Source organism: Brachypodium distachyon, chromosome 1, assembly GCF_000005505.3.
Source record: "Brachypodium distachyon strain Bd21 chromosome 1, Brachypodium_distachyon_v3.0, whole genome shotgun sequence".
Classification (NCBI taxonomy): Eukaryota; Viridiplantae; Streptophyta; class Magnoliopsida; order Poales; family Poaceae; genus Brachypodium; species Brachypodium distachyon.
This window is the reverse complement of record NC_016131.3, coordinates 20,775,736-20,897,432: the sequence shown is the minus strand read 5'-3', so window position 1 is coordinate 20,897,432 and position 121,697 is coordinate 20,775,736. Positions and strand designations below refer to the sequence as shown.

Below are 121,697 nucleotides of genomic sequence, written 5' to 3'. Positions count from 1 at the left end.
TCAAGCCAATGACATCTTTTGCCAATCTGTTTAGAAAATGGATTGGTAGGGCCGTTCATTGGAGGACGAGCTGTTGAGCTGGAGCCTCAGCAGCAAGTTTCGCCTCCGAGGGGTCAGCTTTAGTGACCGTAGAAATTTGAATCAGAACAAAAATGGCAGGGACAGGCTCCAGAAATAGACAGGTTCTCTTGCAAGAGAAACAGAAAATTGAGGTTAGGTTGTCAACCGATTTTGCAATCTAAAAATGTTTCTAAAAAAGGGTTCTAGAATGTTGTCCGGTTTCTCAGGAGCTCATCGCCCGCTCCCAGCTTCTTTATAGAAACCGATATTGACAGTTGAACTCGTCCGTACTTGCCCGTACCTTGGATCTGAAATTTAGGATTTTTCTGCAAAAATGAAAGCAGACAATTTAGTATTAGCTCCTGCAGTTTAAGGCCACTTGGGTAACAGATAATCAATTTGTAATGTCTCGCTGACCCCACTGATTAGTGAGTATCCGGTGCATATGCAGGTGCATCAATCATTGGCCGCATTCATGATCTGCAGCTAGATTTGGGGTAATTAACAACGTAACGTGCACTATAAATTGATGGATAAAAGCAGTTTCTTGTGAATTATAGTAGATACTTAAACTTTACATTTAATCGATATAGACTACATCACATATAATTGGTAACTGTAGCAGTGGTTATTTAGGTGGTCACAGAGACACAGCCGACTATCTAAAGTTAGAACCACGATTCCCAAATATCTCTTTTCGGAAAGCAGATGTCAAAAACAAAAACCTCTTTTTGGAGAGCCATTGCCGTAGAGATACAATCGGGATCCCGCATATGTCCGACTTCTAAATCAATCTTTAAATCTCCAAGTCAAAATTTGAAAGAAAAAGATGAATTAGCAAGTCCCTAATGGCCTAATAGCGGAACAAAAGCGAGACCCGGTTTGAAATCCCTACACTGTTGAGCCAATGAGCTTGTATTGTGTTCTTTAATTTGCAGTTCAGATGCAACCTGACGGCCGGTACTTAATTAGATGAAATCATTAGTCTGTGATGCTCTAGCTATTCATTAGTTTGTGACACGAACACATATGGGAGTTGACGACCCAGTCTTCAATTTGTGTCGAGTTGGGTCGGGTCCGGGAACTGACGTGACAACGAAACGGGTCAGCCCGTCTGACGTGACACATGATGGGTGGGTTTCATCTGTCAAAAATACCATCAAACGGCCTAATTTAACCGATTTGGATTTTGTGAGAAATACAACTCCAAAAACTGTTGTTCTAGCAGACTATTAGTGATAACTGTTGTCGGAGTTTTTAGATAGCCTTGTACATATTTTCCTAAAAAATAACTGTGACCGGATGAAATTCTAACCCTAAGGAGTGTGGTTTTGTAAATTTACTCTCAAATGATACATACTCCCTCCGTCTCAAAATAAGTGACATGGATTTGTGTATAGATACAAATCCGCGTCACTTATTTCCGGACGGAGGGAGTACAAAGCTGGTGATCAACTAGGAAAAAGCGGGAGGCTTATCTGCTATTTCTGAAAAAGCTCGGCACTGAATTTTAATTGACCATGGTGTTATATTTTTATTGCTCTCGTTGTTTGACATTTTCAGCACCTTGGTTAAATAACTTCGTTCGACGAAACTAAGTTCCAGGCATCGGTTCATGTGCTTGCTTATAGAAAATTAACCTCTGTTTGTAGAAAATTAACCAAACGTGTTACTTACACTTGAAGAAAAGTTGTCCCGCCAAATTTTCTGCTATTTCACATTGAGTGATGGGCGGCAATGATGAGACTAAATTCAGGGCTACAAGAAACGATTTAAAACGACTCATGCATATTTCCCTTTACTCGATCACATCATCTGGGTCGGTACCGTAATTCATATTTTTGACGGAACGGCTGTTGCCAACTCTATATTATGTAGATTTTGGGTTTGACAACTGGGCACCATGAGACTGTGTTGTGCTGGAGTTGGTACAAAAGCTATTAGATCTACAATTAAACCAGTAGTTACTGTATTGTCTTATTGATATGCGAGGCCCACGTATCAATGAGCAGAGATTGGGATTTGCCTTTTAATATGCATATATAATTCCAGACCAATGTTTAATCATGCACGCAAGGGGCATGCAGTTTTTCTTTCAGAAACAGTTCGTTCTGGCAAACCTTTCTGGTAGTATTGTACATTTGTACTACGCCGTGAAGCCGTATACGCGACATCTTCCGCCAAACTGTAGCTACTCCCAGTATTTTTTATAAACTGCATACATGCCATTGCAAGGCGCCTCGGTGAATATTATAGTTCTGGGAACGAGGCCGGCGACGAATCAGATACACATGCATATTGGTTACGCAGGAGTAAACAAAACAATCGGCAACCGAATCTTGATGTGGATAAATGTCTAGCAATTTCGCCTCAAAGTGTACATATGCGTCAGTAGCGTAACCTGCTAGCAGGTCAAAGAACAGAGGGTGGTTAGAAAGTTTGTCCCGGAATCCTGAACTCGGGATCATTCTTTTCAACAGATTCATAATTTGTATGGTGAGACCTCGTGTATAGCGAAAATCTGTTCTCTAATGTTACCAACCTTTTACACACAAGTGTACATATAACAACGTAGAGTCATCATGTCGAAAGAGACAGTCTAGCTGCTCTTATAGATTTAGTTGATCACAAAACGCAAAGCAGTATATGGCTATATGCTCGAGTGCCATGAATGGCGACATCACTCGCTCTTTTACTTGACCTTTAGAAGCAAGAAAAAGTATATTCTTTGGTTTGAATATTGTTATTGCATTCTAATATGGAATGACATGGTTAGTAATCTTCATTCGAAAGTTCAATGTAGACCAATTGACTTGAAATAGTAATTTTTCGGTTGATATTGATAGCCGTCCAATCCAGATCTTCTCGTCTCTTTTGTGGTTGATTGAACGACTCTTATGTTTAAATAGAATGGTTTCTTAGGGGTGATTTATAAATAGTTATTTTTAATCACATAAGAAATATCAAAACCATTTTTGTCACTCTTATGCAGGGCTGGGAGCCCTCCCTTTTCGGAAAAATAATCTTTATTACTCTTATGTAAGGTATATTTATGAGGCCCAATTTCTCCTTTGTCTATTCCATCATTGGACATGGGGCGATTGAACGAATCTTATGTTTAAACATGACGGTTTCATAGTGGCGATTTGCAAATAGGTACTTTTAGTTACATAAGAAATATGAAAACCATCTTCGTTACTCTTACCTCATTGGTGTAAGGTATATTTATGAGGCTCAATTTCTCCTCTGCCTCTCCCATCATTGAACATGGGGCAAACATATGACCTCCTAGTGCGACCGTTTTTTGGATAGCCTGATCATGTGCCATCGGTGTTGGAGCTAAATCGCTTAGCTCCCCTCTGATATCTGCCGTGACGCTACCACACATGAACGGGAAAGGAACAACACACATACGCATCTGTCAGCTGCGAGACCGTTTTTCAACATGATTTGCCCTATGCAACTTTCCATTGACCAAATCAACAGGTCAACACGGTTAGGAAAAATAAATATTATGCAAAGTTTAAAAGGTAGTTTAATTTCAACATGAATATGAAAAAAATATTTGCCACGATAGCAAGGAAATGGATATGCTTATTACAAAGTGCTTCCTGCGGTCTATCTAGCTACTCCCTCCGATTCTAAATTTTTGTCTCATATTTGTCTAAATATGGATGTATCTATTCTTAAAAGGTGTCTAGATACATGTAATATTTCGACAACAATTTAGAATCGGAGGAAGTATATCCTAGTTTTCCAGGCTTAAACCTATACGGCTAAACATCGTACGGGGGTGTACCTATATCATCACATGTAGCTGCGGCTATACATCGTACGGTCGTTTAGAACCTCAACGTGAACCATGGAATTTATTAAATCACCGAGTCCTGGATGCAACCAAAGTCATATATTCCCTCCGTCCAGCAAAAGCTAAAAGATGTCTCAAATTTGTCAAAATTTAGATATATCTAAACATAACTCAGCGTATAGACGCATTTAAATTTAGTCAAAGTTGAGACATCTTTTGTTGAACGAGGCAAATTTGTCAAAATTTAGATATATCTAGACATAACTCAGTGTATAGATGCATTTAAATTTAGTCAAAGTTGAGACATCTTTTGTTGGACGGAGAAAGTAGGTGTTCTTTTTTCGAAACAAATTACTACGGCACAACTTTTTTCTTGCCGCACAACTTTTTTTCTCAAGGGAAAATCAACTCCTGCTGCTACTGTCTTTTTTTTTAGAACCTCCTGCTGCTATTTCTTTTTTGAGGGGTACCTCCTGCAGTCCTGCTGCTCTGCTATTGTCGTGAGACCTGAATGACCTCAACGCTCGTCAGCCCAATGAATTCCAGCCCAGTTGTGCGCTACAGGCCCTTTCCAATGATAGTTGGGCCCACGGTAAGCTGCGCTTGCGCCAGCAACTGCCGCGGGGGTGCCGTCAGCCGGGGCACCCTACCTGTGATTGCGAGGGCGGCGGCGGCGTGCATCGACCCTTCCCGGCTTCCGGACCCCGCGCGATGACCTAACCGCGCCTACCTGGAGCAAAGGGGAGGCCAGGTTCGTCTCTACAACCCCATCCTCGTTCCAGTTTCGGATTAAACAATCGCCGCCGCAGTTCCACTTCCAAATTCGTTCATGAGGATGCTGTATTCAACCTGCTCCCAACGTGAATGAGGATCGGAGCGAGGTGGAATAATTGCTAAAAATTATACGGAGTAGTTCTGTACTTCTGTATGCCTGCCGGAATGTACCTTTGCGATTATCTGGAATTCCTTTCTGTGCCAGTTCTCTAGGATTGGCGATTTCATTTTGTGCGGTACTCGAATAGTCAAATTATCAAGTGGACTACGATGCTAGTAGGTACTCCCTCCGTCCCATATTAAGTGACTAAATATTACATGTGTATCTAAACGCTTTTTGGGTATAGATACAAATTTGAGTCACTTAATACTCCGTATGAGACGGATATTCTTCCACTGTGTGCTTCTCTTCCTTTTTTTCTTTACTTGAATAACATATGAGCCCATTTGAATTCGTGCTCCTCAGTTTCTGAAGTACTAATTGTTTTATGCGATTTACTTTAGGAATGCATGACTCTAAAACATCACAAAACATTACCCTTTCCGTTTTACTTTGTTCATTGTTGCAACTTGCAACCGGTGATATAAGTATTCAATACGCGTTTATCTCCAGTCAAAATAAAAGAAGTCAAATAAAGATTTCACCTTCAAACAAAAAAGAGGTGTACCATGTTTTTTGATAAAAAAAGAGATAAAGTGATGTGCGTAAACATTAAAAACATTGATACCACTATATTAATGCCAATAATTCCCTCTGGATACAGATAAACTTAATTAATATCACTAGTATCTTTCTTAGCATTAATGACTATGTGGTGCTACCTTTCTAACGTGATGCTCATAGTAGTGTTGCATGACAAAGCGTCTCGCTCACTTCGATTTACATTGAAGTAAGCAGGTTGCATAGGCATAGGTAAGCTCACATTCTTGGTGTTTAGCATTGTGACAACATGCTCCATAGCAGGTCGATCCTCTGCACTTTCTTGAACACATAAAAGTGCCAGATGAATGCACCTTTCTATCTCTTGATTTTCGTTCCCTGGTGGACGATAAGTAAACTCACCTAACTTTCCATCTCTCCAAAGTTGCCAAGCCTATTACAAAAATAATGTATTTTGTCAAACTTTGAAACAAACAGTACATATACTACATTGTCAAATTGTATATATAAGTGCAAAGTGGTGTTTAGGGTATCTTCACTCACGTATGCAATGAGATTGTATAGATTTCCATCGTAATGATAGAATTCTGCTGTCCTTTTTCCACTTATTATTTCCAAAATCAACACGCCGAAGCTAAATACATCTGTCTTGATAGAGCAAACTCCCTCACAAACATACTCTGGAGGTATGTAGCCACTGAGTGATGGAAGTAAAATTGTTAAATGCCAGCATTGCAAAAGGTGGTTTCAGTTCAGTTGGTCATTCAATGCTTCTTTCCTTTTTTTTTCACCTTATTATTTACTAAAAACAAATGTGTTGTATGTTCTTACTGCGTGCCCACTATTCTAGTGGTATTTGACTCTGCCATATTTGAGCGGAATATTCTGGCCATCCCAAAATCAGATATCTTGGGATTCATTACACTATCCAATAGTATGTTACTCGCTTTCAAATCCCTATGAACAACACATAATCGTGAGTAGTTGTGAAGATAAAGAAGACCTTGAGCAATCCCATTAATTATATGTAGACGTTTTGACCAGTTTAACCGTGCTCCTTTAGCAATATCTGCAAAACATGTATAATTAAACAAAGCATGTCAACAAATTATAAATAATATCTTGGTCTAGGCTTCTAGCACATCAAAAGAAGAAGGTGTTACCAAAGATGAAGTAGTCAAGGCTTTTGTTTTCCATGTATTCATATACAAGCATCTTTTCTCGATCTCCTCGAGTGCAACATCCCAGCAGTTTCACAAGATTATTGTGTTGAAGCTTTGCTATAAGTTGAATTTCGTTTTGGAACTCCATTAAACCTTGTAGAGAACTCGTTTCCAGTCTCTTGACTGCTATTTTAAGTCCATTGCTCAATCTCCCCTGAGATTGAGGAAAGGAAAAGCTACTTAATTTCCAGCGCAAAAAAAAAGAAAAGCTACTTAATTTTTTTTTAATGCAAGACCATTGTATTTTTCAATACTTGATAACTGGTTTTACTGCAATGCTAGAAAATCTAGTGTTACATGCATGTTGTTAACCAAAGGGAAAACCCATTAAATTCCACTCCCTCCTTTTCACAAAGAATGACACGCACACATTTCGAGATTTTACTTTGACCAACAATTAGACTAATGATTTGAGGGTTACGTGCTGCAAAAATTATATCATTGGATTCGTATTTCAAAAATGTTTCCAACGTTATAAAATTTGTAACACATAATGTACATATTATTGGTCTAATCGTTGGTCAAAATTTGACCTTGAAATGTGGGGCCGCCATTCTTTGTGAAAACATCTCTGTTACATTGGTGAAGAAATGCAATGGAAAAAGAAGTATTATATTAAGATAAAGGCAGTCAAACAAGTGAATGTTTACTGCATTTTGAGTAAGATTACATTTACAATGCAAGTACATATTCTTTCACCTTATATACAGGACCGAAGCCACCTTGTCCCAGTTGATTATCAATCGAGAAGTTATTTGTGGCCTCATTTATCTGGGAGAAATCATACAGAGAAAATTCTGGGTTGGTTCCTCCCATCCTCCAAAGATTTATTGCAATTTGTATTGCCAAGTAGAGCTGTCGTAGCTTAAAAACTGTTTTTTCTGTAAAATAAAATAAAATGAAATGGCATGTTCTTGAAACATGTACTGACGAAAACAAAAAAAATGCAAAGATTATCTTATGCAGTGGTGAGTTATGTACCTCTTTGTTGTTGTGTTCTGATCCATATATGAAAAGCCATGCAAGAAATAGATAGTACTAGCAGGAAACCTCCAACGCTAACCAAGACCGAATTGTTCCATTGAAAGATATGTGTTTTACCTGTACATTTACATATAACCCAATGAAATCTAGGTTATTTTAAGGGGAAAACTGCAGGAGAGGCCCTGACAGTATAATGAAATCTACTTTGATAAGCCAACGAGAAGTTATGTTGATATACAATATTATATATATAGAAATTTCATGTTTTTGCTATGAGATTCTAATGCCATGCATAATTGATGGAACACTTGCAACTAACGGCAAAGCTTCTTTACTCTTAATAAAAAAAAGCATGAATTTTAAAGAAACTAAGAAATATTTTTTCATCTTTATTGCCATCCTGGTCTCTGGTATCAGGTTCAGAGCAGAGAAGACTGATCTCAGAAACAAATTGGAGTCTGGATTCTGGAGGGAGGTGTTGGTTCCTATCTTAACCAGTGAAATGTAGTAGGTTATTTAGTTTCTAGCTATGTACTTCAGCACATGTCTCGATAAAGGAGTATTTGTTTCTAACCCTTCCCAAATTTCAGAAGAAACCTCTCTCATGTTTGAAATCTAGAAACTCAAATTTTCTAATAAAATACTGTTGTGCGAATAATGGAATGATCCAATGAAACCTACTTCTTGTGACCGCATTTAGCGACAACATCTTGGTATCGGTAAAGAACTGTGTTTCGGTCTCATACCGCAGTGTGCACCACAACCCAAGAATCACCACTCCCATCTGTCCAGAAGCAATCTTACTCTGCCTGTCTGAGATGATGCCATCCAGGCAGGCCGCACAATGCTCATATGGCACATCCTGTATGCACTGTGTCAGACCATACACCGTCTGTCCTGTCTCTTCAAACCAAGCTTTGCCGACTGCATATTTCTCTGCTCGGCTCACCACAGCATCAGCAAGAGCACGCAACAGCTTGGTGACAAGATCCTCAAAAGGCTTCACTACAGTAGCCGTCATGGAGTTCAGGTTAGTATTCATGGTGCACCCTGGCACGTTGCTGAAGCTGGAAATGAAGTCCTGGTCGGAGAAGCTTATCTGTGCCTGGTATTGGTCGTAGTAGTAAGTCACATTCCTGTTGCTCTGGAGGGAGTTAGAGTAGCCAGCTTCGCTGTTGATTGCTTCATCAAGGGCCTTAGTTAGGCGCTTATGACAGTCGGAGCCATCAGAATCACCTCGGCAAAGCACCGCGCCGTAGACCTTGTCTGGGCCTATGCCAGCCATGCCAGTAGCTGAGTGTACTTCCGTGGCGTTGGCAAATAGTATCTGAGCAAGGGTGATAAGGTTTAATTTGTAGGTATTGTTTGGCATGTACATGCCTCCATTATTGTCACTGCAGAGTGCCTGGCTGGTTGAGAAGAAGATGAAGAGGACTAAGAGAGATGATTGTGGCATCATCCCTATTTACTACAGAATAGTGGTCTTTGATCTATTTGTATTGTAGAAGTACTCATCTACCTGCAATGGAGGAGTGCCAAATACCATCTTCGTTTTGTCTACCAAGAGGTAAAGGAATTCAACGTTCTTACGAAAATGACTGTTGAGACTAAACTGGTCTAAGATGACATTTCTCTTTGAATTGACAGGATGACTGAGCATCACCATATATTCCAGAAAGCAGGGTGGATAAACATGCCTACTAAACCTGAGTTCTTGACATTTAATGTAGACCAATTGGAAGCAGTGGACCCCTGCCACACAGGTACTGTCATACTTTTCAACTCCGTGATCTGAGTTCACACTTGCACAATCTGGCAAATATATCTCCGTGAAAGTGAGTCTTTTCTTCTTTTTCTCTCTAAAACTGCTAAGCGCACATGTAGAATTGTCTGCCCAGCAGCACACAGGATATGTGCTACTTCTAGTGCTACATACTCCCTCCATTTCACAAAGGTTGGCGTATTTTGTTTCGTCAATACAAGGCTTTGACCAAGAATTACTCTATTAATATGTAACTTATGTGATACAAAATCATGATTATTAGAAAGAACTTTTAAAGACGAATTTATTGATATAAATTTTATGTATGTAAAAACACATATTAATAGAGTTATCATTGTAGTCTGATTACATATAAGGGACATGAAAAATCATGTTATTCATATGCAGTGACAGACAAGTGGGCGAATTTCTTATGGCAACAATGGAATATAAACTATATCCTGCCTAATTAGTTAACGCAAGAAAACCCAATGCCAATAGAAAGTAGTCACACAGTTTGCTAATGAATGAATGATCATTTATCTACCATCAACAGTGGTGAGGGTTACATCATTTCTGCTACATGATACATTGACGTTTACTGACACATCTGCTCTGATATAGGAATAAGCTGGTTGCCTCGGCTCTGGTATGGAAATTTCATCGCTGTTAAGCATTGTAACAACATTGGACATAGTGGGACGGTCTATTGCTTTCACTTGGACACACATTAGTGCCAAAGTGAGATATTTCATCATATCTCCTGGTTTGCATTCATCGCCAAATGATTGATCACTGAATTCATTCCATCTCTTGTCTTTCCACATTTGCCATGCCTGAAAATAGATGTATCTTTCTGCAATTTAATTTGAATACAGACATATAGGTAATAAAACAGAGGAAGGATGAAAAATGCCCCTACAATTCATGGGAAATAAAATTGCACAATGCACCAATTTTACAGATTTTAACTTGCTTACATATTGAAGAAGATTTTGAAATTCTCCGTAGTGCTGGAAGCCTGCACTCCTCCTTCCACTTATAATCTCAAGAAGCAGTACCCCAAAACTGAAAACATCTGACTTGATAGATAGAAGGCCCTCAAATGCATATTCAGGAGCCATGTAACCACTAGGGAAGATGGTATGCAGTAGTCAGAAAGCAAATGCTTGGTTGAGATATTAATAGGTATTCCTTCCTTTCCAAATTATAGGGAGCGCACACATTTTGAGATTTAACTTCTACCGTCAACTAGACAATTAATAGATGAGTTATTTGCCATAAAAGTTATACCATTGAAACTTCTTTCGAATATGAATTCAGCAGTATAATTTTGTGGCACATAACCCACAGTTTATTGGTAAAATTGATTGTCAAGTTAAATCTCAAAATATGAGGGCGTCCTATAATATGAAAAGAAGGGAGTAATTAACCAGTTTGCTATACTTACTACGTTCCAACAAGTCTGCTTGCTTTTGTTTGAGTGGCATCTGATGGGAATATCCTTGCCATGCCAAAATCAGAAATCTTAGGAATTAACTCGACGTCCAACAGAATATTGCCTGCTTTCAAATCCCTATGGATGATACGCAGTCTTGAATGCTCGTGAAGGTATAAAAGCCCTTGGGCTATTCCTTCAACTATTTTCATCCGTATCTTCCAGTTTAGTGATGTCCTTCTGATTGGATCTACAAGCAATGTTACGCAGGGCTAAGTGTTGATACTACAGATGAGAGAAGGCATACAATTGAACCTATCAAATTAGAACAAAATATACCAAAAATGAAGTAGTCCAAGCTTTTGTTTGTCATGTATTCATAAATCAATATCTTCTCTTCATTATGGACGCAACAACCAAGCAGCCTAACGAGGTGTCTGTGCTGAAGTTTTGCCACCAGTTGGATCTCATTTTTGAATTCCACTAGACCTTGTCTTGACCGTGCGGCGAGTCTTTTTATTGCTACTTCCTGTCCGCCAGGAAAAACACCCTGTAAAATTCACTGATCATCCTTTATAATTTATATAGGGCCATCATATTCTGTTGTTACTGAGGAATCCCATCATATCATAATGATACGTGTGACTTTACCATATGAAAACCAAGAAACATACCTTGTAAACTGGTCCAAACCCACCCTCTCCTAATATTTGGCTGGATGAGAAGTTGTCTGTAGCATCTGCAATTTGTGCGAAATCATACAAGGAGAACTCAGAATTGGTATCTTCGCTCTTCCAAAGCCTCAGTACTTCATCCATGTTCTCGCGCTGCTCCATTGAGTTCGTTTCCCCTAAACGTACATCTCCCCATCAGTTTTTACATGAAATTAGATCAATTGCCAGTTTGCCACTATCACAACTAAAGCATGGGTATTATTGAATTGCTTGCCTCCTTTTCTTCGTCTTCTGATGATACACAGGAGCCAGAAAAGTAAGCGTGTACAGATGACCGAAAGCGAGTAAACTGTACCAATGATCAAGAGTGCATGGTCCTCCCGTTGCCCTGAACACAAGGTTTGATGATTTATATTAGGGAATGAAGGATGATACTATTAGTGACTCAAGATTTCAGCCCTTGATATTCTTTTTAACAGGAACGTCAAGCGGTCTCTCAGATAGTCAGGTTCGTGAACTTTGTATAACTGCACCTTCTGGTTTTTGTGCATCGAATTTGTTCTGGCAAACTGAGTCGTTGTAACTATGCAGAAGTTACTCGTTGTCACTTAGCTTGGTTTCAAAACATATCTAGCTGTGGTATGTAGTTTTCTGTTTTCTACTTATTTCATAAGCTACTTCGAAGAAAGAAAGAAAATGAATGTTTTTATGTTGCATTTGGCATTTCAGTGATTTATGTGGAAAGCACTTAAATTATTTTTTCTTTGTGAATATTGTACTTAGCAAAATTTTACTAGAACTAGTAAATGTGTTCCTAACTAATTAAGATTCAATATTTATGATGCTGAAGAGAATGAAGAGCAAAGTTACAGGGTTTGTGAGAAATGGATAAGAGATCTCAATTTTCTCAGTTAGCTACAAGGATCTGACATAAGGTACGTTTAATTAGAGCGTGCTCAGCAGCAAGAACTTGCCTGTGGTGGCAAAGAACTGGGTGTCCGTCTCGTACCGGAGCGTGCACTGGGCGCCATGAATGGCCCCGCCCATCTTGCCACTGCCGATCTTCCGTCGGATCTCCGCGGCGATGGCATACAGGCAAACGCGGCAGCGGTCCGGCGGCATGTCCTGCGTGCACTGCGCAAGCCCGTAGACCCTCCGCTCCCTTTCCCGTGACGGCCATGGCGCATCTGCCGTTTTGTACCTGTCCGGCTGCTCCGCAGCGGCCTCCGCCAGCGTTCTCGTGAGCTCGGCGACTACCTCGTCGAACTGGCCGGCCTCGGCGTCTGGCACGAGGTTCAGGTTGGTGCCGTCGACCCACTCCGGCGCGTTGCTGAAGGTGGAGAGGAAGTCCTTGTCGGAGAACCGAAGCTGGTACAGCTCGGAGTAGAATGCCACGTCCCTGTGGAGCGCGCATACGGCGTTGATGGTGCTCTCGAAGGCCTCCCGGAGGAGCCTGCCGCAGTCGGCGCCGGTGGAGTCACCTCGGCAAAGCACGGCGCCGTAGGCCTTGTCGGAGCTCGCGCCGCCGGACATGCCAGTGGCCGAGTGAGACTTGGTGGCTCTGGCGATAAGCTCATCGGCGAGGGATCGCAGGTTAGACCTGTAGGTGCTGTTTGGCTTGTGCGTGCCGTCGGCATCGGTGCAGAACGACCGGTTCCCGCCGGCCGATGGCGCCGGCAAGGAGAGGAGAAATATTAGAGCTACGAGCAGCATCGCACGCGCGGCCCGGATAGGGGCTGAACTGAAGAACAGCGTTCAGTTTGGTGTTATGGTGGAGTATATTGATCTACTCACTTCGTCTCCTGAAAAATGGCGTTCAAATTGTAAAAACCACAGATTAATTAGGTCACAAAAAATAGTACTCTATTCGTCCCGAAATAACTGATGTGAATTTGTACAAGAATTTATACAAGTCCACGTCATTTATTTTGGGATGGTGGGAGTATGAGATTACAACGTTGTGGGAAAGCTGATCGACGACTCAAGGGCAGCAGTAGCAACGGCCTCAAAGTCATGTACTACACTTCCTCCATCTCATATTAAGTGTTTCAAATTTGCCAAATATGAATGTATTTATGTCTAAAAGGTGTCCAGATACATGTAATAGAAAGTCACTTCATATGAGATGGAGGGAGTACTAACCAGTGGCGGATTCAGAAAATTAATTTGCATAGGACCATTATAGTGTACCAGAGTTAAGAGGGTATAATTAAGGAAGAGAAGCTCCAGGCCAAACTTAAAATCAGTGTAATTTATCAAAGGAAAAAAGTCTCAAGACCAGGCCATTGTCTCCGCGTATGCTACTAACTCGAAGGGCCAGCGGCCGATCTTTATTAAGAAGGAGAACAATTACAAGGAGATACAAGGAAGCAGGTCCAGCCTGCAACAAAGACACCGCTAAAAAGATCCCTCAAAAAAAAAAGACACCGCTAAAAAGAGCCACAGATCACAACAAGGCCACCTTCTAACATCTAGACAACCAGAGCTCTCTCCACACCAGATGGAAAAGCTACAACGACAACAACAAAGAAAATCCAGAGCAAAGTAACACATCCGGCTGATCTCCAGGACTGAAGGTCTTCCAGAATTAATTCAAACACGCTCTCGACGGAACTAGCGGCGTGCTGAAAGATTCTTGCATTGCGTTCCTTCCAGATTCTCGAGTGGACAAGGATTGTGAACGTGTCAAAGTCCCTCCGCCTATGCTACTAACTATGCAGTCTGGTATACATAATTACTGTGATGTGTCCATCCAAGCCGTCAATGGACAATAACCTCGCCAATGTTTTGGTCAACATCAACCGGCCACACCACACCATTGATTGATAGTTTGATACCGAGACTGGGACACTGAGAATGACGGTTCCGGCACGCAGTGCTTTGGTATTCACATGTGCGGGGTTAAAAATGACTTCTCGTCGTCGTGTTTCGTGTATGCCATATTCTGCCTTTTTAATCCAAAAATGAAATCTCCTGCTCTGCTCTGCTTTCGTGGTTATTATCTACGATATCAAATTCTTGCGCGTCAGGGTAATTCTTGCTTTTGTTGCAACACTAACAAAAGAAAGTTCTACTTCGCTGGTGGCAATCTACTCCTACTGGTCAACTGTCAACATGGATAATATGGCTGAAAGAAACTTTGGCAGAAAAGGAAGAAGGATGGAAATGCCTAAGAGAAGAAAAATCATAGTAGCAACCAACCCAAGCAACCACCACTTCGTAGCCTTTGACTTCGCCGATGTGTTTAAAATAGGAAACTAGAGCAACAACCATGGAACAAAAAGGGCCAAACTCTTCTCTAGTTTTCACGATGAAAGAGGCCGGCATCAGCATGGTTGTCGTCCTGCCCTGCTTCCTCCTCCTCCTTCTTTTCCTATCCAGCCCGCTCGCCGCCGCCGCCGCCGCCGACGCCGCCTTCTCGGAGTACTCCTGCAATGGCACCACCGGCAACTACACGGCGAACGACGCCTTCGGGGCCAACCTCGAGCGCCTCACCGCGGCGCTCCCCGCAGACGCCTCCGCCGCACCATCGCTCTTCGCCTCGGCCACCATCGGCACCGGCCCTGACACAGTCTACGGCCTCGCGCTCTGCCGCGGCGACATCACGGACGCCAGGGCGTGCTCCGGCTGCCTCGACGACGCGTTCCGAAAGCTGCGGGGCCTCTGCGCCGGCGTCAGGGACGCCACGTTCTACCACGACCTCTGCACGCTCCGCTACTCCGGCGACGACTTCCTGGCCCGCCCCGACGACAACAGCCCCGTGATCAACGCCATGGACGCCAACAGTTCGACGTACGCCGATTGGGACAGCCGCAACGCCACGTCCCAGAGCCTCTTCCTGTCGCGGGTGGACACCCTGTTCTCGGAGATGTCCATATACGGGTCCTACAACTCCCCGGCCCGCCGCTTCGCCAGCGCCGCCATGTACATCAACCCGACGCTGCCGACGGTGTACGGGCTCGCGCAGTGCACGCCGGCGCTCTCCCCGGCCCAGTGCTTGCGCTGCTTCCAGGGCCTCAAGGAGCTGATCCGCCAGTGGTACGACGGCCGCGAGGGCGGCCGCATCCTCGGCGTCCGCTGCAACTTCCGCTATGAGGGCTACCAGTTCTTCGGCGGTTCCCCGGTTGTCAGGATCGGATTCGCCCCATCTTCACCTACAGGAAGCAATCAGAAGAAGACCTTAATTATCGTTCTATGCTTGTCGATTACGGTGTTCTGTGCTATGTTAGTCGGGTGCCTCCTGCTGATCAGAAGACAAAGAAAAGGAGGAGGTAAAAGACGACGCCACGATGCCACAAAAGCATGTGTTATTTTCTCCACACCTTGAATTTGCTTACCAAAAGTTGTCTAAATAGCTACGAATTTCCAATCCAGGGAAGACGAAATTGCCCCATCTACCACCCCATTCCAGAAGCAGCTCGAAAACAGAGGAAGCCCTGAAGCTGTGGAAGATCGAGGAGAGCAGCTCAGAGTTCACGCTGTATGACTTCAACGAGCTGGCTGTCGCCACCGACGACTTCTCCGAAGACAACAGGCTCGGAAGAGGCGGCTTCGGGCCGGTTTACAAGGCAAGCGATAATCCATTACCAGCGAACAATGTGGCATAAAATGCGCCGGATGAATAGATGATAGATCAAACGCTAACCTCTACGTTTACCGATCCCATTTTCCTGTTTTCCGTTTTCAGGGTACGTTGCCTGATGGAACCGAGGTGGCGGTGAAGAGGCTGTCGGCGCAGTCCGGGCAAGGGCTGGTGGAGTTCAAGAACGAGATCCAGCTGATCGCCAAGCTGCAGCACACGAACCTGGTGAAGCTCCTGGGGTGCTGCGTGCAGGAGGAGGAGAAGATGCTGGTGTACGAGTACTTGCCCAACAGAAGCCTAGACTTCTTCATCTTCGGTAAAATTAAATTAATTCATGCTAGTAATCCCAATAGTCTCATTTTAGTTAGCTCTTCTGTGATTGTTCTTACTGATAATCTGAGTGGCGTGTCTGGCATGTAGACCAAGAGAGAGGACCGTCGCTGGATTGGAAGAAACGGCGGCACATAATCGAAGGGATCGCACAGGGGCTGCTGTACCTGCACAAGCACTCGCGCGTGCGCATCATCCACCGGGATCTCAAGGCCAGCAACATTTTGCTGGACAGAGATCTGAACCCCAAGATATCGGATTTCGGCATGGCAAGGATCTTCGGCTCCAACATGACGGAGGCCAACACCAACAGGGTCGTCGGCACCTAGTAAGACAAAATTAAACACCTATCAATTTCTTACAATGCTGAACAGTCAACACTGCTCAATCGATCGATAAATGCAGCGTGCTGATTGACCACTAATATTGCTCCACATTTTGTTTTCGTGATGTTACCGTACAGCGGTTATATGGCCCCTGAGTACGCTTCCGAGGGCATCTTCTCGGTAAAGTCTGACGTGTTCAGCTTTGGAGTGTTGCTGCTTGAGATCGTGAGCGGCAAAAGGAACAGCGGTCATCAACACTATGGGGACTTTGTCAACCTCCTCGGCTACGTAAGATTCTTCTCGTCTGATATTTTTAATGCCAAGAGCTAGCTAACAAGAACACGACACACGCTGATTATGATCTTCACATTTCTTAAATCGCTTCATCAACGAATCCCAAAACTAACTAGTACAAAACGGTCGCCGGCTTGTCCACTATCAGTCAAGATTTTCGCTTCTAGCGTTTACATTTGGCAACATATACGTAACTACTGACCGAGTTTTTTTTTTTTGAAACAGAAATGACATAGATACCGTTATATTATTATACTGGTATTAACTAATGTGCTTGGGTTGGTTTCTGACTTGTGACAGGCATGGAAGATGTGGAGGGAAGGGAGATGGTTGGAGCTGGTTGACCAGACGCCGGGCGACGGCAGCGAGGCGGGTACGAGCATGATGCGGTGCATCAAGGTGGCGCTGCTGTGCGTGCAGGACAACGCGACGGACCGGCCGACGATGACGGAGGTGACGGCGATGCTGGGCAACGACGGGGTGCCGCTGCCGGACCCGAGGCGGCCGCCGCACTTCGACCTGCGGGTCACCAGCGACGACGAGGAAGAAGACGATGCCGGGCCGGGTGTGGTGCGACGGACGCGGTCGCACTTCACCGGATCGCGCAGCACCAACGAGGTGACCATCAGCACCATCCAGGAAGGAAGGTAGCTAGCAGCAATGGCAACCGCCAACCAGGTGGTCGTTTAATACCCGTGTGTTGGAACTGTGGATATGCAGACGGATTGTTTGGGTTTGGGATGTTTTCGGGGCTTTCTGGCTGCTGATTGACATAGTCATTGACGTGTGACAGCAGCTATGTGGTTTTGTACAGACGGTCTATTGTAGGACCGCACGCAGGAGCATGTAAGAAGAGCTAGTACGGCTGTGGCAGTGCTTTGACAAACGGGAAAATGAAAAGAAAAGACAGGATGCAAGGGTTTTGCTCTTGACAGGCACAGGTGTGAGGATAGGTGCGGTACGCGCGCCGGCGACTATTCAAACCGAGCAAATGCGAAGCTGATGACCGTGTCTTTGGCTCTGATTTTTCTTCTCGTTTTATTTCTGTGCCTCTCTTTCTTTAACCGTACTCAGTTATACTTGACGTCAGAAATAGTGCTCGCTGTTACACGTTCATTTCGTGATTTCTCACAGATACCCTCACGGAGCACCTGCTAACGGTCAAGCCCTTTTGACCGTTTGGTTCTGACGGATGAGCCACGGGAAGCGACGACAGATGGGCCACGGGAAGTGCTGACATGCGGTGAGTCAGGATTTGGCCCGAGCCGACGCACGTTTACAAACCGCCAAATTTGTTTCCCCGGTTGGGCCCATGATTTTCACACTGTTCTCGTTGAGGCCGGTCCAACAGCCTAACAGGGGAAACTACTTTGGACGACTTGTTGGGCCCATGATTTTCACACTGTTTTCGTTGTGGTGCTAAAATTCAACAGGATAGCAGCCCAGGACGTTGCGTGCTGCATCGGGCCGCTCGGCCTACTGATTTCTGGTTCCGTACGACTATAACTGTCATTATCTTTTTTTCGTGTGCACCGGTGCAGCACAGGGCCCAATCGAGTACGTACCAACCCGGCCCGTATAGTACACGCGTATGCATGTTTAGCTAGCAACGTGTGCACATGCAGGTGTGATTCATATTGAATGTCTTTGCTTCGGTCAAGGTAGTCGCTGCGAGCATACAGTTTCTTTCTGTTCTTTCGCCTTGCTAACCAACACTATGCACAAGTATTTCAACCCTGTCCCAAGTTTTGTGCATCTCACGGATTGCATCAATCAGTGAGCCGGGCAAGGTGACCGAACGTCAATGACCCCTCCGTTAAAGAGCGCGACGTGGCGATGCGGTAGCCGAGGGGAGGCTGCGCCTAACTCTGGACCCACTCCGTTTCATATCAAGTGACTCAAATTTATGTAAAATGTATGTACATATTTATATATATTAAAATATGTTTAGATACATACATGTAATATTTCAACACTTAATACGAGAGGAAGGGAGAGTGTATGTGATTGCACCAATGCGCCCTTTGTCTTGTATGCATGTAGACTGGACTCTTGGCCGGTCAGGTGCATGCTATATATAGCTTTCAAAGTCCAAGTCATCCCTGCATCCATGCTAACGTACTGATCGGTTTTGCTGGTCAATGCTTTCTGGATCCGGTCCAGTCCAGACGTGCACGACGGGCCACGAGATTAGCCGTGAGCGGCGGGACACATGTCTCTCTCAAATTTAAGTTGTAAGCCATTGTTCATGATCTTCTGTTTGATTGGGACACTAGTACTGCGTATAAGGGCAAAATGCAAGTCAATTGAAAGTCACCGATCGATCAGAGAAGACCAGATATGTCAGTACGGTATATATAGCTATCAGCCTGCATGCACAAACAACCCTCCTACTCTGCCTATAAGCTAATCCACACCTTCACTCGAGTACCATGAAATCTTTACCCAGGCGTCTCGTCGTCCCCATCCTCCTCCTACTCATCTCCTACCTGCAGCCACCTTTAGCCACAGGTAACACCTACGCCACTGTCTGCGGCAAAACCGGCAAGTACAAGGCCAACAGCACCTACCAAGACAACGTCCGGTCCGTCACCGAATACATCGCCAACGAAGCCTCCTTCAGTGGAGGCAACGGCTTCGCAACGACGACCATCGGTGCCGGCCCTGACACCGTTCACGGCCTCGGGATATGCCGCGGCGACACCCCCGATAATGTCAACTGCTACCAGTGGCTTTCCACGGCCTCCGAAGCAGCATCAAACTCTATAATCTGTCCGTACGACAAGGACGCCACTTTCTTCTACGACGGTTGCATCATGCGCTTCTCCGACCAGGACTTCCTCTCCTCCAAGGACAACGAGCCGGTAGTCATCCTCAACAACACGGAAATGGCGATGCCCGCCGCTGTGGCCGGCAGCTTCGACGTTCTCGTGGATACGCTCTTGAACAGGACAGCAGAGCATGCGGCTGCAGCAGCTGATGCAGGCAAGAAGAAGATGGCCACCGGCGAGGCCGTGTTCAGCGCGGGTGATCCTTCGCCGGAAACGAAGGTGTACAGCCTGGCGCAGTGCACGCCGGACATGGCGACCGCGTGGTGCCGCGATTGCCTCGCGCATCTGATGGACAAACTGGCTCTTAGGATTCGTGGGGCTCTAGGGGAGAGAGTGTCTGGCGTGAGGTGCAACGTGCGATTCGAGGTGTATCCGTTCTATGTTGGCGAGGCGATGGTAAGAATTGAAGGAACCACGCTGGCGCCGTCACCTGCGCCCTTTCCGTCGAGTCCGCCGCCCACGCCTCGTGAAGTGGTGACCCCTGTTAGTTCACCGAACAAAGGAGGTATGTATTCTTCCAATCTTCAAATGATTTCCGTTTGATTAGATGTACAGTGTTCCCTGAAAAATAACTGACTCTACTTCATTTATTTTGGAACGGAGAGAGTACAAATTTGTGCTATTACAAAATCTGAAACTTCCTAGAATTAGTACATGAGTACATGCATCGGCGGGAAATGAAATGATAACATGAATTCGTGGTGTACCGCTTCCATGAGATACTGAACTTCCTAGAATTAGTTGAAAACTTTTTTTTGCAGGTAGAATTAGTTGAACATTGACTATGCATGTATTGCTGGAGACTGGAACATATTCTCCGCAAACTGAATTTCGGTCTGGGGGTTCGAGACTTCAGATGAACCATGAATGTGAAAACTGAAAATAAAAGCGATGTTTAAAAGTTATGAACAAAATTGAAATGGGTCTGTCTATACAGAAGGCAACTAAGAAATAAGAATCGATTCCGACGATAGCCAATCTCGTATTTTTATATTCACCATACGTGGTCTGGTCTTTTTTTTTTTAAGCTGAGCTTGACTTTGTAGGTTGGGCTTTGTTTGTTTGGTCTTTTGAGCAAATATGTCCATTGAGCGCACCATCAAATTCAAAACTTAGATACCCCAATAACACATATAGCTGGTACGCATAGCGGACATGGAGTCGTATTTGTTGTCGTGCTTACTGGGCCTTGATTACTGAATTAGTCTCTAGGCTAGGGTAGGTGTCTGAAAATAAAAATCTCTTAAATCTCAAACCCACAAGAGAAAACTTAATTGCACATCAAGAGACTTAATGTGCAACTCATCTTAAAAATAACTAAACTGTATATTAAGAGTCTTAATGTGCAACCCACATAAAAATTAAATTGCACATCACGAGAGATGATGTGAAATAATGAAAAAACTCAAATTGCACATCAAAAGTCTTAATGTGCAAGTCACCCTAAAATAACTAAACTGCACATCAAAAGAGATGATGTGCAACTCACCAAAAAAACTCAAATGGTCAAATTTCTTAATGTGCAACTCTCTCTAAAAAACTAAATTGCACATCAAGAGAGAAGATGTGCAACTCACCGAAAAAACTCAATTGCACATCAAAGATCTTTATGTGCAACTCACCATTTCAAAAAAACTCAACTACACATGAAGAGAGTTGATGTGAATCAGCAACGGTTGCACAACAAAGGTCTTAATGTGCAACTCACATTTAAAAAAAAACTCAATTGCACTTCAATACGAGAGATGGTCAATTGACCCAAAAAACTTGATTACACACGAGGACGGGTGTTGTGCAAAAACTCAAGTGTGCACACATTAAAAGAGAACATGGAACAATGATCACACCACCTCAGAGAAAAGGATCACATCGAGCCTTCTGTCATTCAAAAATGAGCACCAGCATGAGGCACACAAATCTTAACGAATGACTGATTGGACGGCCAGGTAATCAACTGAGCTCTAAGAAACAACGAGGAGACTTAGAATTAGCAAGCCCAAACATATACACGGGCCATGCACGGGAATTTTTTTCCAAAACCTAGACATGACCATGCACGGGCAAACAGCCTAGGAAGCCCAAACGCAGGGGTTGCGAGCACACCAAATAGACCACGGACAACATGACAAATAAACCATACAAAAAATCGGATTGGCTGTAGAATCGATTGAGCCGTAATTAAATCTCAACCAACTGAGATTTAACAAATCCCCCAAAACTAAATTGCACATTGATTTGGCTAGAACTACTGGAACATTTCCTGCAGATTGTTGAAAGACGGCATATGAACTACTAGAACACTTCATATGAACTACTGGAACATCACGTACATCCTTGTTGACGCATATAATGAGCTCACATTATGCATACAAAGTCTTTCTTTTCCATTCATCGTTCTATCTCCCTTCCTTGTTCTCCGCACATCTTTTCTTCAGCCAATGGTCCCAGGGGGAAACCGTGTTAAAACTCGCATGAAATCTTTTGATGAAACTTGTTGAAGGATGTGTCAAATTGGAGATATGGTAAACTTGGCGTATCTCTGACATGTTTGTAATTACACATTGATGTGTATGGTTTGATTTCTATGCAGGAATCAAGAATAAGATCTGGATAATAGCCGTGAGTGCGTCTCTCGCACTTCTGTTATTTTCCATCCTTTTTGCCTTTATGTGGACTCGGTCAAGACAAAGAGATAAGAGTAAGGAATTATTTTCTCTAGGAAAATAAATGATTATATAAATGATCTCCTTGTATATTGGAGTAATATGTTCTGTAGAGAGAAATTATGTACCCAAGTTAATGTACATTCTTCCAAAAAGAAACTTGAATAAAGAACCTTTTGTGATGTATACTCTTTCATAATTAAGCATCTCTTGCAATTTCTTATTGATGACTAGGAAACACAAACTCGCAATTGCAAGTTGCTCCGCCTAGCACAGAGGAGGCTATAATGATCTGGAGGATGGAAGAGGGTCACTCTGAATTCTCGACGTTCGAGTTCTCTCAGATAGTAGATGCCACAAACAACTTTTCAGAAATAAATAAACTTGGAGAAGGTGGTTTTGGTCGTGTATACAAGGTGAAGTATTTTGCAAATTTTGTCATGCCAGAGTAGATCAACAATATATCACTAACCAAAACAGAAATAAAAATCAAATTATGAAGTATTTTGACTTCATACTCTTCATCCGTTTCAAAGTATCAGGCGTATTCAATTTCCTTTGACCAAGAATTACTGATCAACATGTGACTTAAGTGATAGGAATACAACGATATCAATTTTATTTCACAAATGTTACATAGATAGACTAATTATTGCTCACAGGCTCGGTCGTAGGAAATGAAATACGACTTATATATACATTGCAACAGAGAGACCATTATGTAAGGGAAAAAAGTAAAAAAATAAAAATGTACGTCCGCCTAAGAATGAAAGTTATAACTGTTTCTTGGACCACACACTATTTTTCGGAAAATAGGAAGGACAATTTATAAATACAATGGACAACCAAGTAAGTACCTTGTGTTTTACTTACTATAAATAAATTGCTAATAAGGTAGATTACCGCTGGACCATGGAGATGTTCATAAATACCTTGCTTTTTTTTTTGATGAAACAACCTTCAGTGGGTTATTTATTGCCAAAGAACGGTCGAAAAGAATTCGACCGCGGAAGAAGTGGCCTGGTTTATAAGGAAAACTGGGCCGAAAACCGAAAATACCTTGCTTTTCAAATTAGCCCATAAGTTGCCCAAATGATTAGATAGAGTGTCCACAAGGCCGATTTTACCCTTGGTCAACAGACAACCAAATCATAAGCCGGGGCATTATGAAAAATATCAACCAGCAAACTAGGATGGAGTAAGTGTCAGTCCAACCCCCAATCCAATTTCATTCCTAGTTAATTATACATACTTAATCATGCATCTATGTTTTTGGCATAAAACTAAGCTCTTTTCTTTCTTTTTTGGGTTTAACCCTTTGACTGATGGACAATTGAAGGGACAACTGCCAAATGGTCTTGAGATAGCAGTTAAGAGACTAGCTCAACATTCAGGGCAAGGTCTGAATGAGTTCAAGACTGAGATTCAGCTTATTGCCAAGCTTCAGCATACCAACTTGGTGAGACTCTTGGGATGCTGCATTCAGGGAGAAGAGAAGATTCTTATATATGAATACATGTTAAACAAAAGCTTGGACTTCTTCATATTTGGCAAGTTATCCATAATCTTTCGATATGAATAGTACTAACGTCACTCTACTTTTAATTACTACATCTGAAAATATTTGTGCTTCTCATATATATGTAGATACGACAAGAAGATCACTATTAAACTGGAACAGGAGGCGCCACATAATTGAAGGGATAGCTCAAGGACTACTCTATCTCCACAAGCACTCGCGTTGGCGGGTTATACACAGGGATTTAAAAGCGAGCAATATTCTCTTAGACGATAATATGAACCCGAAGATATCGGATTTTGGTCTAGCTCGAATATTTGGGTCGAATGAAACCCACGCTAATACAAGCAGAGTTATGGGAACACAGTAAGATCACACCTCAATTGCAATACTCAAATGCAAAATGAATATATAAATTGTTACTTTTTGTAAGTTATGAATTCGACTAATTTGTAACCATTTTATCTATTCAGTGGTTATATGGCTCCTGAATATGCTTCAGAGGGACAGTTCTCGATCAAGTCAGACGTCTTCAGCTTCGGTGTGCTGCTCCTGGAGATTATAAGTGGCAAAAGAAACAACGGGTTCCACCAAACCGGGAATTATGGCAATCTTCTTGGATATGTGAGTAACATATATATGGTCCCTTTACTAGGTACATTTGTTACCACTTTAGTTATGCATCTTGTCCAAATAATCAAGAAACTTTTTCAGCAGGGCTGCATTAGTTTGCAAACATTTTTTTCTGCTATGATTAGTGTTTAGTGGTTGGCACTCTTGGAAACCTAGAAGTTTGATTTAGTTAAGTTCATAATCATTACCACTTTTCAGGCTTGGCTATTATGGAAAAGGGAAAATTGGTGTGAGCTCATTGACCCTTGCTTAGATGTTAAGCATCCAAATATGGACATTATGAGATTCATTAATGTCGGGTTAATGTGTGTTCAAGACAACGCTGTTGATCGGCCTGCGATCTCGGATGCTATCTCACTGCTTATGAATGAGAGCACAAGCTTGCCTGACCCAAAGCAGCCGGCTTATTTTAGGAACAGAGGAGAATATCCATTTGAGCTAGAGGAACCACAAAGTGTAAACCTTGTAACTGGTTCACCTCCGGATGGTAGATAGTGGAACTTTGTAATAGTTGTAACTTTACCACATCGTTATTTGTTAGCATATGAACGTCTTTCCAACTTGAATTAATTTGCAGAACATTGTGAGGACCGAGGAGGTAGTCCATATCAGTCATGGTTGACTCCGCTGAATTTCTTTAGTTGTAACTTTACCACATCGTTAGTATTTGTTAACATATGAACGTCTTTCCAACTTGAATTAATTTGCAGAACATTGTGAGGACCGAGGAGGTAGTCCATATCAGTCATGGACTCATGGTTGACTCCGCTGAATTTCTTTTACGGCTCGTTTGGCATCCATCCATTCATTTCATTTGGTATAATCCAATTTTTCATAAGATTTCATTTGGTTGAATTTGAATTCCGGATTCAAAAATCATGTTTGTCTACCACATGGATTTGTAGAGTGAGAGACAATTTCATAGAAATAATGGCTTTTAGAAAGAAATTGGAGTTAGTTATAGTGTGATTTCATAGAATTTGAGATTGAATTCTCGTGACCAATTCACTACCAACCAAACAATTTGGTTTCTACAATTCAAATGAATTTTAGAATTGTAGGCCCAAATGATGGGTGCCAAACGAGATGTTAGTTTCCTTAGCATTTTCTTCCTGGGTTAAGGTGCTAGTACTATACTGACCGATGTTTCGTTTCTTGTAAACACTGGCTTAAGGCTGAGTTCGAATCAGATGGAATCTCCAACATCATGCCACCAGATAATCACATGGTCACATTGTCAACGATCAAGTTCAAAGAAAGTTGTTGCAGGGAGTTTCATATACGTGCTAATGTGCAGCAGCCAGCAGGCACATGGCACACCGTATTCAACCAAAATTCATTTCTTTGATTCTTTCTCCGCCATGCCTCAAGCCACAGTCCTACTCGTCCTCGCCGTGTTCGCGCCGCTGGCCTGCACGGCCGAGGAAACCAACCACAGCATGCCCAGCCGCCACTTCTGCGGGACGCAAAGCCGCTACGCTCCCGACGGCACCTACGAGGCCAAGCTACGGTTGCTTGCGGCTAAGCTCGCCGCCGAGCTTGTAAATGCATCCTCAGAACTATGCCCCTGCCCCACTTCCGCCCATGCCAATGCCGATCAAGTCGCCGCGTACGCCTACTGCCGCCGGCGTCCGGACGTCGCCAATGCGTCGGACACCTGCGTCGCCTGCATCGCCTTGGCCTTCCTGGACGCGCGGCGGCTGTGCCCGTACCACAGGGAAGCCATGGTACAGCGTGGCGAATGCCAAATCGCCTTCCATGATGCGCAACTCAGGGAGCAGGAAGATATGGTGGATAACAACAGACGTGAGTGATCTCAAATTCTCACTAAACTGTATCTCTGGATATGAGTATTGTAGTATTGTCTCTCCGTAGAATTTTATCTGCTTTATTGGTACAATTAAGTTTTGAGTAAATATCACGTAACCCTTGTTTTTGTTGGACAATTGTTACCAGAAAATCGTAACTTGTTGAAATTTTATCACTTTAACAATATAGTGATCGTGTGCATCGATAGATGCGGAGGCAGTGTGTCCAATTCCTTTTCTTCAAAACCTGCAACCATTATACTAATTGGTTTGGAGAAAAACTCATAATTTTACAATCAAGCATGTTAACCGCTATCTGACTGGTGGGATCCACACCACACACCAACCTTTATCGCAGAAGTGGGATTTGTTTTTGCTTGCCCAGTTCAAGTTTTTGCTTGCCCAGTTCAAGCCCGCACCTGGCTCTTGTAACCCGAGGAAAATGGCGAGATAACTGAAATAAAACGGAATGATAAATGCCAATGTATGTTACCGTATCATTTTGCTTCCTAATAGCTAGGTCTGGCGCAGCTCTAGACCAGTGAGTGAACTTGTGCCCTTGAAGATAACAGCCTGAACAAGTTATTGTGGCCAATCCTTTCCTTACAAGTGTTATTGGCCTTCTCATTCTTGCTCTTTCTTTTGTTTTTCGTCCTCTTTGCTTGGTTGCTTAGTGAATATTGATGGATCTATATCACACCAGTTTTCTCTAGTTACAGGAGCCACGTATGGGCCTGGACCGCGCAAGTAAAATCCCATCTCATTTCAGCTATAGAGGCTGATATGTGGCCTCACTAGTGAGATCTGCGGTTAACATGCTTAATTGTCATATTCTGGATTTCCAGAAACTGGTTAGTATAATATATCTGGTTAAATGATAACATTTACAGAAGTTGTGGGTTTCTTAAAGCAAATGTCCAAAAGTAAGAGTTCAGTGATATGTAATCTTAAGTTTTCATAACTTCAAGTTAATGTTCTTTTCAGATATGTCATTTTGGAAATCATTTTGGATGTATAATGGTTCAGTCCAAGCTGTCATTTTGATGCTACAGTTCCAAGTCATTGGGTTCGCTTGTCTTCTGTTCTTGCTGATCCAGGAATGGCGTGGCAAGAAGACGCTGCGCGATGTAATTTAGTGGTAAACAAATACTCTGTCCGCTTTTAAATAAAGAGAAAAGTACTTTTTTCGTCCCTCAACTTGTCGGAAAATTCATTTCTGGTCTCTCAAAAACAATTCATACTTTTTTCATCTCTCAACTTTCAAAACCGGACACTTCTAGTCCTTAAGGCTATTTGAAGCGGTTTGTCTAGCCACGTGTCCGGTTTGCATTTAATCCCGTGACCGTCGAGGCTGTTGAAATTGGTCGTCGTCGTGCTCTGGATCTCGTCCAAGCACTGGTTGTACTTCTCCTCCACCTGCATCATCCATATCTTGATTGGAAAAAAAATAAGTGAAAAACTATGCAAAAAGCAGACACGTGGCTAGAAAAACCACTCTGGATGGACCAAGGGACTAAAAGTGTCCGGTTTTAAAAATTGAGGGACGAAAAAAGTACTTTTGTCTTAAATAAAGGATGTTCTAACTCAAACTTCTTAAAGTTTGACGAAGTTTATAGTAAAAGTATATCCTTTAATGGTTCGCCTGTTCCCCGTCAAGATTCTGCATTTTGTCTCACCGTCAATCAACAATTGTTTCGGTATTGGAGGACCTTTGAGCGGCATGTCTCATTTTTATTTGCCTGTTTAAACAAATTTGTTTGTTCTTGTTCTTTTTCTTCGACATCTTGGTACCCCTTTCACCATTTGGGGATTTACATTTAAAGTTTGACATAATGCTTTTTGTCTAAAAAAATACTCCCTCCATCCCATATTAAATTACTTTCTATTACATGTATATAGACGCTTTTTAGGCCTATATACATTCATATTTGAACAAACTTGCGTCATTTAATATGGAACGGAGGGAATACACTTTTTTTATAAGGACGTATTACTGATTCTCAACGTTGTACGAAACCGATTAAAAGAGCAGCAGTAGGATATGGACCGCAGGCCTACTAGCTTAGTATAGCAATTTCTGATGGCATGTTGACAACGGAAAATTTGAGAGTAAACCTTTCTCCAACATGTGGAAGAGTTATAGCTCTATCCCATTCGAAACAGCTGGAAGAAGAAAGCTCCCAAGTCGCAAGAAATGGTCGTGGCAAGAAGGACTCGTTCAGTTTGGTACATCAACAGTCAACACTCTTCCTCCATAAGTTAACACAGATCTTAATTTGATGAATGACATTCGCGGAGCAGAAAGGGTCAGAGAATCCAAGCCCCGCTTTAACTCCGATTCGCCGATGTGGATATATATATATAGCTAAGCTGGCACCTATGACAAGATTTCATCTCCTTTCAAAATGTCCCCCATGCATACTTTCTCAGGAGCACGCACATCTCTTGATTAATTTTTTGTTGTTTTGGGACGTGACGTAAACAGGGATTTCCTTTGTGGAAATCAAACTGTGACTTGATCTAACGCGAAGCCAACCTAAAAAGCCAGAACCACTCGTTTTCTCTACTAGCTAGCTACACCCAGCTGGCCACCACATCTTCTTTTGTCCCCAAGTTAACGCACATCACCACCAGGGGCAACCATGGTTATCACCATGATCTCTCACAAACTCTCGTGCTACGCCTCCATCATCGTCGTCGTCGTCCCCTTCCTAGCGCGGCTCGCCGCCAGCGACGTGCTGTGGCAAGAATGCGATAGCAGCCAGAACTACACAGCCAACAGCCCCTTCCAATCAAACCTAAAGCAGCTCTCCACCACCCTCCCCACGGAGGCCTCCTCATCTGCCACGCTCTTCGCCACGGCAGCCGTCGGCGCCATCCCGGACACCGTGTACGCGCTCACGCTCTGCCGCGGCGACACCAACAACGCCTCCGCCTGCAACGTCTGCGTGTCCAACGCCTTCCGGGACGCGCAGCAGGTGTGCGCCTACAACATGGACGTGGCCGTCTACTACGACCCTTGCTACCTCCGCTTCTCCAACCAGAACTTCCTAACCTCCATCGACAACACCAAGCGGCACATCATGCCCAACGGGGAGAACGTGACCGCCCTGGCTGCGACGTTCGATGCCGCCGTGGGCGTGCTCCTCGCCGCTGTCGCCGACTACGCGGCGCTGAACGACTCTTCCTCCTCGCGGTATTACGGCACGGGAGTGGAGGACTTTGATGATGAGAACGACGTCCCGAGGATCTACGCGCTGGCGCAGTGCACGCCGGACATGGCGCCGGCCGACTGCCGGAGATGCCTCGAGGGAATCGTGAAGGTGATGCCGAAGCATTTCAGCAGGCGGCAGGGCGGGAGGATCCTGGGGTTACGCTGCAACTACCGGTTCGAACTGTATCCTCCCTTCTCCGGTGCTCCGCTTTTGCATCTTCCAGCGCCGGCCTCGGGTGAGACACCAACGACGGATGGAGGTGAGCTGCAGGTTTCAACCAAACTAGAGAAAAGTAAACCCTTTTAAAGGGGGCTCGGATGATGGCGATTGATTCTTTTTTTCTTCCATGAAAAGGAGGAAATCCCGCCTCTCATCAATCAAACGTACAACATATGTTTACACATTAATCTATTGCTCCCTTCATTTCATAATACATCTCCTCCTATAAATGTTTTTTTATTTATTCCTAATATAATTCATTGTTTTCTTACTCGGCCAATAACTGCTCACGTCCATTTACTCTTAAACCCCAAATGAATGGTCATGTGAGTTTGAATGGGGTTGGGTTGTTGTTTTGTTGTCCTTCAAATGTTTTGGAGTGGCTCACATTGTTTACGTGCCTAGACTTATTGTTCATGTATGATACTCTTATGATATTTTGTACTAGCTATTATAATCTAGTACCGTGAAATAAGGGGGTCAAAATCTTGCACAACTGAGCAAAACCTTGTTTGGATGAAGTCGCATCATCATGGCACAACCGAATAGCCAAACAAGAAGCAGCTACCTATGAAGAATTAATGTTCGTTTTTGTCGCGCGGATTCAACCATGTGGTCTTCGAATATTGTTGGAGACAAATTAAGCAACAGTGTAGCACATGCACTAGTGGTTAACGCAATTGTCGATCATCTTACTGTTTGGCAGGAAGATCCTTTGGACTTCATTTGTAATATCCTAGTTACAGATGTAAACATCTTTGTTGATTGATAAAGTAGCCAATCAGCGTTTACCTCAACAACCCAATGATGTAAATAAAAGTTTTCTTACTTGAAAGAAAACTAGTTAAGCTCATATTACTTGTACATATAAGTGCTTCTAACTCTAGTGTCATTTTGAAGGAGGAAGGAGAAATAAATCAACTATCATCCTAATCGCTGCACTGGTTGTAGTTTCTTCAGCATTGGCTTTCACTTTAGTTTGCTTTGGTGTATGGAGTAGTAGAAGACACCAACGATTGTCGTCACTACCATGTAAGTCGTCCACACTATAAATCCCAACTCATTACATTAACGAAACTAGTAACTTTACTCTAGCATGAATGATCTTTTGAGTTCTTTTAGTTTAATAACTACAAAAAATATTATTTGAAAACTACAACCACCGGTGACTTTCTTAGTGTCTATGCAAGCGGAAGAATAATACTTCTCTGGACAATGTTTTTAGAGCATACAAGGTAGAATCATACACCATACTACAATGACACCGCCACAAACACGAGTGTGTGTCTCTTATCCACGCGCACGTGTGAATTAACCCTAAAGAGCATGCAACACATGATTATGATCACATTGAAAGTGCATCGTTCATCCCTATATAGTGGGTTTTGGCTAATTCTTGACAATTACGCCAAGGGATTTGTAAGTGTTTATCATCAGATTGGTCCCATAAAAAGGATATAAGAATTATGGTTGATGGTCCTAAAAAGAAAGGAAAATAAGGATCCTTGGCTCAGAAAGTTCATGTGTGAGTTTAAACCACCGACAAGTTTTGAGTCGGAACTTTCAGAGATGCACATAAGGTTTTTGCTTTGTTTCAGAAACTTCCAACTTATACAGTGGCTGTTTTATTTTGACAGATTCCCGCAATTGGGAGAGCGCTCCAAGCATCAATTTATCCTTTCTTGGTCTGTCGACATTGGAAATTGCAACAGAAAATTTTGCAGAAAGAAATAAGCTTGGGGAAGGTGGATTCGGTGCAGTTTACAAGGTATATTCATACAATCACCAGGCCTTTTTTTTTTTACAAAATGGCAGTGCAGATTCAATTAATTAAGAGTTGGGATTTACACCAGCACTGTCGCGCGAAGGAGGAAAAAGGAGAATTACTGTACAGACGAAAGGAGAAACTCAGAGTGCAAGGGGATCTCATACACTTCAAAATTCTTAGCGGAAAAACGTCCAATCCAAATAGGACCTTAGAGGTTCTTTTAACATTAAATTTCGTTCATCAATTAATTATTATATGAACTTGGACAGGGAGCCCTTCCTGATGGCCAAGAGATAGCTGTGAAGAGACTCTCACAGGGTTCAGCGCAAGGAATAGGAGAACTGAAAACAGAGCTCATTTTGGTTGCTAAGCTTCAGCACAAGAATCTTGTGAGGCTTATAGGAGTTTGCTTGGAAGAGCACGAGAAGCTTGTTATCTACGAATACATGCCCAATAGAAGCCTTGACACGATCCTCTTTGGTAAACTTCCACCTCAGTCCTTTGTGTTCTTTAAACTATATGCCATGGTGAAAATGCACTCCCAGCCTAACTAACCCCTTGTGTCAATAACAGATCCTGAGAAGAGCAAGGATCTTGATTGGGGGAAGAGGCTCAAGATAATTAATGGGATTGCGCGAGGTTTACAGTACGTCCATGAAGATTCTCAGCTGAAAATAATCCACCGAGACCTCAAAGCGAGCAATGTTCTTTTGGATTCAGATTTGAATCCGAAGATTTCAGACTTTGGTCTGGCAAGGCTGTGCCAAGGCGATCAATCAAAGGATGTCACAAACAGAGTTGTTGGGACGTTGTAAGTGAAGTCAACCTTGCCCTGATAAATACAGTAATATACTCCACCATGGACTGTAGAAATAAGTAATGGTGCCATTTTCTTTCGGACCACTAATCTATATCTATATAATTTATAAAGTTGATGCCCACTAATTGCAATTAATATTTGCTAGCTTCACATGCAAGGTGTCCACATCACCATCCACATCATGCACATCATGGACATGCAAATTGTACACATCACCATCCATCTCATTTGTTGTAGATCACTAGGAATCCATTTTGGTGGTACATTCGACGATTTAATATTTTGAAACTTAGGATTTTTCACTTTCACATTAAGTCGTTCATCAAGTACGTTTCTAAGATGTGCAAATATTAGGTTGACGAAGTTTCACTTTTCGGTTTTTCTGAAGTTGTTAATGTTCATGTACATCAAAATTACTTCTATTGTTTAATTGTTTTGGTGTCCTGCAATATTCATATTTCTTTCGCATTGAATCATATTATTATTATTTGTTCCTAACATCATATCCAGACGTGCATATAGAATTTTCCGCGGTAACGTGCGGGAAATCACCTAGTTGATCATATGCTCTTGTGGCAGTGGATACATGGCACCAGAATACGTCGTCCGCGGACACTACTCGACCAAATCAGACGTGTTTAGCTTCGGCATTCTGATTTTAGAGATCATAACAGGAAGAAGAAACTGTGGATCCTACAACTCCGAGCAGTCTGTTGACCTCTTAACTCTTGTAAGTAGTAGCTATATACGTACTACATTTTCTATGAGTTTTATACCTTGACTACTTCTGTAAGTCTGTTACCCCTTGCAATTATAAATTCGTGAAGAAACCATAAACATGGTGCAGATATGGGAGAACTGGACCAGGGGAACGATCTCTGAGATAGCTGACCCGTCCCTTATTACCACCAGCAGCAGCAGCATTCCGGAAGATGAGATGGTGGCGTGCGTCCACATCGGGCTGCTGTGCGTGCAGGAGAGCCCCGCAGATAGGCCGACCATGTCGGCCGTGAATGCGATCCTTAACAGCGACACCGTCGCGCTTCATGCTCCGTCCAAGCCGGCGTTCTGTATCCGGGGGAGTAGCGCTCACCCGGAACCACGTCAGGGAGCGGGAGCCTCGCATGGTGGTGCAGGCAGGCCGGCGGCGGTGATGTCACTCAACGAGGTCTCGCTCACGGAGCTTGTAGCCAGATAAGCCTTGTTGGCCTGAAAAATCTGAAATGAGGTCATGTAGAACGAAGAACTGCTGACATTGTGCATTGAGCTGCGGGGAACTGCTCTGCTAGTGCTAGTGTAGTTACTGTTTATGCTCTGTTTGCAACAATTGGGCGAGCCCGGCCGTCGAGGGCGACCCGGCACAGGGTCAAAGTCGTCGTCCACGGTCCACGCTATACTGCTGATCTGCCCGAATCCTCTGATCCTCCCCACATGTTTCACTTTCCGTAGGATGCACATAAAAGTCTTCTCCCCTATCCATCACCGCCGGCCAGTCACCAACCGCCGCTATGCAGCAATCCTGGCTCTTCCTCCTCGCCGTCGCCGTCTCGCCTCTCGCCACCGGCGCGTACACCGTCGACTGCATCGATGGCGGCGGCACATACAAGGCCAACAGCACCTACGAAGCCAACCTCCGCCGCCTGGCCGCCATCGTCCCGGCCGAGATCTCCTCCTCCAATATCCTCTTTGCGTTCCGTGGCGTCGGGTCCTGGCCCAACCGGCCGCGTGCCGCCTCGCACTGCTACATGATTATTAACAGCAACGGGACCGTCAGCTCCCCCTCCGCTTCCTCCTGCGCCGCCTGTATCGCCGGCGCCTTCCGGGAAGCGGAGAGGGCGTGCCCTTACGGCAAGAAGGCGGTCGTCTTCGGTCACTCCTGCCGCCTCAGCCTCGCCGGTTTCCCTAGCGCTGTCGTCTTCGGTGAGAGATTTTCCATCCTTCCCTTGCATCTGCTGATTTAGGGTGCGCATTGGTCTTACGCATTTAGTAGCTTGGGCCAGCGATGATTGAACTGAATTATCTGATCATCACCTACTTGGGGAAGCTAATTAAGCAGATAGACTGGTTCGGCTCTGTTCTGCAGCTGGTTCATGAAACTTAGTCAAGTGCATCCAAACGTTAGCAAATTTCACCATGGTTTCACATAATACGTCGCTTATTTTGAAACAGAGAAAGTACAAATTTACAATATTATTGGTATTCGTGTATATATTATGCTACGATTCTGCTTGCTTTCTTTCACCATGTTGCGAATTTATTGTTATGTGCAGTGACGGACCATGGTTTGCCTTGAGGCCAAGACTGAGCACCCAAGCCTAGGCTAAACAGTGTATCATGTGTTAAATTCGTAGAGATTTTTGATTTTTTTTTCAATACGTATACAAAGAAATTTGGTTCCAAGCGCAAGCCTATAGCCCAGGCTGTCTTGGGCGTTGGTCCGTCCCTGATTATGTGCTGACATTTTAGGCAGCACTATTTATCAGTAGATTAAGAAATAGTTATTTCTCCGTCGACAATTATGAAAATCTTCTTATGTTTTTGTACTTCTATAAATCTCATTAATCAAATTAGATGGTTATTAGCATCGACTTAGAACTAAGCCTCAGGAATAGCAAAACCTCACATTTTCCTAAAAAAACCATAACCTCACATTCTAATGATTCCCCTCAAAACCTGTCCTGAGGAAGCTACATAATGATCAGTTATGCTCAAATTGAAGTTCTCTTCATTTCATTTCACAGGCCAGAGCAGTTGGTTTGAGCTCTTGGGTCCGGGATTGATACTTCAAGCAATTGGATTTGCATGGCTTTTCTTCTTGCTTCTTCAGGAATGGCGTGATAAGAGAAGAAGATCTATGATGTAAGTTTGTAGTCTAGAAGTATCCGTCTTAACTCTAAGATGGGATACCAATACGAGTTTTTTTTTTTGAACGTAGGATACCAATACGAGTTAGCTTGCGAAACTGTTACTTTATGAATAAACTCCAATTGGAATAAGTATCCAAATGTTTAATTTCTCCTTCTTTTGTTAAAAAGATACAGCTTTATGACGTTATATTCTACGGAATCGAATTCAAACGAATAGATACACCTGATGATCTGAATAAGAATGAGTTTTCAGTACACTTCTTTCTCCTCGCGCGCATTTCTTATGTACTCACTTCGTTTCATAATTTTTGTCGAAATATTACATGTATCCATTCACTTTTTATGAATAGATACATCTATTTTTGACAAATTTGAGACAAGAATTATGAAACAGAAGAGTAGTTTTTCCTCCTTTCTGACTTGGAAGTTGGAACTGCATAAATTTAATTTTCGTAACACTTACATGCTGCAGGCGTTACAGCTCTGTTCCATCTGAAGATCAGGAGATCAACGTCTGATCAACTTGGTCATGCACTCATGCTTTTGGGCATCAACCTAATCCCAAGAAGAAGAAAAATTATGTCAGGCGCTACAGTCAATGCACACATGATTAACTGAATGATGATTTGACTTGATGTATTTTACGCGAACGACGCTGCAGCCTGAATCGTTTCCGCTTCGGTCATTACAAATAAATTCCAACATATTTGTACACGTGCTGCTGAACTGGACAAGTAATGGCAAATACGTGACACATACTTACGCGCAACGTAGTTATGAAAATTGAACCGATGGCACGAGTAATCACAATACTGAAAAACAAATAACTCCTGTCCTAACAAAAACAAGTAATTCCATGTATAGCCTCTCTCTTTTTGCAGAAAATTCTATATATGGCTAACGTACATAAATGATTGTTCCGTAATTGTAGCTAGAATTCAGCCATGTAATTAGGCAACTAGAGATATGAATCGATTGCCTTCCAAATAAATGAATCGATGCCATTGACAACGCCGTACGGGCCGCAGCGCCGTCTATAAAGCCCATTTTTTTCTCTCCCACGAGAAACGCGAGCACGACTGTACGAACGAGACCACGGCGCAAGATTGATTGATCCAGGACTTCAAACTTCAGACTTCAGAGTTCGTACTTCAATCATTTGGTCAAAAAGAGAGAGTTCGTACTTCAATCATCAACTTTCAGTTCAAATTCAGGTTATCAGGTACGCCGTACACGTACTGACGTACACCATGTCCTTATTATAAACAAAATATTGCTAGTTGGTTACAATTTTTCTGCGTAAAATATCTATCAACTTGTTAAGTCTTGATTATTGGTAAAATTTAGAGATTGCTATGGTGTTCGGTTCAGTGAGCCGTAGGGCTAGGCTAGTAGATCGGAATGAAGTCGAGGAGGCTGACGCGGACGTTGATCTCACCAATGTCGGTGATGAACACCCTAGCGCTGATGACGGCTTTGCTGAAGAAGATCAAACCGGCCTAGCTTGGTACTGCAAAATCTGCTAAACCCTTTGATGAAATAATTCCAATCCCTACACCTAATGGGAAAAAATCTTCGGAAACTTAGCGCTGCAACACACTATCAAAAGAAGTTCACTAGTAGATACACAAAAATTGGACAACACTTCTTTGGTGATGGTCCATGTAAAAAGGCACAAATCTCGCGATGCACTGTCTTAACAAATGATCATCTAAAATATATGAAAAGGTATCCCACATTTAAAATCAGCAAACAACGACATATCTATCAGCACTTATGCAGATCTTCTCTTAATTTGATTTCTCAACATGATTAACAAGCTCAAAAAGTCAGTTTCAAACTCACAATCTACAAAGAACAATGTTGGTGCATTAGTGGATGTTTTGCTCATGTGGAAAGGGAAAATGTAGATGAGAAAAAAAATATTATGTTCCTTACAACTAATGGAAGTCCCTCCACTGTGTTGAGAAGTCAACGGTATTTTCAAAAGCACCGAAGGGATACAACCCTCCTTCATAAGGCCGAAACTACCTTTTAACCCATCCAAAAGAACGGTGGAGAATAAGTTAGCACCAATTAGAAAAACATGGTAAGCCTCCATCATTATATAGTTCTACTAACTTGATATTATGATGTTTGTCAAATTTGTCATGTAGCTTTAATGCTTGGCTCCTTTCTTTTATATAGTATACCCATGGTGTGTCTCCATTGTTTCTAACGGATGGAAAATTATAAAAACAATATACCATTAATAAATGTCATTTTCTCGAGTAGTCGTGGCTCGATCTTTGTCCTTTCTGGGCAAAGGCACCATAAATAAACATATATTTTGCAATGGCTTCACCGATTTTCTCAACCCTGGAAAAGGCACTAGAAAGGACAAAAATCGGCCCATGACTATTCGAGGCTATGAAATTTATTAATGGTCTGTGTGTCTATATATATATATATATATATATATATATATATATATATATATATATATATATATTTGTCTATCATTTTGAAATAACAAAGACACTTTGGGTATACTATGCAAAATAAAGGAGCCAAGCATTAAAGCTATATAACAAATTTGACACACATCAAAATACTTGAAGCGGCCAACCCCGGGTAGGGTTCGATCTCTGTGCTTACAGTGCTAGTCCCTGAATCGACTCACTAGCACACACAGTTTCAAGATGAAGTATCAAGATGCAAAGGTCAAATGAATTTTTACAACGTCTTGATCCAGAACTCATAGTACTTAAAAAGTTGCATAACCACTCGGATTAGCTCGAAAATAAAATAGAGTTTGGCAGCGGAAAATGATAAACATTCAGGAGCCACATCAACACCACAGAGGAATCATGTTGGAATGTAGGCTCGCAACCCCAAACAAAACGTAATCTTATTCGTCGTCTGATCCACCTGCATCATTTAGTTGCAGCCACTACGTGGTCAATACATGGAATGTATTGGCAAATCACCAAAGAGTTATAACAGACCTAACAATGTACATGCAGTATATGGAAAGCTGGAGTTCAAACTTTTTGCGTGGAAGCAGAATATAATTTTACCATACTACAAAAGGATGTTACAATAATGTTAACTATTGGACACCGGGTAGACACATCGATGTTCCTATTAAAACTATTAGACATTGGGTAGACACACCAATGCTCCTATCCCAAGTTTAAACCATTCATTTTCTTAAGAGATTAGAAGAAGTGAGACATTCCTTACAGCTCCCAAATCTAGTTGCTCATAATTGTCCGTAACCAGGGACACGGCTAAGTACTTAGTTTGACACTCTCGAGAGGTGGTATACTTTATCCACAAGAAACCGACGTGTTAATCCCTTACTGTCCTCAAGGTAGAGTATCAACGGCATCGATTACAAGACTTTCAGAACATAATCCCCCAGACCACCTGAGGGACGCGCCCCCTCCTATACGACTACATACCGATGTCACCTCGGATCTAGGTTCATACGACTTACTCAATCTTGGCAGAGCCCATATTACCATGTGGTTGTACTGGAAGCTACTAAACAGAAAACTAGTCCAGTCTCTGGTTGTTATGCTGGTTGTTGTTGGCCATCTGTTGCGTGATCATCTGAAAGAACTGTGTTTGGGTTGCCAACAACTGTTGCATCATGGCTGCGTTTCCGTCCGCATTTCGTTGTTGTCAGCGTTGTTGTTGGGCTGGCGTCTTGGCGGCATCTATTTAGGATAGCATAGATGAGAAATATAGACAAAGACTAAGGATATCTAAACCCCACAAGCAGACATAAATACAAGCATATCACAATCACACAACCAAACATTCATTAATTTTTTTGAAAATCCAGCAAATATCAAACTTGTTCTTGATGGCACACTGCCCATTGCCATACAACAAAGTCTGTATGGTCAATGACTAACACGCGAACGATAGATATGATAAAATATAAAGTCTGGTGGTCTCTGATCTCGGACTAAGGGAGTGCGGCAAAGGTGGTGGCTCCATCCGCCCTCTTCCTGGAGCGGGTGTTCGTGGCAGGGGTGTCCACCTCCTCAGGTTCCTCCTCTATTGGCTCCTCCCCCTAGGGCTCCATCGGAATCTGAGTTGGTGCCGGTGGAGGGGCTGGTGCAGCTGCGGCGGCGTTGACCAGGAATGCCTTGAGCTGGTCGAAGGAGAACTGGATCAGATTCTTCTCGTAGTGCAGGTGCTCGATGACGGTGCCCATGTTGAGAACGGTGTCTTGCAGTACTGCCTTGTCCCCCAGAAGTTGGCCCACATGCTCCTCAGCTATGTCGGCCCGAACCATCTCGTCGTTGAGATTGTTCTCCAGGTCCACCATGTTTATCTCCATGTTCTTGGTGAGACAAGGCAAAACTGACAACCAAACCTTCACCATGAGAATTTCCAACTGCATCGGCTTTCCTATTTTTCTTTTTCAAATCATGTGCAAGTAACGCTGCAGTAATATCCTCAACCTTGATGATTTCTTTGCCATATGTCAAAGTGGTAGATAAATGCTCATAGGACTCTGGCAACGAACATAAAAGAACTATTGCCTTGTCTTCATCATTAACCTTGACATCTAGACGTGTTAGATCAGCCACAATTTGATTGAAGACATTCACGTGCTCCGCAAGATCTGACCCCTCCGCCATCTTTAGTTTGTAAAACTTCTGCTTCACAAACAATTTGTTGGTAAGAGTCTTGGACATATAACGACTGGCTAATTTATCCCAAATTTCCTTAGGCAAAGTTTCCTCCATGATGTGATTCATGACATCATCTGACAAGCACAACCGTATAGCAGCGGCTGCCCGTGCTTGCATCTCTTCCCATTGATCATCATCAAGCTTGGCTGGCTTCTCCTCCTTCAAACCCTTCAAAGTACCTTGTTGCGTCAAGAAATCTTTGACTCTGACTTGCCACAATCCGAAGTTGCCACTGCCATCAAACTTCGTCACCTCCAACCTGAGATTGGTCGCCATCTCAGACAACCACAGCTATCTCACCGGTGGTGGAGACCGATCTGATTGCTCCGAGTCACCCGCCTCTGCTGCTTCCTCGACTGCTTCTTCTTCCGAATCAACCTCCGCGATGACCTCGCCCTCGTTTCCGGCCCTGCTGTCGTCGTCTGGCAGATCGCTTGCGCAGTACTCGTCGCCCGAACTCACCGCCTCCTCCAAGCTCGTGCCTGGACTTTTCATAGTGATGCCTTCCGCAGCCGTCTGCTGCGCCGATCCGATCGCCCGAGCACGACGATCTGACCTATCGACTGAAAATCCTCAGCCCCGACAACACCTTCTCAGAGCTGCCTCACGCCGCTGTTCTGAACTTGTGTTCTCGATTTTTGTTTGTGCCTGTGATTTGCCACCGGACGCTGCTTTTATAGGTCCTGGATTAGCCTGACTACGAGTCCTCCTGCCCTTCGTTTTTGTGTCCTAATCGGACTGCTGCACCGCTCGTGCCGTCGGCCGCTGGAAGCCAGCGCATCACGCGTTCGTTTCCACTGCCAAAGCGAGCTAGAAACCGAGTCCAACGCTCATGCAACGCACCACCTTTTTTTTTCTTTTTTTTTGATGAAACCGACAGCTCTCTGACTAGCTGTCCCATCCCATGTGCTGCAAGGCCCTTTCCTTCTTCTAGTTGAATCCGACCAGAGCACTTGCTTCCTTTGCTTTTCTTTTTCGTTGAATCCGGCTAGCACTAGGCTACTAGCACTTCTTTCTTTGCGTGGAAAACAACAGCACTACTCCTTTTCAGAAATCAACATGGAAACCTGGCTCCTACGTGATAGCATTGCCTTGCATGTTTTTTCTTCTCGTCTGCTGCACTGCGTCCGACACCAGTTCATAATCCATCCACCACGGCCTCGCAAATTCTATGCACAAACCCGTGTCGCACCTTGCCACCTAGACTGTTAACACAACTCGTTAATCGTGTCACAATGTCGCCTTCTGCTACACCGATCCACCGCTACACCGTGATGCATCCCGCTCCGATTTATCCGGTCGCCCTGCATCTGGTCGCCGGTCTGATCGCGAGCCGAAGCCGTCGTCCGGGCTGCGACGTCTTTCCGGCCACCGTGTCGGCCCGATCACCATGCCTGGTCGATACTTGCCAACTGCAGCCCATCGAACGGTTCAGGCCGCCTGCCTGAAGTGTCCGACTCCACCGATCGGAATTCCGATCGCCGCCATGCTCCACCTTGTACCGCATTGGACGTTCCACGGCGCTCGTCAAGCATGATCCTCGCACCTCCGTCAAGATCTTCCGCATCCCTCCACCTTGCTCTGATACCACTTGTTACAAAATCCGGCAGATGCACGATCAAGGATGACACCGAGGCACGATATTTGTTAACGAGATTCGGCCAAAGCCTACATCCCCGGGGCATGACTACGAGCGCTCCTCCCCCCATAATACCGCAACACTGGCCACCCTGGGCGCCGGCTCCCCCTGCGAGCCTATTGCTATTATGTTGTCATGGTTATATCGTGTGGTTGTCCCCTGATTATATAGGATCCGGGTACCTGGAGTCTGACAAGGACTCCACCCTATACCACAATTACAACACCAAGTCCACATAACCTACCTAGTACAATTATTATTCGACACAAACTCAACACTTTTCATATACTTCTGACGATTACTTGTTAAGACAAAATGAGATTTGTGCCTTCTTACTAGGACCAGCACCAAAGAAATATTGGCGAATTCTCGTGTTGCTACTAGTGAACTTATTTTGACATTGTTTGCAGCGCCAGGATTAGCCAACCGATCTTATTCAATATCAGAGCCATCAGCAAAGCTAGCATGTGAAAGGGCATTTCTCTCCTAACTGGTTTTGGTGACGATGACAACATGCTGTGTGTCTAATCATGTGTCAAGTATTTCAGATTTTATAAAGAAGTTGGCACAAGACAACGAAGTGGACCCTCAAGATGCTAAGAAGCGTAGCGGTGTTAACGGCTTTTGATTTGATTTGAGTCGTAGGACATCCGTACTATTAAGAGGGAATCCACAAGGGAAGGTAATGAGTGAATCAATTTCACGTACACAACTACACAAATTGCACCCACTAAAAAGCCTACCGCAAAAGGTGAGAGAGAAGGAACAAAATTCGCCATGTTGTGTTCTGACTACAGTCCGGCCGGAACTTCCGCCACGACTTCCAGTCGCTCTCTGTTAGGATCGGAGGAATATGCCGGAAGTTCCGGCCTGTGTCTGCGCAGTGCATAACGGCTCGATTTTGGGAACCACATATAAATACCCCTTCGTCCCCAACGGGTCTTTTGCCCAAGCTTTAGCCAAGAACAACCCATCTCTCTCCTCAAGAACACAAGAACTTCATTTCCCTCGATCTCTCTCCATATTTGATCCCCCAAGCCAATACTTTGAGATTTGGAGCAGAAGATCGAGATCTAGGGTTTCACCAAGTCAAAAATTTGATTCCCCTTGTTTGCTTTGTGAATTTTATTTCTCTTGGGTCGTTGGGAACCCCAGAAGGAAGCAGTTGCCTTGAGCTCTCCCATGGTGTTGAGGAGCTCGGGGATCGGATTTGGAGCCTCCAATTAAGTTGTGGAGCAAGCCCCGGTCAAGTTTGTAAGGGTCCGGACTTTGCCCTCAAGGAAGCCATTAGTGGAGCCCACCTCGCCTTTGTGGTGTTGTGAGAGGAGAATAGAATGAGCCTTTGTGGCGCCTGTACCTTTGTGGAAGAGCACTCCTCCAAACGGAAACATACACCTACCCCAAAAGGTGGAACTCCGGTCAAATCTTCGTCTTCCTTGTGGTATCCATTCTTACCTTTTACATTCTTGTAAGCTTACTTGTTATCTTGTTGCTTTGGCTATTGCACTTCATACTAGGATTGTTGTCGGAGCCCGAAACTCTGGCATCGGGGATGCTGGACACCCCCTTTTTGGTTTGGTGGAGGGCGAAAGGGATCGCTCCGGCGATCACCGGCGTGGCCAAAGACACGATGTGTTGGAAAGTAGATTTTACCAAGGTTCAGGCCACCCTGAGGTGTAACACCCTACGTCCTGATTTTGGCTTTGCATTCAATTTGTACGAGGATTACAGGTTGTCGGGGAGTTCCCGGGCTTAGCTACTTGTCTCTCTAGGGATCTGTTTACTTGGTCGGATGATGAACCCTTTTACCGGTGGCATTGGTCCTCCTTTTATAGCCAAGGGGACACCACATGTGCCTTTGTTTACAACGCGACACGTTAGCTAAACGCGTATCAATGCAACAATTAGTACTCCACTGTTGATCCGTGCTGGGCTTCATGCAATGCCCAGGTCATTGCTCACGGTGAATAAAATGATCCATAGGGTAACCATCGTAGCCTTGCCGTGCAAGACTAGACTCGCCGCTATAGCCTCTGTCAGAGCATTTAATGCTCTGTCTTCACTATTCCGCTGACCCCACCTGTAGGCCCGGGCACGCGTTGCCGGGGGGCGCTCCAGCACTTGTGCCAGGGACGTTGCGGGGGCAGCACGTCTTGACCTTGCCAGGACGACGCTTCCCGGGCTGCCGTTGCAGGAGGATATTCTTCCTACTCTGGATGTCGGCTTTGACGTTGTCAATGGTGTCAGAACTATCAACCTCCGGTGTGATGGTCCTTCCAGTGAGTGTCTTCTCGTAAGGCCTGTTAGCTGACCTTGCGGGGGGAAGCTTCCCGGGTTCGCCCTTCGCGGGAAGCCGACCTTGCGGGATCTCAGCCGTTGCGACCCACGCGTCCAGCATCAATGGAACCCCGTGGGCCACTGGTGCGACAGTTGCATTACCTTTAGAGAATCTAGTAAACCCTAAATTAAGTGTTTGTATCTTTCTAGAAAAGAAAAGGAAAAAGTAAAATTTGTTAGTCGCCTATTCACCCCTCTATTCGACCATACCGATCTTTCAGCATGTTCATCATCGGCATTGCATTGCTGTGATCAACGTGCGGCCAGTGGTGGAGGGACATCCCAGGCCAACCTGGGCCTTGCCCCCCCCCCCCCCCCCAAGAATTGCAATTTCTAGTTAAGCCCCTGTATAATCATTGCAATTTAATCATGTAAGCTTCATATTTTTATGCTTTGGCCCCCCTAATAAATTATCCCTTCTATTCTGGCCCTCCCTATATTTTTTTCCTACCTTCGCCCCTGCGTGCGGCCATCTTGCGATGTGACCTTGCGAGCCTCCACCGCCTCGCAGCCATGCAGGCCAAGAACTCCTCATATGGCTTTAACGCCTACTGGAAATTTTTCTGAACTTCCTCAGATAAATCTTCCTCTGGTTTGCCGTCTGTCACCCAGGATACTTTCAGAGTCTGCAACCAGAGCAGGCCTTTTAATTGCCATCTCTTGAAGTACATCCCGGAAAATTTATCCGGCTTCAATGAATCGGCTAAACCCATAGTTAAGTCATGAAATTGCCTATAATAAGGTTTTTGAATTGTTGGAAAATTGCCTACAAATTCGCAGTTATCCACTTCAGTTGTTATTTAACTGACTAATGATTTGTTGTCCGTACCACCGGATATGCGTGTAACTCCAGCTCGGGGGAAATGTGCATTCTGCTCAGCTCTAAAGCAGTGAACTCAAGCAGAACGTTCGTCTGCAAGGATATTTTTTCAAATGCGTGACTAACCGCTAGCAATTGTATATTCAGAAATTCAAGGATTTGTCTAGCTAATTTCTGAAGTATCTGGATTTTGAGTGCATTTTCTGAACATTATACTCCGTCTAAAAGTTTTCAGATGCTACATCGAACACTCCATAAATAAGCGTAAAATCTACCAAATCTGATAATGAATCATGCCATATTACAAAATCAAACACAAATCCAGAAACGTTACTAAACATTACTGAGCGCAAACTAAAACAAATCGCTAGAATTATGACGTACTTCGGGGCAGGCTGCATGATCGGCGGGGGAGGGGGAGGGGCCACGCTGCCAGGGGGGCTGCTGCTCAGGCCGCTCGTCGCCTCATTTCTGTGTTTCTGTTGAACTGGGCCAGAACAACCGGATGAGTAAATGTTTTTTTTTGAGAATCGGATGAGTAATTGTTTAGCCTTCGGAAGTTCGGATGCAAAGTTCGGATGGCCCAAGATGCAATGGTTTCACGACGGGTGACCTTAGTAGATTTTAATAGTTTTATTTTAGTAGAATCCACAAAACTTCTTTCCCGAAAATTTCGTAGCACCCAACATGCACAAAAATTAAACGTTCTCAGTCTATGTGCAAAACATTTGAAATTTACAAAAATTACTTATTCAAATTTCAGTTGCCTTTAACGTAGATTAAATTGTGGCAACGTGAGTGGGCTTGAGAACAAAACGAGAGTCTATAACAAAACTGTAAAAGCCCAATTAATGAGGTGAGAGATATTGTCTCGAGGGTCAAACCTACTGAAGAAAATAACATCTAAGCACAATATCTCAAGGAATGTGTCATGAGTTCAGGTCAATCGACAAAGTATTTCTCTTAGAATAATTGGGCGCCTCAAAATAACAAGAGAGCATTGTTTTTTCTTCTGCGATAATGAAAGATCGAGTATGTCACAGAGGGGGAGTGAATGTGACCAGTTTTAATTCTTTCTTCAAAATGAAGACTGAAGACTGAAAACAGTCACAGTACTTCAACGATTTAAATTACACCAATTTTAGAGTTGCAGTGGAAAGAAGAAAGATGAATAGATTTAGCAGCAGCAATGAGGACAACACAATGAATCAGTAAATACTTTAGAGAGTAAAAGTTGAGGAACGAAATCACCAAGACTGAAGACACAGGGATTTGTTTCCGAAGTTCAGATTGTTGGCACAATCCTACATCTCCGTTGAGGCGGCTGAGTCACACAAGACTCGCGGACACACAAGTCCACCCAATCCTTCTGAGCTAAGACCGAAGTCTCGCCCAGTTACTCGTGGTAGATCTTGAGGTGATCTTCGGACCTTCACAGACTGGTTGATGGCAAATCACAATCTTCGATTGCTCTTCAACACTGACTCCTAGCCGTCTAGGTGATGCAAATCACCAAGAGTAACAAGCTTCAAGTGCTCGGCTAGAGAGGGGATCCCATTCTTCACGCTCAGTTCAGCTCTAAGGATTTTATCAGGTGTTCTTCAAAACAACTCACTCGGGATCACCACCGAATTCCTTCAGGGTGGGTCGTCTTATATAGCCTTGGCCACGGCTGATCTAGCCGTTGTGACCCATTGGATAAAGTGAACTTTGAGCCTCCAGCTCACACTTTATCACTTCGTCTCACAACGGTTAGATTAGGTAGTCAAGCACGAAAGCGACAGAATTTCAAACACATTTGAACTCAGAGTGAAGACTTCACGCGGAAGTTTCTGAGAAGCCTGAAATGCTTCATTCTTCACTCCGACGAAAAACACACACATAATGGTTTTCGCCTAAGCTGAACATGAAGAATAAGGTTTCACCTAAACCAGCTCCACACTTCAAACCCCCCTTAATAGTACGGCGTTCCTATACTCAAGTGAGAAAAAGCTACAGAAAGACCTATGAAGAATGCTATACTTGACGTTCTTCACCGTTCTTCACTGAGTTCTTCATACTTCACGCCGGTACCTGTACTTCAATTTTAAGGGGTCGTCGATGCTGGTTAAACCAACTCTTCTGAGGAACTAAAACCTGAAACACTCAGTGTAACTCATTAGTTCCTCAACCATGCTGTCATCATTCATCAAAACCCATACAGGGGCAAGGTTTCCCTTTCAGATAACATGACTATCTTTACATAAAAAAAATTAACACACGTTTTTCAAGAAAACCGACGACGTTTTCCCCCCTTCAATCACCGGCGACGCCGTGAGCGACATTCAATGCTGCCTTTGGACCTCTGAACCACATCGGAGCCAGGAAAATGTTGACGTAGCAACAAGGAAGTTGTTGGTAGCCATAACGATGATATGAGAATCGGACCGCCGCCTCGGAGAAGGTGACAAAGAAGATTGCATGACCACCCGGATCAAGCGAGACAGATCCGAAAAGATCTAACCTCACTAACTCGGCGATGAAGCCAAAGTTAGCAAAACATCGCCAATCGGAGGAGAAGCACAAGGCACGAAGGCCATCCACAAAACACAAAGACAATTCACTACTCTAGAAGAGCAGCGACTGGACTATCCGCCGTCCTTCTCTACGCACCGATGAGGTAGATCAATCAGGAGTTAGGGAAATCCTATTCCTATACCTGCGGCAGACGCTATATTCACCATAATGTCGTTGCCGAGGAACTAAATCATAACTCTAAGAGACCTGTCTATTGCGTTGCAAGGCAAATAAGATTTCCCCACCCCTCTTGCCGCCAGAGTGGCAGACGAAGGAGGAGAAGAGCCATGGCCTTGATGGCGGGGAGAGATATTACATATTCGTTTTTTGAGAAGAGACAAAAGATTCAGATTAGATTTGCTTTCCAGGTCGTGGCCGATTCCTGCAACTTCCTTTTTTGACGAATACGACGCGATTCCATTAAAAGAGTTGGAATGTTCAAAACGGAGAACAGGAGTAGAAAATTACAGGCAAGCTAAAAGAGAAAGGAGGGAGGGAGGCCAACATTATCATACTTAGAGCATCTCCAGCCGCCCCCCCAAACGCCAAATGGCAGCGCCGGCACCTAAAAACCCACCCAGTCCAGCCCTTTATTCTCAATTTTATCCGGCGCCCCCCAGGCCGAACCCAACCCACGAGGAGGCGAGCGGGGGCGCCGGCAAAGCGTTTTATGGCGCGGGCCCACCTTGTCATCGCCATTTATCGCCCTCACCGGCTTCGGCATTACTTGCCCTCACCGGCTTCGCCTCAGCTTCCCAAGCGAGTTATGGCGGTGCCGGGTCAAACCACCGCCCATCCTCGTCGGCTTCCACGCGGTGCGCCCCCGTGTATTCTCAACGCCGTTCTCGCTACGTTCACACTCCCCGCGGTTTAGCTTCGGCGCCTATAAAAGGCAACGCCGTCCGGAGAGCTCGCCATTCTCCTGCTCGCCCTTCTCCTCCCTCGCTGACCTGCCCCCTCGACCTCCTCTCACCCCATTCTGCTCCTCGATGTCATGGCCGGTAACTAGCAAGACCGTCGCTGACTCTGCCTCGATGAGGCCGAGGCGATGGCGTGTGTCGGCTACCCCGTGCCGCCAGACTGCCGCCTCCCCCACAACTGGCAGTTGAGCCTCGCCGGTGGGTCCTCGTCGCTAGGAACGCATCGTCGTCCACTACTACGGTGTGCTGACGCCGCAGCAGCAGGTGATGCCGGAGTGGGACCGCCACACCGGCAGCGCCTGGGCTGGCTTCTTCGAGGAGGAGCACCAGCGCGCCGTCCGCGATATGTCGCATCCGACAGTGCGGAACAATATCGCGCGCCGGCGCACCTTCTGGCAGCAGCTGGGGCGGTCCCTCTAGACCATCTTGGCGCACATCGCCGTCGGCAACGAGCCGAGGCTCGACGGCGGCGCTCCCCCACCTCCACCACCGGCCGGACGCCACCACTACCTTGGCGGTGGCTCCGGCTCCTCCTTTTCTTCCTCGGCGGCGCGCACCCTTCCGCTCGCCGCCTCCGGAGCACGGCAAGCTGCATTGCCGCCGCGCGGCCAACTCCACGTCGTCCGGCTGAAGCCGGAGTGGACGCCTCCGGCGGAGTACGAGAGCGCCGCCATGCAGTACCGCGGCGACGATGACCCGGAGGAATTTCCGGGTCAATGTGCCACCGAGCACGCCAGCGACGAGGAACAATGCCGGCTCCGCCTCCTCGGCTACACGGCCACCGAGGACGAAGTCCAGGCGTGGCGGGCCGAGGAGGCGGCGAAGAAGAAGCCGGCCCTGGCGCCGGTGAAGCAGGAGCAGGGCGTTATCGTCCTCGACTCCGATGACAACGGCAACGGCTTCAACTTCGACAACGACGACAACGGCGACTCCGGCGCGTCCTGGATCAACCGCCTAGACGACTAGTTTTTTTGTCTTTTTTAATTTTAATTATCTAAATTATTGCAAGTTTGAATATGTCGCTAAACTTTATGACATGTCACCTAATTTAATGAAATATACCAAAATTAAATTTGTTTCGAATTTAGTAGCGGGGCCCGGTTAGGACGTGCCAGACCCCCAAATTTTCTTTTGCACCGGCGTCCCCCATATGGCCCGCAAAATAGAAGAATTGGTTTCTTTTCTATGGCGTCAAACTTAAAGAATTTGGTTTGGGTCGATTTTTTTCCATGACTAATTGGACAATATTACTGGACTTCATTATTTTTGGAAGTCTTCAGACCGCGTTGAAAAGAATTAAGCAAAGAAAATTTTGATAGAGCAATACCAAGCGTAGCAAACTCCACGCAGGAATAAAGCCTTCTGGCATGCGTCGGTGCATCTACCCTCACGGTCACGGCGACGGTCGACACAAGCCTATCAAGCCATCAAGGCCGACAGACAGGCCTGTGTTGACCCAACACGAACATGTGTGTGAGCCCCGCGCGCATTTAGAGACGGCCCCACTGTCAAGACTGCTAATCTAGTCAAGTCAAACTCACAGGGCCCCATCACCCGGCATCACCCGGCACCCCCTCGTCCTCCGACTCGATCTTCTTCGCCTTATTTCATCGTCTCTCGGGGTTCTCCACTTCTCCTCCAGACCTCCGCCGGTCTACAGACTACGGCTCGGCCCCTCCCAATTCCAATGGCCTCGCCCTACCAGCGCCGCCACCTCCCCTCCTCCTTCCTCGCCCCCGCCGCGGCCCTACTCATCGCCTTCCTCCTAGCGCCGCTAGCCTCCGCCCAAACGCCATGGAAGTCCTGCGGCGGGAGCAGCAACTACACCTTGAACAGCACCTACCAGGCCAACATCCGGCTCCTCTCCACCACCCTACCCAAGAACACCTCCTCGTCGCGGACGCTCTTCGCGACCGAAAGCGTAGGGACCCTGCCGGACATCGTCTACGCGCTCGCTCTCTGCCGCGGCGACACCAACGCCTCCGCCTGCGGCGACTGCGTCGCCACTGCCTTCCAGGACGCGCAGCAGCTCTGCGCCTACGACAAGGACGCCACCGTCTATTACGACCCCTGCTTCCTCCGCTTTTCCAACCAGAATTTCCTCTCCTCTACCGGCGGCGACAACGGCAACCCCCTCATCCTGACGAACACACAGAACGTGACCGCGCCGGTGAAGGTGTTTAACGATGCTGTGGGCGTGCTCATGAACGCCACCGCGGATTACGCGGCCAGGAACTCCTCCAAGCGGTTCGCCACAGGAGAGGAGGGATTCGAGACGGTCGACAAGGGAAAACCAAAGATTTACGGGCTGGCGCAGTGCAGGCCTGACATGGCATCCAACGATTGCCGGAGCTGCCTCGCAAATATCATCCCGTACATACTCCAATACATGAGCGGGAAGCAGGGCGGTAGGATTCTTGGAATTCAGTGCAACTACAGGTACGAGCAGTATCCATTCTTCACCGGTCCTTCGCTGCTACAGCTCCCGGCGCCTTCCTTGGGGGCAGCTCCAGAGCCAGCGCCGGGGAATCCAACGCTACCGGTGGCCGGAGGAGGTGAGCCTGGAGAAATAACTTCAGCTTATTTGCTCTTCTCGTGCACTGGTCATTCTTTAAACCTGAAGTAGTTGAGCAATTCGGGGAGAAAATAGTGAGGTCCGATCTCTGAAGAAACTCAAGGTGGACTGCATTGAGTCCATTTACACCACATAATTCTAACAGTTTGCCCAATTTGATTCGATTTCAATTCATATTAACATCTGGTGTTTCTTTTTTCTATTGCATCTTTCATTTGTATCAAGAAGGAACTCTGAAGCACTTGATTTGTACGACAGTCGACATAAAAAATAGTGGGAAAACTAGCAAACAACGAAGAGTCAGATATCATTTTCAAGAAGCACATGACTTTCTCCTTTTTGTTTATTAGTGACTTCTCTGCAGTCCCGTACCTATCAGTTGATTGACTGGAGAACAGGGAAGTCTCTTATAGGAGTCCTGACGACCTGGTCAGTTGTGCATTCTGGCAGAATAGCTATGAACTCTAAGGGTGCATTTTGGAATTTAGAGCGTTCTTCCATGATTTCATCTAAGTAGGAATACATTCTTGAAACAAGTATCTTATTGACTTATTCTCATCAGGTTTCTTTTTTCTTTCCGGTTACATAATTGCACATTTTTCCTTTTTACTTGTCGTTCCACATAGGCTTTTGTCCTAAGAATCACTCCTGTCCATGTATTAATTCAAAGCAGAAAGATATAAAGGTTTGCACACTATAAACATCAAAAATGTTGAGAGCTTCATCAAGTAAAAGTTGGGTTACAATACAAGTCAACAAGGCAGATGCATCATCTTCTTTGGAATTTTGTAAAACGTTCTTCAATCTGTATTATAAAAATTCTTGCCTTTCATTTACAGCAGGAACAACAAACAGTACTGGCAGGATTTTAGCAATCGCACTGCCTATAGTCGCTGCAATTTTGGCTGCTGTAATATTTTGTCTTTGTCTGTGGAGGAGGAAGAGGAAACCGGCACGAAAGCAATCACTACCTTGTAAGTCTTTTCAGACAAAATGGTATTCTTTTTAACGTTCTATAAAGATGTACCTAAGTTTTTGTCCGGGAGTGACATCATTCTCACATGAAAACTGGAATTACAGTAATGCCTTGCGCCATTTTGAATGTATTTTCTCTTATGATAGATTCAACCAATCCAGAGGACATACAAACTATCGATTCACTCATTCTTGATCTAGCAACTCTACGAGTCGCAACAGATAACTTTGACGAAAGCAATAAACTTGGTGAAGGAGGGTTTGGTGCGGTTTATAAGGTGGTAATTATATCATTCCACTGTATCCGTCTAGTCTCTGCTTTTTAAATTTCAGGTGATTAAATATCATCATTTTTACAGGGAATCCTTGCTGGCGATGAGGAAATAGCAGTTAAAAGACTCTCACAAAGTTCTCGACAAGGAATAGAGGAGCTGAAAAATGAGCTTGTCTTGGTTGCTAAGCTTCAACACAAGAATTTAGTGAGACTTGTGGGTGTTTGCTTGGAAGAACATGAAAAATTACTTGTGTATGAATACATGCCCAACAAAAGCATCGACACCATTCTTTTTGGTAGAGTAACTCATCCCCATTTGCAACAGTGAAACAACTGAAATTTATTGTGTACAGTGCTGACTACTTTTTTCCTTCTGTGTGACAGATTCTGAAAGAAGCAGTCAGCTAGATTGGGGGAAAAGATTTAGGATTATCAATGGGATTGCTCGAGGCTTACAATATCTCCATGAAGATTCTCAGCTCAAAATAATTCATCGGGACCTTAAAGCAAGCAATGTTCTGTTAGACAATGAATTTAATCCTAAGATTTCAGATTTTGGGTTAGCAAGGCTATTCGGAAGTGATCAATCACAAGATGTCACGAACCGTGTCGTCGGAACCTAGTAAGTTCTAAAGACATTGCCCTTATAAGATATGTGGTAGTGTGCCTCTCTGTAATATAATGTTTTTATTGCAGTGGATACATGGCCCCAGAGTACGCTATGCGTGGGAATTACTCCATCAAGTCAGATGTTTTTAGCTTTGGTGTGTTGATACTAGAAATTGTCACAGGAAGAAGAAACAGTGGCTCTGAGTCAGAGCAATCTGTTGACCTCTTAAGTTTGGTGAGTACTCTTGCTATTAGAAACTTTGGTTATCACCCAAAGTTACGTCTTGTAATAATAATAATAAATAATAATGTTGGAACAATAAACCTACTTAATCCAGGTATGGGAGCACTGGACACTGGGAACAATTCTAGAGATCATGGATTCATCCATGACTAACCATTCTCCTGGAGACCAGATCCTGAAGTGCATTCACGTTGGACTTCTTTGTGTTCAAGAGGACCCAGCAGATAGACCGATGATGTCGGTGGTGAATGTCATGCTGAGCAGCAGCACCGTCTCTCTCCAAGCTCCATCTAGGCCAGCATTCTGCATCCAAAAGTGGGGTACCAAAGACTCAGACATACACTCGGAGCCATACCGAGGAGTTTCGCAGTCCACCAGCAGGTCACCTATGTCACCAAACGAAGTTTCTATTACTGAACTTGAGCCGAGATAAGCCCCAGATTATTGTGGAGTCCTTTGTGTGTACCATTTTGCAAAAAATAATGAGGTTTGATGTAGGGAAAGACCCTACTTCATGTGTATTTATTTACTCATCCCCTTTGGTAGATATTTTATGATTTCAATGGCAGATTACAATAGTTGTTGCCTAGTTGGTTGTATCTGGATTGTCTATTTATTGGGTTACTAAACATTTATAATGCAATATCGTACAATAAGAATCATATTCACAAAAAAAAAGAAATCTGCAATCTTATTTAAGGTAGATTATGAAAAAGCCTACGACAAAATTAAATGATCTTTTGTATACCAAATGCTACAAATGAAAGGATTCCCTGACCAATGGTGTGACTGGATGATGGAAATTATGAGGGGCGGGGGTGAGGTGATGCATTGGCAATGCTTCTTTGCAATGCTAGTAAAGTTGGCTTCATTAAAAGAGTTGCTTGTGAATTAGTGGAGGAGGGGGGGGGGGGGGGGTGTTTAATATATTGCAGTACGCTGATGATACTATCTTTTTGATGCAAGATGGCCTAGATAGTGCTAAGAATCTGAATTTGTTTTGAGTGCTTTCGAACAAATGTCAGGCCTCAAAATAAATTTTCATAAAAGTGATTTGTACTGCTTTGGGGAGGCTATTAACAGAGAACATCTTTTCAGCAGTATTCTTACCTGTAAGAGGGGTGAGCTGCCACTTACCTATCTGGGGATACCTGTTGATGCAGTTAGGATAAGGAATAAGCATTGGAAGAGGGTGGAGAATAAAATTGAAAATAGAATGAGTTGTTGGCAGGGGAAGTTAATCTCAATAGGAGGGAGGAATGTTTTCATCAACTCCTGCGTTAGTAGTATTCCCTTGTACATGATCTCTTTCTATGAACTCCTAGTTGGGGTCAGAAAAATAATTGACTACTACAGAGCCCGCATGCTGTGACTGGGTGATGAAAAGATAAAAAAAATACCATTTAGTTGCCTGGAAAAAGGTATGCCAATTGAAAGAGATGGGTGGTTTGGGCATTTTAGATCTTGCGATCATGAATAAGGCTCTGATGGGAAAATGGATTTGGCAGTTGTGCGCATTAAGGACCAGTTCCTGAGCTTGTGTAAATTCTTAATTGGGCAAGGTAGGGGGACACATGTTTCTGGGAGGATTGGTGGTATGGGGACAAACCTTTTAAACTTCAATATCCACCTCTGTATGAGATTTGCTTTAATAAAAGAATCTCGGTTGCTGATGTGGTGTCTTCTAAAGGGAAAAAGGTTTGTTTTTGCAGAACTCTTTGAGGGAGATTTGACATGTTTGTTTGGGTTTCTGCTTCAGTTTTTGCTGCTTCTAGCCCTCTAAAAAGCACTTCTTTCGTTTACACATGAAGCTGAGAAGCACGTCGAAGGTGCTTCCGGCAGCTTCTGGAGGAAAATACCTCCCGACGTGCTTCTCAGCTTCATGTGTAAACGGGAGAAATGCTTTTTAGAGAGTTAGAAGCACCAAAAACTGAACCAGAAGACCAAACAAACATGGCCTTTGTCGCCTCCCGGCTGCCGTGAGACAGATGCACTGATGCATTTCATATACCATAGGATAAAAACTCTTTATCGAAAAAAGATATAAAAAAACTATCAAAAAACTAATTTAAGTCAAACAAAAATATCCAATATTCGGGAAATAGGTCAAAACCGAATTCTTTGTTAAATTCACACCAAAGAAAAGAAAAAAAATCTTCTCACGGCAAGACTTTTGCTTTGCTAGCTACTCCGTCCATTCCTTTGTATAGCTCAGATAGATTTTTTTCCTCTTGTATCAAAACAATTATAATGTGACCATTCATGGTTTAGAAACACATGTGCATAACCAGTTATTGGTCGGATGTGGGAGCCAAAAAGCTAAGCAAATGAGCCATATTAGGGAGAAAATGAAAAAAATAATCTACATGGATTGTATAAAGGAATGGAGGGGTGTAGCATGGTGTCAGACACAATTGCGAGAAAAAAAATCTTGGGCTATCGTTGTGTTTTGGCTCATATTCTTAACTAGCATGGTGTCCGGTGTAATTACATGAAAAACATTCTAATCATCTATCTTTATGTTTGAGTAAATTTCGCAAACCATAATTTTTGTGGCAGTCATGTCGCAGAACCACAGTTAACGAAAAACGTTGGCCGAACCACACACTTTGAGTCAATTTGTCTCGGTCAGCCCGAAAGCGAGTGGTTTGACGATTTTGCTTGATTTCTTACAGATGGACCCACATCGGCCCCAACCCGACCTGACCCGTTAGCCTTCGATTAAACCCCCAGCCCCCTTCTCACTCCTGCAAGTTTTCGGGGCCGACGTGGAGTCCAACAGGTGGGCCCCACGTTAAAAAAATCAAGCAAAACTGCCAAACCACCCGGTTTCGGGCTGACTGAGACAACTTGACTCAAAATGTGTGGTTTTGCGAATGGTTTTTCGTTAACTGTGGTTCAGCGACACGACTACCCCAAAAACTGTGATTTTGCAAAATATACTCTTAATGTTTTGGCTCAAATAGATATGTATTTTCATATTATTTGCACGATTGATCATTAGAAAGGCAAAATAATCAAACCAATACATCTAGAAACAAACAATTAATCAGTCTCACAACACCTAGAAGTATGAAAGTTACTAATTAGCCAAATCAGATTGTGCCTAATTTTGGGTAGCTAATGGGTCGGGTTTGGGCTGGGGCTAATGTGGCGACCGACACGTGGGCCCCACCTGCAAGGATTCGAGCCAAACCACCAAGAGTCTTTTAGTGAAATTCATAAGTCTCAATTCCCGAGCGATCGCACCAAAACCTCGAGTTCCTTTTGGATAAGCGGTTTTGGGCTTACTAAGACAACTTAACTCAAAAATTGTGGTTTTACGGACGGTTTTTTGTTAACTTTGGCTCCACGACACAGCTGCCCCCCAAAAGTGTGGTTTTGTGAAATTTACTCAAAATAAAATGATTTGGTTATGAAACCACCATTTGTACAACCAAACTTTGAATCGTTTGATCATTCTACATTGTTGAAGCGACCGCCTCCGTACACGGGTTCGATCTCTGTGTTTTAGTGCTAGTCCCTGGATCGACTCACTAGCGCACACAGTTTCAAGATGTAATATCATAGAACAAAGGTCTCAATATTACAACGCATCATCCAGAATTAAAAAAAAATACTTACAACTCGCATAACCCCATGGGTTAGCTGGAAATAAAATAACTGTTTAGCAACGGAAAACGAAAGATACAAGGGCTACATCAACACCACGGTGAGAGCGTGTTGGAATATAGGCCTGTAACCAATACAAGCAGAACGTACTCTTACTCGTCGTCGGAGCTTCCTGCATCATTAAACGATGCAGCCAGTAGGGTCAATACATTGAATGTATTGGCAAGATTCACCAGAAGTTATATCAGAACCTACCAAGTATATGCATAATGTGGCAAAGTGGGGTTCAAGAAAATTTGCATAAAAGCTTAGTTGTTTAATCCTATCTTTTAATCAAATAGAATTTTATCACTATTGGACATGGGGTAGACACACCCATGTTCCTATTAAACTAAGGACATTGAGTAGACACATCAATGCTCCTAAACCCAAGTTCAAACCATTCATTTTATTAAGAAATTAGAATGAGTGAGACCTTCCTTACAGCTCCACATCTAGTTGCTCAAATTGTTCATTGCCGGGGACACGGCTAAGTAGTTTTGACGCTCTCGAGAGTTTGTACACATTCCCCACAAGAAACCGACGGGTTAAACCCTTGCTGTCCTCAGGGTAGAGTAGCAACGGCATCGATTACGAGATTTTCAGAAATAATTTCCTAAACCACGAGAGAAACACGCTCCCCCTACACATTCTACCTCAGTACAATTTCTCGGGTCTAGGTTCATACAACTTACTCTTGTCTCGCCAGAGCCCATATAGCATTGTGGTTGTACTGGAAGCTGCTAAATAGGAAACTAGTCCAGTCTTGGTTACCCCAGGTGGCATTCCACAGTTGCAACGTAGGCACTCCCGAAATCCACGGGTGAGACGTCCATGGACGATCCCTTCCCGAATCCACGGGAAGTCGACTCAGAGGGACCCATAGAAATGGATCTGACGCCGCTAATCCTCAAAATCCTCAAAGCAGCCCACCCAGGACGGTTCATTGAATTAATTGTTTTTCCTTAATCTATCAAAACATTTCATATCGCCAAAGGCATAACAATATCACAATGTAGTAATTTTCCCCACGATACTACCATAGCCTAGCATTCAACTACAATCTATGGCAATTTGGTAGCAAGGTAATGGCAAAGGTAAACTATACTACCTGGGACTTATAGTTAGCATAAAGGTACGAGTAATATTCCTAATGCATCTAATAAAACAACTAGTGCATAGTAAAATATTTGGGAAAATGATCAAAGTGAAGTTGCATTGTCCAAGGTTGTGGTAGTTCTCTCACTCTTCACAACAACAAGGTTCACAATCCACACAATCTAAAATAAAAGAAAGCATACACACCATAAGCACAACATTCAATACAAAAACATGCTATGATGCATATGCCATGATGATGCACACTTGGTTACTTCTAATTGCAACTTGTTTAGTTTCTGTTTTGAAGAGTTTTACAAAAGATTTGGACAGATTATAACATAAACAAAAGATAATTATCATGCAAGAAACAAAGATAGGCTTTAATTAAAAGCTTATATTGTTTTTGCAAAACATAGAGCAAGATTAAACTTGTATGGCAATAACTTTTACAAAATTTCTCTTCTGGTCTTAATGGACAAGAGCATACCCAAATAATTTTCCTGCAAGCTAATTATTTGACATTCGAGTAGCAGTAAAGCGTCAGGGGAGTGTAAAGCTCCCCTGATGCTTTCTTCTTAGAACGTGTCAAAGACATGGGCGGCACAATCTTTGACATTCGAGTAGCAGTAAAGCGTCAGTGTTTCTTAGGCGTTTTTCTGACCATGTTCATCACGCGTCAGGCTAGCTTGTTTCCAACCTTGATGTACGTCTTGCATTATTATTTGTGATGTTTTTTTTTCACCTTTTACAAATTTAAATCTCTCTTCTGATACTTGCGGGTCAGTCCTGTACGAATTGATCGAAATTAATTTAATTAAAGAAAACTCGAATGGATCGAAAATTGAAAATACATATACATATTGATCATATATAATATAGTTCATCTCCATCATTACATATAAAAATATAAAAATAATACAAATAAAGACAAAAAAAAATATTCTTGCGCTCTTCTGGTTATCTTCCCCAATGCCTCGGTGCACTTCTCAAGGGCGCCGATCAATGATCGGAGCGCTTGAAGTGATACCGGAACAGTTGGAAATCCCGGAGGTGGTGCTGGAGGAGATGAAGGCGGCGGTACTGAAGCCTGAGCTCCAGGCGAAGACGGAGCGGGAAGAGATGCAGGCGTTGGTGGCGGAGGAGGCGGGTCGTTGCGGTGCTTGATGCCGACAGTGTTATCGGAGGCGTCGGCGTCGGTGGCGTCGGCGATGGGTCTGGGGAGGTGGCGGAGGCATCAGTGGAGGCGGGTCATCCCGGTGCCTTTTGCGGCCGCCATTGGTTCGGGAGCCGGGGGGGGGGGGGGTGGCATCACAGTTCGCCGTGTACAGACCAGCGACGGTTCTTCTGGCGCCGCTTCCTCCGACGAACCTCCTCATCGTCCGATGAGACCGGCTCCGGCCGCCTCCGGTAAGGGCTTTCGCCGTCTAACTCCCTCTTCTCCGCCTCAATGGAGGAGGACTGGAACGAGTCCCCACACCACGTCTGCATGTAGAAGGAGGCCATTTTCTCGATGATCTAAAGCTAGCGAACGATCGAACTCAATCACACAAGGCCGCCGGACTGATCTTTGCAGGATGCACATGCCGGAATGTATATAGGCATATATAGATCGAGTTATTGCTTAGGAATTCAAAACGATGAAGGCATTGAGTTTGCATGGGAAGGCGAAAGATGAAGGCCAAAGGGCACGCGGCAAGCTCAACCACACCTCTGACGCGTGGCACACAAACAAACGTCAGTGAAGTGTCTTTTGGAAGCATCAGAGGAGTTTTCGAATCTTATAAAGGTTCACGGGTTTGCCCCTCGTTGCGGAGATGTAGTGTATTTCAGGAATCGAGTGGAGTATGAGCCTATAGCCATGGCGCTCCCGGCGACCCGCCTCGGGAGTATGCACATACATCTATTTATCCAGTCCATGGCCTCCTCTTCTGGTCCATCGCCTCCGCCTCCAGTCCGTTTCCCGGCCTCACCCCCGCCTATAAATACCCTCAAACGGAGGAAGACGATGCACCACGAGCTCCTCATATATCTTACCTCCATCCACCTCGCCATGGTTCGCCCAAAAGGGTTTGTCTTGGTAGGGTTTGTAGATCCGCTTCGTCCGACTGATCTATGGTTGCTGCTCTGACGACGGCTGCTCTGTCGTCGTTGGCGAGGCCGCCGGTCCGGCCGATGGTGCGGCATCCGATGGCGCCTCCGCTTCGTCCGCCAGCTACACCTCTGCTACCGGTGCATTTATCGACGGATGACTACATCGCACTCTCCTCCGACTCGGACACCCCTCATGGCTCTTCTGAGGTCGGCGCCATCATCTGCACGGCGTCTTCGGAGAGCGAAACGGTGAAGAGCAAGCTACGCCTGTCAAGTCTCCCTATCCGGACCCGTGATGACGCTGTGGATGAAAGGATGCGGCAACGACGCCGGCCTTGACGTGCCCCAAGGCGCTTCACTTCTGTCCACCACCGTTACCGTGCCCATCGCCATCGCCTCCTCCACCATTCTTGTACTCCGTCTCTCCCTTCTCATCATCCACGTTGCTGCCCTTTGTCATTGTGCTACCGTTCACTGTTACTGTCTCTACTTCAGTGTGTCCTCCTCCGACGACATGCAGCACGGTAACCATCACCAATGCAGCATCCCCATCATCACCGTCTGTGACACGGTTGTGTTAGATGTTTCAATTTCTTAGTGTTAGATCTTGTGCAATATGCAATGTATGTTAATTTGGATCTTGCATGTAATGCAATGTATGTCTAGATCTATGCAATGATAATCTTTGACCCTGCATTTGATTTAGTGGCTAGTTCTGTGCAATTAATTTAATTATGTTTTTGCAAAACTGGCTGCTGACGACGTGAAGAAAAATCGTCAGTGCGCGCAATTTTTTTTGAAACCGCACAAACGTTCTCTGACGCATCTTAGCAAATAAGGTGCCAGCGGAGAAAGCTGTCTGACTCATCCGTAGTCAATATGTGTAAGAGGAAAAGTCTTCTCTAACGCTTTGCCGATGAGCAAGTGTCAGAAGAGTGACCTCTACAAGTACCCGCTGGCTCGCACTTGTTCAGTTATGAAAATTCGCTCGTAAGAAGCGTCAGAACGTAATCCTTCTCTTTGACGCGTCTCGACGTGTACTATTTTGGTTATTTCTGAGACTTGATTACAGACGCGTCCGTTTTGCGTCAGCTTAGAGGTTTTCCGACGCGTCAGAAATAAGTGATTCTGTAGTAGTTCTTGTTAGACAAAGTTGACAACATTTTAAAATATTTGTACTAGCTCACATATGTTTGATTGAATTAGTTTATAATGTATTGGAGAAAATAGCCAAAATAGAAGAAAAAAAGTTAGTTAGCCAAATGGTAAAATAGACACAAATGAAGTCAAAGTCTAAAGTGCATGGAGAAAATCATATACATATGATAAGATATTAATCCATTTTATCCAAGGAGATCGGATATTGGTCCGCAGATAACATTATGCACATTCTTTCATAAAAAATAATAAGTGAGACCCGGCCCACGGTACATAGTGTTGGGATTCTGCGTCCAATCACCCGACCCTTATGCTTATTCTTATTTTTACTCCCTATGTTCCATAATTCTTGTTTTAAATTTGCTCAAAAATGGATGTATATATTTCTAAAAAGTGTCTAGATACATGTAAGATTTCGACAAGAATTATGGAACGGAGGTAGTATTTTTTTTTGAAAAAGAGAGGCTCGCCCTCTCCGATTTCTATTATAAGAAACCAACATGTTCTACAGGTTCAGGTCCGAGAAAAAAGAAAAAGGAAAAAAAAAACGACACATTACAGTGCACAACACAGATAGAGATCTCCAAAAAGCTACAGTAAACTAAAAGGAGCTCACATAGCTGAATCAGTCCTCTGTCATGTGCCACCACCAAAACACAGAACTAAGAACCGCAGCAATTCAGTAGACCAAGACACCAAAGGGTCAAACTTCAAACAACACCACTTTTCTTCTCATTGCGCAGTTGGCTGATGTAGAGGATGCCATCCACAGGCAGCTTTCAACACTTCTTTGGCAACTTGTTCCGCAAGCCTAGTTCCCCACCGCATGAGGTTTTGATATGTCTACTTTTTCTGAAGAATCGACCACAGGTTAAGCCAAAAGCATAATAATCTCACAACCCCAGAAGGAGAAGCAGGTTTTATATTTTTGAAGCAGTCATTGTTTCTAGTATTCCATAATACCATGAAAACCCCAGCGATCCCCACCATCACCAAGTTTTTTGACCTGCCACTAATTAGGGGCAGCCATTTTGTCCAGATATCAAAGACCGTGTCAGTGAAAACAGAAAGAGCAAAATCACATTTAATTACATTCCACAGAAAACGCGCAAGGAGGCAATGTAGGAACAAATGATCAATAGTCTCATTCGCCCCACAAAATTGGCATCTAGGATCCCCTTCCATCGCCTGAGCAACAATACATCCTTAGTAAGTGTACTCTTATGGGCAATCAGCCACAGAAAGATACTAATTTTCAAAGAAATATTCATTCTCCACGGAAAATATTTTGGGAGATCAACTTACTGCCATTTTAATTTTCTACGGAAAGAGCTTACAGTGAACTGCCCTTCGGGAGAAGGAATCCACCAGATCCTATCCTCCAGTTAATTGCACTCTTTCTATTCTATTGCCCTCAGAGTTTTATCCCAGTCCAAAAACAAAAGGCCTGTGAAGCCATCAAGGTGACGGGAACCTACGCTGTATACGTGTAGACTCAACCGTTAGACGCCGTGCTGGAATCGTCTGAAGAGCATCTCAGCACAGTACAGTTCTACATCACGAAGACTTGGCGTGGAAACGAAACGAAGCACTTGACCCACTTTCGCCGCCGCTGTTGTCCGGCCCGGCCATGGCCCACGCCCAGGCCCGCGTGTATTTATGGATGGCGCCAACCATGTCAGACTTTCAATCTAGTGATGTCAAACTCACAGGGCCCCTGGCCCCACCACCGGTACCCTCTTCGTCTTCTTCTTCCCTTTTTTTTTTAAAGGAAATGCCTACTGCATATACTCCTCGCTGTGCTTCACCTCACCACCGTCTCCGGGTTTTCTCCACCGATTCCAATGGCCTCGCACCACCAGCACCACCACCTCCCCTCCCACCTCGCCCCCGCCGCGGCCCTACTCCTCGCCTTCCTCCTCGCGCCGCCGGCCGCCGCCCTGACGCCGCTCTGCGGCAAGAACAGCAACTACACCGCCAACAGCACCTACCAGGCCAACATCCGGGCCCTCTCCCTAACCCTACCCAAGAGCGCCAACTCGTCGCGGACGCTCTTCGCGACCGGAAGAGTCGGCGCCCTGCCGGACATCGTCTACGCGCTCGCCCTCTGCCGCGGCGACACCAGCGCCTCCGCCTGCGGCGCCTGCGTCGCCACCGCCTTCCAGGACGCGCAGCAGCTCTGCGCCTACGACAGGGACGCCTCCGTCTTCTACGACCCTTGCTTCCTCCGCTTCTCCGACCAGAACTTCGTGTCCGACACCAGCGGCGACAACGGCAACTCCATCGCCCTGATGAACACGCAGAACGTGACCGCGCCGGTGAAGCTGTTCGACGACGCCGTGGGCGTGCTGCTTAACGCCACCGCGGATTACGCGGCCGCGAACTCCTCCAGGCGGTTCGGCACAGGGGAGGCCGGGTTCGAGACGGTCGACAAGGGGTACCCGAAGATTTACGGGCTTGCGCAGTGCAGGCCGGACATGGCATCGGCCGATTGCCGGAGCTGCCTCGCGAATATCATCAGGGACATGCCCAAATTCTTCAGCGGGAAGCAGGGTGGTAGGATTATTGGAATTCAGTGCTTCTACAGGTATGAGCAGTATCCGTTCTTCTTCGGGCCTTCGCTGCTGCAGCTCCCGGCGCCTTCCTTGGGGGCAGCTCCAGAGCCGGCGCCGGCGAACGCGACGCCACCGGAAACCGGAGGAGGTGAGCCTGGAGAAATAACTTCCATCTCATTTGCATTCGCGTGCACGACTCGTCTTTATACTAGAAGCAATTGCGCGATTCAGGGAGAATTCGATCTCTGAAGAAACTCAAGGTGAATTGCGTCGAGTCCATTTACACAACATAATTCTAACAGGTTGCCCAATTTGATCCGATTCCAAATTATACTAGTAATATGTAGTGTCACCGCCAATCAGGTGTTTTTCTATTGGTTGTTTTAATTTATTAAAAAGGAATTCTGAAGCACTTGGTTGTTTTAATTGTATTAAAAAGGAGTAGCAAACAACGAAAAAGAGTCAGAGATCATTTTCAAGAAGCACTTGGCTTTCTCCTTTTTCTGTATTTGTGACTTCCTTGCAGTCCCGTAGCTATCAGTTGATTGACTGGAGAACAGGGAACATCATAGAAGCCCCTGGCTGCCTGGTCAGTGTTGCATTCTGGCTGAATGCTAGCCATAAAAAATCTCATGTGAAGAGTGCATTTTGAAATTAGATCGTCCTTCTATAATTTGGTCTAAGTAGAAATAAAATTCTTGAAACAAGTATCTCCTTCTCATCTGGTATTCAGTTACTACATAATTGCACGTTTTTCCTTCTTACTTGTCGTATTCACACAGGCTCTTGTAAGAAACACTCCTGTCCATGTATTAATTCAAAGCAGAAAGATATAAAACTTTGGGCACTATACACATCAAAGGTGTTGATAGCTTCATCAAGTAAAAGTTGCATCACAACAAGGCAGATGCATCATCTTCTTCGGAATATTTTAGAACTATATTCTGTTTGTATTTTATTAATCATTCCTTTTATTTAAAGGTGGAACAACGAACAGTGCTGGTAGGATTTTAGCGATTGCCCTGCCTATAGCCGCTGCAATTATGGCTGCTGTCATGTTTTGCCTTTGTCTGTGGATGAGGAAGAGGAAACCGGCACGAAAGCAATCACTAGCTTGTAAGTCTTTTCAGTTATTTTCCAATTGCACTGTTTCATATTAAGATTCTGGCCAATATGGTATTATTTTCAACGTTCTATACAGATGCACCTAATAACGTTCTATTTTGACATCATTCTCACATGAAAACTGGAATTACAGTAATGCCTTGCACTATTTTGAATGTGCTTTGTCTTATGATAGATCCAACCAATCCAGAGGACATACAGACTATCGATTCACTCATTCTTGACCTATCAACTCTACGAGTCGCAACAGATAACTTTGATGAAAGCAATAAACTTGGCGAAGGAGGGTTTGGTGCAGTTTATAAGGTGGTAATCATATCATTCCACTGTATCCTTCTAGTCTCTGTTCTGTAAACTTCTAGTGAGTAACATCTTCATTTTTACAGGGAGTCCTTGCTGGCGATGAGGAAATAGCAGTTAAAAGACTCTCACAAAGTTCTCGACAAGGGATAGAGGAGCTAAAAAATGAGCTTGTTTTGGTTGCTAAGCTTCAACACAAGAATTTAGTGAGACTTCTCGGTGTTTGCTTGGAAGAAAATGAAAAATTACTTGTGTATGAATACATGCCCAACAAAAGCATTGACACCATTCTTTTTGGTAGAGTAACTCATCCCCATTTTGCAACAGTGAAACAACTGAAATTTCTTGTGTACAGTTCTGACTTTTTTTTTCCTTCCGTGTGACAGATCCTGATAGAAGCAGTCAGCTAGATTGGGGAAAGAGATTTAGGATTGTCAATGGGATTGCTCGAGGCTTACAATATCTCCATGAAGATTCTCAGCTCAAAATAATTCATCGGGACCTTAAAGCAAGCAATGTTCTGTTAGACAATGAATTTAATCCTAAGATTTCAGATTTTGGGTTAGCAAGGCTGTTCGGAAGTGATCAATCACAAGATGTCACGAACCGTGTCGTCGGAACCTAGTAAGTTCTGGAGACATTGCCCCATTATAAGAAATTTGCATGTGTGCCTGTCTGTAATATAATGGTCTTATTGCAGTGGATACATGGCTCCGGAGTACGCTATGCGTGGGAATTACTCCATCAAGTCCGATGTGTTTAGCTTTGGTATTTTAATACTAGAAATCGTCACAGGAAGAAGGAACAGCGGCTCATTTGACTCGGAGCAATCTGTTGATCTCTTAAGTTTTGTGAGTAATCTGGCTATTACAAACTTCGGTTATTACCCAAAGTTACATCCTGTAATAATAATAATTATTATTATTATTATACTCCGTAATAATAATATGGAGCACTAAACTTGCGTAATGCAGGTATGGGAGCATTGGACAATGGGAACAATTCTAGAAACAATGGATTCATCCCTGACTAAGCATTCTCCTGGAGACCAGATGCTGAAGTGCATTCACGTGGGACTTCTTTGTGTTCAAGAAGACCCGGCAGATAGACCGATGATGTCGGTGGTGAATGTCATGCTGAGCAGCAGCACCGTGTCACTCCAAGCTCCATCTAGGCCAGCATTTTGCTTCCAAAATTGGGGCACCAAAGATTCAGACATGCACTCGGAGCCATTCCGAGGAGTTTCGCAGTCCACGGACAGGTTGCCTATGTCACCGAACGAAGTTTCGATTACTGAACTTGAACCGAGATAAGTTTCAGATTATCGTGGAGTTTATTGTGTGTATCATCTTGCAAAAATTATCAAGTTTGATGTAGGGGCAGAGCCTTCTTCATATGTATTATTTACTCATCCCCTTTCCCGCATGGTATATATTTTACGATCTCAATGGCAGATTACAATAGTAGTTGTCCAGTTGATTGTATTGGGATTGTCTATTTATTGGGCGACTAAACATTTATAGTGAAATTTTAAAAATATAGTGAAAGGATATTTACCTGGCATAAGCCATTTTTATTGATGCGGTTTCATCTGGATTTATTGATGCGGAAGTTCCGATTATTATTTTCTAGAACGAAATTGTGGAATTTCCGTTGAGTTTGATGTTTTGCACTGGGTTCAGAACTTCAGATGGGTAGAGAGGTTTGGTTTGAGCCCATGAGACATGAATTGGGCTCAAACCATATGGGTTGGCCCCCGTCCGCAGGGGACTTATCTCTCAACTTCAGATTACTACCAAGCTTACACTCTGAGAATAGTTAATCTTGGCTTATCTATCAGCCAACCATGTCTACGACAAACATCTGAAGCTGCAAAATTTGGAGGACAAGAAAACAGAACCTTTTTCCTTACCAAGTGTAAGATGTCCTAAAATCAATACTAGTTGTAATGGTATCCCACATCAGCCTAATAGCAGGAGAAATAACCATCAAGAAGCAGCTAACTAAACATTCTTGTCAGTTGTCACTTAGAAAAATACATACAAAGAGAAAATTCTGAGGATGGGCTATCAGGAAAAGATGAAACATTAACACTGTTCACAGAATTCTTTATTTTTAGGAATCAAGGGTGTGGGGGTGGTGGGGGGGTTGTTGTGGGGGGAGTCTCCCCACCTGAATATATTGTTCAAACGTGTCCGAGGGGCAATACATCTTGCCGGAGCAAGTACAATAAAACACAAAAAACAACAAGTACAAGATTCAGAGTAACACAAGTCCAGCCATTCGCTCAACGATAGCATGATCTCAACTCTTAACCACTCATTCTGATTCAATGAATCTGCAACTACATTGTGTTCCCCAGAAAACCGAACTACACTACATGAAGCTGCAATTACTGGAAGGAAAACTGCACCAGAGCATGATGTCAGAAGTAAAAAATGGCCTAATCATTTCAGGGTAAGCTGTTGCATGTCCATAGAGTTCAGTGTCTTCAGGCAGATAGGCAAAAAGGATGGGGCTCAGACTAATCGAGCCTCCTGAGGAGGTACTGCACTTGCACTTCCTTGGTCATTGGGATGACCAACTTGTCATATAGCTCGCCGACCAACTCAGGGTCCACCTCCTGCCTATAGACCATGGCCTTGTTCTTCACACGCGTAATAACCTCCTCCTCAGCATCAGGGTTAGTCAGTGTCTCCATCAGGTTATCGTTGTCCTGCATAAAAGTTCGACACAAACAGCAGCTTGTCAATCAGGTGTACTGTCTGCTACATATTGTGATTTCCATGAAGAATGGGGGAATGGACTGCAGTGCACTTACTTGTTCTCTGATTGCAGACGTATATTTTTCAGGTTCCTCCAGGAACTTTGACTCTGCCACAGATTTGCCATAGTGGATCCTATTGGAGAGTGCCTGCAGCAGTTGATCAAAGTTCAGGCAGAACAATTTATCAAAAGAGAAAAAGTTCGCACAGAAGCAATGTCAAGGATGTGAAGTGCTGGTATTTCAAAAGAATGCTGCATGAATCTTCATGGCACAGAAACATGTTTCACAAGTACTCCCTCCGTTCCATATTAAGTGACTCAAATTTGCCCAAATATGGCTGTATCTATGCCTAAAAAGCGTCTAGATAGATGTAACAGAAAGTCATTTAATGTGGGACAGAGGGAGTATATCAACTAGTGACAGTGACACGTTAAGAGTTGTGAAGAACTTTCCGGTAGGAAATCGTAGCTCTGGAACAATTAATCAAGCAAGACAACAACATGGCCTGATCTATGGTGAAGGGCAGATGGCGAATGAAGAACTAACAGACAAAGTTATGTCTCTCACTTGTAAAATCTTGACATCACACTGAGAGCTTGATACAGGTTGACCATCACTTCCTTCGTTCACAAGCATTGGCAGAAATTCATAGAAGTACCTTATCAAAACCCTCTCATTTATGTTGATAGATTCAGCAGCTGGATGCAGACCCTGTGCAGACAAGTTTAGCTGGGTTAAATCCGGAGGACTATGATTTATGGTGCAGCCAAAGAGAGTATGGCCCCATGAAAGCTTTCCTGCCTTAACATGTTTAGCGCAAGTAAACATTCTTAAAAGTATTCTAAAAGCAGGAAAACTGATTTTGAGTTCCACTATCAGACGATATCAAACTTTGCTAGTGTAAAACTGTGTTACCAATCCTCAAAACTGTGTTATCATTCTCATAACAGGTTATAATTTTTCTTCTTCTATTAAGCACCTTTTGAAAATACCATTCTACATAAAGTAGTCTGGTACCAAAATTTCAGATCCAGTCTCAAAGTGACTTTTTCTTGACTAGTAGAAATAAAATGGCCTTCTTGTTACCTACTACCTGATATCTAATGCTGATGCCAACTATCAGCTTAGGAGTGGCCTTTGTCCAAACAAGTAAGCAGAGCAAATAAGAGTACACTAGAATCCTAAATGATCATGCATCGAACAACCAGGAACTACCAGGAACGATACGTCTATAATAATCAACAAGCTAAATAATATAGAACCTGTAGACTCCAGGGAATTCTAGTGATTGGCTCCATGAGAAGGCTAGGGAGGAAAGGGGTCTCATATGAGCTGAACTTGTACCGTGCAATCTGACAAAGACAAAACCATGCAGTGTATTAACGGTCAGCCTCTGCTGCCATTATCCTGAAACCAACATCAGCTTGAGTTGAGTTGACAATTAAGATATCAAGTGGATCACCTCAGCGTGCAGCTTCTCGTCTTCAAAGAACAGGTACTGAAACAGGGATCCCTTAAACAGGTATTGCCCATTGGAGTGTATGATCGGGTAACATTGGAGGTCGTAGGCCTCATTGTTGAAGCAGTGCAGCGCCCTCCCCCGGAGTCTGAGGACGATGCTGTCGTCCAGCCTCTCCAGCGTGTCACTGATAGTTGCGGTGCTGAAGGCCACTCTCCAGCCCCTGCAAGTGCGCAATAAAGAAATGCAACACTGTGGTATCAAATTATTTGGAAATTGCATAGTGATCACACTTTTTTTTGAAACTGTAGTAATTATACATGATGAACTGAAAATCTAAAATGTATCTCCCTGAAATAAAAAAGAATCTAAAATGCAGCGTGCATCTCTAATATGCAGTAAACAAGCAGTAGAACCAGTGGTGTCAAATTGGAAACTCAACATGCTGTAAACGAACTGGCATTCATGTATCTCCAGTACTATATATGTAATAAACTAGAATTAGATCAGCAGTGGAGAACTAGGGTACAATTATGATGTTGAACCGGAAACTGCAGAGTAACCAAAACATGGCATTCTAGAATAGAAGCAGTGAAGAACAGACTAATCCACGACAGACAAGCAGTAAGCCGTTAATTAATAAAGAGGGTAATTTACTAGGTATTCCGGCAGACAATTAAAGCGTAAAAGAAGTACTCACTCCGATCCATAATAAGTGTCTCCAATTTAGTACAAATTTATACTAAGTGTGAGACACTTATTATGGACCGGGGGAGTAGAAACAAGCAAAAAGGTTTGGAGGATAAGACGCGAACCGTAGTGAATTAATTCCAGACGAGAAGGAGAAAGAAATCAAAATAAATTAACCAGGAGGAAAAGGTATATTACTTAGGAAGTAACAAGAATTTACACCACAAAGTAACATAGAGCGCAGACGATAAAGTGCAGCCTAGCTGATTTTGATCGATCGAAATCAAATGGAGTAAAGAAGAACGAAAGGCTCAAATACGAGACTGAAAAGTACAGGCCAGGGCCTGGCTTTCTCTTTCTGCAACACACAACTGCATGCAGAGCAGATAACATGCTGCAGGCTGGTTTGGCTACACCAAGATGAAGCCAGAAAACATGCATGCGAACGAATTAATCACAAACCAAACAAAGAAACCAAGACGTAGAGATCGATCGTACAGCAAGACGAAGAAGACCGACACACACAACAACAACAACAACTCCATGTCTTCCTCGATCTCTGCAACGCTGCACTGCGGTATAAACCAACCAAAAGCTTGCAAGAGATCTCAACGGATTGGCACCACCGCACGCAGATCGTTGCTTCGAGAATACCAACAACGCAAGGGAAACACAACAGAAGTTATTAAGCGAGGTGATCGACAGTACACTGCAGCTTTTTTTCAACAGACGGAGATCGATCAACGATCATATGTCGATCGGTACCAAAATCTTCCCATGAAGCTTCAGTTCGATCTGCTTACATGCATTCTCAAAGAAACCAAACAAACTAAAACGCAGAAGAGAGGAGATATCGAAGCCGCCGAACCATAGTACAAACCCTCCCAAATTAAACCCCACACAAGCAGCAGCTGGTTGGCAAGTGACGTACCGTGGCGGCGACCACCACGGCTTGGAAGACGAAGGCTCCGCCGGCTCCTCAAGTATCACCCCCGCGCGTGATGAGGAGGACAAATCCGCCGCGCGTTCGGACGCCGCCAGCTCCAGCGCCTCCAGGCGGGCAGCCAGGTCAGGGGCCTCAGCCGAAAGCTGCTCCTCCGCGTCGTCGTTCGGGTCGATCGGCGGCGGCGGCGGCGGCGGCGGGGTATCGGCGTCGGGAAGCGAGGTCGAGTTGAGGGAGCGCGGCACCATTGCTGCTGTGTGTGCAAGCAAGAGGAGGGAATGGAGATGGGAAGGGAAGGGAAGGAAAGGAGCGTGTGTGGGTCTATTTATAACGGCGAGATCAGCCGGCCTCCCGGTGCCCCCCACCGTCCGATGGCTCCCTGACGGCTGCGATGGGGCCTGGCTGACGGAGAAGGCGGGGGAAACGGGTTGTGTCCTCCCTTCCCGTTAGTCCGTGACGGACGACACCGTTATCATGCTCTGCCGTTGGATGGTGCTCCGATGGACGGCTGCAGATGGGCTTCTCTCCCTACAGCTCATACATAGTACAGGAGTAGTATTTCTCAAGTGATAGGCTGCGATTGGCCTCAACATCTCACAGAAAAATATATTGGCCTCATTTTCCTTTCTCCGTACTGTTCATACATAGGATTCTGAGCGTACCTAAAGAGTCGATTTTGAAAAATCACGTGTGTTTTGGCTCGCATGGACAGAGATGGAGATCCATCTCGGGCGTGGCTTATTTGTGCCAAACTAGATGGCGCTCACATATGGCTACAGGTTGTGTTCTCGGGGTTTTTCTGTCTGGGTGCTTATGATTAAAATGACTGCCTAAAAGCAAACGTCTACTCCGTATGTGTTATTAAGTAGGCAAATGTAGAATTCGAGAATTTGTGCACCAACCTCGATCATTTACTCCATAGCTCCGATCGCTAATAGTTCAGTTATTCTTTTTACATTGAAATTTGTGCAAGTCAATCACATCACATGAAAAATAATGATTAAGAAAACTGAACTATAGGCCATCTCAACAACTAAAACGGTATAAATACGGGTGAAATATAGGCGCTCAAATGTGTGGTCACTTGACAAAATGCCGTAAAAGAAGATTATCTCAACCAAAAGCATATTATGTGTGTGTTCTTTCAACACACAATTTTTTGGCATCACAAACATTAATATCTTTATATAAAGTATGGAACTTCGTTTTATGAATGGCAAAATATCAAAATCAAACGTTCGCAAACCGTGCAAACTCCATAGAACTGGTAAGGTACACTTTTGACACCATACAAACACACCCAAGCAAATCTAGCGTACTTTTTTTTAGGAAACACAGTACAGACGCAAGCACTCACACTCACCCTATGAACGCACGCACGCACACCCTACTCATATTAGCACCTCCGAGAGAATGGACCGCCTGCAGATCATTTTGAGATTGAAAAAGTCACCGCAGGCGCCTTGTAATTGACGGGTACGTCACTCCCACTGAAAGCACAACGCCGGTTAAAGCTTGGAATAAATCCAAAAAATACGAGCACACATGCCAAGTTTGGGACTGGAACCTAAGTGGGCTGGTTCCACCACAAGAAAACAACCACCTGAGTTAGGCTCAGTTCGCAATCTAGCGTACTTCTGGCATCCTCTGCCATGCCACATCCACATCTGATATAAGGTGTTCACTAAATGATTTTGCTGATGAGAGGAGGTAAACCAAAGGGGATTGATTTTTTTAGAAAAAATGCAAAAAGAAACTGCGCGACTCACATGATAGATGTTATCAGTATCGAATGGAAAGACATGGCTAGCAATTATTATTGGCCTTCTTACATCGATCTGCCATGCAAGATTGATAGCCAGCCGGAAACTGATTGACAATAAACTCACCCAAACCCACAACATGACGATTTCGTGTGGAATGTCAGCTAAAAGAAATTTAGAAAAGGTGGACATGCCAATGAAATGAATAATGAACACGATTTTTTTTAATAATGGACCTAATAGATACAAACAGGGTTGGGTAAAAAAAATTGCTTATTGCTTCATCTTACATAAATAATAATTAAAAATACAAATATAAATACAAATCTACACAACTCATTGATGTTTAAAAGAAAATTTTAAATATTATCTAAAATGATACAAATTTAGATGCAACAAAAATACACATATGTTGCATTATATATGTCTAGCCGTGCAGTCTGCGAGGGCCATTTCGCTAGTTTATTTTATCCCAACAAACAATATGTCTAGCCGTGCAGTCTGATGGTTGAAATGTACATTTTAGAAAAATAAAATAGCATAAATACATCTCATACATATTGATAAATCATTATCTAAAGAAAGTACACATTGATAAATACACTCACTGCTGGACATGTGTCGTCTTCTACTTTGAGAAGCGCGCGGACCAGATTTATCCTATGCAAATTCCCTAGTTTCCCTTGGTTAGTTTGTTTGCTTAAGCAGTGATATTTTTTTAACTTTTTATTAATGCAAAAATGTGAAAAGTCAGATATGCCCTTCCCTAATACTCCGTTGAGGCTGGATGGAGTATTAGGTACGGGAGAATCTGCCTAGAATATACACTCAAAAAAGACTCATCTAGGATATGGATACGTGATAGTGAGCCCATTCACGGAGATATCTTCAATCATCACATCAGATCGGTTGTACACGTAGGTGCCTTGCTCCAATTGCTGGGAATCTGAGTTCGAGTCTCTCCCGAAGAAGAATGCAGGCTGTGCTGGTGGCTGAAGCTCCATGTCGGCCCTGTTCAACATGAAAATGACGGACGGAATGTCAGGCCTGTCGTGGGGGTCCGATTGAACGCACAGCAGCCCAATGTGGACACATCTTAGCGCTTGGACTCGAGAGTGTCCTTCGAGGGACTGGTCGATCATTTGCGATACAGTCCCTTTGGTCCAACATGCCCATACCTGTTCCCCATCACTTTGTTACTTCAGAATTTACTTTCAGACTTGAAATATGGTTTCTGCAACGTAATGTACAAAGCCACTCACATCAGTTAGGAGATTCACCGTGTCGGCCTCGCAAGAGCCACAGTTCCTCCTCTTGGTCACAATTTCAAGCACCAATACACCGAAGCTGAAAATGTCGATCTTTGGCGACACATTCCCATGTATTGCATACTCTGGCGCCATATAACCGCTGCAGATGATTGACAGTTAGTTCGGCACGGAAGCACACATTTTGGTATCTGCAATATAAGAAGGTTGAATTGTATGCATGAGCTTACAATGTTCCAACAACTCTGGTTGTCTTGGTTTGAGTATGTCCTCCTACTTGCAGCCTGGCTAATCCGAAGTCTGCAATTTTCGGATCCATGGCCTCGTCAAGCAGAATGTTATTAGCTTTCAGGTCCCGGTGGATGATCCTTATGCTCGAGTCCTCGTGAAGATACATTATTCCCTTGGCAATTCCAAGAACGATGTTGTACTCTTCATTCCAATTTAGTGTGTTTCTTCTACTAGCATCTACTGCAACGAAAGGTTCAATTACTTGATGAGAAGTAATACAGAACCATCAGGTTAACTTACTAATGCAACCTTCAATTGTATCTACTAGTCCAAGCCATTGCCTTTAGCAACTTCCGAGGAAGTTCGGAGTTTTTAGTACATGGAGAGGAAATCAGGGAAATACCGAATAGAAAGTTGTCGAGGCTCCCGTTTTTGATGAATTCATAAACAAGCAGTATCTCGTTCTGATGCAAGCAAAATCCCTCCAACCTAACAAGGTTCTTGTGCTGGAGCTGCGCCAATACCAGCACTTCGTTGCGTATCTGATCCAGTCCATGTCCAGTACTGTCGATAAGCTTTTTCACTGCTATTTCGTGCCCGTCCGGGAGGATTCCCTGAAAAATATTATTTTCTTTTCAGTAGGAAAAAAAAACAGACTTTAGTAGTAGAGAATCCCTCCCCTGCACTCTTGTTTGTTTATTCCTAAACCTTATACACAGCACCAAAACCGCCTTCTCCGAGCTTATGCTTCTCTGCGAAGTTCTCAGTTGCCTCTTGCAGCGTAAGGAAATCGTAGACGGTGCATTTCACTCTCGCCATTTCGTTCAACGCTGCTGTATGAAAAAGAGGCATCAGTAAATTACAACATCCAGCGGTTGAACAATCCACAGGTTACTCACAGTGATCATTCTTGTTAGCCTTCCTTCTCTTGAAGCGAATGAAAGCACAAGCTGCAAGAATCAATATCAGGAGTAGGAAACAACCGACGCCTGCAGAGATTCCTGCTATTCTCCTTTTCCTCCCTGAATTGGACAGTTGAGATCATTCGATACATCAAACGGAAATCTCGAGCGAAACTTGCGGGACACAGGAAAAAAAAGTGAGAAGCGAACCCAACCTGTTCCCGTCTCTGCAATAGCAATTGAAGGCACGATTGCCGGTGCCGGCGCCGAAAGCTTCACCATTGCGCCGCCCGTGTAGAACGGGTCCACGCTGTACCTGAGGTTGCACCAAATCCCAAGGGCTCGGCCCCTGGGATTCCCGTTCAAGAACCACGGTATGTTCGCGACGAATCCAGTGAGGCAGCTCCGGCACTGCGGCGCCGTCATGTCCGGCGCGCACTGCGCGAGCCCGTAGATCTTCGGGTAACGGCTCGACGCGTGGAAGTCCTCCTCGCCCGTGGCGAAGTACTTGTCGGCGGTCACGGCGTGGGACGCCGTGGCGTTCATGAGCGCGACGGCGGCGGCGTTGAACAGGGCCGCCGGGGCCGTGATGATGTCCCCCGAGCTGTCCGAGCTGAACATGCCGTCGGGCGAGTTGGCGCCGACGAAGTCCAGGAACCGCTGGTCGGAGAAGCGGAGGACGCAGGCGTCCTGGTACACGGTGGCGTCCTTCCTGCCGGGGCAGTCGCGCTGCGCGCCGCGGAACCCGGCCGCGACGCACGCGCGGCAGGACGAGGCCGAGGTGTCGTCCGTGACGACGTCGCCGCGGCAGAGCGCCAGCGCGGAGATGAGGTCAGGCAGCGCGCCGACGGTGGCCGTGGCGAAGCCGGAGCCGGCCGAGGCGTTGGCGGGGAGCGCCGCGGCGAGGAGGGCGAGGTTCGCTTGGTATGTGCCGTTGGCCGCGTAGGCGCCGCTGGCGCACTTCGAGGAGCGCCACTGCGTCGGCTGGCCGGTCACGGCGGCCAGCGGAAGCAGCACGGCGACGATGACCGCGACGGCGGGAATGTGGTAGCCGGCGAGCATGGTTGGCAGAAAACAATCAACGAGGACTTGCTGGTCGTCTTTTATATCTGTTGAACTTCTAGATCCAAACTATACACTATGCGGTTTCATTAATAAGCTTAACAAGCCAATGTACGTGCCAGGAGCCTCAGGGAAAGAATCTCGGGACAGAAACTCAGAAAATTAAAGACAACTTGTCCGCGTCACGACGATAAGCGCACGAGGTTTTCCTTTCCAGAACCGGAATGGTCGTATGCCAAGTCGCCGGTCTGCCTGCATTGATCGGCATTGTTATTTCGGACTCAATTTGATCGCCCTTGTCAAGTCAACGGACGGTCAAGTCCATTCTCTCCATTGATCTCCCGCGTTTCCTCAATAAGAACACCCACCTGCCAGCTCCCAAGTCCCAAGTGGTACACACACGACGCAATGGCTGGCCATTTCATCCTCGTCGCCCTGGTGCTGCTGCTGCTCGCGGCGCGCGCCGCGGCGTACCCGTGGCAAGTGTGCGGCAAGGCAGGCAACAACTTCACGGCCAACAGCACGTACCAGGCCAACCTCGGCCTCCTCGCGGCGGCGCTGCCCACCAACACCTCGTCGTCCCCGGGCCTCTTCGCCACGGCCGTCGTCGGCGCCGACGACGACCCGGTCTCGGCGCTCGCGCTCTGCCGCGGCGACGTGACCAACGCCACGCTCTGCTCCGGCTGCCTGGCCACGGCCTTCCAGGACGTCCAGAACATGTGCGCCTACGACAGGGACGCCGCCATCTACTACGACCCCTGCGTGCTCTACTACTCCTCCGACGCCGGTTTCCTCTCCTCCGCGGACAGCCTCGCGATGACGAACCGGATCAACTTCCGGAACGTCACGACGGACCCCGGTGGGTTCAACCGCCAGGTGGCCGCGCTCGTGGGCGCTACCGCCGACTACGCCGCGTACAACTCCACGCGGCGGCGGTACGCGTCCGGGGTGGCCGACCTCGATGGCGGGGAGTTCCCCAGGGTGTACAGCTGGGCGCAGTGCACGCCGGACCTGACGCCGGCGCAGTGCCGGGGGTGCCTGGCCGGCATCATTGCCCAGATGCCGAGGCTGTTCACGGACCGCGTCGGGGGGAGGGTTCTTGGGGTCAGGTGCAGCTACCGGTACGAGGTATACTCCTTCCTCGACGGCCCTGTCACGGTGCGGCTGGCTGCGCCGGCCGGAGGGTCCAAGGCTCCGGCTCCGGCTCCAGAGTCGACGGTAGATGGAGGAGGTCAGTCCGTGTACATGTTTATCTAATCGTAAAATTGTCGCATGATTAGAAAAAATAAATCATTCACTATCTCATGACGACGATACGTATGTAAGTACAGTTCTCTGACGTAAGTCTGCTCTTGGACAGTTGGACTGTTTGGCTGTAGCCTGCAGGCGAGAGTCGTTTAGCAATCATGCACCAGTTATATACAGTAATCCCACCCGTCCTAAATTTTTATCGGAATATTATATCTAGACGTTTTAAATAATAGATACATCCATATTTGAACAAATTTGAATCAATAATTTAGGATCAGAGAAAGTACAATGGTAACTATATGCAATACAATGGGTGCGGCTAGTTCTCGGTCGCATGCTTAAATCTAATTAGTTGACAACCAGAATTGTTGGATTAAGATTTAAATGCCATCTCCATTTCTTCCTCTCTTAGGTGTTGCCGTTTGATTAAGATCAAACGATCAAACGAGTCGACTGATTTTTAACTAAAATTCAGGCAACTACTTTATAGCAAACCTGTAATACAATATGTTATTACAAAGGTTGCCGTTCTAGGGATGTGTAATTGTGTATTTTTGCATCTACACTAGGGACATTCCATGGAGATAAAATGGTATCAAAGTTTGTTTGGCTTGTATCATTTAGGTCTAAAATTATAGAATTCATTTTGGATTTCAGCAGCATGGAATTGGACACAAGAATTCAATCTGAAATTTCACGAAATCACACCTATATCTAACCCCCGACTCCTCTAGAAAAGGTATCATTTTATCGGACTTGTCTCCCATTCTACAAGTCGGCCATGTGGTAGACAAACATGAAATTTGAATATGAAATTCAATTCAACCAAACAAAATTCTATCGAAATTTTGACTTCATTTCATGAGTGCTGCTACCAAACAAGCTCTAGGGATACAATGTTCTTAGCTAGCAGGTGAGGGAAATAGGTTGCCACATTTCTTGTACTTTTCCCGTGCTCCTAATATAATTTTGCCACTTGCTTTAAAAGGCCACGTATGGAGCAGGCAGGGTACTGTCTTCGTTCTTCCTGTAACGGATCGGCGCCTGTGGTTTTGTTCACACAGCATCCACGCACATGGTTCAGTGATTGCATCTTAATTAACGGTCCCACTTGCATAGCACTGTACTAGTGTTTCGTGCTTTTGAGACACTCATTTAGGCCTTTTCTGGACCAAAAGAATTTTCATGAAAAACAGAGGGTTCTAGCTCTAGAATAATTTATATATGGAGGCAGCTAGGGAGTGCGCGCGCACGATCTGGCATACAAAGTGCATCCCGACCAGATACCTGTCCGCTGTGGTCCCCATGCACCAATAGGGTGACCTTTCATTTCTTTTCCTCCTATTGTGGTCCCCGCATTACGCGCGACGACAAATAAACAATCCATCTTCCTCACTTATACCCTACCACGCACGAATGGGTCACCCCAACTTTTACCCCATCAGCATTTCTCTTTCTCTACCAGACTACTACTGCCGCCCATGTTTCTTCGGATCTCAATGGCCCTCAACAAAAAAAAATAAAGGGCCATATTGTACACGAAAAAATTGCACATGAATCTTTCTCAAAACTCGACTATCACAGGTGGTATATTAACCGCTTGATAAATAGGGCTAGGGCAAGCACAAATCAAAATCAAAATCAAAACAGAAACATATGCTGCTAGTTAAAATACCCATAAACATCTCACAAGTAGATGTAACTTTTAGGCATCACATTTACATCTAAAAATTAAAAAGTAACTTTGAACATTAAAACTACATCTCGTAAGCTCATGAAAGTAACGACACTAGCTGAAACTACATCTACCAAACTTAAAAGTAACTCTTACCTGAAATTTACATGTAAAATCAGTCAAATGTAACATCTAAAATGAAGTTGCATTCAACAAGAAATGAGATCCCTGCGCCCGACGAAGTACTCGAAGCACCTGCGCACGCAGGCCACCTCGTGGTCCCTGTCCGCTGCTGCCGGGAGCACGCTGGCGCCCATGAACACGACCGCAGCGTCTCCATCACCGCTAGGTCGTCTCCGTTCCCGTCGCCAGCGAGCTCAGAGTCGAAGAAGAAGGGAGGGGAGCCCAATCCAGCACCAGCAGTAACGTGACGCGCCGGGCAGCAGGGGATTCCCGGGATGGGGGCGCGCCGGCGGGGACCGAGGGCGAGGAGGCTCGGGATGAGGGTGAGCGACGCTAGGGTTGGGGTCGGGTGTCGCTGGCGGAAGCTAGGGGAGCGCCGGTGGTAGCGAGGGAGGCTGCGGGGGATTCGACGGGGGATTCTAGGGATGGGGGCGCCCGAGGCCGGGGTGGGGCGCATCGGCGCCGGCGGGGCTGGGAAGGCTCGGGATGAGGGCGCACGAGGCCAAGGTTGGGGGCGGGTCTGCGCCGGCGGCAGCGGGAGAGGCCAGGGTTGGGGGCAAGTCTGCGCCGGCGGCAGAGGGAGAGGCCGGGGCTGGGGGCGCCCGGGCGACGACGGCGGTGCAGGAAGGAGGCGTGCAGGGATGGGGCGCGTGCGAAGCGGAGGAGACGAGGGGAAGGAGGCGTGCGGAGATGGGGAATGGGTGGCTGTGCTTTCATGGATATTGTTCAGACTTCAGAGGGGTGAGAAGTGAGCAACTGAGCACCGAGAATTGCTAGAGAGTGCGCAGGCACAATATAGATTAGAAGTTTATATATATGTCTCGATAGGAAATTTTCCTCCGAATTTTGCAAGAATCTAACCTCCTGAAAATTTTCCTTTGAAAGTTTCAATGCAACTTGTCTCTGTCTCTCTCCTCTCTTGCTCCAACTAATTAAGTACCATCTAATCTCCAAATTCCTTTGTTTTTCCCAAACACTTCTTTCATTTCAAATAGTTCATGTGTTTTTTATTCTTGTAGTATTCACCATGGCATGCCATTCTAATCCTGCATTTTTCCTAGAGTAAATTAGTTTTTAGAGCAGTCTTCTCACGCCACCCATGTTTTTACTAATTTTCCTGAAAAACCACAGATCTACCGGTCGACTGTAACAACAAGCCTAAAGTAACCGACTTAGGTGTACTAACAACTTTTCTTAAAGCTCGGGCCCATATGTAAGAGTACACGTATGACAAACCCGACCCGATAGTCGTCCTCGTCTCTGCGGCTCTGCGCCGACGACGAAGGACGAGGAGGCCGCGACCCTCGAGGCGCAGCCTGCGTTTGGCCCGAGTATCAGCTTCTCCCATGGCCTCCGCCGTCTCGCTCCTCCTCTCGTCCCCTTACCCGCTCCACCGCGCAGCTCCATCCAGCCATCCCTCCTCAACCCCCCGCTCGCCTGCCTCTCCCCGGCCCCATCCCCACCGCCGGTGTGGGTGTGACCGTGCTGCAGCCGGCCCCGAGCTCGCGCTCGCTCCACCTCCTCGGCCCGCCACCGCGCGCCAACAATGGCGGCGGCGGCTGCCTACCTCTACCCTTTCCTCGACGGCGCGCACCACGGCCGCTTCCTCGTGGCCCACTGCCCCACATCTCAACGCCCTGCTCGGCCCGCTCGCGCCCGCCACGCGCCTCTTCCTCTCCTCGCCGCTCACGCTAACGCGCTCGGATGCGGGAGGAGGCCAGCGGGAGCGAAGGCTGGCGCCGGTGATGGGCGAGGAGGAATGTGGTGGCGCTCGGCAGCGGAGGAGCTACATGGCCGGAGCGCAGACGAGGAATTGCCATTGCGGATCGGCGAATCTCCCCTCGCACTCCGTCGCGGACCGACGCATCTCTCTACTCTGCGCTGATTTGGGAGAGAGGAAGGGATCGAACTTAGACAGGCTAACGGGTCGGGTTGGTCTGTCGCCTTACATTTGGTTTGGGTCCGATCTGCAACGAAAACTGCCAAATTGCCTAAGAATGTCACTTCGGTCGTTGTTAGCAAATTAGCGAAACGGGTGCTGCTTGAGACGATTGCCTCCAAATGTGTTGTTTTGTGAAATTTACTCTTTTTCTTATTTTTATGGTTTTTTTTTGACTCCTTTGATCCAAAAAAGCCTTTAAGCTGACATCTGTCACCCTACATTGGTCAATTCTCAGAGAGGAAGTACACTGTTACAGGCATGGTCCTTGTAATTCTGCTGCCAACCATCGGAGCTTTGCTGGTGATCAACCTTCTTGTCTGGCTCTGCATCTGGAGGAGGACCAAGAGACCACAAACCAGAGGCAAATATTCTCAAATGTCATTACGGTCGAAACAATAATTAATTCAGTTCCCTTGCACTAACATTAAAAAAAAACATTCCATCGTTCAACAGATGCCAACGGTCAATCAACTGAACCGAAGAACATCGAAAGCCTAGAATCGATGCTCATGGACTTATCTACGCTGCGAGCTGCGACGGGTGGTTTCGCAGAGAACAACAAGCTTGGCGAAGGCGGGTTTGGTGCGGTGTACAAGGTACTGCTGAAGTAGTACTACTAAACAAACAGAAATTCGGAAGGCAATAAAATCTTGCTTAAAAAGAAGAAGGAAAGAACAAAGATGAAATCGTATGCATTGGTCTCTAATTAAGCTTTGGCACCTATTTCATGTTCACAGGGGACCCTCCCTGACGGCGACGAGATAGCAGTGAAGAGGCTATCCAAGAGTTCGACACAAGGAGTTGGAGAGCTGACGAACGAGCTCGCCTTGGTCGCAAAGCTTCAGCACAAGAATCTGGTCAGGCTTGTGGGCGTCTGTTTCGAGCAGGAGGAGAGGCTGCTCGTCTACGAGTTCGTCCCCAACCGGAGCCTCGACCAGATCCTCTTCGGTAGTAATACTAACTTCAGTTTGTGAAAAAACATATTCTAGTATATCTGTATTTTCTCAGCAGTCTGGAGCACCATCGATCGCCGCATCCCATAAAATTGACCACTCCTACCTACTTTCTGAACTTACATATGAAACGTTGCGTAGACACCGAGAAAAGCGAGCAGCTTGACTGGGGAAAGAGGCACAAGATCATACACGGGATCGCTCGAGGCCTGCAATACCTCCACGAAGACTCTCAGCTCAAAGTAGTCCACCGTGACCTCAAAGCCAGCAACGTCTTGCTGGACACCAACATGAACCCCAAGATTTCAGACTTCGGCCTCGCCAAGCTCTTCAGCCCAGACCAGACGCAGGGCGTCACCAGCCGTGTCGTTGGGACATAGTGAGTACTACTACTATCTATCCATGTTGTAGCAGCAGATTAGTCTTTTCCGGCCCATAGGCGACTAAGTTTCCTGGTTGATTGCTTATTAGCGGATACCTGGCGCCCGAGTACGCGACGCGAGGGAACTACTCCGTGAAATCGGACGTGTTCAGCTTCGGCGTCATGGTTCTGGAGATCGTGACGGGGAGGAGGAACAACGGCTGCGCCTCCGGGCAATCCGGAGATCTGTTGGCTCTCGTGAGTGCTGTGAATTAAACACCTGCTGCGCTGCGCTTTCCTGCAGTTTTTGACCGGACCCAATGGCGAATATTGCAGGTGTGGGAGCGCTGGGCGGATGGGTCGGTGTCGGAGCTGGTAGACCCGGCGGGCATGGGCGACGGGTTCTCCAGGACGGACGCGCTGCGGTGCGTCCACATCGGGCTGCTGTGCGCGCAGGGGGATCCGGCGGGCCGGCCGGCGATGTCGTCGGTGGTCATGATGCTCGGCAGCGGCACGGTGTCGCTCCAGGCCCCGCCCAAGCCCGTGTCCTACGCCAGGAGCGGCGGCGGAGCCAGCTCGGGCGCGTCCACGGGTTCGGTGTAGGGCCAGTCCTCCTGGAAGTTCAGAACAATGTGTCGTTTTGCAATGCAAGTGTGTATATGCTTGGCATCTCTGCTTCGCTGCCTGCAAAGTTTCTCCGTTGCCGTCAGGCATCGACAGCCTGGCCTGTTCTCACTACCTGACGAAATCAGATGGTTCTTAGAGATGACTGAGAAATATCGTGAGAAATAACAAAACTGTTATGCTTCTGTTCTGAACTTCCCCGTATCAGAAAATTTCTGACTTTACAGGTACAAACGTAGAATCTGAAGCATTGCCGTTAACTGCTTACTTGACGAATGGAGAAATATACACAAATTTCAGTAGCACAAAGTACTAGGGATGTTTTTTTCCCTGAATCAAGTTCTTGTTTCCTTCCGAGATTACATTTTGATGGTCCCTGCGATCCTTCTTTCATCTTGGTTCCAGCTCTGTGATTGAGACTTCATTTGGTGACACTATTCCTGACTTACCGGTCGACTGGGAAGCGGTAGGGTACGAGTCTGAGTACGCCATTGAGTTTGTGCTGCTCTTGGTGATGAAAAATGATGGCTTGGATGGAGACTGGAGCGACACGGTGTTACTGCTTAGCATGATGTTTATTGTTGACATCATAGGCCTATCCGCTGGGTTATCTTGAACACACATAAGTCCGATGTGAAAAAGCTTAAGCATCTGGTCTCCTGGAGCATGAGTTTTCAGAGTTGAGTCTATGATCTCCGCAATCGTTCCCGTAGACCAGTGCTCCCATATCTGTATCAAATTAAAATGTCGTCTCAGTACTTCTATAGAAAATTAGTTTCAGAAGGAGTTTGGGAGCAGCCTAAGAACTTACAAGACTTAAGAGATCGACAGACTGATCAAAGGTATAGGAGCCACTGCTTCTTCTTCCTGTCATAAATTCCAAGATCAAAATGCCAAAGCTAAACACGTCTGACTTTACCGAATAGTGGCCGCGCATCGCGTACTCAGGGGCCATATATCCACTGCAATAAGGGCAAAATGTTACTACAGTAATATAGTTGATTTACCATTTTTATCACAATAATTTGCCCTATACTTACTATGTTCCAACGACACGGTTTGTGACCTCCCGTGTTTGATCTGCCCCGAATAGCCTTGCCAAACCGAAGTCGGATATCTTAGGAGTGTAATCAGAGTCTAATAGGACATTACTTGCTTTGAGGTCCCGGTGAATTATTCTCAGTTGTGAATCTTCATGAAGATATTGTAATCCTCGGGCAACTCCACTTATTATCTTTAATCTCTTTCCCCAGTCTAGCTCCTTACTTTTCTCTGGATCTAGTATTTGAACAAGGAAAGAAAATAATTTAGTTTTTCCACCAAATATATGTAGCCTAACTGCCAAGTGTTTTGCCACCAAGATGGGCGCTGTTCGGAAAAGTGGTGTTTCTTAGTAAACTTTGCTATTCATGTCAAATTTGAATTAAATACTGAAACTTTACCAACAAACACCCCTCTCTTCCAAAGTCTTTAGGATTTTACCATACAATGCCTAGTTTTGGTACTGGTGATGGACTTTATGCTATTGTTGCAATCATGATAGAAAATATTACCAAAAAGGATGGTGTCGATACTTCTATTCGGCATGTATTCATACACAAGCAGTTTCTCATGTTCTTGCAAGCAGACGCCGACAAGCCTGACAAGGTTCTTGTGTTGAAGCTTGGCGACCAAAACAAGCTCATTCTTGAGCTCTCCTATTCCTTGTCCTGAACTCCTGGAAAGCCTCTTTACTGCTATTTCTTGACCATCAGGAAGGTCTCCCTGCATAAGGAGTAAGCATTCACTTGTTGAAGCTAACAGAGTATATTAAGTGAATTGGTTTCATCGGTACCTTATAAACTGCACCAAATCCTCCTTCACCAAGCTTATTCGTCTCAGCAAAGTTGTTCGTCGCAGCACGTAAGGTAGATAGATCAATGATAAGTGACTCAATGCTTTCAACGTCCTCATGGTTAGTTGAATCTGCCAGAAAGAAGAGGGTCATAACTTCGATATTTTCTAACTAAAAACACTTTGTTTTAGTTTTAGGAGACAAGGAAATTCAATTGTACGAAGAGTAGGCACTACATCTGAACATCCCTTCAGTGTGTCAATTAATCTATCGTCTATAGATTTATCGACTTTCTTGCTAGCTGTTAATGATGTCAAGTTTTGAAGAAACATACAAGATGGTGGCTCACTGCTTGCTGGTCTTCTTCTACTCCTCAAATAACAGAGACAAATCGTAGTTATAGCTGAAACTGCAGCAAATATAGGCAGGGCAATTGCTAGAACAGCCACCGTCTTATTTCCTGATTTCCCTGTAAACAGATGCCATCAACTTCAGAAAGAGGTATTTAGCATACCTCTGTAACAGTTCAACAAAGTGTGAAGAGTATGACACATTCTCCACTCAGTAGCTACTAGCTAGTATTCCGTAATATATGTTTTGGCTTTTTGCATAGTCTTGATGCATGACGCAGAGGTTGGAAAAGCAATAAAACGCTATGCATGACCAAGAGGCATGCAGAGCCATGCAATGAAACCTCCCTTGAAAACAAAAGCTAGTAGCAGTAGTATATTTCACTACAACCAAGTTGTTCTTTTCTTTACATACACATCTATGGACTCTTGTCCTGAAAATCAACTTTGAAGTCAAGCCACTGAGGAATTGTGACGCTTAGTGCAGTTTGGTCCACATATACTCCCTCCGTCCAACAAAGGATGTCTCAACTTTGACTTAATTTGAATGTCTAGATACATTCAAATTTTGACAAACTTGAGACATCCTTTGTTGGACGGAGGTAATATAAGGAAAAGTACCAAGTAGTGCCTGAGCTACGACGCTATTCAGCAAAAAGAAAGCAAATCATGGTGTTAAAGTAGTACTATGAGTTTTGGACGTCCTCAAAATAGTCCATTTAACAATGTGTAGTGCGCTGCTAGTGACATAGACTAACACCGCCAATTGGAAATATCAGACTGCTTAATATATGCTTCACAGAAAGTAAGTTTGACTTGCATGCTAAAGCAAACCCGTCAAACAAGTACTCCTAGCAAGTGACAGCGACGGGACTACATGATATGTCTATCACCAAAGAAACTGGTCTACACACCGGCGGCTATGTGACACCTCACCACTATCAAAACGTGTTGACGGTTAATTTCTAGATAATGAATTATTCAGATGTTATTGGTCGCTTTCCGTAAATTCCTAGCCTAACATATACACTATGTAACAAGTATGAAGTACTTAGCAATCTGACATTTTTAGTGCAGAAAAGAACAAACGACGTAATTTTCCTGAAGGAAGAACAAAGTTGGAGGGATTATTTTTTGTGTTGATGGTTTAAGCCATACCCAGATGTCCGATAAAACTTTAAATTGAGAGATTTTTGTGTCTGCAACTAACTCACTTCCTGGGGTTGCCGTCGGCGTCACATTGAAAGGCGTAGGCGGTGGTGCCGGCGCCGGCGCGGTGGGTGCTGACAGCCGCAGCATGGGGCCACCGGAGAAGAAAGAATACACCTCGTACCTGAAATTGCAGCGCATCCCAATAACCCTCCCTCCCAGGCTCCCGCTGAGATACTGCGGCGCCATGGCGATTATGCTCCCGAGGCAGCTCCGGCAGTCGGCAGGCGACATGTCCGGCGTGCACTGCGCGAGCCCGTAGATGGTGAGGTTCGCGCTGTCGAAGCTCTCCTCCCCCGTGGCGAACCGCCGCCTGGTGGAGTTGTTGTTCGCGGCCGCGTAGTCGCTGGTGGCGTTGAGGAGAGCGCGGACGGCGGCGTCGAACACCGCCACCGGCGAGCTCACGTTCTGTGAGTTCAGGAGGATCATGGGGTTGCCGTTGTCGGTGGTGGTGGCGAGGAAGTCCTGGTTGGAGAAGCGGAGGTAGCAGGCGTCGTAGAAGACGGCGGCGTCCTTCTTGTAGGCGCAGAGCTGCTGCGCGTCCTGGAAGGCGGTGGCGACGCAGCGCTCGCAGGCGGAGGCGTTGACGTCCCCGCGGCAGAGCGCGAGCGCGTAGGCGATGTCCGGGACGGAGCCGGCGCTGCCGGCGGAGAAAAGGGCCCCCCGGGACGCGGAGGCGTTCTTGGGGAGCGCGGCGGAGAGCTTCCCCAGGTTGGATTGGTATGTGCTGTTCGCCGTGTAGCTGCCGCTGTCGCCGCAGAGCTGCCATGGAGGCTGAGCGGTGGCCAACTGCGCGAGGAGGAAAAAGGCGACGGCGAGGAGGAAGGCTTCGCGGGGACGCGTGGCCATGGTGGTCGCGGAGAATCGGTCAGGTGGCCAGGTGGGTGTGCTGAATTTGTGATTAGTGATCTCGGCGAAGAGTTTAAGCTGTTGGTTTTAGTAGCACTCTGCCTCGCTCAGTTCAGTGGAGTCCGGAAGTAGTACTGACTTCAATGAACTGTGCGGGGGTCAACTGTCAACTATGCCTTGTCTGGGGCCACAGCTACTCCTATCAGCCTCAGGCAGGCCGCAGGCAGCTGGTTTCTCCGGACTGGAGTACTGAACAGTCGAAAAAAAAAGAAATACTCGCTCCGATTCATATTAATTGTCAAAATATTACATGTATCTAATGTTTTTTAAACATAAATAAATTCATATTTGGACAAATTTAAGACAATTAATATGAATCGGAGGGAGTATTGAATTCTCCTGAGACAAAAACACACTTATTGATGATCTTGGAGTCTCTAATATAGGCACACGTCAGTTGTTATGTTCTTTCAATATTGTGGTTGAACAAGATGGATAAGAATAAGTGCCTAAAAGAGCATCCTTGTGTGCACTGAAATTAGTTTTTTTGCCACGGTGCACTAATGCATGGTTTTGCAATTAAGTGCAGACAGTGCTCTAATATGGGTAGTATTTATACTTGTGCTTTCAAGATTTTTTTTGCAATGTTGATTTTTTTTTCATTTTCATCCAGCAGCGTATTCTCCTGGGCTCGTGTCATCTATTTCAATAAAATTACAAATTCAAATGCAATAGTTGCAAGGAAAATCATAATAACATTCCTAGAAGGAAAAAAAGAGAGACTAATTCCATGCAACACAGCGATACTGGTCTTAGCCACAGTAACTTGCTTGCCTGAAATGCTACGGTGAATATTTAGTGGAAGCTGTAGGGTATGACTCCAAGTATGGACTTGAGTATGTGCCGCTATTGGAAACGAAAAATGCTGGCTTGGATGGAGACGGGAGAGAAACAGTATTACTGCTAAGCATGATGTTTACTGTCGACATCGCTGGTCTATCTGCTGGGTTATCTTGAACACACAGTAGTCCGATGTGAAAAAGCTTGAGCATCTGGTCTCCTGGAGCATGACCTCTCAAAGTAGAATCCATGATCTCTGCAACTGTTCCAGTGGTCCAGTGTTCCCATATCTGTATCAAATTGGTAACTTGTCTTAGTATTTTTAGAAAGAATTAACTCCCTGATAACAAGGGTAGTAGCATAATGACTTACAAGACTTAAGAGATCGGTAGATTGATCAAAGTTAAAGGAGCCGCTGCTGCTTCTTCCCGTCACAATTTCTAGCATCAAAATTCCAAAGCTGAAGACATCCGACTTTACAGAGTAGTGGCCACGCATAGCATACTCTGGGGCCATATATCCGCTGCAATAAGAGCATAATGTCACTACATTTTATACACAGTTTGTATCTAGTCACAGAATTTGGATCATACTTACTATGTTCCAATAACACGGTTCGTGATGTCCCGTGTTTGATCCGCTCCAAATAGCCTTGCCAAGCCGAAGTCTGAAATCTTTGGTGTATGACCAGAGTCTAATAGAACATTGCTTGCTTTGAGGTCGCGGTGAATTATTCTCATCTGAGAATCCTCATGAAGATATTGTAATCCTCTAGCAATTCCATTTATTATCTTTAATCTCTTTCCCCAGCCTAGCTCCTTTCTTTTCTCTCGGTCTGACATTTGAACAAGAAATCTTGAATTAGTAAAGTTCATATTTACCCCAAACTGTGTTTCTAATAGTTGGAAGATGAGACTCCAAATCTGAAACCCACAACTTCCAAGTGTTTGTCTAGGTATAAACTCATTCGAAAAAAGATGTAATGCTTAGTTTTAGTACTCTTATGCTATTGATGAATGGTGATGGAAAATAGTACCAAAAAGTATGGTGTCAATGCTTCTATTGGGCATGTATTCATACACGAGCAGTTTCTCATTTTCCTGCAAGCAAACACCAACAAGCCTGACAAGATTCTTGTGTTGAAGCTTGGCAACCAAAACAAGCTCATTCTTTAGCTCCCCTATTCCTTGTGCTGAACTCTTGGAGAGCCTCTTTACAGCTATTTCTTGACCATCAGGAAGGATACCCTGGGTAAGTACAGACATTCATTTGTTGAAGCTGAAAAGGGTATGTTAAGTAAAATGGTACGGTTTGGCACCTTATAAACAGCACCAAACCCTCCTTCACCAAGCCTATTGCTCTCAGGAAAGTTATCTGTTGCAGCACGTAGTGTTGACAGATCAAGAATAAGTGAATCTATGCTTTCAATGTCATCTGTGTCAGTTGAATCTGTTAAGAGAAGCCAACCAAGTCATGATGCAATATATAGCTCCAATCTTTAATTTTCAAATAACAAAAATCACACAGAAACGGAACATATGGGCTGCCCGATAACCTGTTAGAGAAAACACTTCTTTTTCCTGTCCATGGATAAAATAGTTGATTGTTTTATCCATTTTCTTGTTATCTATTTATAACTATAAATTGAGGTGAACTTACGTAATGGCAATCGTGTTCTTTCTGTTCTTCTTCTCTGCCTCCGGATACAGAGACCAATCAAAATGATAGCTAGCAGGGCAGCAACTATAGGAAGTGCAATGGCTAGAACTATCCCAGTCTTAATTCCCGTTCTTCCTGCAAATAGGAATCCACTTTCAGAGAGAATACATCTTAGTAAGAGTTTACATAAACCTGATCGTCATGGCACAGTTTCACTCACAAGCGAACTGTTTTATTAGTCATATTTGTTTTCCGAGAGATCCATACACTCTATCACTAATTATTAACCCAGAGTCAGTAGCTCCCAGCAGTCAGGCACTTCTGAACATGTTATTCGGGATTTAAGAATTAATTAGTTCTGCTGTCAAACACAGAAAGCAGCACTTCACAATACAAATATCATCTTCTGCTGAACTTTTCCATATTAAAGAATGGGAAAACGGCACTCTGAGCACCCAGTATTGCTTAGTTCATGAAGGGTCACGATGACCTGGGCTCAAACCTGGGTTGGGTGGTTCCTCTCTGATACTAATTGCCAGAATGCCTAGCTAAAGAATACATCAATCTTTGCATTTTCATTGAACTTCACATACAAATTTTGAGAAAATGAATATTGCCTACTGGAGACATAATTAACAACAAGAAGTGTCACATCGTAGTTGTGTGAATTGACCAGGCTAAATTTCAAGACACACAATCACCTTCTTTGTTACAGAGTGAGTAGGAAATGTTTTTCATAATCATTCCTGCAAATGTGTGCATTAAAAAAAATGCAATTCTGAGGATTTTTCTACACATGTGTGCTTTTCACCGTCCGCTTGTCATTTTGTCAAGCAACTGATAGCTATGGCCTATGGGACTACAGAAGATCAGAAATGTCTAGATCAACCCCAAAACAGGAATAAAAAACAAGACAAGGTTAAGAGAGATGTGACATTGTGATCTTGACAAGAGTGTGATGAAAACTAACTAATTCCCATTGGACTTCCATTTACTTAAGATGCTTTCGTTGTTTGGTACAAACTTTATCTCGAATTGCTCAACTCTGACAGCAATGTGACTATCTATTGTAGTACTTCATATCCATACACATTAATACAAAAGATGAAAAGAAGTGATTTAAATGTCTCAAACTCACCTCCTGTCGCCGTTGGTGGCGTGATGTTTGCAGCTACAGGTGGAGGCGCCGGCGCAGGAAGCTGCAGCATCGGGCCTCCGGAGAAGAAAGGAGTCACCTCGTACCTGAAATTGCACCGCACCCCAATAATCCTCCCGCCCAGCATCCCGCTGACATACCGCGGCATCAGCGCAATTATGCCTCCAAGGCAGCTCCGGCAATCGGCCGGCGACATGTCTGGAGTGCACTGCACCAGCCCGTAGATGGTGGGGTTGCTACTATCGAAACCCTCCTCCCCCGTGGCGAACCGCCTGGACGAGTTTGCGGCCGCGTAATTTCCGGTGGCGTTGAGGAGTTGGCGGACGGCGGTATCGAACACCTCCACCGGCGAGCTCACCTTCTGCGAGTTCTTGAGGACGATGGGGTTCCCGTTGCTGTTGGTGGCGGGGAAGTTCTGGTTGGAGAAGCGGAGGTAGCAGAGGTCGTAGAATACCGCGGCATCCTTCCTGTAGGCGCAGAGCTGCTGCGCGTCCTGGAAGGCGGTGGCGACGCAGGCCTCGCAGGCGGAGGCGTTGGTGTCGCCGCGGCAGAGCGCGAGCGCATAGGCGATTTCCGGGACGGATCCGACGCTGCCGGTGGCGAAGAGCGTCCGGGAGGCCGACGCCTTCTTGGGGAGGGTGGCGGAGAGCTGCCCTAGGTTGGATTGGTAGGTGCTGTTCGCCGCGTAATTATTGCCGCTGTCCCCGCAGTTCTGCCACGGCGGCTGGGAGGAGGCGAGCTGCGCGAGGAGGAAGGCAATGAGGAGCGCGGCGGCGAGGCGGGCGAAGATGCGGCGCCGCGCGGCCATGGTGGTCGCCGAAAACTGCTCAGCTACTCAGGTGTGGTGATCGGAGAAGAAGAGCAGAGGCAAGGTAAATCATTGAAGGAAAGATGGTTTGACTCGCAATCTGTTTAAGAATCTTAGTTTGACTCCCGTGAATGACGCGCGTGGCCACTGCCCGAATGTGCTGCTCCGTTCCTAAATTTTAATCGTATCAAATTTGTTAAAATCTAAATGTATCTATTTTAAACAAACGGTTAGATACATGCTAAAACAAAGATATCCAATTTATTGACATTAAAGGCTCTGTGCTGTATTGAAATTATTTTATAATTTGATGCGTAAAAATACACATAAAAGTAGAGAAAAATTGGTTAGCCAAATACGAAAATAGTGAAAAATGGGTGAGAACAAAGAAATTATAAGAATCCATCGCAATGCAGCCTAAGAAGATGGAGCTACGAGCCTAATTTTTGAAGTAGAATTAGCTTTCTCCTTGTTTTTCTCTCTTCTCCATATCACCATTTGTAAATATGTTCTGCTATGCCAACGAGAAGTCGCATGTTCTTTATTAGAGATCAGCCACCTTTCTTAGCCGTCAAATTTTTAATCCAAGAAATCAACAACAACACGTGGAAGAGGGAGGAGTGAAGATGACACAATCCAATAGTTCTGATGTGTCAACTTAATTAAATTATTTTTCTTAAAAATTAGACGACCAAGAAACAAATAGTCATACCATCTATGGAGCATCACATCACATTTTTAAGAGGAAGCATCGCGCCATGTCTGTGCAGCGGCGTGTTGTCAAACCAAGCAGCCCAACACAATATAAAGTAACCTAGCTCAATCCAGTCAAGCCTAGTCCGATGTAATCCAGTTTAGTCTATTTCAGAAATTTGAAAGTTTACGGAAAAAACAAAAACTGTCCGTGAAAATTGGAAAGCTAAAAAAATAGAAGCTCATCTAATAAAATTTGAAAATTTGCCCAAAAGAATAGAAGTGTCATCCTAAAAATTTTGTAAGTTTGTCCAAAAAGAATTGAAGTCCATTTCAGATGTTTGAATGATTGTCAAAATATTAAAAGTCTGTCTCTGAAAATATAAGTCTGACAACTTTCGTTGAAAGTTCCTTGATGTGGAAGACCTCCCTGACGATCGGTGATTGCTCATCGATCCATTGGTGTACATATTTAGTTTGACATTTTCCGGGCCAAATATGAATACACATGAAGTTGTTTCAAAAAATAGTAAGCATGCTAAATTCACATACACCATCTTCGGGCTAATACACATACAGTTCCCGAATTAATTTCTTCTAGAGGGAATTCACATCCATACAAAAGAAAATTCAAAGGAGAAAAAATGCTTTCATATGAGGGATGTGATGCGCAGATTTTTATCTTGTAAATTGTATAGTTTTCCTGTTCACAGAACTCCTGTCCTTTTTGTATAAAAAGGGATGTGATGCGCATGTTTGGAGGGGAGCAATGCTGGCCAGAACTAGGGTCATGGATGAGAAGGGGGCGTGGATGAGAATGGCTCTTGTGCTGCACGGTGAGCGGTGGCTAGGGCGGTATTTGGCAGGCGGACGTGCACAGCGCGTGAGGGCGGCAGAGGACGGGCTTGGAAAAGAGCTTTGCCGCGAGTGGCGCCGGAGGAGGTGCGGCAGCTGGTGTTGGCTGATTTTTACATGCAGTACGGATTCACGGGCTTAGACGGTATGGGGTCAGAGGTTGACATCATACACAACATGTCATTGGAATGATTTGAAGCGTAAAATTTGTGCAGTGGATGGTGTTGAACGACTCATACTTTTATTATTAGTGGTGATGGTGATTTTTGACAAAAAAGAAAATAAAGAAAATCCTAAATTGTACGACCACGTAGCCCATAAAATAGAATATTCTGTATAGAGACAAAACTTAAGAGTCCGAGTCAAATTCAATTTAGTAAGAATTACTCCAATGCGTTGAACGAAAATGTGGCGGTTCAAATACAATAGACAAAGATCGTAATTTAAGATGTTTTTAAAAAGAGTTGGACTAGTTTGCTCGCACCTCTCAACTAATTGGACCACGAGTGTATTTACTTTTTTTTTTAAAACAACACCACATTTTCGTGGATACTCATGATATAGCACATCGACAACAATTTGACACCAAAATTGCATCAAAGTGACATAAATGTGCGAACCATGGCGTTAGTTTTTCTACTTATACAATGTTGATTCAATCAGGACTCGGGAGCACATTTAACACAAGGCTTTCTCGACGGGAGCTGTCAAAAAAAAAAAAGGCTTTCTCGACGGGAGAGTCACGACTCGACTCAGGGCGCACCGAGCTACCGACCCAAACCCCAAACCCCAAATCACGTCCACCAGTTCCTCTTCCATCCTCTGCTGGTTTAACCTAGGTATGAAAACCCCGCTTAATTCCTATCCAGTTTGTTCTCGTCCATCCTTGGCGAATTCGATTTCTTTCCCGCTTGCAGCTGCAACCGAACGATCGATGGCGGCGGCGCTCGCGGTGACGGACGAGCTGGTGTTGCCGCTTCGCGCGGTGGAGGATCTGGCAGCCGCCGCCGAGGTCTCGCGGGAGGAGGTGGTGGTCATCACGCAATGCGCCTCGCTTCTTGGTGAGTTCGTTCTCTTCCCCTTTTGGTTTGGACTAGATCTGTTTTGCCAGAAAACCTTTCATTGTTGGCATTGGCATGGTTCAGGGCGCGGGAAGTTGCCTTTTGATGATGCGTCAGTTGGTGCTGTTCTTTCTGTCGTAAAAAACGTAGAAAGCTTCGGAGATCAATTGGTTGCTGAAATTAACCGGGTGCTCCAAGCTGGAGGAATTTTACTGGTGCAGAGCATCACTCCCTCCTCTAATCAAAAGGAGGAATATCTGAACTGGTTCTTCTCATACATATCCTTTGTCTTGTAACGTTATTTTAGCTTACACTGATTCTTTCCTCTCTCTTTTTTTGACGAACCTGGCAGAGACTTATTCTTTTTCTAATTTCCTATGCATTAGCTGAACAACCATATCGAGCGCAAGCTACTGATGGGTGGTTTTGTTGAAGTGCAAGCTTCTGCTGCAAGCTCGCAGGCTAGTGAACAATCTGTTACTGTGAGTGGTCTAGTGTCACATTGCATTAAGGCTGCTGTGCAGGCTTCACGCAAGCTACTGATGGGAGGATTTGTTGAAGCACAAGCTTCTGCTACAAGCTCACAGGACACTGTGCAATCTGTTACTGTGAGTGTCACATTTTGTTAGACCTGCTGTGCAGGCTTGTTTCCTAGAACTCTAGCGCTAACATGCGTGCATGATTTGCAGGTTAAGGCAAAGAAGCCCTATTGGGCCATGGCCTCTTCCTTTTCCCTGAAGAAAGCAACAAAAGCAATTCCGAATAAGCAAATTGATGATGACACTGAACTGATTGACGAAAATGTCCTCTTGACTGAGGAGGACTTGAAGAAACCAAAGCTTCCAGTTGGTAGTCACCAAACCCTATGACTCTTCAATTGTTTCGAAGATATTTAGGTTTGTATCCTAAATGGTTCAGTGTTGTTTCACCAGTTGGGGATGGTAAGGTGAAAGCCGCAAGAAAGGCATGCAAGAACTGTACTTGTGGCAGGGCTGAGGCTGAGCAGAAGGTGGAGAAGCTGGAGCTCACTGCAGAACAGATCGACAACCCTCAGTCAGCCTGCGGCAGTGTAAGTGGAATAATTGGTCGTACACATACAATGCCGCTGGCGATCTCTTGCGAAGACCCATAGTTGCTAGCTATATGGATGCACTTATGTTTCTGCCTGATGATATTCTCTTTGAAATTAAAACTGCAGTGTGGTTTGGGCGACGCCTTCAGGTGTGGTGCTTGCCCATACAGAGGCCTCGCACCATTCAAGTTGGGCGAGAAGGTAATCACTTGTTTGCTGTCTAGATTCATGAAGGAGTTTCAGGATATGTGTTGAGCTATTTTTGATGCAATGTAGTGACTCTGCTGTTTTCTGATTGCCAGGTTTCCCTGCCTAACAACTTCCTTTCGGCCGACATAGGATGGTAGAGAGCAGCAGTAACTGATAGGGAACATTTTCAGTTTGTTTGTTAGGAAGCTAGTACATTGTTCGCTGTGAAGAATGAGCAATGCTTACAATAAAACAAAAACAAGAAACAGCATTAGAAGTAGGTCATGTTAGATGCTACCCTGCCACGCTCTTGCATTGTCCAGATTGGCGTGAGCTTGACTTTTCTGTATATCTCTATTTAGTATTTTTGTTTCTCAGACATTACAAGTGAGAAAAGAAGTAGGGAGAAGGGCATGAGAAGTTCAACCAATTTTAGAGAAAATTAATCTTCAGGTGTGTTCCGTTTCATTAATTTACTGAAACAATTTCGAGCAGATACTAAGCAACAACGCCTGCAGACAATGCTATCTCCTATGTATTCATTGCCTGTAGACAATCTTCGGGTGCTGATGATCAGGCAGTGGATATTTCTTCTGGAATTCATCAAGTCCCACTTGCATTTCTAACCCTTTGGTCAATATTCAACAATCCTCTTCACCTAGTAACTACGTACATAACCCAGAGAATTAGTAACTACGTATATAACCCTTTGGTTAATTACACTAAAAAGTTAATAATTTTGCACATCTACAATATAGGTGTCTGATAATTAGCAAAACTGTATAAAAATTCATTCTATATACAGCAGAGCAGCACAAAAGAGTCCACTCAGGCATCCTTAAAAAGCTTTCAGGCTTCAGCTTATCTAGGATATGGATCAGTATTAGTGACATCATTCACCGAGAAATTATCCTCCGTGGTCACATCGGACTTATCGTATATGTAGTTACCATGTCTGGCATGTTTGACTACTGAAGTCGAGCCTCTCGGGAAGAAGAATGCTGGTCGTCCTGGTGGATGTAGTTTTACTCTGTCTCTGGTTAGCATTAGAACAACTGATGATATCCTTGGTCTACCATCTGGATCATCTTGGATGCAAAGAAGACCGATGTGGATGCAACGTAGTACTTGGCTTTTGGAATATGCACGGAGTGATTGGTCAACTGTTTGCAATGCCATCTTATTAGTCCAGCAGTTGTATACCTGCCATATAAATGTATGGTTTGCAATAAGATTATGAAATATTTTTATATTCACATTTATAGAGTAAGCTGAAAGTACTATCACTTACATCGCTTAGGAGATTCACCATGCTATTCGAATGATCAGAACTGTTATTCTTTCTCCCAGTTACAATCTCGAGGACCAAAACACCGAAGCTGAAAACATCAATCTTGGGTGACACACTTCCAAGTATTGCATACTCCGGTGCCATATACCCACTGTGAAAGATTAGCAATTAAGCCTAGAAGCCTACTGTATACATAAATATAACGATGTCATATATGACGTTTCAAATTTTAACTATGCATGTGCGCTTACTATGTTCCTGCAACATTAGCTGTCTTTGTCTGTGTATGACCTCCTCCTAGCAGCCTTGCCAGCCCGAAGTCTGCAATTTTGGGATTCAGTTTCTCGTCCAGTAAGATGTTATTAGACTTCAGATCACGGTGAATGATTCTTATGCTCGAGTCTTCATGAAGATACAATATTCCCTTGGCAATTCCAACAATGATATTGTACCGTTGATCCCAATTTAGTTTCCTTGCCCTGCTATCATCTTTGTCCATGAAATGAAGAACTTAAGTTACATGAATAACTCTCATAAGAATCATAAGCATTAGCACCATATATAATCCATAACAGAAAAATGATATTGGTCTTAGCTTTTGAAATTATTGCCAGAAATGATACAGTGAATATGTAGTGGCAGACTGGTAAGTGGTAATACAACTCTAATATTTTTGGTCTTATCACATCCGGGCTCGTTTCTCAGCATGCATTATTTCGGTACATTGTGCAACTAGTCATTGACTGCAACTAACAATTCACTCGTGCACATTGGAAAATGATTCCAGTCGGTGAAGAAGTTAATTATGGCAACACGGTACTCCACTAGATTAATAAATATGGAGGAAATTACCAAATAGAAAGCTGTCGAGGCTCCCATTCTTTACGTACTCATAGACAAGCATCACTTCATTCTGATGCGAGCAATACCCCAGTAACCTGACAAGTTTTGTATGCTGGAGCTGAGCCAGAACTTGCACTTCATTGTGCAACTGATTCAGTCCCTCAGTAGTACTATGTGAAAGTTTCTTCACAGCCACATCTTGCCCATCTGAGAGTGCTCCCTGTAAAGAACCCTCCTTCCTTAAAAAAGACCAAAAATCATGGTGCAAATTGCACACCAACTTGTTTGTTTACCTTGTACACAATACCAAAACCACCCTCGCCAAGTTTATTCTCCTTGGAGAAGTTCTCGGTTGCCTCTTGTAGTGTAGATAAATCAAAGACCATACATTTTCCTCTCGCAACATTCTGAAATGCTGGTGCTGCAAGAATGAAGAGTGTCAATAAAATGTAAATTCATAAATTTTGAGATCTGCAAAATGTTAGTACTTACTTGGCTGCTTCTTCTGAGACTTTCTTTTCTTGAAGAAAATAAACGCCGAAGCCGAAAGCATCAATACTAAGCCAATGGTACAGGCGACTGATGCAGAGATCTTTGCTGCTGATCTTCTCTTCCACCCTGAATAAAAGATTTTATTTTTGTAACTCCTTTTAGAAACTGGTCTAGTTTGGTCATATTTGACCCATGTACTGAGGGCTAGTGTTCCACTTCAGCGCTCCTAAAGAATATTTCTAAATGATCCAGACACGCAACAAGCTAGTAGTACAATTTACACCCTAATCGTATACGTGTAGTCATGAAGACTATTTAACTAAGAGAATCAGTCAATCCTCAATATCTTATCCACTTCTTGTAGGCCTATTATAGTTTTCTTAATCCGGGTTCGTCAACAAGAATCTAGTGATAGCTGCGTGACTAGAAAAGTCAAGATGAAACAAAGACATTCAACCGGAGTAGCATGTGAACTATCGTATTGGGGAAATTCGACAAACACCTGGTGTGCAACAGTTGAAGTACCTCACCAAGCTTTCCGAAGAAATTCGTCCGATTTGTTTCAATCAACTAAAGCTGTTATTGTGCCGTATAATTACCTCTTTCATTCATCGGCGGTCTAACGTTCGCCGGCGACGATGTTGGAAGCCGTGGCGACGGCGGGGTTCCAGCAAACACCGGCGCCGGAAGCCGCAAAAGAGGGCTGCCTGAGAAGAAAGGATAGAGCTCGTACCGATAGTTGCACCGGATCCAAAAGGCCCTCCCACTCTTGCCACCGCTGAGAAATTCGGGCATCTGCTGAATTATATCCCCGAGGCAGCTCCGGCAGGCGGCCGGTGCCAAGTCCGGCGTACACTGCACCAGGGCGTAGATCGCGGAGATGCCGCCTCCTTCGAATTTCTCCTCACCCGTGGCAAACCGCCTGGACGACGAGCTCGACGCCGCGTGGTCGGCGGTGGCGTTCAGGAGCACCCCCACGGCGTCGTCGAACACCGTCGCCGGCGCGGACACCTTCCGCGAGTCCGACTGGAAGAAGAACTGGTTGCCGTGGCCGTCGGTGGCGGGCAGGAAGTTCTGGTTGGAGAAGTGGAGGAGGCAGAGGTCGTAGAAGATGGAGGCATCCTTGTCGAAGGGGCAGAGCTGCTGCGCGTCCTGGAAGGCGGTGGTGACGCAGGCCTCGCAGGCGGAGGCGTTGACGTCGCCGCGGCAGAGCGCGAGGGCGAAGACGATGTCCGGAATGGAGCCGACGCTGCCGGTGGCGAAGAGCTTCGTGGACGAGGAGGCGTCCGCGGGGAGGGTGGCGGAGAGCCGCCGGAGGTTGGATTGGTAGGTGCTGTTGCGCGCATAGCTCCCGCTGTCGCCGCACACCTGTGGCTGCGCGGCGGCCAGCGGCACGAGGAGGAGGATGGGTACGAGTACGAGTAGCAACATCGCAGTGAGGTGGGCGAGGACGCGGTGGCCCGTCGCCATGGAGATCGCAGGGAAGCCGGTCTGGCGATCGAGCGTGTGAAACCATGGCGGCGAGTAGAAGGAACTAGAAATCAGGAAAGGATTGTTTGACTCCCGACGTGGCATGGAGAACCAATTGTTTGACTGCAGAACAACGAATGAATGACGTGGGTCCCGCTGCTTGCACCTGTCAAGTTCACGTGGCTTTTGCCTGCAGGAACGGGTAGATTCTTTGCTGGCTACAGAGCACGTACAATGTTGATAAAAAAGCTAGGCTTGTTGGAGTAGAAAACTCTCGAAAATCTCCTGCCCTCGTCCCCATCCGTACACAGCGGCACCGCCGCGTTCAGTAAGATCAAATCCGATTTTAGACCTGTGTATTTAAGATAAGACCATCTTCCTTTGTGTGTTCCACATCATTTAGATAAGACAACAAAATATGTTATACACAGGGCCGTCTCTAGAATTTGGAGGCCCCTGTGCCAAACATAAAATGAGGCCCCACGTCTTGAAAAATCCTAAGTATAGAAGTGGAATTAGAAAAAAAAAACACCGGTGAACTAGAGTAGAGATTGAGTCCGCTAATTGATTTTCGGGCTGGGGGAGTTGTGTAGGCCAATGTGCGTGAAGAAATCAGATTAATTTAGCAAGTGATTAGGGCAGGAAAAGGAAGAGCGATTAGGGAGCATATGCGTTAGTTTTCTTTAGTCGTGAGCTTGAAAGGGCTGCATGCGTTTGGTGGGCTATACTATCTTCACCTAATTAATACCCCGCCTGGTAAATAATACATATGCTTAACTAAATTTTGGGCCCCCAAAAAGGTTAGCGGCCCTATTATGCCCTTGCTAATATATTAGCCTGATTATACAATATGTCATCTCTTAGTGACAAATCTCACAATTAATGCCTAGATGAATAAAATTAATTAAATAAATGTTAAGAAAATGTGAAATCTAGTACAACGAGGACTTTGCATTTTCTTTGCCTTATTCTTTTTGTGAAGAGATCACCATTTAGCTAAAAGAAGGCTCGTGCCTTTCTTCACCCCTCTCTCCTCCACATCAGCCATTATCCTACTGATGTCACCAGATTGTACACGCTCTTATTCTATTACTGCATGTTAAATGGTCCACTTCGCAGTTCGGATATCCCTCTTCGATTTGGAGAAAGACCGGCCCTCCGTTCCTTATTAAGTGTCAAAATATTATATGTATCTAGACGTTTTTTAATTTTAAGTATAGGTACATGCATATTTGGAAAATTTGAGACACTTAATATGGGATAGAGTGACTTTACATATTTAAATTTCTTCTTTTGTGACACTATTCACGCCCTCTTTGATTTGGAGAAAGAGTGGAAGAAAAATATAGAAATAGGAAAATTTTATTTGGTGCCATTATTCATCGATTTGATTTAAAGTAATGAAGCAAAGGCAAAAAAAAAAGTATTTTTTCATGTGATCTCAATTTCAAAAGGAAAACGCAGGATTTTTACAATTCCGTTGGACCTCTCCTTTAGAATCCCTTGCATGATAAACAAATGAAGAGTTTTCAATGACGTAACAGCATTAGAACTTTATTTTTGAATTCAGTTTGACTTAATTTGACTATATTTAGGTCCTGTTTGTTTGGCCTTCTGCTTCAGTTTTTGGTGCTTCTAGCCCTCTAAAAATCATTTCTCCTGTTTACACATGAAACTGAGAAGCACGTCCGTAGTTGCTTCCCACAGCTTCTGGGGGGAAATATGCTCCTTTCATACTCCCTCCGTCCAACAAAAGATTTCTCAAATTTGTTGAAATTTGAATGTACCTAGACATGAATTAGTATATAGATGTATTCAAATTTAGTCAAAGTCGAGACATCCTTTGAGGGAGTAAAAGAAATGGACTCTACAGCCCTGGCCTCATGGATTCTTCAGGACTCATCCTGCAATGACACGGTCGACACGTCGGACGCAATGCCTGGGTTGGCACCGGGGTTCCTGGCATAGAACGCCGGCTTGGACGGGGCACTGAGAGAGGCCGTTTCGCTTCCCAGCATCATGACTACCGACGACATCACCGGCCGGTCCGCGGCGTTCCCCTGAACGCATAGAAGCCCTACGTGGATGCATCTTAGCACGTCGCTCTCCGAGAAGCTGCTTCTCATGCACGGGTCCACCGTCTCCAGCACTGTTCCGGCCGTCCAATGCTCCCACATCTGAGCCATATGCAGAGCAGCAGCAGCCACCGTGAGCAAAACCGCGCAAAGACATCAGCTACAAAATGCAGACATATATAGCAAGCAAAGCACGTACCGTGTTCAAGAGATCTTCAGACTGTTTGGAGTTGTAGCAGTCGTTGTTCTTTCTCCCCGTCACGATCTCCAGGACCATCACCCCGAAACTAAACGCGTCCGATTTCACGGAGTAGTTCCCGCGCATCACGTACTCCGGCGCCATGTATCCACTGGAACAGTAAGGTAAGTGAGGCACACACCAAGTTAAATTTTTCGTACCAAAATGGGTGATTTGAATGGACTACGTAGAATATTTATGTTCTGTACTGACTATGTTCCGACGACACGGTTCGTGACACCCTGGGTCTGGTCTCGCTCGAAGAGCCTCGCGAGGCCGAAGTCTGATATCTTGGGGTTCATGTTGGTGTCAAGCAAGATGTTGCTGGCCTTGAGATCACGATGGACTACTTTGAGCTGGGAGTCTTCGTGGAGGTACTGTAGACCTCGAGCGATTCCGTTTATGATCTTGTACCTCTTTCCCCAGTCCAGTTGCTCGCGTTTCTCAGTATCACCTGTTAATTTCGTGTAAAGAAGAGTAGCAGACATCGATCAGTGTGATGATTTTTGCAGAGGAAACGGGGGAGAGGACTGAGCTGAGCATGCATCATTCAGACTAGTACCGAAAAGGATAATGTCGAGGCTCCGGTTAGGGACGAACTCGTAGACAAGCAGCCTCTCCTGCTGCTCCAAGCAGACGCCGACAAGCCTGACAAGGTTCTTGTGCTTGAGCTTGGCAACTAAGGCGAGCTCATTCTTCAGCTCCCCTACTCCTTGCGTTGAGCTCTTCGACAGTCTCTTCACTGCTATTTCGTCGCCATCCGGGAGAATGCCCTATGCAGATCGAACCAAAATTAAGCTCAGGTATCAACAAAATTTCGATGTGTTATTCATTTTTTCTCAAGGAAATACTTTGCTCCGTACGTACCTTGTACACCGCACCGAATCCGCCTTCACCGAGCTTGTTAATTTCCGCAAAATCTCCGGTTGCAGCTCGCAAAGTTGAGATGTCGATCAGCATCGAGTCTACACTTTCAATGTCCTCGGCTTCAGCGGAATAGCCTGGATCTGTTAAAATAGCAATGGCATTGCCGCCAAGAGTTTGTCAGTTATGTCACTTTGGGCCCCTAGGTGTCTTCCACGCAGTAAATTTGCAAAATCTTGCAGAACATACATGTCTGCTTTGCTTCTGCCAGTGGCCGCCGCCGCATCCAGAGGACGAGGCAGGCGACGAGGTTTATGGCTGCTATAGTAGGCAGCAGAACTATAAGAACCATACCAGGAACACTGTACTTTCTCCCTGTGAATTAACCAGTGTAAGGCCAGATGAGTATAATAAACTTCAAATGAAATAACACAAGGCTTATTGCGGTGGACTGCAAAGCAGCAACAAAATACAGGGGCCCTCTGAAATGCAGGACCGATAAAAATGTACGCATGGAGTAACATGAGACTAGAGTGTCACTGCTTGTAAAATTCTACAGAGAACAAAAAGCAAGACTCTGCAAAAAAATAATTAAGCTACGTACATGCAAGACTCAAATAAAATGAATTTAAGGGACCTAATTGAAATATAGATTTTTTTTTTCACTTATGTTTTGAGCACATATCGGAGACTCGGAGTCAGTGGAAACATAACCGAGGAAAAAAAAAGGAGGTTTGCACGCCTGAATAATTTAGGTGTGGCTATTTCTAAGAAATAAGCCTTATATATCAGTAGTGAACGTTTCAGAACCGTTGGATTAAAATCAAAAGGTCATCTCCAGTCTCTCATCTCTCACTTGGTGTCGTTGGATTAATATCCGATGTCTAACATGTTGATTCATCTCTGACTTAAAAAAGAACATGCGACTTGTGAATAGCAAAATTTTCGGTGCGCACGGTTTGCAATCAATTAAGCACGCCGTAACGAAAAGTCGCGCAAAGACGAAACTAGTAAACGCTTTGACTGACCTTGTGCGGCCGGGGCCGCTGTCCCCGGCGTCACAACATTGGGCACCACAGTCGTGGGCGCAGGAGCCGGCGGCGCTCCAGGGCTGGCCGAGGACGTCCCTTGCAGCCGCACCATGACGGGGCCCTCGAAGAAGGGCTTGGTCTCATACCGGTAACTGCACCTGACCCCAAGAACCCTGGCACCGATGGCGCTGGTGAACTGCCTGGGCAGCGCCTCCATGATCCGGCCGAGGCAGTCCCGGCACCGCGCGGGCGCCATGTCCGGCGTGCACTGCGCCCAGGCGTACACCTTGGGCAGCTCCCGGTCGAAATCGGCCTCCCCGGACGCGTACATGCGCCCGCTGTTGTTGTACGCGGCGTAGTCCACGGTGGCGTTCATGAGCGCCGCCACGACGCTTTGGAACCGGGCCGGCTCCAGCGTGGCGTTGAAGTCGTTCCGGAGCCTGTACGTGGTGCTGTACTCGGTGTTGTCGGAGGCCCGGAAGTGGATGTTGGAGTAGTGGAGCGCGCAGGAGTCGTAGTAGATGGTGCCGTCCTTGGTGTAGGCGCAGGCGTTGGACAGGTCCGTGAAGGCCTGGTCGAGGCAGGTGAAGCAGGAGGAGGCGTTGGAGTCGCCGCGGCAGAGCCCCAGCGCCCAGACCTGCTCCGGGACGACGCCGACCTGGGCCGTGGCGAAGAGGGTCGCCGATGAAGAAGCGTTCTTGGGGAGCGTGGCGGCGATGCGGGCCAGGTTCGCCTGGTACGTGCTGTTGGCCGCGAAGTTGCCTGAGTGCCCGCAGATTGGCCACGGGTATACGCCCGCCGCGGGGGAAGCGAGCAGGGCGACGATGCCCGCCAGCAGGAGGAGGCGGTGAGCCATTCTCATACTCTGGAGGCTGGACTCTGGACCGGCCGTGGAGCGGAGAAAGTACTTTGGGGTCGCTTTTGTAGATCGGCCGGACCAAATTTGACCGCTGGACGCATGTCGAGTTTGACCACTACCATGGAAATTAGTAGTGCAAGTCTCGTCAGTGACTCACTGACTACTTCCAAGTTCCATCACAAAAAAAGAAGACAAAAAGGAAATAAAAACTGACTACTCCGATCTGTGCAGAAATTAGGCCAGTTGGGTTTGTTTCGTAGCAAGCTCGCATCACTGGGCTTTGGTAAACATCTTAGTTAAACACGAGGCAACTATAAAAGATATAAGAAGATATTAATCCTTAATTTAGTGGTTATAATTATCGTTTAAGAAATAACTATTTCTACTATTGAGTTATGCAGACACTTTTTTCTTGTGAAATTTAGAGTTTTGCGGGAAACCAATGTACGAACTCCGAGCGGAATCCGGTCACGAGGCCATTTGAAAAAAAAAAGCTTTGTGTGGAAACAACCCCGCACTTGAATCCCTACCAGGCGTTCCCCTAAGGGATTCTTTTCTTGTGACTAATTCTTTCACCGTGTGAGGAGGGAGCGCGTGGTTTCCTCCTTTTTTTTCCTCGAGAAAACAGGCAAACAAGCCGATTGCCCAACCTTTTACTCTTTCCCCTTTTTGACTCTTATAAAATAAAGAAGTCTAAATTCTCTAACCAGAACCCTAGAAATAAGTTCTTAAAACTTTCAAAATTTGAGATGGATTTTGAACCTTCTGGAACAAGAGCGAAGTTCAAATTGTTGATGAGCTTTCAACTAATGTTAACAAACTTTCAAAATTTTATTGACAAGCTTTCTTTTTTTTCTAGACTTTTAAAAATCTCGGATGGACTTCTAAACTTCTAGAAAAGCTTTCAAATTTTTAGGCTGAAACCTTTAAAAGTTTTGGACAAACTTTCAAAACAATTAAGATGGGTTCCTTTGTTTACTTTCAAATTTTGAGGGAGAGACATTTTATTTTATTTTTGTTGATGTTTTTTTTGTACTTTCAAATTTCCTACATGATCCAGCTCTTTGCTCCTTGGCACTGTTATGAACCAGTGCAACATTACCTTTCAGGTCAAAGCTAGGTGTGATTAATTGGAGTCAAATGTATATAAGATGGAGACGTCTCAGAGGATACGAATTGGACCTCTTGGTGCAATTGCCATTGTGAAAGGGCGCATCCATACATACTACGCACACTTGGAGGCCAAGTCTTAAAATGTCAGGACAATCTAGCCTGATAGGCACAACTTTCATCGAAGTGGAAGAAAATACGTTGTCGCGCATTCGAGTGGTTGATAATGTTTTCTTCTCATTTTTCACGTCATTTAGAGAAAACAATGAAAAAATGTTGTACAATGAGACATCTCTTAATATTATGTCTATCAATTAATGCTTAGATGCCTCTAAAATTATGAATAGATTAAATTTGAACGAAAAAAGTGACTTAAGAGATTGCATCAGGTACAATACAATTGAGAAAAACATATTATCTTAAGTGTTAAGTGATTATCTCGTGGTTAAGAGAAGACTATTTTTTCCCTCCCTCTTCCACATCCCTTTTTAACTACTGTACATGGGTTTGTTAATGAAAACTTACAACACTCCATCAGTCACCTAGTCAAGCGTGCAGCTAGCTAGCGCAGTAAACCATTGTATTAAGCGGTTTTTTTTTCCGAAAAAGAGGTTGAAACCCTCAACCTCTGCATCAAAAAAATACACACATCAAAACTGTACTAACCGGAATATAATCAAGTGGAGGTAGGCGACCGAATGGCAACGAGCCAACGACCTGTCCGGCACGGCATTGCCGCAATAAGCAAACGCAAGTTGGTGTCTTTTTCCACGCAGGGTGGAATAAGCGACTAGCATGGTCCGTAGCAAAAAGACACGATCTTTCTTTTTCCGGCCCGCCGTGGCACGAATTATTTAGCAGAAAGCCCCTTTGTGAAAAAACATCGTGAATTCGTGATGAGTAACAACGGGTTCGATGGTGACACCGCGAAACTGGCAGCCGGTTTCGCAGGCGGCCAATCAACTTTGACTCAACAAATCAAGCAGGAATGCAGTATACCACTTGCGCGCGCCCGTGGAAAAATGGAAGTGACGCGATGCGTCGTATCTGCCTGCTATCGCCGTTGTCGCAGGGGTCAGGCTCAGGCTCAGGCCAAAGAAAAAAGGACGATTTCCCCGAAGTGCCCCGCGCCCCCGCGCCAGCAGCGATGCTCGCCGGGCCCCTCGCTGCCGTCCTGCTACTCCTCTTGCTGCCGCGGGCTAGATCGTTCGAGGACTTCACCTGCGATGGCGCCGGCACCTACGGGCCCAACAGCACTTTCCCAGCCAACCTCGGCCTCGTCGCGGGGGCGCTCCCGGGGAACGCCTCCTCCGCGCCCACGGGGTTCGCCACCGCGGCGGCCGGCACGCAGCCCGGCCGCGCCTACGCGATGGCGCTCTGCCGCGGCGACGTGAACGGCTCCGCCTGCGCCGCCTGCGTGTCGGCCGCGTTCCGTGCCGCGGGCGCGCCGGACCACTGCCCCAACAACACCGGCGTCACCATGTACGAGGACAGCTGCGTCGTCCGCTTCTCCAGCGGCCAGCAGTTCCTCGACTTCCTCAGAGCGGACCAGTGGCAGGTCAGGGAGCTCAAGTACGCCGCGCCGCCACCCAATTTCACTTCCAAAACTTCATAGTTTTAAATGCGTACCTATATAGTATCTGTAATCCAAACTAATGAAATTTACAACAAACAATGGATTTGGAAACTTGGATAAGTATTCGAATCTCCCAGGCTCCTGGGAACGTGTCGACGGTCCCGAGTGCCTGGTTCAGTGCCGCCGCCACGGCCGTGCTCACCGCCGTCGTCGACCGCGCGTTGGCCGCGCAGGGCAATAACTCGACCGGCAGCAAGAAGTACTTCGCCACGGCCGAGGTGGAGTTCGACCCCAAGATTTACGCGCTCGCCCAGTGCCTCCCGGACATGACGCCTGCGCAGTGCCAGGGCTGCCTCGGGACTAACCTCCAGAACCAAAAACCCTTTCTCAGCATCAAGCGCCGGTGGATCATAGGGCTTGAGACGTGGTGCAACCTGAGGTATAGCGTGCAGCCGTTCTTCGACGGCCCGGCGATGCTGCTGCTTCCAGCACCACCAGCGCCGGCAGTCATGCCCCCATCCCCATCTGCAACTCCAGATTCCGGAGGAGCAGGTAGCAGTACCCACACTCTCTCAATTCTTCTTTTTGTCTGAAGAATTTTATTTTTTTGTTTAGTTAATAGTGTTAAGAAATTACAGTACTACTTAAAGTTCTCGCTTGGTGTATGCTGTTTCAGGGAACAAAACCAGTGCAGCAGGACTCTCAGCAGGCATCGCTTGTTCCGTCGTCTTGATATTGGTTCTGTGGTCCATTTTCGCTTTCGTCCGGTTCAAGAGAAGGACTAAAACTACCGAGGACGACCACCGTGAGTAGCATCTAATATGTTATCTATCCAAGAGCTTGAATTTTGTCATTTACTGACGGCAATCTTGTCGTACGATACCAGCACTGAAGAAAATTGCAAGAGCACAATGCACGATCTTTGATTTGCTTGCACTGCAAGAGGCAACTGAAAACTTCTCACAGAACAACAAGCTCGGAGAAGGTGGTTTTGGTATTGTATACAAGGTAAGTAAACAGCCAAGAATTCAAGGATAGAAAAGGGTAATGCATCATACTCTCTTCATTTCACGAATGTTGGAGTATTTTGTTTCGTTAAGATAAGTCTTTGACCAAGAATCACTCTATTAATATGTAAGTTATATGATACAAAACCATGATCATTAGTAAGAACTTTTAAAGACGAATCCATTGATATATATTTTATGTATGAAAAAATACATATCAATAGAGTTTTTATTGGTCAAAGTTTTGTCTTAACGAAACAAAATACGCCAACCTTTGTGAAATGGAGGGAGTATGTTGTCTGAAAATGATTCCATTTCAGGGGATACTGCCTGATGGTCAAGAAATAGCAGTGAAGAAACTGCTGGGAAGAACTGGGCATGGTTTGCAACAGCTACACAACGAGGTGCTACTATTGGCAGAGCTGCAGCACAAGAACCTTGTTCGATTGCAGGGGTTTTGCTCGCATAGGGATGATACGCTACTCGTTTATGAGTATATCAAGAATGGGAGCCTTGACAACTTTATATTCGGTATTTTTCTACTCCACTCACATCTTTAGCTACACATTTTCTAAAAAAAAACATCTTTAGCTACAAACTTGCACATGCAAAATTCTCTGGTCAGTGGTCACTGCAAATTGTGGCATTTCTCTATTGTGTTTCTGAAGTCTATTTGACTCTTTTATTTGGTATGCATCAAAACATTTTTTAATTATGGATTCAGCGATAATTGATGCTTGTCATGAGAAACACCATCCATACAAAGTATGCCGCAAAAGGAAAAGAGCTCTTTTACAGTACCCCGAAATAAATAAAAGCCATCCGTTTGTTTCAATCTAATGGCTGATATCAAGTGGTACTCCAACAAAATCAGATAGGAGTAACATCTCTAAAAATTATGGAGTACCATGAGTTCAGGGGTAAAATCGTAATCAAGAAATTAAGACTTAGGAGGAAAATTATACGTCACCTGTGATTAAAATAGAAATATATATATCCAATCGGAGGATTCCCGCAAAAAAGATCTCTTGCAAAGGGATCGATGGCGACCGCCGACCAGAGTGTCCTGGCCCGAGGAGAGTCGTGAGAACGAAATTGGTGAGTCCGAAGGATCACCATGAACAGGAGTGAGTTGGGTTAGTAATCCCTAATCAGGGATTCAAAGAATCTTGAAACTGATGCCCGCATGTAGTGCTAGAGAAAGATCGATCAGGTCTTTGTTTCTGTTGTTCTTAGAGTAAATACATCCCAATTAGTTCAAAGAAAAATCACATGGACATGAAGGTTCCATGGAACGCATGCTATAAAACTCCTGGAAGAGGAGAGGAGAGCGGAGCACGGTGGCCAATTGGCAGCAGTGTCAATTTGGTGATCATAACGATGCCGGATTACACCCAATTCAAAGCCTAAATGTGCCCTGCAAAGGAGGCGGCATGCAGGGGAGGCAGCGGTGCGTCTCGCGGCCAGTTCGATCGGGATGAACCAGTCGGTGCGTGTGTGTTGGATCAAGACGAAGGGCCACAGGGAGTTATAGATGGGAAGTTGAGATTACCTTGTTAGCAGAAAAAGTCTAATTTACTCTTTTAAATGAAGGGTTAGATTTGATCGGTACTCCCATGGCTCTCCATGGAGTACTAGGGTACCGTAAATTTCTCAAGGAAAATACAGGTAAGAATAGAATGAGTAATGCATAGCTGTACAACGGAGTATCATTTTTAGTGACCGGAGTATCACACCTAGCGTGGAACCACAGACAATAAGTTCCCACTGTAGCATTTCCGGCAAATAAGTCACTGCAGCAGATACTGTAGGTACAGTTAACATCTTTTTTTGACCGGTAGGTGAGTTATTATGATTGTTCTGCGTTTAATTTGCAACAGCTAATATGAATCCAGTGTTTCGCCAATAGATACTAATGAGGGGAATACACTAAACTGGGAGCAACAATACAACATCATTCTTGGAATTGCCAAGGGTATATTGTATCTTCACGAGGACTCAAGCATGAGGATCATCCACCGGGACCTGAAAGCTAACAACATTCTTATCGATGATGACATGGATCCAAAAATCGCAGACTTTGGATTGGCGAGGCTGCTAGGAGAAGGTCATACTAATACTAGGACAGCTAGAGCTGTTGGAACACTGTAAGCTCATACCTACCTTAATCAAACATTCACATCTCGCAGATATTGATCGAGCATCTTTCGTAGCCTAACTGCTCATCCTCTGCAGTGGTTATATGGCACCGGAGTACGCGATACATGGACTCGTGTCACCCAAGATCGATATTTTCAGCTTTGGTGTGTTGGTCCTTGAAATTGTAACTAAGAGAAGGAATTCCAGTTCTGATGATAGTGATGCCGTGAATCTCCTTAGTGATGTAAGTGCTGATTTTATTTACTTTAATTACATATCTACATTGGAAGTTTCGTATGAATGTATCATCATATCTGAAAATGCTGTCCTTATGAATAGGTGTGGAATTGCTGGACAAAAGGGACCATATCTCAAATGCTAGACCAATCACTCCATGAAAACGCTCGAAACCAGGCGCTACGATGCATCCATATCGGGTTGATGTGCGTTCAATCGGACGCCAACGACAGGCCTTCTATATCATCCGTCATTTTCATGTTAACCAGAGATAACATGGAGATTCAGGCACCAGCACAGCCCGCGTTCTTCTTCGGGAGAGAATCAGCTTTAGCTTCTGTGCCGTCTGACCGATCAGATTTCTTATTGGGAATGGACGTGTCTGTGAATGGGGTTACAATTACTGAGCTGTATCCTAGGTAACTTTTGAGTCGGTGTGATGTTCAGATAAAAAGCTGTAAGTTCGGGCTAAATCCGTTTGTGTTTGATTTGCTCCAAAATAAGTGTTCATATGTTGTCTTTATGGGCAATTCGACGACTGGTCTATAAGATTTTTCCCACTGCCTCTATATATGGCCCTTTCAGACAACTTTTTGATTTTTACACGTGGTTGCCCCATGTTATTTACCTGGGAGAAAATAAGTATAATTTTGGTCCTTCAATTGATAGCAAAGTTTAGAAATGGTCACTCAACTCGAAATCGTATTCATTTGATCCGTCAATCGGCAAAATCGGATACTCTTAGGCCCTCTTCCGGATTCGAATGGTTTTGGCTCCACATGGACTGGTTTTCCCCCTTAAAGTTATTCATGTTGGATGCCATGATGCATAGTTGATGGACCAAATGTGTACGATTTTAAGTTCAACGACCATTTGTAGGAGGAACGGACGCTATCATGGTATCTAACATGGACAATTATGGGAAAAATCATGCCATGTGGAGTCAAAACCGTTCACATTCTGAAGAGGGACCAAAAGTGTCTACTTTGCAAATTGAGGGACCAAATATATACGATTTAGTTCAAACACTATTTCTATATTTCTAAACTTTACTGCTAATTGAGGGACAAAAATACTCTCAAAATATATTTGAATTTTTTTTGTCACTGAAAATTTGCGGTGACCCGTGTTCGCGCCAAAAAAGAAAATGATGACCCGTTGTGCCGTCGACATCGACCTTAATTAAGGCAGGTGATCGTGCATAAACCGTCCTGAGCTGATCAGTTGCACAAAGTAGTACAGTACTCATGATGGTATTGACCCTTTTTTTAATCGGGGAATGCTGGCATTTTAAGTATTTAAGTATAGATTAGCATGCACCGGGCTACCGGCGGATTGGCAAGTACATGGGGTTTATTTGCCTAGTTGTATAGCAGAAAACTAGACTTGTTCGAAAGTAGCTATAGTGCAGAGTTTATTATCATCTCATATGCCAAGCTAACAGTCAAGGCTTTTAGTCCTCGCTGCCTTTCTTCAGTTCAGGCCCTTGATGGGAGGACGCAGTTACCTGTGTCTGCAAACATTTGAACAAACATTAGATTAATTGCCAAAATAGACTAATACTAATATTAAACCAGAGTACAAATCAAAGGGAGCACTGTTTTTTGGGTGACATTAAAGATTTACAGTCAAAATTGGAGAAGCTTAACTGCCTCGTTTCTAGGCATAGGATATGAAAAGAACTCACTTGGTGCCTGGTGGACGACGGAGCCGGCGCCACCGAAATCGCAGGACCTGGCAGTACGGCCGTTGCGCTGGTAATAGTCATTCATAGCGTAGGACGCGTGCGCGACCTTGGTGTTTGGGTCGAAGCACTGCGCCCCCGGCTGGATGGCGCCGCAGTCCGCGCCGTGGCCGCACGCGTAGTCGAGCGCCGCCTGGAGCCGCGCGTCCCCTACGGCCGCATTCGCCACGCACCAGCTCGCCGCCTTCGGGTCACAGGTGCCTGATGGCTGCTGGTACACGACGGAGGCGGCGCCGGCGAAGTCGCACGTCCCGCTGGCCCGGCCCTTGCTCTGGTAGTAGTCGTTGAAGGCGTAGGACGCGTGCGCGGCCTTGGTGTTGGGCTCGTAGCACGCTTTCCCGGGCTGGATAGCGCTGCAGTCCGCCCCGTGGCCGCACGCGTAGTCCAGCGCCGCCTGCAGCCGCGCGTCGCCGACATCACTCCTCGCCACGCACCAGCTTGCCGTCCCTCCTCCTCCTCCGCCGCCGCCGCCACCCCTGAAGTCGACCTGGTACACCGCTTGCCCGTTCGGGTAGAACAGGCCGAAGTTCTGCTCGTCGGCGGGCTTCTGGTTCTCGTTGAAAAGGGCGAAGATGTACACGGAGAAGTCACCGTTTGTGCCTGCCCCAGCAGCACCCACGGCAAGCGTCCTGTTGCTGCCCATGGTGCCGGCGCTGCCGCCGGAGGAGGAGTGCGTGCTCCGGATGACGTTATTCACGTAGCTTGCGGCGTTCTCCTTGGAAGCCACGGCGTTGTTGCAGTAGGAGCACCACCCCGTCTCCCCAACCACCACGTGCACCCTTGGGTGGCCGCGCCTGCGGTTCGCATAGTGCACGGCGGCTAGCTGCGCGTCAAACAGGCTGTAGTACCTGACTCCCGTCCCAGAGTCGAGCACGCCGTCGTTCTGCCCCGACGTCGCGTAGGCGAGGGAGAAATCGCCTTGCTGATCCTTGTACGTGTAATACGGGTAGATATTGACCATGAGGTAAGAACCCGTCTGGTCCAGGAAGTCGAGCATGGGGCTCATCACCGACTGCGCGATGTCGTCCCGGAACGCGCCCTGCGACGGTGGCGACGATTGCTTGAGCGCGTTCAACGCGATCGGCGTGGTCACCTTGATGGCGTCCGCCAGGCCTAGCCTGGCGAGAGCCGCCTGGACGTTCTTCATGGCCGGGACCAGCTTCGAGGTGAGTTGGCTTGCCTGGTTGAACACCTCGTTCCCGACGGTCACGCCATTGATCTTCGCGTCGGGGTAGTGCCGCTTCACGTTGTCTTGCACCCACCGGAGCGCGTACGAAGGGTCGTCCGCCGCAGAGGCTACCAGCTCGTTGGGCAGACCCACCAGGATCTTGATTCCGGTGTTCGCCATCGAGTTCAGGACCGCCTCGTCGGTGTCGTACACCCTGATCGACGTGATCCCGTTCTGGTTCAGAAGCTGGACCACCGACGCTGGGTCCATCAAGTTGTTCCCGATCCTTCCGTAGCTCACCCCAACCTCTCCCGCCTCTGCAAATAATGCACACCAAAGATTATGTGTCAATTAGTACAATGCCCGTGTTGCCGTGGCGTCTTAATTCCTTAACTAGTACGGTGACCGTGCATTGTCACGGCCTCTTAAACATATGCACACAAAAATTCATGTTCATTGAAATGACAATAAGATAATTTGACATTCAATCGAATTTAACGGAACAATTGCTTTTGTCATAGAATCCATAATTTTCATATTCCTGAACGTGAGAATTCTGAGTCACTGAGTGTATTACCGACTTATCATTGATTTCTTCAAAGGGTGCAAAGGCCGGTCCTTGCGCCCCCCCCCCCCCCCACATCGGAGCTAGGCACGGGGCGCTGCAGGATGGCCACCTTGTCCAAAGGGTGCAGAGGCCGGTCCTTGCCTCCACCGGAGCTAGCCACTGGGCGCTCCAGGATGGCGACCTTGCCCGGCGGCAGCCCGTGCGTGAGGAGCTATACAGAGAACCCGCTAGCGGAGGAGGCAGACGACCACGCCGCGGTAGCGGATGGCACCTGGCCCCGGGTGATGAGAGGAGGGTATTGGCGTGGCAGGCAGCGAAGCGGATGCGGGAGCTTGAGCGCGGGCACGAGCGGCTGCGAGGGAGGTGACGCAGTGAACATGGAAGGAGGAGGCATCGGTTGTTGCCGGAGAAGGCGGCAGCGGCAGGCGAGACGGAGGTGGAGGAGGCCATGTGTGGCGCTCTAGCTTCAGGGGCGGTGGGTGAACGGCGGCGGTGAAGCGCAGGAGGTCGGTGTGGATGAGGGGACGGCCGGCGGCTGCGCGGTGTCGGGGCGGAGGCGAGCGCTCGGCCGTAGAAGGTGGAGCAGCATCGTGGCAACCAGAGCGCCGCTGCAGCTATTGGGCCGGTAGATGGAGAGGGAGCGCGGGGAGGGGGGGGGGGTAAACTTGCAGAAAAACCCAGATCCGTGCCATGACGGGACAGCGCCTTGGGTCCCAACCCGTCAGGAGGCAGGGCGAGATGCGGGTCGGGGACTCGGGGATGAGTTGGGGAGAGATCCGTGGAAGGAGATGCAAAATTGCAGTTTAGCCGAAACCTTGGAAAACAAACCCAGTTCCGTCCTTTATTTGGACGGCGGGTTGAATTAACAAAAACTTGAAGGGGCAAATTGCAAAATTCACGGACGGACGACGACGACGACGACGAAGGAAGCGTTCCTCCTTTTATTATTTGGGTAGATTTCGTTTTCGACACCAGTGCCCGTCCATTGCTACGGATCGACAGACTCATCAATGAAAATATCATAATTTCGCAAATGTGTGGATCACTTCTGATTCTTGAAATTAGCATAACTTCCGCAGCACGCTAGGGCCTACAAGAGTAATATATATTTTTGGAATGTTCTCTGCAATTTCAGATATTCTTTGTACGTCTGCATGAAATGCCCATATATGCCAGACAAAATATTTATCTATTTCAAATGTAGTATAATTTTGTACTGGTGATTCTCACAAATTGTAAAAATAGTTTCATGATTCAAACTTGTTAACCTTAAATACTCTCCTAGGAAAATGTCCAAGTATATCAAATTGAATGTTCATTTATATCAAAGTGAATATTCACACAAACACACGTTTGTTCAAACAAATTTATAAAATGTTTCAACAGATTGTCTCAACGAGCACTGAGTTTGAAGTTAATTTCTACATGCTGATGTAATTAACATCCCATCCAAGTAATCGGCACCCATGTTCATGCAAGAGGGTGCACTGGACAACACTTCTTCTAATGATGGACATTATTTTTTTTTTGAAAAGATGGACATTAAGTGATTGTCTTCCGAGGTCCGCCCTGCCTCACGATACAACTTGTAACCTTGCGGATTGACCTAACATCGGTACAAACAATGATCTAGCTCATCATATCAACTTTTATTTTTTTGTATGTTAGCTATATAAACAGAAAAAAATTCTAATTTTTTGCAGGTTGTTTTCCGGGCGTCACATTGGCTCCGTACTGCTTCCGACGAAGGGACATGGATGTATGGACTCTGGGTGCCACCGTTTGTAGATGGTAGCACAGGGGTTCTTCGGCCAATTTGGGTGGTGTGCTGACCTTTAACTTGAGGGCGTGTGGTGTTTCTCTTGTTCGTTTGTTTTTATTTTTAAGCTTATTTGAGACTTGCACGTTGATTGCTTGATATTTTAATAATATAATGGTTGTGTGTATCGATCGATGCAGAGGCCGAGAGATTTCCTTATTTTTGAAAAAGAAAAAGTCCAATCAACCTACTAGTCATTACCAACATCGACCAGCCTACGCGCTTGGGCTTCAAACCAAACTCAAACTCAACATATGGATCCAAAATCACCTGTTACCTCCTTGCTAACTAGCGCTTAATTTTCAACATCTCTAATGCATGATTTTGAATTAATATGTAAAAGAACATACGACAGAAACTATTCTGCAAGACAAATACAACGATTTTATTCTTACATTTCAATCCATGCATATAGCTTCCCGCATAGTGATGAAAGTTCTAAAATCTTGACCACTTTTGTAATAATCTGACTTATATTTTGTGGGAGGAGAGGGTACAAAGTAAAGACCCTTCTTGGGTCGGTAATATGATTAATTACCTTATCGATCTAGTGTCTAGTATTATTTTTTATAGAAACATCGTAGAGGCACGCACACCACCACGCGCACACATTCACTCAACGTCTATGGACGACCAACTTGCAATACAAATCCAGAAATAATCAGATGCGTAGCCGTTTAATTATCGTGCATGGCTACGGAGTAGGAATTCTCTAAGTTTCTAAATATAAGATATTTTAGCTTTTCTCAGTTAGTATAAAATAAAATAAACGGCCGGTCGTAGTATTTTCCAAAACAGCCGCCTTAATTTATACATCAACCCCGATTACCTGCATGGTTGACGAAGAGGAGCGACAGTGAGACGCAGAGGAGGACGATGAGGAGGCAAGTAAGCGCCATGCTGTTGTGTACAGTGTAACAGGGGCAGAGATGAGCTGAGGAGTGTGGATGAGTCCGAGTGTGGACGTGAATTTATAGCAGCCAACAAATTCTTGGTCGAGGCGCTTCACTGTGGGTCCCACGTACGATGTCACACATGCTAACAGTTTTTTTTACGGCAAGACATACCCTCCGTTTCTGAATGTAATAGATAAGTCAAAGTTATTATACTTTGATTAAGTTTATAAGAAAAATTGTTCACACGATTCTAAATTAGTTTTATTATATCTGTCATGATATATATTTTCATCACCCTTTCGAAAAAATAATAATATAATTATTTAATATATTAGTTGTTGATATATTTTTCTATAAATTTGGTCAAAATTTGAAAAGGTTGTCTTCGTGGACAGTTCGACGACTAGTATGTAAGATTTAGGAAGAGAGGCAGTACTGGATAGTTAGTACAATTTCTTCATATTGGACGAGGCAAAACCAAAAAACAAAGAACCGGGGACAACACAGGGTACCTTGTCTAGGATTTCAAACTTAGCGAAAACATTTACTCCGTTCTGTGGAATAACGGAAATGGTGAGAAGACGAAAACTAAAATGAAACTTTACAAACAAAAGTTTACCAAGTGGGAAATGAAATCGACGTTTTCCGTGGAACACGTCCGGAAATGGTATTTTCTGTATTCGTCTGGTGGGGGGCGCAGTCGGGATGGCAGAGAGAGAGAGGCGACAAGATGGCAGGGAGAGATCGAGAGTAGAGGAAAGAGGCGACGGGACGTGGGTCCAGCACATTTGTATTCTTCCATGTATTCAGTATATTTCTTTTTTGAAAAGGGAAAGGATCTCTGACTTCTGCATCAATCGATGCACATAACCATCTTTATTGCATTGTTGATAAGGTCATACAATTCATTGATCAGCGATCGTGGATTAAAAAGGAGCCAGCGTATTAAATCAAGCATAACAAGTCTATGCATATAATCTTAATATGTTTATGAACCCCAATAAGCCAATTCCCAAATAAATAAATAATCGTAGTCGGTTGAGGCAAATAAAAAGAGATAAAAATGATAAGCCAAACAGTGCGAGTAAAAGGACAAGAGAGAAAAATATGTTGTATAATCTCATAAGAGTCACGCGCAAAAACAACACTTCACACTCCCCTCTCAATTCCACCTGACAAGATTATCTTTAGTAAGAAGGACTTGATGGTCTAAAACCACATAAATATCTTAACTTTTGTTGGAATCTTTAACTTTCAGAGTCCTCTAAAAACCGTCTGACCATACATAAAGTCAGGAAAAAACCCGTGAGGAAGTAAGCTTCCAAAGAAAACGGTCAGGTTCATTCGATAGGTGGACCATCATATTAGTGTATTTGGGAATAGAAAATTTTGGGCACAATCCCTAAATTAAATCGTATGGCTCAGATTTAGAGTGCGATTCAACCGAGTTGCAAAAAACTGCTCCCGATTTATATATCTTTTTTATTTTTTTATATATTTTCTGATTGACTTTTAACAAAATATAGTAGTGCTATTTTATATTGACTAAGATAGAGTAAGGTTATAGTTATGTACACAAGCTTAAACATAAAATGGAAAGAAAACCTTACACTAATTATGTACACAGATATTCAAATCTTCTATGGCGTCTTTTTTTGGGCATAATCACCCACCTCGTTTCTTTACTATCTACTCCCATATACTACCTTTGTTACTAAATGTATATATAGACGTTTTGATAGGTTATATAATTTATTGAAACGTCTTACATTTAGAAAAAAAGTTACTCCCTCTGACCCATATTATTTGTCTCAAATTTGCCCAAATAGGGATATATCTATGTTTAAAAAGCGTCTAGATACATGTAATATTTCGACAAGTAATATGGATCAGCTATCATATTGTTAAAACAGAAGAACGAGAAGTCACCACATTCATCCACTCATATTAGGTTTAAAATATATACACAGTTGACCGTAAATTAAACGGTTCAGATTTACAAGATTTGGAGGTGGTACAATAATTCTCATGTACGTAAAAAAACAATTGTCACGTTGCATACGCACACACCTACAACCATAATTAAGGGAAGAGCAAAGTACATTGTAAACCTTAAACGTGTAGACAAGGTCTAAAATAAACCCTGACGTCTCAATCCCGGAAATCAGCACCCTGTCCTTAATAATCCTGTTCGATCCCGACCTTTGGGAACCAAATCTTGTTTGGGTGAGCGGGATTGCTGACAAGATAGACAAATCTCGGGATTTTTATCCAAAAACACATTGAACTACAAAATAACTTAGATTGGGTCAATTTTAGTAGACATATATTAAAACAAAAAATTAAGATGCATTCATTTTCTTCAACGCCGCGCACACGCAACCACATAGGCGTCCATACAGCTATGCACATACGCAAGCGGATGGGTGTTGTGTCATTTCACATGTGCTCGAAAAATAAAAATTCAAGTTAAAAGTAGAAAAGGGTAAATCATCAGGTGTCCAAATAAAATGAGACAAATGATCAAAAACAGACTATATATCATATGACATATAATTATTTTTATTTTCCAAGTAACTAGACATATGATCAAATTCCCTGCATGAATGCAAAATTGTAAATAATATTATATCTGACATTATATAACTTAGTATAAATATAGGCGTCAAATTTTAGCAATAAGCTGAACTGAATTAGTCAATAATTTCCAAATTTTAACCGTTATGTCAGGGATCCTGTTCTCCCAAACGGGGTTTGATTCCTGAAGGTTGAGAATAGACAGGATTAACAAGCTAGGACAGGGTGCTGATTTCAGGGATTAGAAAGTCATGGTTGATTTCAGACTTGCTCTAGTACTAAGTCAAGGTTTAATATGAACTTTGCTCTTAAGGGAACTTACAAAGAGCTTGCAACGTGTATCAGGAGGATGCCAATCGGAATTCAGGAAATCTATCATATATACTCACGCTGCATGGTCTATTCAAAGATAGTTATTTTTATGGTAAGTGGATTCAGAATCGAAGATGCAGTATGTTTATCTGAACTAAAAGCATATTATAGTGAAACAATCTACTCCGTATTACATTTGATTGAAAATATAGAGTAGCAAGAAGCTTCAATCACATGTTTTTTTAAGACACGCAAATTTCGGTCTCACAAACTTTATCTTATTAAAAAAAAGTTAGAAGTTGGTTTTAACAATAGAACTCTGTATACGAAGTTAAAAATTGAGAAAATCAAGCGATTGATTATATTGTAATTGCACTACTTGCCCACAGGAGAAGTCTATGTCCAGCTTAATCCAATACTAAGTATTTTTTTTATGTAATTTGGCTAGCTCCTAGGGTTCCTACAAACTTGCTTAATATAAATATGCAACAACATGAATAACAAGATGTAACAAATATAGTGCGCATACATATGTGCGGGTAAATTCTTTCAGAAGGTTTCTCTTGCTTTGTTCGTACCAACAAATAATTTGAAATGTCTCGATTTTTTCAGAACAGGTCCGAGTCGCAATGATGTCTATACATTAAAAAAAACTAGATGCTGAAATTGCACGGGTCACCCCGCCAGTTGTTACATCGAAGACTGTCCATTTCATTTTGGGATTTGACACAATGTACAACGCGTAGTATATACGGATCTTTCAGCCATGCTCCATATCAGAGAGAGACTGCAGAAACATCACTCCTGGTCCTCTACATATGCCCAACTTGCACGCAGTAGTGCTCGGTCGGCACAAAACCAACGACAGACATGCAATGCATGATCATGTGGATAAAACACATATAATGCCTATCCTGCCCAATATATCCTTTATTTGATTTGTTCATCCTACTTTCCAAAAGGCATTGCCAACTCGCACGTGTTGGATAAATCTAGCTAGGCATGTGAACTTACAACCACTAGCAAATACCTCCACGGCCATGCCATGTACTCTATATTTCTTATTTTATTTGTTCATGGAAGGCAGGTGCTTATGTTCGTTCAGAAAAATATCTTGTTGAGCACTAGTGTTGGCGTTACATCGGCCGTTGTATAGCCACACCATTTGTCCACTTGGGTAATGGATACAACTATCTTCTTGCAAATGTATTTTTAAACCTATAGGCACACCAATTCGAGTCTAGTTTGTTGGATACAGAACAATGTTGGATTGTAAACATCGTGGAGTTGCAATCCGACGCACCACCATTCCTGATCCTCTATTAAACTAATATAAGAAGATGGACGTGAATACGTGATATAGATGTTGGGATCGAAAACACGAAGAGAAACCAAGCATGCGCGGTGTAGTGCAGCACCACCAGAGAAGGCCTTTTGACTCCTACCGCCTGTCGCGCGTGTTTGATCCAGGACAGGTACGCATTGTTTGATGGCTCAAAACAGCTGCGCATGGTACCCTCCTGGGCCCTGGCATGCTCTAACCTTCACGGCACAGTTACTACAATAACTGCCGACTCAGTACAGGTGCAAAAAGATGAACCGAAGAAGATACCATGCAACTCTCTTTAGTTCAAACAAATCTACTATAGTTTTTTAAAAAGAGATGTGATTTTAAATTTTTACTTCATTTGGTTGAAATTAGTAGGGTCAGAGGTCGCTTGACATTTGCACCTCTACGAGTCTGCAAACATCCGGTGTAACCTGAGACGTGATGTAACTGAAAATTCATCCAAATGGCCCGCACGCTATGGAAGACGACAAATTGAAGTTTCTTAGCTCAAACAATGTT

General features: G+C 45.0%; 18 protein-coding genes and 2 long non-coding RNA genes across 34 annotated transcripts; 12 read left to right on the top strand and 8 right to left on the bottom strand.

The window, feature by feature from the left end:
• Positions 1 to 4,175: 4,175 nt before the first annotated feature.
• Positions 4,176 to 8,083, top strand: LOC112269832. The gene is made up of 2 exons (XR_002961974.1): positions 4,176 to 4,619; positions 7,928 to 8,083. It is a non-coding gene; the product is annotated as an uncharacterized LOC112269832 (long non-coding RNA).
• On the bottom strand, positions 5,345 to 9,050 carry LOC100837051 (cysteine-rich receptor-like protein kinase 10). 3 transcript variants are annotated; one of them, XM_010239197.3, is made up of 7 exons: positions 8,192 to 9,048; positions 7,508 to 7,627; positions 7,226 to 7,407; positions 6,467 to 6,680; positions 6,135 to 6,372; positions 5,847 to 6,000; positions 5,345 to 5,736 (listed from the first exon to the last, which is right to left on the bottom strand). In XM_010239197.3, the coding sequence occupies exons 1-7, from the start codon at positions 8,967 to 8,969 to the stop codon at positions 5,461 to 5,463; spliced, it is 1,962 nt and encodes a 653-aa protein (XP_010237499.1). In that variant the 5' UTR covers positions 8,970 to 9,048; the 3' UTR covers positions 5,345 to 5,460. The 3 variants fall into 3 exon arrangements, with proteins under 3 accessions (XP_010237499.1, XP_024312871.1, XP_010237504.1); XM_024457103.1 differs by having other exon boundaries at positions 8,257 to 8,416; XM_010239202.3 differs by lacking the exon at positions 5,345 to 5,736 and having other exon boundaries at positions 5,880 to 6,000; positions 6,307 to 6,372; positions 8,192 to 9,050.
• LOC106865728 lies at positions 8,935 to 12,147 on the top strand. Of its 2 annotated transcripts, XR_002961973.1 has the most exons (4): positions 8,935 to 9,077; positions 9,158 to 9,273; positions 11,690 to 11,783; positions 11,864 to 12,147. It is a non-coding gene; the product is annotated as an uncharacterized LOC106865728 (long non-coding RNA). The 2 variants fall into 2 exon arrangements; XR_002961972.1 differs by lacking the exons at positions 8,935 to 9,077; positions 9,158 to 9,273 and having other exon boundaries at positions 11,652 to 11,783.
• Positions 9,651 to 13,178, bottom strand: LOC100836530 (cysteine-rich receptor-like protein kinase 6). 4 transcript variants are annotated; one of them, XM_010239192.3, is made up of 7 exons: positions 12,359 to 13,177; positions 11,659 to 11,772; positions 11,385 to 11,560; positions 11,050 to 11,239; positions 10,723 to 10,960; positions 10,253 to 10,403; positions 9,651 to 10,108 (listed from the first exon to the last, which is right to left on the bottom strand). In XM_010239192.3, the coding sequence occupies exons 1-7, from the start codon at positions 13,095 to 13,097 to the stop codon at positions 9,812 to 9,814; spliced, it is 1,905 nt and encodes a 634-aa protein (XP_010237494.1). In that variant the 5' UTR covers positions 13,098 to 13,177; the 3' UTR covers positions 9,651 to 9,811. The 4 variants fall into 4 exon arrangements, 3 of the variants coding, with proteins under 3 accessions (XP_010237494.1, XP_010237488.1, XP_014751872.1); XM_010239186.3 differs by having other exon boundaries at positions 11,050 to 11,260; positions 12,359 to 13,175; XM_014896386.2 differs by having other exon boundaries at positions 9,894 to 10,128; positions 11,050 to 11,260; positions 12,359 to 13,178.
• Positions 13,179 to 14,356: 1,178 nt separating this feature from the next.
• LOC106865727 (putative cysteine-rich receptor-like protein kinase 20) lies at positions 14,357 to 17,940 on the top strand. The gene is made up of 6 exons (XM_014896379.2): positions 14,357 to 15,655; positions 15,759 to 15,952; positions 16,072 to 16,282; positions 16,387 to 16,624; positions 16,760 to 16,910; positions 17,217 to 17,940. The coding sequence occupies exons 1-6, from the start codon at positions 14,656 to 14,658 to the stop codon at positions 17,565 to 17,567; spliced, it is 2,145 nt and encodes a 714-aa protein (XP_014751865.1). The 5' UTR covers positions 14,357 to 14,655; the 3' UTR covers positions 17,568 to 17,940.
• A 1,353-nt stretch (positions 17,941 to 19,293) lies between these two features.
• On the top strand, positions 19,294 to 25,240 carry LOC100827116 (cysteine-rich receptor-like protein kinase 10). Its single transcript, XM_014896380.2, has 7 exons — positions 19,294 to 20,252; positions 22,338 to 22,445; positions 22,645 to 22,826; positions 23,750 to 23,960; positions 24,058 to 24,295; positions 24,403 to 24,553; positions 24,761 to 25,240. The coding sequence occupies exons 1-7, from the start codon at positions 19,349 to 19,351 to the stop codon at positions 25,055 to 25,057; spliced, it is 2,091 nt and encodes a 696-aa protein (XP_014751866.1). The 5' UTR covers positions 19,294 to 19,348; the 3' UTR covers positions 25,058 to 25,240.
• Positions 25,241 to 25,749: 509 nt separating this feature from the next.
• Positions 25,750 to 27,973, top strand: LOC112269831 (cysteine-rich receptor-like protein kinase 6). The gene is made up of 2 exons (XM_024457106.1): positions 25,750 to 26,368; positions 27,355 to 27,973. Exons 1-2 carry the CDS (start codon positions 25,753 to 25,755, stop codon positions 27,504 to 27,506), a joined length of 768 nt encoding a protein of 255 aa, XP_024312874.1. The 5' UTR covers positions 25,750 to 25,752; the 3' UTR covers positions 27,507 to 27,973.
• An 833-nt stretch (positions 27,974 to 28,806) lies between these two features.
• LOC100826812 (cysteine-rich receptor-like protein kinase 6) lies at positions 28,807 to 33,700 on the top strand. 2 transcript variants are annotated; one of them, XM_010239179.3, is made up of 7 exons: positions 28,807 to 29,844; positions 30,705 to 30,836; positions 31,442 to 31,572; positions 31,842 to 32,052; positions 32,146 to 32,383; positions 32,972 to 33,122; positions 33,220 to 33,360. In XM_010239179.3, exons 1-7 carry the CDS (start codon positions 29,013 to 29,015, stop codon positions 33,226 to 33,228), a joined length of 1,704 nt encoding a protein of 567 aa, XP_010237481.1. In that variant the 5' UTR covers positions 28,807 to 29,012; the 3' UTR covers positions 33,229 to 33,360. The 2 variants fall into 2 exon arrangements, with proteins under 2 accessions (XP_010237481.1, XP_014751867.1); XM_014896381.2 differs by having other exon boundaries at positions 28,809 to 29,844; positions 33,240 to 33,700.
• Positions 33,701 to 33,753: 53 nt separating this feature from the next.
• On the top strand, positions 33,754 to 36,015 carry LOC100826499 (cysteine-rich receptor-like protein kinase 10). The gene is made up of 3 exons (XM_003560080.4): positions 33,754 to 34,312; positions 35,134 to 35,251; positions 35,732 to 36,015. The coding sequence occupies exons 1-3, from the start codon at positions 33,901 to 33,903 to the stop codon at positions 35,775 to 35,777; spliced, it is 576 nt and encodes a 191-aa protein (XP_003560128.1). The 5' UTR covers positions 33,754 to 33,900; the 3' UTR covers positions 35,778 to 36,015.
• A 13,812-nt stretch (positions 36,016 to 49,827) lies between these two features.
• On the top strand, positions 49,828 to 53,558 carry LOC100835304 (cysteine-rich receptor-like protein kinase 6). 2 transcript variants are annotated; one of them, XM_010239153.3, is made up of 7 exons: positions 49,828 to 50,780; positions 51,643 to 51,774; positions 51,923 to 52,053; positions 52,135 to 52,345; positions 52,434 to 52,671; positions 52,746 to 52,893; positions 52,997 to 53,558. In XM_010239153.3, exons 1-7 carry the CDS (start codon positions 49,913 to 49,915, stop codon positions 53,333 to 53,335), a joined length of 2,067 nt encoding a protein of 688 aa, XP_010237455.1. In that variant the 5' UTR covers positions 49,828 to 49,912; the 3' UTR covers positions 53,336 to 53,558. The 2 variants fall into 2 exon arrangements, with proteins under 2 accessions (XP_010237455.1, XP_003562979.1); XM_003562931.4 differs by having other exon boundaries at positions 49,829 to 50,780; positions 51,640 to 51,774.
• Positions 53,559 to 62,694: 9,136 nt separating this feature from the next.
• LOC100834995 (cysteine-rich receptor-like protein kinase 6) lies at positions 62,695 to 66,461 on the top strand. Its single transcript, XM_003562930.4, has 7 exons — positions 62,695 to 63,606; positions 64,440 to 64,574; positions 64,759 to 64,889; positions 64,970 to 65,180; positions 65,270 to 65,507; positions 65,584 to 65,734; positions 65,858 to 66,461. The coding sequence occupies exons 1-7, from the start codon at positions 62,748 to 62,750 to the stop codon at positions 66,194 to 66,196; spliced, it is 2,064 nt and encodes a 687-aa protein (XP_003562978.1). The 5' UTR covers positions 62,695 to 62,747; the 3' UTR covers positions 66,197 to 66,461.
• Positions 66,462 to 67,031: 570 nt separating this feature from the next.
• Positions 67,032 to 71,021, bottom strand: LOC104582056 (chorismate mutase 3, chloroplastic). The gene is made up of 6 exons (XM_010231347.3): positions 70,731 to 71,021; positions 69,113 to 69,332; positions 68,913 to 69,002; positions 68,218 to 68,361; positions 67,705 to 67,797; positions 67,032 to 67,599 (listed from the first exon to the last, which is right to left on the bottom strand). The coding sequence occupies exons 1-6, from the start codon at positions 70,988 to 70,990 to the stop codon at positions 67,408 to 67,410; spliced, it is 999 nt and encodes a 332-aa protein (XP_010229649.1). The 5' UTR covers positions 70,991 to 71,021; the 3' UTR covers positions 67,032 to 67,407.
• A 2,035-nt stretch (positions 71,022 to 73,056) lies between these two features.
• LOC100825872 (cysteine-rich receptor-like protein kinase 10) lies at positions 73,057 to 76,107 on the bottom strand. Of its 4 annotated transcripts, none has more exons than XM_014896382.2 (7): positions 75,122 to 76,107; positions 74,904 to 75,026; positions 74,713 to 74,837; positions 74,408 to 74,618; positions 74,004 to 74,244; positions 73,768 to 73,915; positions 73,057 to 73,683 (listed from the first exon to the last, which is right to left on the bottom strand). In XM_014896382.2, the coding sequence occupies exons 1-7, from the start codon at positions 75,966 to 75,968 to the stop codon at positions 73,345 to 73,347; spliced, it is 2,034 nt and encodes a 677-aa protein (XP_014751868.1). In that variant the 5' UTR covers positions 75,969 to 76,107; the 3' UTR covers positions 73,057 to 73,344. The 4 variants fall into 4 exon arrangements, with proteins under 4 accessions (XP_014751868.1, XP_014751869.1, XP_014751870.1 ...); XM_014896383.2 differs by having other exon boundaries at positions 74,004 to 74,241; XM_014896384.2 differs by having other exon boundaries at positions 74,713 to 74,834.
• Positions 76,108 to 76,184: 77 nt separating this feature from the next.
• On the top strand, positions 76,185 to 83,147 carry LOC100825557 (cysteine-rich receptor-like protein kinase 6). Its single transcript, XM_024457104.1, has 7 exons — positions 76,185 to 77,199; positions 81,255 to 81,380; positions 81,473 to 81,615; positions 81,757 to 81,967; positions 82,114 to 82,351; positions 82,444 to 82,591; positions 82,670 to 83,147. Exons 1-7 carry the CDS (start codon positions 76,377 to 76,379, stop codon positions 82,934 to 82,936), a joined length of 1,956 nt encoding a protein of 651 aa, XP_024312872.1. The 5' UTR covers positions 76,185 to 76,376; the 3' UTR covers positions 82,937 to 83,147.
• LOC100825252 (cysteine-rich receptor-like protein kinase 6) lies at positions 83,143 to 87,437 on the bottom strand. The gene is made up of 7 exons (XM_003560076.4): positions 86,356 to 87,437; positions 85,126 to 85,260; positions 84,792 to 84,922; positions 84,511 to 84,721; positions 83,998 to 84,235; positions 83,769 to 83,919; positions 83,143 to 83,686 (listed from the first exon to the last, which is right to left on the bottom strand). Exons 1-7 carry the CDS (start codon positions 87,197 to 87,199, stop codon positions 83,348 to 83,350), a joined length of 2,049 nt encoding a protein of 682 aa, XP_003560124.1. The 5' UTR covers positions 87,200 to 87,437; the 3' UTR covers positions 83,143 to 83,347.
• A 456-nt stretch (positions 87,438 to 87,893) lies between these two features.
• Positions 87,894 to 91,732, bottom strand: LOC100824949 (cysteine-rich receptor-like protein kinase 6). The gene is made up of 7 exons (XM_003560075.4): positions 90,837 to 91,732; positions 89,699 to 89,833; positions 89,358 to 89,488; positions 89,076 to 89,286; positions 88,637 to 88,874; positions 88,412 to 88,562; positions 87,894 to 88,329 (listed from the first exon to the last, which is right to left on the bottom strand). Exons 1-7 carry the CDS (start codon positions 91,660 to 91,662, stop codon positions 88,042 to 88,044), a joined length of 1,980 nt encoding a protein of 659 aa, XP_003560123.1. The 5' UTR covers positions 91,663 to 91,732; the 3' UTR covers positions 87,894 to 88,041.
• A 2,148-nt stretch (positions 91,733 to 93,880) lies between these two features.
• LOC100834688 (anamorsin homolog) lies at positions 93,881 to 95,962 on the top strand. 3 transcript variants are annotated; one of them, XM_024457109.1, is made up of 8 exons: positions 93,881 to 94,049; positions 94,128 to 94,271; positions 94,356 to 94,521; positions 94,660 to 94,753; positions 94,961 to 95,120; positions 95,204 to 95,340; positions 95,470 to 95,544; positions 95,646 to 95,962. In XM_024457109.1, exons 2-8 carry the CDS (start codon positions 94,145 to 94,147, stop codon positions 95,688 to 95,690), a joined length of 804 nt encoding a protein of 267 aa, XP_024312877.1. In that variant the 5' UTR covers positions 93,881 to 94,049; positions 94,128 to 94,144; the 3' UTR covers positions 95,691 to 95,962. The 3 variants fall into 3 exon arrangements, with proteins under 3 accessions (XP_024312877.1, XP_024312876.1, XP_024312875.1); XM_024457108.1 differs by having other exon boundaries at positions 93,892 to 94,049; positions 94,356 to 94,536; positions 94,658 to 94,879; XM_024457107.1 differs by having other exon boundaries at positions 93,892 to 94,049; positions 94,128 to 94,536; positions 94,658 to 94,879.
• Positions 95,963 to 96,206: 244 nt separating this feature from the next.
• Positions 96,207 to 104,747, bottom strand: LOC100824644. The gene is made up of 14 exons (XM_010239101.3): positions 103,834 to 104,747; positions 103,055 to 103,180; positions 102,809 to 102,948; positions 102,504 to 102,714; positions 102,155 to 102,395; positions 101,903 to 102,053; positions 101,524 to 101,805; positions 98,758 to 99,877; positions 98,159 to 98,284; positions 97,960 to 98,087; positions 97,676 to 97,886; positions 97,075 to 97,312; positions 96,824 to 96,974; positions 96,207 to 96,735 (listed from the first exon to the last, which is right to left on the bottom strand). Exons 1-14 carry the CDS (start codon positions 104,696 to 104,698, stop codon positions 96,394 to 96,396), a joined length of 4,332 nt encoding a protein of 1,443 aa, XP_010237403.2. The 5' UTR covers positions 104,699 to 104,747; the 3' UTR covers positions 96,207 to 96,393.
• Positions 104,748 to 106,826: 2,079 nt separating this feature from the next.
• On the top strand, positions 106,827 to 111,367 carry LOC100834385 (putative receptor-like protein kinase At4g00960). Of its 2 annotated transcripts, none has more exons than XM_003562928.4 (8): positions 106,827 to 107,377; positions 107,503 to 107,933; positions 108,058 to 108,186; positions 108,268 to 108,389; positions 108,709 to 108,919; positions 110,298 to 110,535; positions 110,624 to 110,771; positions 110,867 to 111,367. In XM_003562928.4, exons 1-8 carry the CDS (start codon positions 106,842 to 106,844, stop codon positions 111,185 to 111,187), a joined length of 2,136 nt encoding a protein of 711 aa, XP_003562976.2. In that variant the 5' UTR covers positions 106,827 to 106,841; the 3' UTR covers positions 111,188 to 111,367. The 2 variants fall into 2 exon arrangements, with proteins under 2 accessions (XP_003562976.2, XP_024312870.1); XM_024457102.1 differs by having other exon boundaries at positions 107,503 to 107,936.
• Positions 111,368 to 111,962: 595 nt separating this feature from the next.
• On the bottom strand, positions 111,963 to 117,009 carry LOC100833466 (glucan endo-1,3-beta-glucosidase 7). Its single transcript, XM_003562925.4, has 3 exons — positions 116,893 to 117,009; positions 112,452 to 113,993; positions 111,963 to 112,277 (listed from the first exon to the last, which is right to left on the bottom strand). The coding sequence occupies exons 1-3, from the start codon at positions 116,960 to 116,962 to the stop codon at positions 112,243 to 112,245; spliced, it is 1,647 nt and encodes a 548-aa protein (XP_003562973.1). The 5' UTR covers positions 116,963 to 117,009; the 3' UTR covers positions 111,963 to 112,242.
• Positions 117,010 to 121,697: the final 4,688 nt, after the last annotated feature.

What these genes read in the sequence shown, in the direction of transcription:
- LOC112269831 (XM_024457106.1), top strand. Translation starts at nt 25,753, where the DNA reads ATGGAATCTCCAACATCATGCCACCAGATAATCACATGGTCACATTGT. An exon ending in TATGGTGGATAACAACAGAC is followed by an intron (nt 26,369 to 27,354) that starts GTGAGTGATCTC and finishes TGTTCTTTTCAG; the next exon opens with ATATGTCATTTTGGAAATCA.
- LOC100834385 (XM_024457102.1), top strand. Translation starts at nt 106,842, where the DNA reads ATGCGTCGTATCTGCCTGCTATCGCCGTTGTCGCAGGGGTCAGGCTCA. An exon ending in AGATTCCGGAGGAGCAGGTA is followed by an intron (nt 107,937 to 108,057) that starts GCAGTACCCACA and finishes ATGCTGTTTCAG; the next exon opens with GGAACAAAACCAGTGCAGCA. An exon ending in GCTAGAGCTGTTGGAACACT is followed by an intron (nt 110,536 to 110,623) that starts GTAAGCTCATAC and finishes CATCCTCTGCAG; the next exon opens with TGGTTATATGGCACCGGAGT.
- LOC100833466 (XM_003562925.4), bottom strand. Translation starts at nt 116,962, where the DNA reads ATGGCGCTTACTTGCCTCCTCATCGTCCTCCTCTGCGTCTCACTGTCG. An exon ending in CCTCTTCGTCAACCATGCAG is followed by an intron (nt 113,994 to 116,892) that starts GTAATCGGGGTT and finishes CATTATTTGCAG; the next exon opens with AGGCGGGAGAGGTTGGGGTG. An exon ending in CGTCGTCCACCAGGCACCAA is followed by an intron (nt 112,278 to 112,451) that starts GTGAGTTCTTTT and finishes AAATGTTTGCAG; the next exon opens with ACACAGGTAACTGCGTCCTC.
- LOC100825872 (XM_014896382.2), bottom strand. Translation starts at nt 75,968, where the DNA reads ATGCTCGCCGGCTACCACATTCCCGCCGTCGCGGTCATCGTCGCCGTG. An exon ending in GTTTTGGTGCTGTGTATAAG is followed by an intron (nt 74,619 to 74,712) that starts GTTTAGGAATAA and finishes AATATTTTTCAG; the next exon opens with GGAATCCTCCCGGACGGGCA. An exon ending in ACCAGAGTTGTTGGAACATT is followed by an intron (nt 73,916 to 74,003) that starts GTAAGCTCATGC and finishes AATCATCTGCAG; the next exon opens with CGGTTATATGGCGCCAGAGT.
- LOC100834688 (XM_024457109.1), top strand. Translation starts at nt 94,145, where the DNA reads ATGGCGGCGGCGCTCGCGGTGACGGACGAGCTGGTGTTGCCGCTTCGC. An exon ending in CCCTCCTCTAATCAAAAGGA is followed by an intron (nt 94,522 to 94,659) that starts GGAATATCTGAA and finishes TATGCATTAGCT; the next exon opens with GAACAACCATATCGAGCGCA. An exon ending in CTCAGTCAGCCTGCGGCAGT is followed by an intron (nt 95,341 to 95,469) that starts GTAAGTGGAATA and finishes TTAAAACTGCAG; the next exon opens with TGTGGTTTGGGCGACGCCTT.
- LOC100836530 (XM_010239186.3), bottom strand. Translation starts at nt 13,097, where the DNA reads ATGCTGCTCGTAGCTCTAATATTTCTCCTCTCCTTGCCGGCGCCATCG. An exon ending in CAGAAGACGAAGAAAAGGAG is followed by an intron (nt 11,561 to 11,658) that starts GCAAGCAATTCA and finishes ATGTACGTTTAG; the next exon opens with GGGAAACGAACTCAATGGAG. An exon ending in CTTGGACTACTTCATTTTTG is followed by an intron (nt 10,961 to 11,049) that starts GTATATTTTGTT and finishes CATTGCTTGTAG; the next exon opens with ATCCAATCAGAAGGACATCA.
- LOC100825252 (XM_003560076.4), bottom strand. Translation starts at nt 87,199, where the DNA reads ATGGCCACGCGTCCCCGCGAAGCCTTCCTCCTCGCCGTCGCCTTTTTC. An exon ending in AAGCAGTGAGCCACCATCTT is followed by an intron (nt 84,923 to 85,125) that starts GTATGTTTCTTC and finishes TCTTTCTGGCAG; the next exon opens with ATTCAACTAACCATGAGGAC. An exon ending in AACCGTGTCGTTGGAACATA is followed by an intron (nt 83,920 to 83,997) that starts GTAAGTATAGGG and finishes CCCTTATTGCAG; the next exon opens with TGGATATATGGCCCCTGAGT.
- LOC100834995 (XM_003562930.4), top strand. Translation starts at nt 62,748, where the DNA reads ATGGCCTCGCACCACCAGCACCACCACCTCCCCTCCCACCTCGCCCCC. An exon ending in ACGAAAGCAATCACTAGCTT is followed by an intron (nt 64,575 to 64,758) that starts GTAAGTCTTTTC and finishes GTCTTATGATAG; the next exon opens with ATCCAACCAATCCAGAGGAC. An exon ending in AACCGTGTCGTCGGAACCTA is followed by an intron (nt 65,508 to 65,583) that starts GTAAGTTCTGGA and finishes GTCTTATTGCAG; the next exon opens with TGGATACATGGCTCCGGAGT.
- LOC100826812 (XM_014896381.2), top strand. Translation starts at nt 29,013, where the DNA reads ATGGTTATCACCATGATCTCTCACAAACTCTCGTGCTACGCCTCCATC. An exon ending in GATTCGGTGCAGTTTACAAG is followed by an intron (nt 31,573 to 31,841) that starts GTATATTCATAC and finishes GAACTTGGACAG; the next exon opens with GGAGCCCTTCCTGATGGCCA. An exon ending in CTGTTGACCTCTTAACTCTT is followed by an intron (nt 33,123 to 33,239) that starts GTAAGTAGTAGC and finishes AACATGGTGCAG; the next exon opens with ATATGGGAGAACTGGACCAG.
- LOC100825557 (XM_024457104.1), top strand. Translation starts at nt 76,377, where the DNA reads ATGGCTGGCCATTTCATCCTCGTCGCCCTGGTGCTGCTGCTGCTCGCG. An exon ending in GTCGACGGTAGATGGAGGAG is followed by an intron (nt 77,200 to 81,254) that starts GTCAGTCCGTGT and finishes GTCAATTCTCAG; the next exon opens with AGAGGAAGTACACTGTTACA. An exon ending in CCGGAGATCTGTTGGCTCTC is followed by an intron (nt 82,592 to 82,669) that starts GTGAGTGCTGTG and finishes CGAATATTGCAG; the next exon opens with GTGTGGGAGCGCTGGGCGGA.
- LOC100837051 (XM_010239197.3), bottom strand. Translation starts at nt 8,969, where the DNA reads ATGATGCCACAATCATCTCTCTTAGTCCTCTTCATCTTCTTCTCAACC. An exon ending in GCTAAATGCGGTCACAAGAA is followed by an intron (nt 7,628 to 8,191) that starts GTAGGTTTCATT and finishes GTAAATGTACAG; the next exon opens with GTAAAACACATATCTTTCAA. An exon ending in GCTTCGGTCCTGTATATAAG is followed by an intron (nt 6,681 to 7,225) that starts GTGAAAGAATAT and finishes CCTCAATCTCAG; the next exon opens with GGGAGATTGAGCAATGGACT.
- LOC106865727 (XM_014896379.2), top strand. Translation starts at nt 14,656, where the DNA reads ATGGAACAAAAAGGGCCAAACTCTTCTCTAGTTTTCACGATGAAAGAG. An exon ending in GCTTCGGGCCGGTTTACAAG is followed by an intron (nt 15,953 to 16,071) that starts GCAAGCGATAAT and finishes TTCCGTTTTCAG; the next exon opens with GGTACGTTGCCTGATGGAAC. An exon ending in TTGTCAACCTCCTCGGCTAC is followed by an intron (nt 16,911 to 17,216) that starts GTAAGATTCTTC and finishes GACTTGTGACAG; the next exon opens with GCATGGAAGATGTGGAGGGA.
- LOC100824644 (XM_010239101.3), bottom strand. Translation starts at nt 104,698, where the DNA reads ATGAGAATGGCTCACCGCCTCCTCCTGCTGGCGGGCATCGTCGCCCTG. An exon ending in CCTCGACATTATCCTTTTCG is followed by an intron (nt 102,396 to 102,503) that starts GTACTAGTCTGA and finishes CGAAATTAACAG; the next exon opens with GTGATACTGAGAAACGCGAG. An exon ending in ACCGCCGATGAATGAAAGAG is followed by an intron (nt 98,285 to 98,757) that starts GTAATTATACGG and finishes TCTTTTATTCAG; the next exon opens with GGTGGAAGAGAAGATCAGCA.
- LOC104582056 (XM_010231347.3), bottom strand. Translation starts at nt 70,990, where the DNA reads ATGGTGCCGCGCTCCCTCAACTCGACCTCGCTTCCCGACGCCGATACC. An exon ending in CCGTGGTGGTCGCCGCCACG is followed by an intron (nt 69,333 to 70,730) that starts GTACGTCACTTG and finishes GCGCACTTGCAG; the next exon opens with GGGCTGGAGAGTGGCCTTCA. An exon ending in ACGAGAAGCTGCACGCTGAG is followed by an intron (nt 69,003 to 69,112) that starts GTGATCCACTTG and finishes TGTCTTTGTCAG; the next exon opens with ATTGCACGGTACAAGTTCAG.
- LOC100827116 (XM_014896380.2), top strand. Translation starts at nt 19,349, where the DNA reads ATGAAATCTTTACCCAGGCGTCTCGTCGTCCCCATCCTCCTCCTACTC. An exon ending in CTTGGACTTCTTCATATTTG is followed by an intron (nt 23,961 to 24,057) that starts GCAAGTTATCCA and finishes ATATATATGTAG; the next exon opens with ATACGACAAGAAGATCACTA. An exon ending in ATGGCAATCTTCTTGGATAT is followed by an intron (nt 24,554 to 24,760) that starts GTGAGTAACATA and finishes ACCACTTTTCAG; the next exon opens with GCTTGGCTATTATGGAAAAG.
- LOC100824949 (XM_003560075.4), bottom strand. Translation starts at nt 91,662, where the DNA reads ATGGCCGCGCGGCGCCGCATCTTCGCCCGCCTCGCCGCCGCGCTCCTC. An exon ending in GGTTTGGTGCTGTTTATAAG is followed by an intron (nt 89,287 to 89,357) that starts GTGCCAAACCGT and finishes GTACTTACCCAG; the next exon opens with GGTATCCTTCCTGATGGTCA. An exon ending in AACCGTGTTATTGGAACATA is followed by an intron (nt 88,563 to 88,636) that starts GTAAGTATGATC and finishes CTCTTATTGCAG; the next exon opens with CGGATATATGGCCCCAGAGT.
- LOC100826499 (XM_003560080.4), top strand. Translation starts at nt 33,901, where the DNA reads ATGCAGCAATCCTGGCTCTTCCTCCTCGCCGTCGCCGTCTCGCCTCTC. An exon ending in CCCTAGCGCTGTCGTCTTCG is followed by an intron (nt 34,313 to 35,133) that starts GTGAGAGATTTT and finishes TTCATTTCACAG; the next exon opens with GCCAGAGCAGTTGGTTTGAG. An exon ending in AAGAGAAGAAGATCTATGAT is followed by an intron (nt 35,252 to 35,731) that starts GTAAGTTTGTAG and finishes TACATGCTGCAG; the next exon opens with GCGTTACAGCTCTGTTCCAT.
- LOC100835304 (XM_003562931.4), top strand. Translation starts at nt 49,913, where the DNA reads ATGGCCTCGCCCTACCAGCGCCGCCACCTCCCCTCCTCCTTCCTCGCC. An exon ending in GCTACCGGTGGCCGGAGGAG is followed by an intron (nt 50,781 to 51,639) that starts GTGAGCCTGGAG and finishes TTTCATTTACAG; the next exon opens with CAGGAACAACAAACAGTACT. An exon ending in GGTTTGGTGCGGTTTATAAG is followed by an intron (nt 52,054 to 52,134) that starts GTGGTAATTATA and finishes TCATTTTTACAG; the next exon opens with GGAATCCTTGCTGGCGATGA.